Source organism: Microtus oregoni, unplaced genomic scaffold (genome assembly GCF_018167655.1).
Source record: "Microtus oregoni isolate MIOR12 unplaced genomic scaffold, Mior012 000026F_ref0000081, whole genome shotgun sequence".
Classification (NCBI taxonomy): Eukaryota; Metazoa; Chordata; class Mammalia; order Rodentia; family Cricetidae; genus Microtus; species Microtus oregoni.
In genome coordinates, this window is record NW_024543085.1 from 25738990 (window position 1) to 25865193 (window position 126204).

Here is a 126204-nt window from a genome sequence, read left to right on the forward strand (position 1 = left end):
TTGGCCACAACATCTCTGTGATCTTGGCTGTCTCTTCCCACTCTGGCCCTCGAGTTTCTCAGCATGGAATGCCGGGAAACTAGGCCATAGTCTTTGCAACTCTTGCTCTAGTTCCCTGGCTCTCCAGGGACGGAGCCTGTGCTGCATGGAGGTTCCCTGCCCTCCTTCTCCGCCCCTGGACAGCCCTGTTTACTTCTGACGGTCAGGAGCAGTTTAAGAGGCATCCGACCTGGTGCCAATGAATTCGCAACCAGGGATGGCTGACTAATAAGGCAAAGCTGCTTCCCCACTCCGTTCCTCAGTTTCCCCCGACTCCATCAAGGGGCAGTAACGACCTCTTTGAGTTCAGGGCAGCCATGAATCAGAGTTAATGAGCATTCGTCACGAGTTTTGGAATTCTCACAAGCAAAGGGTCATCTGCCGGCCCCGAGCCGCACAGGGGTGGCGGTGACGCACCGCTCCGGCCCGTGCCCATGTCCTCCAGGTTTTGTTACTGGTTTAACTTCGTGAGGGTTGGCCTTGGGGTGACTCAGCCCAAGTGTTGATGACACCTTGGGAGGGTTGGCTTCGGTGCTGCCGTGTGCCAATGACTTATTTCCTCTTGGGTTTTCTTCTTCAGGCTTCCCAGTCAAACTGGTTTTTATCCTTCTCTTGATGTCTCTAATGCCGGATGCCAGGGGTTAGTGCTAAGGATCCTCCACTTCTCTGGCTCTTCATTAAATGAGGTCTCTCTCTCCTTCTCCCTGACAGCTTCCAGCAGGATGCACTGAACTCGGAAAGACAAAGTCAGAATGACGCTGAGAGGCTGGTGAGGTTGTACCTGTCTTCAAGACCAGTGTTGGGGGGACATATGGAGGGGGGTCTCTGTGAGTCTGAGGCTAACCCCCTTTGGGGCAGAATGGCCCTTTCACAGGTATTTACGATTCATAACAGTAGCAAAATTACAGTTATGGCCGGGCGGTGGTGGCGCACGCCTTTAATCCCAGCACTCGGGAGGCAGAGGCAGGCGGATCTCTGTGAGTTCGAGGCCAGCCTGGTCTACAAGAGCTAGTTCCAGGACAGGAACCAAAAGCTACGGAGAAACCCTGTCTCGAAAATCAAAAAAAAAAAAAAAAAAAAAAAAAAAAGAAAGAAATGAGGGTGAGCCGGGCGGTGGTGGCCCAGGCCTTTAATCCCAGCACTCGAGGGGCAGAGACAGGTCAGCCTTGTCTACCGAGTTCCAGGACAGACTCCAAAGATAGAGAAACTTTGTCTTGAAAAAACAAAAACAAACAAACAAAAAACAAAACAAAAAAACAGAAATGAGGACGAGCCGTTTGGAAAAGGGAGTGGGACCCAGGACTTGCCAGCCAGGGACTGGTAGAAGGCTGGTGTGTGAGTGTGCGCATGCGCGCGCGTGCTTTGTTTGAAAGTCACGCTGAGAGAGTCCAATATGAAGCTTTGGTGGCACCTAGTGGCTCTACTGGGTACTGTCAGCATTACTCCTTTACACTAAGGCCACAGACCTGATCTTGACTCTACCCAGGGTTACTTACCTAAGTTCTTAAACTAAGCAGATGCCATGGCCCCCGCAAAGGGGAGATTTCCTACCTATTTAATGTCTCATAAGCCACATTTTCTTGATGTCCCGGTGACCTGGACCCACAGAGGACATATCTCACTCTACTTTCCCGGCTGTTTTCTTCCCACATTAGAACATTAGAAAAGGCTCAGCTTCAACATGGAGGGCATGGTGCAGAGGATCACAGCACAGACACAAGCAGACATCTCAACAGGAGGAACAGATAAGGTGGCAGATGCTTTCCAGGCCTAGACCTGAAGGGTGAAGGCGACAGAACTCATGCGGTGATTTTTTAAATTTTATTTATTTTATTTTTAAATTTTTTTGGAGGGGGGTGGTTTGAGACAGAGTTTCTCTGTGTATCCTTGGCTGTCCTAAGACCCTCTCTGTCGACCAGGCTGGACTCGAACTCACAGAGATCCACCCGCCTCTGCCTCCCAAGTGCTGGGATTAAAGGCGTGCGCCACTGCTGCCTGGCTTCAAGTAGTGATCTTGTGTATTTAAAAGTTGAGGGGTTGTGCCAGCCTGTTACACAGAGACACCCTATCTGGAAAAAAAAGTTGAGGACCAGGTGTGGTGGCGCACACCTTTAATTCCAGCACTTGAGAGGCAGAGGCAGGTGGATTTCTATGAGCTAGAGTTCAACCTGGTCTATGTAGTGAGTTCCCGGCCTGCCAGGCCACACAGTGAGACTGTGTCTCAAAACAACAGCAACAGTACAAAAATTGGAGTCCATAGAAACGACTATTGGATTTTTTTCTTGTTTCTTTTCTTTTTTGTTTTGTTTCATGTTTTTTAAAAAATATTTTTGTTAGCCGGGCGGTGGTGGCGCACGCCTTTAATCCCAGCACTCGGGAGGCAGAGGCAGGCGGATCTCTGTGAGTTCGAGACCAGCCCGGTCTACAGAGCTAGTTCCAGGACAGGCTCTAAAGCCACAGAGAAACCTGATGGAGGAAGGTCATTGGCTAATAAAGACACTGCCCTGGCCCATTTTATTGGTTAGGACATAGGTAGGTGGAGTAAACAGATCAGAACACTGGGAGGAAGAGGAAGTGAGGTCAGAGACTCGACCGCTTTCCTCTCGGGAGGAGATGCCTGAGAGAGACGCCATGCCCCGCTCCCGGGATGAAGCTCCGACCCAGGATGGACATAGGCTAGAATCTTCCTGGTAAGCGCACCTTGGGGTGCCATACACAGATGATTAGAAATGGGCTAAATTAATATGTGAGAATTAGCCTAGAAGAGAATGGGCCAAGCAGTGCTTAAATGAATACAGTTTGTGTGTTGTTATTTTGGGCATAAGCTAGCCGAGCAGGCGGCCGGGGTGCTGGGGACGCAGCTCCGCCGCCCTTTTTACTACATATGGCGCCCAACGTGGGGCCCGAACCCACGACCCTGAGATTAAGAGTCCCATGCTCTACCGACTGAGCTAGCCGGGCAGGCGGCCGGGGTGCTGGGGACGCAGCTCCGCCGCCCTTTTTACTACATATGGCGCCCCAACGTGATGGACTAAACCCACTTAAAAACCCTGAGAAGACTTAAAAATAAGGGAGCGAGAGTTTAACACAGATTTTTGCTGTTTGTTGGTGGCGTGCTGTAGAGAGATTTCTTGATTCGGCAACAGTAGCAGAAAAAATGCTGTGTCATTTTAAAGCGTGACTTCCTGGGGCTGTGCCTCCATTGCGATCTCTGTCTGGCTCCTGCGGGAGACAGAGCTTTTGAATAGAGCATTTGGTGTAAAGGGCTATGATTTGTTTGATGGCAACTAGACTCGCTGTGTTCTCGGGTCTGCTCTGCTTGTTAGAGGCAAGCAAGCGCTTCATCTAAGAGAGACTTCCTGACTCAGCTTTAGCTGCAAAGCCTGCAGCTCATTAAGAGGTCCTGCCACGAAACACTTAAATGGTGTTGACGAAAAGCTGAACGCATGCTTTTCGGTTTTCAGCCGTACCAGGAAAAAAGCTGCGCCATTTAAAAATGCCGGCTTTCTGGGCCATCCTGCCAGGACAAACTCTGACTGTTTGAGGCAGGAGGGCCGGCTACCAAGAGAGGACGTGAGTGTTGTCTGTTGTAGCTCACTTGCTGACAGGGACCTTGAAATGCCATAAACATGGCTACAGCCTGTATATCCGCCATGAGGCTGGAAAGCTAAGGAATGGACTGGATCTAGCTGGCAAAGCCACGCCTTTAGTCCTACTGAGATCGCTTGGTAAATTAAAGATTCATGTGGTCAGAAAAAGAGAGATATACAGTAAAGAGAGATTCAAGGACAGAGAAAATTTCTGAATGGTTTAAAGTGTGTTAAAAATATATGCAGACTAAAAGTTGAAGTTCTTAAAGTAAAAACAAAAAAGGAAGAGAGTTGTTGTGTGTGGTAGCACACGCCTTTAATCCCAGTGCCTAGAAGGCAGAGACAAACAGATCTCTGTGAGTTCAAGGTGTAGTAGTTTACACCTTTAGTCCCGAATGCCTGGGAGGCAGAGACAGGCGGATCTCTGAGAGTTCAAAGACAGCCTGGTCTACAGAGTTACTTCAGGTCAAAGATACAGAGAACCTGTCTCAAAAAGCAAAGAGTTGAAAGTAAAAATAAACAAAATAGAGGTTAAAATAAAGCATACAAAGATGGAAAATACACAGAGACTTTTGATACTGTATGCTATTATGCTCTCTTTGAATTGTTTAAATGCTGAGGAAGGAGAAACAGATGCTAAAAGATATTTATTTATAAATACTGCTGAACTAATCCAACATAGATATTATGAATTTGGATCTAAGGATATGATACTTTGGAAAGGAGTTTCTTATTTTGTTTTCACAGAGGATGAGACGCTGTTCATTTCTTCTATTCCGATTTGGTATGATGGACCACGCCCTCCTGAAGGGTTGCAGTGAACATCTTCAGAAAATTGCTTCGCTCAACTGCCAACTGAGATGAAACTAGCACACAGGTTATACCATGAAAGACCTAATTAACGACGCCCCCATTCAGCAGGAAGCAGTTTGGAGAGAAAAAACTACGCCCATGTTCCCAAATATGGTTTATCAATGTTCTTTTACATTTAAATGGGGATATGATATAGATATGAATAATTTGCATTAGTATAGATTTTGCTTTATTGATAGAGATTTAAGGCCAATTTTGTTATATGTATAAGTGTTTCTGATTTTGATTAAGGTATTGTGATTGTGTAGTTCATTTAAATATGTACTGTATAATTAAGAAATATAGGTTGTTAATGGATAATCATCGATAATAGTAAAGCTTGTAGTCATGTTAGTTAGATTTTCTAGATATATAGAGATATATTTTAGATAGGCATTCTTCATGTCTTTCAAAGATTACAGAGTAGGACATTTAATGTTTTAATAACTGAGGACTTTTCATGACAATGAGACACTCTGCTCCTGGCAGCACCAATGTACTTCAAGAGGAAGATGGGCATCGAAGAGGCTTGTTATGGAGTTTGATAGCCATTTGGGCAAGAAACTGCTCTTGCCTGGACTATTGCATAAACTGGACACAGAGAACCCGCAGAGAGAGGACTACTGAACTTGCCTAAGGTGAGATGATCTTTCGGGGTTCCTGATTCATGAAAGAGTCTGTGAGACATTCTGCAGGACACAACAGATAGTGACTGAACTGACTTTGAATTTTCCTGCTTTATGGAAATGTCTTCTGGATACCATGGGCCTGAAGGCCGAAGATGGATGCCCCAACGGTACAAAAGAACTTTGGGTGACTGTCCAGGCAGCGAAGATGTCTTTGTCATTTCTAGAGTTTGAAGTTTCTTAGTTCTTGTTTACTTAGGTAATATTATATCTTTCTGGAGTCTTTGATGGAGTTAAGAATAGTTAGTTATAGTTATAGTTTTCCTTAGTTATGATAAAGATTATTGTAACTTTTACTTGATAACTGTTTTGTGATATGTAATTTTGCTATGTTAAAGTTAAAGCCTTTTTTTTTGTTTAAACCGAAAAAGGGGAAATGATGGAGGAAGGTCATTGGCTAATAAAGACACTGCCCTGGCCCATTTTATTGGTTAGGACATAGGTAGGTGGAGTAAACAGATCAGAACACTGGGAGGAAGAGGAAGTGAGGTCAGAGACTCGACCGCTTTCCTCTCGGGAGGAGATGCCTGAGAGAGACGCCATGCCCCGCTCCCGGGATGAAGCTCCGACCCAGGATGGACATAGGCTAGAATCTTCCTGGTAAGCGCACCTTGGGGTGCCATACACAGATGATTAGAAATGGGCTAAATTAATATGTGAGAATTAGCCTAGAAGAGAATGGGCCAAGCAGTGTTTAAATGAATACAGTTTGTGTGTTGTTATTTTGGGCATAAGCTAGCCGAGCAGGCGGCCGGGGTGCTGGGGACGCAGCTCCGCCGCCCTTTTTACTACAGAAACCCTGTCTCAAAAAACCAAAAAATAAAATAAAAAAAAATATTTTTGTTTTTTTTTTGTTTTTTTTTTCAGGGGTTTCTCTGTGTAGCCCTGGCTGTCCTGGAACTCACTCTGTAGACGAAGGTACCCTCAAACTCAGAGATCCACCTGCTTCTGCCTCCTGAGTGCTGGGATTAAGGATGTGGGCCACCACCACCCAGCTGATTTTCTTTTCTTATTGAAATTAAGAAACTGGCAAAGACAAATAACAAAATTTTCCATCTTAGTCACTTTTACAATAGGGTTATCCACACACATATAAATGTGTAACAGATCTCCAAAACTCTCCAGAGCTCATCTTTCAAAACTACTTCACACACGTGAACCATCTCCTCATGCAGGCTATGACCGACTGGCTTATCCCACTAAACAGCACATTCTCAAGACTCATCCATGCTATAGGCTATAACCAGATTTCCTCCTAAGGCCAAACATCTTTTCACCATATGAGTATACTACATGAAATAATCCTTTAGGTTTTTTTGTGACAGGGTGTCACGTTGGAGCCATGGCCAGCCTGGAACTCACTGTGTGGATCACACTGGCTTCTACACATACAGCTCTGTTGTCTGAGGTTTCTGTTCTGCCCGGTTTCTGAAGTCATTAAGTCCCAAAGAAATCACACAAACCTTACATTAGTTATAAACTGATTGGCCCATTAGCTCAGGCTTCTTATTAATTAATTCTTATAACTCACATTAGCCCATAATTCTTGTCTGTGTTAGCCACGTGGCTTGGTACCTTTTTCAGCAAGGCAGTCACATCTTGCTTCCTCTGAGACTGGGTCATGACTACAGATTTAAACTTCTCTCTTCCTAGAATTCTCCTTGCCCCACCTCTACTTTTTTTTTTTTTTTTTGCTTTTTCGAGACAGGGTTTCTCTGTGGTTTTGGAGCCTGTCCTGGAACTAGCTCTGTAGACCAGGCTGGTCTCGAACTCACAGAGATCCATCTGCCTCTGCCTCCTGAGTGCTGGGATTAAAGGCGTGTGCCACCACCGCCCGGCCCCACCTCTACTTCTTGCCTGGTCACCCACCTATCCTTCCTGCCTAGCTACTGGCCAATCAGCATTTTACTAAAAATAACACAAGTAACAGGGTAAAAGACCATTGTCCCACAGCCCAGCTCCACCTGACTCCACCTCCTGAGTGTTGAGATTAAATTCATGTGCCATTATTATTATTATTGAGACAGGGTTTCCCTGTAGCTTTGGAGTCTGTCCTGGAACTCACTCTGTAGACCAGGCTGGCCTCAAACTCACTGAGATCACTGAGATTCATCTGCCTCTGCCTCCCAAGTGCTGGGATTAAAGGTGTGCGCCACCACCATCTGTCTTATTTCTTTTAATTTTCTGTGTATGAGTGTTTCTCCTCATGTATGTTTATGTTCCATGTGCACGCCTGATGTGAGGTCAGAAGAAAGTGTCAGTTCCTTTAGAACTGGGGTTAAGGACCATATGGGTGCTGGAAACCAAACTTGGGTGGGTCTTGAGATCAAAAAATGCTCTTAACCACTGAACCATTTCTCCAGGCCTTACAATAATCACTTTAATAGTATAGTCTACCAAGTTATACTCTGAAATCAATTACTAAATGTTTAAGGTTTTTTTCAATTTATTTCAAGTAATTATATACATACATATATGTATGTATGTATATTTGTTTTGTTTTTTTGTTAGAGCCCGTGGGCCCAAACATAGATAACTATTTTCCCTAACTGGACTGGTACGGAGGTGCAAGGAATAACTAGACATGGCTTACACGGTCATCACGGAAGGGCATCTGGCATCTCAGGGTTCTTCTCTCCTGAAGATATCTCCGTGTTTATTATCCAAACAGCTTTTATACCAACACATAAACTGAGCGGGGAAAATACACCAGACCTGTCTCCTAGGTAACCAGGTGAATGGTGTTTTGTCAAGTCCACATCTACCTGTCTGCTGTGTATGCTAGTAGTCACATAGGCTTGAATCAGCATCTCTATAAGGCATCCTCCAAATTACAAAGAAAGGAGCAACAACATCCTGACCCTTTGTTAGGCAGAGACAGCCTGTCTGCAGGGCTACGCGACCACCTCAGATGGGGCCTATGGCTTTAGCGCCTGGTTGCCACACTATATAGAAATATGGGCCTACAGTTTTCGAGACAAGGTTTTTCTGTGTAACGGTTCTGACTGTCCTGGAAGGCAGCAATATATTAAACATTGTCATGCATATGTCTTTTCTTCTGCTGAACCTTGATTGGGAAGCAGACAGTTGGTAGGCTTGGGAAACAAACTTGAATGCTGGCCCTCATTTACTGCCTAGTGACCCTGAGCAAAGTACTAACTTAGGTTTAGCATCCTCATTTGTAAGAGAGAGACAGTGACTGTACTCACAGGATTGTGGTAGGGCTTAAATGATGAAAATAAGACTAGTGTTTAGGTAAGTGCCTGAAAAAGTGTGGTGAGGTCAGTTCTCAAGAGTTCTTCCTGCCCATGTCCCTCACACCGCATAAGAGGGGAGACTCCAGCCATGACCTTTGCCCTGTCATCACTCAAAATGGCTCTAGACAAGCCTTACAGTGGTGGGGACCGCAATGCACCCGTCCTTTCTATTGGCTCTTATTGGGCTGGACAGGACTGGCCTGGAAGTGGACACAGTATGAAAAGGAGACTTTTGTCTGATCTTGGCTTCTTCGTGAGCACAGTTGAAGACCTTATGGAGATGAATCTTGAGTTCCTTCTAGGCATTCTATTTTGGGGTCCCTGGCTACTGCTGCCCACCACAGGAGGCAGTACACTGCTCTGACTCTCCAGCTCTCTACGACCTGACCGCCCTCCCCAAGGCTGTGCATGCTCTGTCCTCTGTTGGCTTTAGCCGCGTGCATCGATTTACCCCAGGGAGGCACTGGAAAGAGAAAAGGGTCAAAGATGGAAAGAACGGTCTCCTGAAGGGCTCAAGTGTGGCCTTCTCTCCTGAGGGCGTGGGTCAGCCGATCCAGAGGATGGCTATATAAAGCCAAAGAAAACCCAGAATAGGCAGAGAACTAAAAATAGGCAGGAAAACTTGAGGAGGAGGAAGCGCCTGAGCTCTTGGTGGTGGTCAAGCTGCACAAGCAGCTGCTTTTGTTGCTAAAACGGAACTGGGTGGAAAAGATTCAAGAGTCAGTTAGGAAGGGCTTACAACTGTCTATGGGTGCAATGAGCAAATGTGGAAGGCCCCCCAAAACAATCTCCCACTTGGTGAGTCCTTTAAAGTAGGCTAAAGTCTAAAAAGAGCTAGGAAAACGGTATTTTATGAACGGTTGCAACATGATCTTCCTTTCTAGCACGAGAGGCAGAGCTTGATTTAGGGCTTGGGAGAGGAAAATCACAGAACCATGAGGCCTGCAATTCCCCGCTGCATCGCAATGGAAAGAAGAGAGGGCTGGGAGGACGGAGCAAGGTTTCACTCCCCCACATCCAGCTAGGACAGAGCTACTTAGAGAATATCTTTGAGGGGCTGGTGAGATGGCTCGGTGGTTAAGAGCACTGACTGCTCCTCCAGAGGACCGGGGTTCAATTCCCAGCACCCACCTGGCAGCTCACAGCTGTCTGTAACTCCAATTCAAGAGAACCTGACATCATTATACCAATGTGCATGAAATAAAGTTAAATAAAGTTTAAAAAAAAAAAGAGAGAATATCTTTGAGCTTCCATGAGAAATGCAACCTCTGTCAAACAGAGGATGTCGCAGTGACAAGCCATGACAGGACAACTGCAGGCTGGGGAGACTGAGCAAACAGAAGGGACTGGGTAACCACGGCTCTCGACCATCCTGATCGCTAGGCCCGTGGACTTCCGGAGGAGGGGGACACCTGGGAGGCTGGGAGGAGGGTGTCAAGGGCTGTTTCCAAGGAGAAAACAGACAGAGGTTAGGCAGCAGATCATAAAATTACCCAGTATAGTTAACAGAGTGAGAATCTTATGCTATTTTTCTTTGTATTTTTGGTTTTTTGAGACAAGGTTTCCTTGTGCATCCCTGACTGTCCTGGAACTCACTCTATAGACCAAGCTGGGTTTGAATTTAAGAGATCTGCCTGCCCCTGCCACTCAAGTGCTGGGATTAGAGGTGTGTGCCACCACTGCCCAACGTGTAATGCTACTTCTGTGGTTAATAATTAGTCTGTTTTGTGTTGCTGTAACAAAATACCCAAGACTGGGTACTTAACAGGCGGATTTAGAGCTCATGGTTCTGGGGGCTCAGAGAAGGTGAGCCTGGGCTTCTGCAGATGACATCAAGTGACAGTGAGAGGCAGCAGGAGCGATCTCCAAAAATGTAACTTTCTTGTTTTGCTTTCCCTTTTTTGTTAAAAATTATTTTATCTTGTGTACACGCCTGTGGGTGTGTATATACCTCGGAGAACAACGTGAATAAATCCGTTTTTTTCTCCTGCCACGTGGTGACTGATCTGTAGACCAGACTGACCTCAAACTCAAGCGAGCCGCCTGACTCTGTCACCCAAGTGCTGAGACTAAAGGCGTGCGCCACCACCACCCGGCCCTGCGCCACCACCGCCCGGCCCTGCGCCACCACCGCCCGGCCCTGCGCCACCACCGCCCGGCCCTGCGCCACCACCGCCCGGCCCTGCGCCACCACCGCCCGGCCCTGCGCCACCACCGCCCGGCCCTGCGCCACCACCGCCCGGCCCTGCGCCACCACCGCCCGGCCCTGCGCCACCACCGCCCGGCCCTGCGCCACCACCGCCCGGCCCTGCGCCACCACCGCCCGGCCCAGCGCGGCAGATCTTGAAGTTAAGGTTACAAGAGCAAGAGTCTGTTCTCAAAAAAAGTGGAAGGGTCTGAGTCAGAGGCAAAGTGTGTCTGTGATAAGCATAAGGACTTGAACTTGATTCCCAGTCCACTGCTGGGTGCAGGGTGTGTGTCTGTAATCCTAGTCCTGGGGAGGTGGGCAGAGGATCCCTGGAGCTAGTCTAGCCTTAGTGAGTACCTAGACCCGGGCTCAAAGGAGAAGCCGACTGAGTTCCTGAAGGTAACAGCCAGAGTTGTCCTATGTCCTCTACATATATATGTGCGGGCACACACATACCCAAAAACTATATAAAAAAATTAAATCAGCCAGGTGTGGTGGTACATGTAATCCTAGCACCTGGGATGCTGAAGTGAAAGGATCAGGTTCAAGGTCATCCTCACATCCATAGTGAAACAAGCCTGGGCTATATGAGGCTTAATTTCTTTTCTTTTTTTTTTTTTTTTTTTTTTTTTTGGTTTTTCGAGACAGGGTTTCTCTGTGGCTTTGGAGCCTGTCCTGGCACTAGCTCTTGTAGACCAGGCTGGTCTCGAACTCACAGAGATCCGCCTGCCTCTGCCTCCCGAGTGCTGGGATTAAAGGCGTGCGCCACCACCGCCCGGCATGAGGCTTAATTTCAAGCAAACACATAAAACAACAAAAAAACAGGGACAGAGGACCTGGAGGGATGGCTCAGTCGTTCCTAGCACTCACACTGCAGCTCAGTTGCAGGGTCTCAGGCGCCCTCGTCTGGCCTCCACAGGTACTGCATGCATATGGTACCTAGACATACAGGCAGACAAAACACCCATATACACAACTGGTGAAAACCCAGAAAAAGCAAGCAAACAAACAAAAAATCAGGATCAGTGAGATGGCTGGGGGGAAAGGGGCTGTAACCTGAGGTCGGTTCCTAGAAACCAGAGGACTGACTTCTGTAGGGTTGACCCCCACATGCTTCCCAGGTCTGAGTGTGCAGCTCACCCCCACTGAGTCTTCTACCCCACACTTCAGAACACCATGTTTAGACAGGAATCTTCCCGTAGGGCGGAAGTCACTATGCTAAGTGTAAGGCAAGGTAGGATTGGTTTCAGGACAGTCACTCCAACTCAAGAGGGAGTAGAGGGTTCAAACTTGCAGCCGACCGAGGATCCAGGGGGCTCTCAAAACTAGGAAACGATTGTCATCCCTCAGCACCTGAGTTGTTAGATTGGTTAGATCACAGCCTCAAGGTCACTTTTGATTCCTGGCAGACAGACTCTTGTCTGTGTGTGTGTGTGGTGCACAGGTACGCAAGTTTTCCATTTTACTTTTCTGAAACAAGTGTTCTCACTGAACTTGGAGATCAACAATGCAACTCCAGCTGGCCCCTGGGATCTTTGCCCCATCCCCAATGCCCACCATGCTTTTATGTGGGTGTTGGGAACTCAGGTCCTTGTGCTTTTGTGACAAGTTCTTTTTTTTTTTTTTTTGGTTTTTCGGAACAGGGTTTCTCTGTGGTTTTGGAGCCTGTCCTGGAACTAGCTCTTGTAGACCAGGCAGGCAGAGATCTGCCTGCCATCTCCTCAGTTTCTCACCACCCCCTTTTCACATCCAAATTGATCGATGGGACATTTCTATCAAATCTTGCCCCACTGCCATGGCCGCTGCCTCACCTCTTCTGAACCTGCCTTGTCCCCCACTGCAGAGGGTTTGGAGGCAGTAGTGTTCATTTCCTGGGCTTGAAGGACATCCCTCTGCTCAAAGCCTCCCGCGCCGTCTTCCTTCCCCACAGACTCAAACTCTGCCTCCTAAGTCACGGAAGACTCTAGTCTAGCAGTTTTCAGTCTCCTTGCTGTTTCAACACAAGGCTAGCTCAGAACACCTGCACTTTCTGAAATGTGCCCAACACTGAGGTCATTTGCTCTATGTTCCCTGGGTCCCAAATGTCTTTCTTTGTTGGTTTTGTTTGAGGTACTGGGATTGATCTTTAGGGCGTCAAGTGTACTAGGCGAGCACTCTACCACTGAGCTATACCCCAGCTGCTGGGTGTTCTCTGCTATTCTTTTTCTCCTTCTCCCCATCCTGTACCCCAACCCCTTTCTCCTACCTTCACCTCTGGAGTAGTGTCTATAGGTGTTTGCTTTTTCTTCATTCTCTCGAGTCAAGTGTCTAGGACCAAGTCATGCAGGACTATACTTCCCCACACGGAACTACACTTCCCTTGAAATTATCCAATTCCATTTGTGAGCATTAACTTTTCCCCTTCTTTCTTTCTTCTTCTTCCTTTTTGAGACAGGGCTTCTATGTAGTTTTGGAACCTGTCCTGAAACTACCTACTGTAGACCAGGCTGGCCTTGAACTCACAGAGATCCACCTGCTTCTGCCTCCCAAGTTCTGGGATTAAAGGCACGCACCACCACAGCCTGGCATCTTTGCTTTTTTTTTAAGACAGGATTTCACACTGTAGCCCAGGCTAGCCTTAAACTCCCAATAATCCTTCTGCCTCAGCCTCCAAGCAACTGGAGAACAACAGGTGCAAGCCACCATGTTGGCTTAACTTAGTATTTTACGTTTCCTAGAGTCTCCGAGAGTAGATAAATTGTATGTGAAAAAACGTGTTTGGCCCAAAGAAAAACATATAGGCATCCTCCTGAATATTAACCTTCAGCAAGCGATGAAAGGAGACAGAGACAGAGACCCACATTGGAGCACAGGACTGAATTCTCAAGGTCCAAATCAGGAGCAGAAGGAGAGAGAGCACGAGCAAGGAACTCAGGACCATGAGGGGTGCACCCACACACTGAGACAATGGGGATGTTCTACTGGGAACTCACCAAGACCAGCTGGCCTGGGTCTGGAAAAGCCTGGGATAAAACCGGACTCTCTGAACATAACGGACAATGAGGACTACTGAGAACTCAAGAACAATGGCACTGGGTTTCTGATCCTACTGCACGTACTGGCTTTGTGGGAGCCTAGGCAGTTTGGATGCTCAACTTACTAGACCTGGATGGAGGTGAGGGGTTCCTTGGACTTCCCACAGGACAGGGAACCCTGATTGCTTTTCGGGGTGAGGGGGGGGGACTTAATTAGGGGAGGAGGAGGGAAATGGGAGGCGGTGGCTGGGAAGAGACAGAAATCTTTAATAAATAAATAAATTTAAAAAAAAAAAGAAAAAACGTGTTTGGAACAATGAGAAATCTGGGATGTGGGCATGCTGGGAATCATACCCAGAACTTTGTCCACTCCAGATACATGTTTAACCAAGTCACACCTCCATATCCCTCCTAATTACAAATTTAAATCTAGACTAGTAGGTGATATTCAGGGATTAGCTTTTGTTGGACATAATCTATAATAAAGAAGTCATATTTCCTAGCGATATCAACTAAAGCAAAGCTTGGATGGAATATGATTATTGTAATAATTTTCGGGGCTGGAGAGATGGCTCAGCAGTTAAGAGGACCCGGGTTCAATTCCCAATATCCACATGGCAGCTAACAACTGTCTGTGACTCCAAGATCTCACACCCTCATACATACATGCAGACAAAATGAAAATAATTTTCTCCTTGGGGTGCAACTCAGCAATATCTACACTGGTTCTAAGGTCCCAATGTAAACAAAAGTTAAATTCTATGAACGCGCCCCCCCCCCCCAGGGAGCCAGGGAGGGAGAAAACAATTCTCCAGCGGCAGAAATCTTAGCCAGTGCTTTATTAACACACACTGTCGTCACATTGCCGGGCGAGACTCTCAGAACACTGTGCCCGCAGCCGAGCCACCGAAGTGGAGCTCTCGTCCTCGGTCTTGAGGCTGGTTTCGGAATTCCGCAGTCCTCTGACAGAACTGGGCTTGCTGTCTCTTACCCTGTCCTCATCCCCGCATGGCATGGGTCTCCTCTTCATGCAGATGGCAAGTCTGTACTTGCGATTAACCAGAATGAAGAAAAGCAACACCAGTTAACCAAAAAGAGGAGTCAGGCTTTTTTTTTTAATCACCTTCATTAGTTCTGTCTGGAACATTTTCAGGAAGAGCATAAAGACTCCCACTGCCGGAATATTCGGAACACTTTCCTTGATTTTTCAGAGAGACTCTGTAGATTGAAAAAAAAAAGAAGCTTATTATCAGAATTACATTCCTCATAGAGACAAAAGATAGGCATAGCATTAGGGCTGTCTTGGTAAATTTCTCCTTAGATATGATCAAGGCATATGTAAGATTGAATAAAAACTCGTTTTATGTTATGTGATATACATGATGCAGAAGCCTGTGTTCTACTGTCAGCCCACTGCTAACCCTCTGTGCATCGTCACCTGTCCCCATCCTCGTCTGTGATGATGGCACTCCTGACCCACCCTGCGTGCAGCACACAGCCTGCACTGGCTTTCATCCAGGTCGTTTAATTGGACGGACCTAGCTATTTCCTATGAACAATGATTTGTGTGGCACCCAGCTGGGGTTAACTGTATCATCAAAGTTTGAGAAATAAAACTTAATGACCTCCAAAGAGTTCAAACTCTACCTTGGCTTTCTCAGCTTCACGTTTTAGTCAACAGAACTAAACCAGCAAGGCCCTCTCACTGCGTCTCAATTATACCTAGGAAACGTCCTGAGATTTTCTGAGACGCGGTTACAGGGAGACAAAGCAACTCACTGAAAAGTTCTCAGTCACAACACTTGGTTCTACCTGCCTGCGGGTGACAATAAGAGCAGATATTCTGACTGGCAAGGGTCCCAGTGACAATGCAAAGGGTACTAGCAAGATATCCCTCACTTTATGAAACATGCCATTTCCACTGTCTCCTTACCCACCCTCCTTAAATTTATTTATTTATTGGTTTTTCAAGAAAGGGCCTCACCATATAGCTCTGGCTGTCCTGAAATTCACTATGTAGACCAGGTTGGCCTTGGTCAGTTCCTGCCTCCCAAGTATTGTGTGCCACCATGCCTGGCTCCTCCTTAAATTTTTTTAAAGTTACATTTATTTGTTTCTTTGTATGTGTAAGCACATGCCATGATGTGTGTGGAAATCACAGAATAACTTGCAGAACTTGGTTCTCTCCTTCTGCCATGTGGGTGCTGGGATCAAACTCTGGTCATCAGGTTTGGTGGTTAAGTGCCTTTACCAGTCTTAAAATACAAAATAAGCCTGGCGATGGTGGCGCACGCCTTTAATCCCAGCACTTGGGAGGCAGAGGCAGGCGGATCTCTGTGAGTTCGAGGCCAGCCTGGTCTACAAGAGCTAGTTCCAGGACAGGAACCAAAAGCTACGGAGAAACCCTGTCTCGAAAAAAAAAAAAATACAAAATAAACAAAAAAATTTCTTACCTTTTTCTAAAAATAAAGCAAAAGAAAACAGAAGCTGGAGAGATGACTCAGTAGTTAAGAGCACTTAACTGTACTTCCCGGACCCAAGCTTGGTTCCCAGCACACATACCAGGTGACCAAAAACATGTGTAACCTCAGCTTCAGCAATGTGCACATACATACCCACATGCAGAACACACACACACAAAACCCTATATGTAATAAAAATAAATCTTTAAAACAAAATAAAAAATGGGGTTGGAGAACTGAGACAATGGTTAGGATCACTTGCTGCTCTTGCAAAGGACCTGAATTCAATTCCTAGCATCTACATGGTGGCTCACAGGTATAATTCCCAGGTATTCATATGGTACACATTCATACACATAAAACTTTTTTTTTTTTTTTTGGTTTTTTCGAGACAGGGTTTCTCTGTGGCTTTGGAGCCTGTCCTGGAACTAGCTCTGTAGACCAGGCTGGTCTCGAACTCACAGAGATCCGCCTGCCTCTGCCTCCCGAGTGCTGGGATTAAAGGCGTGCGCCACCATCGCCCGGCTCACATAAAACTTTTTTGAGACAGGATTTCTCTGTGTAGCCCTGGCTGTATGGAAAGACTAGCCTTGAACTCATAGATCTGCTGCCTCTGCCTTCTAGAACTACAGGTGTGTTCATGCTCAGATAAAATAAATCTTAAAACAAACAAACACAAGTATCTTTTTTTTTCAGGAGTGGGAGTACAGTTCCAGAAGGGAGTTCTTCCTGGGACTCAGAGGACGGAGGGTTTACTGACTTCACTGACAAAGCTGAACTAAGCTGAGAACCAGTGTAAGCTCTCCGTTCCTTCCACAGCCCCACTAAGCCCTCTGCCATCCAGTCACAGCAGCAAGGCTAAAAGACAAACTGCCTAAGAGGAATTTAAAAGCCTAAGCCAGGGCCAATTATGCGTTAACTCTACACACTGAACCCACAGGAGGTTTCTTTGTAGTACTTTAGTGTGACGGTGACAGACAGAAAGCTTCTGTTGTTGTTTGAGACAGCTCTCGCAATGTCACCCTAGCTGTGCTGGAACTCACACTATAAGCCACACTGGCTTCCGACTCACAGAGATCCGCCTGCCTCTGCCTTCCAAGTGCTGGGATTAAAGGTTCATGCTACCATGACTGGCACTAGAGAAATATCTTTAAAAAACAAAACAAAACAAAAACCAGCCAAAATATTATTTCTTGAATCTGAGGACAGAAACAGATTTATGCTAAATCTCCAGTTTGAGTGGTGGGTCAAATTGCTGTCTTTCTATACTTTTATATTCCCAAATCCCCGTTTCTGTTGTAGTTTTTTGGAATCAGGTCTCCTATAGATCAGGCTGGCTTCCAACATGTGATCTGTCTAAGCCTACTGAGTGTGGGCATTACTGGTGTGTACTGACATGTCTGACCCCAACATAAAACATTTTTATTACATATTTATTATGTGTATATGCATTATTTAGTGTGTGCACATGCATGTGCATGCATACCACAGTAGACCACGTGGAGGAGAACTTCCTGGAGTTCTCTCTTTTTACTGCACGGGTTCTGAGTACTGAACTTAGGTCTTCAGGCTTAGCAGCAAGTTCCCTTACTGAGCCATCTTGCTAGGCCCCCGACCTAAGTATTTTTAAATTCAAAAAATGACAGACAGATTTTGGAAACCCTTCCTCTACTTACTTATTGAGGGCACTAATGATATACTTTGTTGGAGTTTGGTATATTTATAGCTCCCTCTGGTGGAAATCCTGTGAGACTACCATGAAATTGGGAACCATGACAGGCAAGTATTTCTTTAAGGCATAAAGTCAGAAATGGTTACATTTATGCCATGCTATGAGGCAAACTGGGCCTGGAAAGAACCCAAAACCAGTTCCCTGGACTCTCCCTTTCTCTCTTCGGCTCTGCGTGCTCTCAGGTCTGCAGCAGCAGCAGTCCTGGCTGTGAGAGCTAACGCTGGTCCAGAGCACGCGCCCAAGTGTGGAGAGCAAAGTAAGATGCTGAAATGGGAGAGTAAACCATGGTTTGGCACCCGGATCCAGAGCTCCAAACAGTTAACTGGCCAGACTCCAAACGCAAGCCACGGCGACCGGCAGAGAGCAGCCGTGCCATAGCTCGAGGCTGGGCAGCTGCCATCCGTCTATTTCTGCTGCTGTATCCCTTTCCTAACAGGAGTCATTGCAGCTGCAGGAACAAAGACTTTACCACAAAGTCATGGAATGCCATATGCTAAGTGGATGAGAAACACGGAACCACTTCTGGGCATTGCACCCGAAGACAGAAGGAACCTAAGCTGACTTCGGAGAGCTGAAAGCAGGCAGGTACTAACTACGGGGCCAGCCTCTGCTGCTCATCCCACAAACAACAGCGCTACATACACGCTGGGCAATGGCATCTTACCATGGGGTCCATCTCAGGTGGCTGGTTAGAATGCTTGTGGGCAAGCAGGATGGCCAACACTGCCTTCCAGCCTGGCTCCGCTGGAGTACTGGCATCCACCTCCGCTGTCCCATTCGTTTCCTTGGCAAGTGTGATATTTACCCAAGGGCACCAATCTCTATGCTGGGAAGTGGGATCAAAGAAGCTTCGGGGAGAGGTGTCCTGGGGGAGAAAAGAGAGGCACAGTCTTATTAGGATAGATGATGGGTCTGGTCAAGGAGGAGCTGCAGCCACTTAAGTTCAGAATCACACAACTGCCCACACTTCTGGTTCTTCTTGATTACTATCTCACCTTTGTCATTTTGAGATAAAAGTCAGGCTACATAGGCGAGCTGGTCACCGTACTGCCTCAGCTTCCCACGTATGCTCTTTAAACTGCTGTTTCAATTCCCTCTCATTCTTTAGATCTCTAGCCCTGGCCCCTTTCTGTTGAGATGAGGTCGGTGTCAGTGTGTAGTCCAGGATGGCTTTCAATTTGCCTCCATCTTCAGCCTCTGGAGTTCTGGGATTACAGGTGTGACCACACTAGACTATTGAACCTTCTTTTTTTTTTTTTTATTTCTTTTTCTTTTTTTCAAATTTATTTATTTATTAAAGATTTCTGCCTCCTCCTCCCCACCACCGCCTCCCATTTCCCTCCCCCTACTACTGAACCTTCTTAAGCATAGAAAAGAACGTTTGGAAAATCACTGGAAATAACCCCAAGAACTAAAAGAATTGCATGGTATTAAAAAGTTTCTGTAGAACAAAGCAAAATATCAGAGTGGAGAAAGTCTAAGAACAGGAGAGTCTGTGCCAGCTACAACTCAGACAGGGTATACCTAGAATACATAGACTTCAGACAGGGTATACCTAGAATACATAGACTTCAGACAGGGTATACCTAGAATACATAGACTTCAGACAGGGTATACCTAGAATACATAAAGACTTCAGACAGGGTATACCTAGAATACATAGACTTCAAACAGGGTATACCTAGAATACATAGACTTCAGACAGGGTATACCTAGAACACATAAAGACTTCAGACAGGGTATACCTAGAATACATAGACTTCAAACAGGGTATACCTAGAATACATAGACTTCAGACAGGGTATACCTAGAACACATAAAGACTTCAGACAGGGTATACCTAGAATACATAGACTTCAAACAGGGTATACCTAGAATACATAGACTTCAGACAGGGTATACCTAGAACACATAAAGACTTCAGACAGGGTATACCTAGAACACATAAAGACTTCAGACAGGGTATACCTAGAACACATAAAGACTTCAGAGGGTTTACCTTGAATATATAAAGAACTGCAAAAAGGCCAGGGGCGGGAGTGGTATATGCCTTTAATCCCAGCACTTGGGAGACAGAGGCAGATGGATCTCTGCAAGTTTGAGGCCAGCCTGGTCTAGATAGAGACCCTGCCTCAAAAAATAAAAACAAACTAAACAGCAAAACAAACAAACAAAAAAACAAAACAAAAAAAAGACCTACCTGCCAGGTGTGGTGGGTCAGATTTATAACCCCAGCACTGAGGCAAGAGGACTGACTTAAATCCAAGGCCAGCCTACGTCCAAGGCCAGGTCCCTAGTGAGTTCTAGAGCAGCCTGAGTTACTATGTGAGAGCGGGTAGGGAGGGAGAATCCCAAAGTCTCCTTCATCAGGTCTGCTGCCCTACTGTACAGTTGTCTTGTTAGTCTAAGTGTGTATGACTCTCTATATCCATTCCAAACCTTCGATCAACCAACTGTCCCCCTCCCCCAAAATGTTCATTTTGTGTGTGTGTTGGGGGGGGGGGGGGATGCACGTTAGGCTTGGCAGCAAGCACTCTTACCCTCTGGGCTCTCACCAGCCTGTGTTTTGTCTGAGACAAGGCCCGTGCAGCACAAACTGCTCTTGAACTCAGAAGCAGTGGAGGATGGCCTCTGCACTGTCTCCACCTCTCAAGGGCTGGGATTACATCTTTAAACTCACTAAATGTACTGTTGGTCAGAATCCAGGGAGGGCTCGTGTCTGCTTCTCCCCATGCACATAAAGCCAGCGACTGCTGCATGTGCTCTCACGGCTGTCTACAGAGATGGACTCACCGAGCTGCCAGAAGAGCAGAGGCGAGCCCGCTTGGCTTTCCGGAGAGGGCTGGAGGGAACTTCTAAGCCAGCAGAATCTCCAGTTCCCATGCTTCGGGTCACTGGCCGGCTCCTAGTGGTGGGGCTGGCTGCCTCTGGCTCAGGCCGGTCAACAGGACTGGAAGAATCCCAGCTCCGGGTTCGGGAGACAATGGGACCTGGACTCTTTTCAGACTGTAGAAAAAGAAAGGCAATGGAAGTATATGAATGATGTGATAGCTTTAGCCTGCGTACTCCTAGAAGCACGTGAAACACAGTATTTTAGAATGTGCTATGTAAATTTCAACTGCCTACATAACTAACTTCTTCCGAGACTATTGTATTTCTATACTTAGTTAGATTCTATAACAAATTTAGCTTCTCCATCTGTGAAGTGCGATACACGGGCTTACTTGCGATACACGGGCTTACTGATAGGGTTAAAGTGAAGCCTACCACCAAGTTCCAGCCCGCTGTCAGCGGCACCCTGAAGAGGCTAATACCTGCTCGGAGCTGGGAGAAACAGTAGAGTCTTGGCTTCGGGTCATCATCCGCCTAGGAGACTCAGGCACCAGAGGGAAGTGCTCAGGCCGACCCTCCGCACCTGGAATGGGGGAGCTCGTCAAGCCACAGGAAGCCTCCAGATCCGTCAGGGACGATTCAATCTGCTGGAAGCCCCAGAGACCGACCTTCCTCATACACTGGGAGCATGATATCAGGGAGAGCTGTGTGGGTTCCAAAGAACTAGGAAGGAATGGGAGAGAAAGGGGTGTTTCTAAAGGTGTTACTTCCATGAGACTATGTATTTGATTTCTGTTTTATCTCAGCAAACAGGCTCTACAGTGGGCTAGTGGACTGAGAGCCATGAACTCTTAAGAACCCTGATCTGAGGACCTGACATTCACTAACTCCTACATTACCTTCTCAAAGGGTCTTAGGGTCTTGGTATGTTCTAGTTGGCAAAAATATTGTGAAGTATGTTTTATAAACTCCTATCCTCTTAAAACACTTTCCTTAATCTACCAAAAAAAAAAAAAAGCATAGTTATTTACTTATTTTATTTTTTTTAAATAGGGTCTTATTCTGTAGCCCAGGCTGGCCTCAAACTCATGATAAATCCTCCCAAGCGCTGTGATCACAGGCACACACCCACGACTCCCAAACTCAGCAAGAAAGCTTCCTTAAAGTAAATGGTGGTAGTGATGGGGCAAGGTCACTTGATGCTCTTCCAAAGAACACAAGTTTGGAATCCAGGGGCTGGAGAGATGGCTCAGTGGTTAAGAGCATTGCCTGCTCTTCCAAAGGTCCTGAGCTCAATTCCCAGCAACCACATGGTGGCTCACAACCATCTGTAAAGAGGTCTGGCGCCCTCTTCTGGCCTTCAGGCATACAGACAGAATATTGTATACACAATAAATAAATAAATAAATATATATATATATATATAAAAAAAAAAGTTTGGAATCCAGCAGCCTTCCTTGCAAGAACATTGAATTAGAAATCCACAGAAACCATGTTTAAATAAAGAAAGCAAGTCACATGACCAAGTGGGCGGCTCAAAACCACCTGGAACACTGAGGCCCTCTTCTGGTCTTTGAGGGCACGTGCACACATATGGCATGTACTTCACACAAACACAGATACATGTTCATAAATAAAAATACATTTTTTTTTGTTCTTTTTGGTTTTTTTAAGACAGGGTTTCTCTGTTCTCTGTGTAGCCTTGGCTGTCCTAGAACTAGTTCTATAGAACAGGCTGCCTTTGTGCTGCTTGCCACCAAGCCTGGTAACACGAGTTCAGTCCCAAGAACCCCTGTGGCAGAAAGAGAACTGACTCATCCAGTTCTCCTCTGACCTCCCACTCGAGCCACGGCACATGCACGGAGATGGCCACTCCACGCACACACAAAATAACTGTAGAAAGCAAATGTCGGAGTAAAGCAGACTGGCTCTGGCACTCTTCTTTTTGAAGGAGTCAACCCCAAACTAAGCTGGAGTGGAAATGCCAGAGTGGGGTAGGGGCTCCAGATGGCGTCTCCTCTGGTAATTTTTGTCAACTAAACTTGATTGTCTTCCCTTCTAAAAATAGGACACTATGTTCCTTTTACAAAGAGCTGTACTGTTTATGGGAGCATAAGTTCCCAGCTATGAGGGGGCTGCACAAAGAAAGACTCAGGTGTGAACCCCAAGAATGCCTTAGCATTTATTCTGTTTTAGTTACTGATTCTTACCCACTTCTCTATTCCTCCTCCACTTTAATTTCTCTCTCTCCTTTTTTTTTTTTTTTTTTTTTTTTTTTTTTTTTTTTTAGTTTTTCGAGACAGGGTTTCTGTAGCTTTGGTGCCTGTCCTGGCACTAGTTCTTGTAGACCTGGCTGGCCTCAAACTCACAGAGATCCGCCTGCCTCTGCCTCCCGAGTGCTAGGATTAAAGGCGTGCGCCACCACAGCTGCCCAGCTCTCTCCCTCTCCTTTTAAAGATTTGCTTATTCATGGTATTTTTATGTATATGAGTGTTCTGTCTTCACACACACCAGAAGAGGGCACCAGATCTCACTACAGATGGTTGTGAGCCACCATGTGGCTGCTCGGAATTAAACTCAGAACCTCTGGAAGAGAACTCAAGTGCTCTTACATGCTGAGCCATCTCTCCAGCCCCCCGATTTCTCTTTTTGTTCTCTCATAGGAAACATGTGGTTTCTAAATCGTAACAGTGACTGCTGTCATAGCTTGTGTTCCCAGGTAATACTCACTAACCTACACGCCCAGCCACACAGAGAAAGAACACAGGCAGTGACATGGACTTGCATGTCTGAGCCCAATTTGCTTGGAGTTTTCTTGTCGTCAGTTTGGTAATCAAGCTCATCCTCCAGCAGGTGCAGCAGCACACTAATCTTGTCTTCTGTCAAGCACTGCAAAAGAACCAGGGTTAAAAAGCAACTCCAGAGGAAAAAAAACCACTCACAACAACACACATGGTCCGGGGAACACCATGACTTGGAGACAGATCTTCACAGGAGACACACTCTAGGGCAGGACTGCGCTGTCACAGAGTTTAGCTTCCTAAATTGCAGCTTTTCTTCTAAGTACTAAACGGTTCTTAACTTACCAACTGTAGATTTTATCTAAAACTTGTGACTTCAAATCCAAATAATAAAAACATTTATGTCTTGATCTACCACTGAATTTACTTTTGACAGAACAAATTTGACAGCCTTGATTTTTGGCCTGTGGATAGTAAAGCACTATGATGGGGTGGGGTGGGGTGGGGCTGCCTTAGTGAAAGTCAGGCTGACTTTGTTTGAGACGGGATTTCTCTAACAGCCCTAGCTGTCCTGGAACTAGCTCTTGTAGATCAGGCTGGCCTTTAACTCACAGAGATCCGCCTGCCTCTGCCTCCAGAGTGCTGGCATTAAAGGTATTCTTCACCACAACCCAGCTCAGGCTGATGTTTCTAAAAGCAAACAGAGGTTAACTGCTTAGTGCTAGAAGCCCTAACAGAGGGTCAACTTGAGAAATGACCAGTTTTTAGCGCCTACAATATAGCGTGTCTTTTTTTTTTTTTTGGTTTTTCGAGACAGGGTTTCTCTGTGGTTTTGGAGCCTGTCCTGGAACTAGCTCTTGTAGACCAGGCTGGCCTCGAACTCACAGAGATCCGCCTGCCTCTGCCTCCCAAGTGCTGGGATTAAAGGCATGCGCCACCACCGCCCGGCTGATATAGCGTGTCTTCACAGCAGACAAGAGCAGGATAAATGCAGCACAGAGAGACTGCAGCTACAGTTCTAGTCACAGAAGAGAATCTTGTCCTACAGCATCAGAAAACAGTATGCAGTAAGTAGTTTAAGTCAATCAAGACAAAGTTGAATTTGCAGGGCTGGATCTGGGGCACAGGCCTTTAAACCCAGCACTCCGGAGGTAGAGCGAGGTAGAGCGGAGGTTGCTGGATCTCTGTGAGCCCTAGGGGAGCCATTTCAAGATCCCTATTTAACTGTCTACTCACACCCTCGGTTACTGCATTTCCAGCAGAAACTGGATCCTCTTCACAATATTCCATCCTCTTGTCAGTCAAATAAAGCAACTGGTAACCACTGGAGCCAAGAAAAACTCACCATAGTTTTCAAGTCCTCTGGCCTCAGGGAAGGAAGCTGGAGCTCTAAATGGCAAAGGCTTTGGAACCGGTCCAGGAATTCACTGACAAGAACAGCAGGCTCACCCAATGGCAACATCCCAAATCTATCTGTGGGAAAAATAAACTGGGAGATTAGATGGGAGTGAAAATAAAGACCTCGAAGAGAACAGTTAGAGAAATGTAAAATGGATAGTTGATGATATTAAACTATTGTTTTACACGTAAGCCCACAGAGACCTGCACAGTTTCAAACCAGACAAAATCCCAGCATTAAAAGTGGACACAAAGTCCCACCCTAACCAAAAAGCTATCTGCAATTGATACCTGCCTGGAGAGAAAAGGGTGGGTGGGGTGAGAGAAAAACATTCAAAGTCCCATAAGTAGGACTGAACTTTTTAAAATTTATTTTTATGTATATGCGTGCTCTATCTGTGTGTACAACTTTATGCCAAAAGAAAGCATCAGATCCCACTATAGATGGTTGTGAGCCACCATGAGATTGAGGGGAATTGAACTCAGGACCTCTGTAAAAACAGCCAGTGCTCTTAACTACTGAGCCATCTTTCCAGCCCTCAGGATTGAACTTCTAAATAATGCAGAGAGTGTTGAGGCTGTGAGGAACACTAAAGAATCAAGATTGTCTAGAAGTAGAGTTCAGCGTGCAGCTCAGTGGCAGGGCACTGGCCTCAGAGCCTCCTATGGGCAAGGATCTGGGTTCCATTCCCAGCACTACCAGAAAAAAGAAAGATGGGCTAAAAATTGATAATTGATGAAGTTGGTGGCAGGAGAAAAGCATTTAATTATGAAGTATTCTCTGTATTCCTGTGTATGCATGAAATTGTTACCTTTAGAAAGTCAGGGAAGAACCAAAACAATTACTGACGTAGGAGGTAGGATTCACCAGACAGAAATTAAAGAAACAATATTTTATAACAATTATCAAATTGCATATATTTCACCATGAGTTGAAGTAGAAGGTAAATTCTTATTGCTGAAGTGCTATTCCATGCACTTCAGAATCAGGACCCAGAGACCCAGGCTGGAGCTAACCTGAAGGCCTTCCTGAGGTCTAGCTTTCATGGTTCCAGAAAGTGCCATGCGAACCTCCAGAGGAGGAAAGCAACTAACAGTCCTACTCAGCTATGGTGCCCACGAACCACAGTGGCCAGGATGGCACTATAACCCTAAGGGTGCAGCAGTAACACACTTACCTGTCGAGAACCAACAGCTCTCCAACTGTACTTAAGGCCTGCTCAACAAAAAGGAAGTCACGCCAGGCACATAAACACAAAACTAACATTCCAGGGCTAAAGAGAAGGCTTAGCAGTTTGGCTGGTCTTCCAGAGGACCTAGGTCCAATTCCTAGCACCCACATGGCAGCTCACAACTGTCTGCAACCCAAAATCTGACACTCTCACACAGACATACATGCAGCCAAAACATCAATGCACATAAAATAAATCTTTTTTAAAAAGTAACATTATAGAGACTGAGCAGGTTGTATTTCTATTTTTAGGAATACACACATACACACACAAACACACACACACACACACACACACACACACACACACACACCAACAACTGGAGAAAAGAAGCCATAAATTTGAGAGGTGGCAAGACAAGTACGTGGGAGGGGCTGGCAGGAGAAGTGGGAAAGTGGGAAAGGAGCAAATGTCACAACGCTGTGGACTGCGTTGTAAGGGGCTTGCTGTGACAGCATGAGGGCTGAACTTGGATGTCTAGTATCCATGTAAAAGGCCAGGCATGGGGGCTGGAGAGATGGCTTGAGAGTCAAGAGCGCTTGTCCTTGCAGGAGCCTTGGGTTTGGTAACCAGCACCCACATGGAGGCTCATAACTCCCTCTAACTCCAGTTCCAGAGGAGCCAATGTCCTCTTTTGGCCTCTTCAGGCACCAGGCAAACACATGATACACAGACATGCATACAGGCAAAAAACCCACACACATAAAATTTCAAAACTTAATTAATTAAAAAAAATTAAGAAAGAAAAGAACAGTACAAGCCTGGCAGGGTGGTGCACACTTGCTCTTTTTGTGCTTAGGCTGAGGCAGGAGGACTGGCTCAAGTTTAAAGACAGTTTGAGCTACATAAGACTTTCTTAAAAACAAAAAGAATGAGAATACAGCAGGGCAGAGGGAGGCATACCTACAATCCCCAAACTTGCACTGTGGCAAGTTCAAGACAGCCTGGTCCACACAGTAAGCTCTAGGCCAACCATCTAGAACTACATGTCAAGACTGTCTTTCAAAAACCCAAAATGAGCAGGAAGCATTTTAGTTACTTCCCAGAGCCCTGTTCCCTTACAGGGAAATCAATAAGTTATTCTTCAAAACAAAAACAAAACACAGAAAAACATATGTAGGATAGTTTTGAGATAGGTTTTCATACTGTAGAGTTCAGAGTAGCCCCAAACATACAACAATCCTCTTGTGCTCCCAAGTGCTGGGAAAATATACTTAGAAAATGAGAGATTACATAGGAGAGATGAAGAAAGAAACGGTCCTAAGCTGGTTAATTAAAAAGCAGGGTGCAGGGCTGAATAGATGGCTCAGCGGTTAAGAGCACTGCCTGCTTTTCCAAAGGTCCTGAGTTCAATTCCCAGCAACCACATGGTGGCTTACAACCATCTGTAATGAAGTCTGGTGCCCTCTTCTGGCCTTCAGGCATACACACAGAAAGAATATTGTATACATAATAAATAAATAAATATTAAAAAAAAAAAAGCAGGGTGCAGCGTGCACTGGGGAGGCAGGGAAAGTGGATCTCTGTGAGCTGGAGGCCAGCCTGGTCTACAGAGACAGGACAGGCTCCAAACGACACAGACACACGGTTGTGTCTCAAAAAACTAAAAAACAAAAACAAAACAAAAAAAGAGCTAGTTCCAGGACAGGCTCCAAAGCTACAGAGAAACCCTGCCTTTTTTTAAAAAAATATTTATTTATTTATTTATTTATTTATTTATTTATTTATTATGTATACAATATTCTGTGTGTATGCCTGAAGGCCAGAAGAGGTCGCCAAACCTCTTTACAGAGGTTGTGAGCCACCATGTGGTTGCTGGGAATTGAACTCAGGACCTTTGGAAGAGCAGGCAATGCTCTTAACCACTGAGCCATCTCTCCAGCCCCGAAACCCTGCCTTGAAAAAACAAAACAAAAAAGTATTTTTTCAGTTTGATGTGTTTTATTTTTATGTATATGAGTGTTTGGCCCACAAGTCTGTTATGTTCTCCACGTTCATGACTGGCGCCAGAAGAGAATGAAAGACCTCCTGGAACTGGAGTTACAGACACCAAGTGCTCTTAACCACCGAGCCATCTCTCCAGCACTGGCCTGGCACACACCTTTGATTACAGGTCTTGGGAGGCAGAGGGAGAGGCAGATCAAGATAGATCACTGAGTTCAAGGCCAGCTTGGCCGTCATAATTAAGTTTCAGCCTGCGTAGGGGGACACAGTGAGACCCTGTCTGAAACAAAAAAAACATCCAAAAAGAGGGGCTGGAAAGATGGCTTACTGGTTAAGAGCAATGGCTGCTCTTCCAGAGGCCCCAGGTTTGAATCTTAGCATTCATAAGGCATTGAACAGTTGTCTGTAACTCTAGTCCCAGAAGATCCAACACCCTCCTCTGGCCTCTGAGTAGAGAATGTATAGACAAACACATAAACAAAACAGCCATATGTGCAAATAAGTAATTTTTTTTAAAAAAAGCATATAAGATAATAAAATGGACTTTCAGACTTCTGACACAAAAACTGGATGGGAAGGTTGGGGCAAACTTTTAGGAACTGGACTCTTCCAGCTTTGCACCACCGAGTGCCAGGTGCCTATACTATTAAGCAGAAATGTTAATGAGGTGACTGAAAATGAGTCAAGATCAAAGAGCTCTAGATAGGAATTAGGAGTTCTTCAACGAGGTCAAGTTGTGAGTGGAGCTGGAGTTCCAGGGCAGTCAGGACTACACAGAGAAACCCTGTCTCAAAAAACAAAACAGAACAAAAAGTTCTAAGAGCTAGCTAAAAACAAGCTATCAGCCAAACATTTATAAGCATTTATAGCTTGTAATAAGCCTCTGTGCGGTTACTTGGGAGCAACTACCGGGACACAGAAAACTCCACCTACAATACCTTCCAATGGAAGCCACGGCAGAACATGGGGCTGCTTAATGCAGTGGAAAAGCAGAGTCTGGAATCAGGTAAATCACAGTTAATAGTTAATCATAGTCTAATTCATGTTATGACCTCTGGAACTCACTATGTAGACCAGGCTGGCCTCCAACTTACAGAAATCTACCTGCCTCTGCCTCCTGATCTAATTCTTAAATCTCTTGCCTAAAACAATTGAGTTCTTATTTTTTTTTAAAATTATTTATTTATTTATTATGTAAACAATATTCTGTTTGCATGTATGCCTGCAGGCCAGAAGAGGGCACCAGACCTCATTACGGATGGTTGTGAGCCACCATGTGGTTGCTGGGAATTGAACTCAGGACCTTTGGAAGAGCAGGCAATAATACTCTTAACCACTGAGCCATCTCTCCAGCCCAATTGAGTTCTTATTACCTACCTTGAAGGACCCCTTGTGAAGATTCAAAAGGCTACACACACACACACACACACACACACACACACACACACCACACACACACATGGCTGGTAGGACAAGCTGGGAAGGTTAAGTGATAAATAAATGCAAGGTCTTGAAAAGCATAAACAGAAGAAAAAAAGCAACTTCCAAGAGCAGGTTTGCACAAGAAACTGGGCTCTATTAGAGAGTGACGACCTGGGAAAAATGGTAACAGGGCTTCTTTATATGTGTACCTGGACAGGGGCTGTCTGGCCAAAAGCAGAACTTCTCATGGGCACTGCACAAGGATTTCCTGAGTTCAGCACATCGTTCCTTGTCTGAAAGCCACAAGAGGTAGCAATTATTATACACTATACAGATCAAAATCTGAAGAGCCAAGAGTCTTTTAGAGAAAAACCTAACAACACATACATTTAAAAAACTTACGATACCTTTAAAATTATTTTTAAAAAAGGCAAGTATATCCTCTTAAAACTTATCACGAAAAGAGTTCCTTTGTTGGTACAAAAGATGTATGTTGTGTAACTTGGAAGGGAAGGCTTTCGAAGTATGGGTGCTCTGAAAGGCCAGACTGGGATTAAAAGGTAAACAAACTGCTGTCTGTCTAGACACTCCACAGCAGAACAACTGAGGCTAACAGGGCGAAGGCCATGGCGGCTTCACCTTGTCATTTGTGATGTGGCACACTCTTCACTCAGACAGATGCCGGTCCAGCACCTCGTCCACGCTAAGCTAGCACCCTCCCACTGGCTATGTCACCGGCGTGGGTCTGGACGCTGCACTTACATCGGCTGAAGTCAAAGGCTGGCTGCAGGCTGGCACAGAGGAAGGCCTGGCAGCTGGAGCACTTGAGCATATCGCATTCCACTGTGACCCAGCCGTATCTGGCGCAGATGAGTGGGGAGAGCTCAGGGGGCTTCCCTGCCCACTTCAACGAGTACTCGCGTTAAGAAAAAACCACGTATATGAAAACCAAGCACAATTAAACTTAAAACACATTTTTAATAAATTTACTTTTAATGCATACAGTCATTAAAAGTAGACAGTAAAAGCTTGGAGATGGTGGCACATGCCTTTAAGCCTAGCACTTGGGAGGCAGAGGCAGGCGGATCTCTGTGAGTTCGAGGCCAGCCTGGTCTACAGAGGGAGTTCCAAGATAGGCTCCAAAGCTACACTGAGAAACCCTGCCTTGAAAAACAAACAAAACAGTAGACAGTAAAGAAAATGGTCTATACAATTCCCAGCACTGGGGAGGCAGAAGCAGGTAGATCTGAGCTCAAGACTAGCCTGGTATACGAAGGAGTTCCAGGACAACCAGGGCTACAGAGAAACCCTGTCTGAAATGAGAGAGAAAACAATAGAGTGTATGTGTGTGTTTTAAAGCTGAGCACGGTGGTGCACACCCTTAATCCGTCCCCTGGAAGGCAGAAGCAGGAAGATCTCTGAGTTTGAGGTCAGCCTGGTCTATAAAAGAAGTTCCAGGGGGGCTGGAGAGATGACTCAGTGGTTAAGAGCATTGCCTGCTCTTCCAAAGGTCCTGAGTTCAATTCCCAGCAATCACATGGTGGCTCACAACCATCTGTAAAGAGGTCTGGTGCCCTCTTCTGGCCTTCAGGCATACACACAGAATATTGTATACATAATAAATAAATATTAAAAAAAAACCACCCTGTTTTTTTTTTAAAAAAAAAAAAAAAAAAGAAGTTCCAGGATAATCGGGGCTACATAATACAGAGAGACCCTATTTCAAACAAACAAAAGATTTATTTTGTTTTTTTAATTATGTGTTTGTGTGGGTTACTATATGGGTTTGTATATACACGAGTGCTAGTACCTTGGAGGTCAGATGAATTGGGGTGAATCCCTGGAGTTGGAGTTACAGGCAGCTGAGCTGCCCGAGCGGCAAGTACTCAACCACTGAGAGCCAATTCTTCATCTCTCTGTATCTGTTCAGCCTCTGAGAATCCATCTTTAAAATACACAACACAAAACTGTCTTTCTTACTGCCTGGGGGCAGAATACAGACACTGCCTGCTTCATTTAATCTGAAGCCCTGGGGCCTGCGAGTGCTGCCGAAAGCCCCAGCAACGATGGACCTAAGCAGAAGGGACCATAAAGGTCAGGAAGGCCGGAACAGTTCTGCCATCATTTGCCTGTGTTATCCTAATGTCCCACCACCACCTGGCAGCAGACGCATCTTTAATTATGTACCTGGGAAAGTGTCCTGAAGCATTTATTGATCCTGAATAGTAAAAATCTCATTGCTTGTATTTTACCTTAAGAGAGAATCTCTAAGTATGAGGCCAGCCTGATCTACAAAACAAGTTCCAGGACAGTCAGAGCTACATGGAGAACCTTGTCTCGAAAAACCACAAAAAGAAAGGGGGGCATTTATTTTAGGGGTTGAAGAGAGAACTCAGCAGTTAAGAGTGTGCTCCTCTTACAGAGGACTAGAGTCTGATGATTCCCAGCAACCACAAGGCAGCTCACAACAGACAGTAACTTCAGCTCCAGGGGATCTGATACCCTTTTCTTTTTCTTTTTTTTTTTTTTGGTTTTTCGAGACAGGGTTTCTCTGTGGTTTTTGGAGCCTGTCCTGGAACTAGCTCTTGTAGACCAGGCTGGTCTCAAACTCACAGAGATCCGCCTGCCTCTGCCTCCCGAGTGCTGGGATTAAAGGCGTGCGCCACCACCGCCCGGCTTCTGATACCCTTTTCTGGCCCCTGTGAACACCCACACTCATGTGGACATACCCAAACACACAGAGATATGCAAAATTTAAAACAACAACAACAACATCCCCCCTCCTTCACACACACACACACACACACACACACACACACACACACACACTTGCATACATGAGCAGATATATAAATTTAAAAACAAGCAAACAAAGAAAAACAAAACTAAAACAACTCTGTGTCTAGATTCACAGTCCACAGAGTTTGTGGAATAGTTGTTGGGATAATAAGCATTGGAGCAGTTTGTCATGCAACAGTGACTCATATACAAAAGGGAGCTAGAAACTGTCAAGACAGCAGTGCACCTTCAATGAGATCACAGTCCTGGCTCTTCTACTTGCTAGCAGGATGTCTTGTTAGTCAGGTACCTACTCTCACAACTACTCTCACGGCTTTTTTTTTTTTTTTTTTTTTGGTTTTTCGAGACAGCATTTCTCAGTGTAAGGGCCTCTGCCTCCCGAGTACTGGGATTAAATCCGTGTTCTTCTGGCTTTTGTTGTTGCTGTTTGTTCTTTTGCTCTCTTCTGTAAAATGAGTATAATAGGACTGGGAATACAGCTCAGTGGGAAAGTGTCTGCCTGGTATACATGAGGACCTAGGTTTGATTCCCAGCACTGCCTTCAACCAGAAAAACAAACAAAAACCGGGATGGCAGTAAAGGTACTTATTTTCACAGGAGTGAGTTAAAGATCAAAGGTGAGAACACATGTGAAAACCTACTACACAGAAGCACCAGTAGCTATTCCTTCTCTCAGGACTTGTTTTGGTTTATTCTTCTGTAAAGACAAAAGGTTAGCTGGGCACGGTGGCTCCCGTTTACCATCCCAGCATTTGGGACCAAGGCAGAAGAACTATGAGCTGATCTTGAGATGCAGGTTACAGACCCTGTCTCAAAAAAAAACAAACCAAAAGATCTGCTCTGTCCCTCAACTGATCCTTAGGGATAACATACTAAGGTCTAATTTCCATTGAAAAGTTCTTACCAACACTGATTCTTTGGTTTAAAAGATCAGAATAATGGGCTGGATGGATGACTCAGCAGGTAAGAGCACTGGCAGCTATTCCAGAGGACTCCAGTTCAATTCCTAGCACCCATATCGAGGGTGACAACCATCTGCAATTCCATTCCAGGATTCTGTGGACACTGCACACATGTGGTTCACATACAGGCAACACACTCACACACATAAAATAAAAGCTGAAGATCAGAGTACACGGTATAGGACTCTAGAGTGACAATTCTGCAGCAGGCTACCCCTTACATGAACTGAAAAAGGATATAGAAAAGGTCTCCACTCTGTGAAAAAAGGCTTCTTTGCTTGTAGATTCCAATGGGGACTGCTCTGCTTGAGGCGATCCATTGACTGGTTGCAATGTGGCAGATGCGTCCTTTCTGAAACAAGGAGCAGGAGAGTTAGTGCTCTTTTCTCTGTATTACTCTGCTGAAATCTTCCAAGCCTAGCTACTCTACACGTAGCCAACCCAAATGAGATTTTAAGTCTCTGAAACTCATTTCAACAGTCGCTGTTCCAGTCAAGCTATTCCTCTGCTTCATAAATCCTTTACCTTCCTAATAGTTATGAAATGGACTCTAAATTCTCCCATCTGGCAGTCACAACTCTTTATAGTTTAGCCACACTCCTAGGTCATTCACAGTTCTCCAATAATATTCTGAATAATTTTAGTAAATACAAAATAAGGCCTTCAAGGATTCAGGTATTAAATAATAAAACTTAAACCATCTCAGAGAAAAATTTCTTTTTCTTTTTGGAGACAGAGTCTCACTCTATAACCCAGACTGGCCTGGAATTCATAGCAACCCTCCTGCTTCAGCCTCTCAAGTGTTGGTATTACTACTGTGTATACACACGCATGTGTGTGTGTAAGAGATATATACGTGAGTAAATGTTGCTGAGCACATATATGGAAGTCAAGTACTTTATCTACTGAGACATCTTGTCTATCTCTGTTTTTGTTTGTTTGGTTTTTTGGGGGGATGGGGCTTGGTTTTTCAAGACAGGGTTTCTCTGTGTATCAGCCCTAGCTGTTCTGGAACTCGCTCTGTAGACCAGACTGGCCTCAAACTCAGAGATCACTGGCCTCTGTCTCCCGAAGGCTGGGATTAAAGGTTTAATCCACCATTGCCTGGCTTGTTTTTTTTTTTTTTTTTTTTAAAAAGAAAAAGAAACAGGGTCTGCCGGGTGGTGGTGGCACAGAGGTGGTGGAGGCAGAGGCAGGCGGATCTCTGTGAGTTCAAGACCAGCCTGGTCTACAAGAGCTAGTTCCAGGACAGGCTCCAAAACCACAGAGAAACCCTGTCTCGAAAAACCAAAAAAAAAAAAAGAAAGAAACGGGGTCTCATTTTGTAATATATGCTGGTCCTGGAACTCACTACCTAACAAGCTGACCCAGAATTTACATCAATACTCTTGCTGCAGACTTTCAGTCGCTGGTATTACAAGTGTAAGCCACTATGCGCAGCTAAAAACCTCTTTAGAAATAAGAAAAGACCAATAACTATGACTTGAAAGAAATAAAATAATTCCAGCCAGTGGTGGTGGCACACGCCTTTAATACCCAGCACTCAGAAGGCAGAGACATGCAGATCTCTGTGAGTTCGAGGCCAACCTGGTCTACAAAGTGAGTTCCAGGACAGGCTCCAAAGCTACAGAAAAACCGTTTCAAAAAAACAAAACAAAAAAGCCAAACTCATTATAGTCTAAGCAGTATCTTTGAATTTGTCTCCAATAGAAAAAATTTAAATTTACTCACTTTAACTCTCTCTTTTCCCTCTCCCTCCTCCCCATACCTCTTTCTCTGACGGGGCCTCAGGTTGGCCTGAAACTTCAGAACCTCTGCCTCCACCTCCCCCAAGCGCTTAGAGTTGTATGCCACCACTACCGGTTTAATGCAGTACTGGGGTCAAATCCTGGGCTTAGTGCAAACTAGGCTAGCTATATTCCCGTCCCAACATTAACTGTTTAATTAAGGAAGGACGGGGGTGGGGGGGTAGGGGGAGAGGAAAAGTCACCACACAACTTCCCTTTACTATCTTGATAACTACTGTAACCGTGTAATTGGTTTCATTTATGATCCTGCGTACATCTGCTTTACGCATTTAAGAGTGTTCTTCGGAAAAGGGTTTCTTAAACTTCCCTAGACTATGAGAATCCACCGCATGAATCCTAGTTGGTATTCATCTTATTCAGCTAACACTCTTCTCCCTCAAAAATGGCTTGTAACAAAATTTCGCTAGTGATGCGGCATCAGGTACATCCAGAAGCTGCTAAAGCCAAGCAATCAGGGACGCTTTCAGATCCCATAAAGAATTCAACCCCAGCCACCAAGTCACAGATAGAAGTTACCGCACGCCGCGCCCCCGCCCCTGCTCCAGGCCCCTGTTCCAAAGCCACTCGAAAATTAAGCGCCCAAACCACAGCTTGGGGAACTCACGCTTCTGTGCTTCCATCTTCCGGGGCGATTCCCTCATCTATCAGCTGCCGAACTTTCTGGGGTGTCCCTTCAGGGGAACGAACAACTGCACCCCAAGTCTTTTCAATACCCGCGGCAAACAGCTGCCCCTCACTGGGAGCCGCCATCTTGGTCCGTTCCTGACTTGTGTCCCCACGCGTCTGGAGGCTCAGGAACTTCCGTTCTGGGTTAAGACCCGCCCCTCTAGCCAAGCGGTGGTGGCGCACGCCTTTAAGCCTAGCACTTGGGAGGCAGAGGCAAGCGGATCTCTGTGAGTGCAAGGCCAGCCTGATCTACAGAGTGAGTTTCAGAACTGGCTCCATAGCTACAGAGAAACCCCGTCTCGAAAAACCAAAAAAAAAAAAAAAAAAAAAACCAACCCAAAAAACAAACAAACAAACAAAAAAGACTCGCACCTCTGGCCGTAGGTTCCACTTTTCCTGGTTTGTAAAAATGATTTAAAGAGTGATTATAATGTTTAAGACTGAACTATTTCTCTGATGAACTAGCATATTTAGGTTAATAAAAAAAAAAACAAAAATAAACTCTGCACAGGGTACTCGCTCTATAGACCAGGCTGACGTCGAATTTATAGAGGTTCACCAGTCTCTGCCTCCGAATACTGGGATTAAAGGCGTGTGCCACCACCGCCCGGCTGAGATTTTTCTTTTTTAATATTGGGTCTCACGCAGTCCTGCAATTCAAGAAATCTACTTGCCTCTGCCTCACAAGTGCTGGAATTAAAGGCATATACCACCACAATAAAGGATTTTAAAAGCAACGTCTCTCCAGATTCAGCGGGAATGAAGGACTCCGTTGCAGCCAGCAAATAAAGATCATACTGACTCTCCTAAATTGCATTGCTTTCCAGGTAAGGAAACGGCAATCCTTAGTCGAGAACAAATAACTTGAAACCCTTCTTAGGGACTATTATGCGTGGAAGAAGCCTGTGGCTTTAACACCATCCTCTTTTGCTTAGGAAACATCCGTCTGTCTGTCTATCTATCTATCTATCTATCTATGCATCTATCTATTTATTTTGTTTTTTCAAGACAGGGTTTCTCTGTAGCTTTGGAGCCTATCCTGGCACTCACCCTGTAGACCAGGCTGGCGTCTAATTTACAGAGATCCACCTCCCAAGTACTGGGATTAAAGGTGTGTGCCCAGTTTAGCAAACATTTATTTTTTTTTAAATATTTATTTATTTATTATGTATACAATATTCTGTCTGTGTGTATGCCTGCAGGCCAGAAGAGGGCACCAGACCCCATTACAGATGGTTGTGAGCCACCATGTGGTTGCTGGGAATTGAACTCAGGACCTTTGGAAGAACAGGCAATGTTCTTAACCTCTGAGCCACCTCTCCAGCCCTAGCAAACATTTATTAACTATTGCCTTGATATAGTAGGAACTGTCGATAAAATAGTGAACAAGAAGCCGGGCAGTGGTGGTGCACGCCTTTAATCCCAGCACTCAGGAGGCAGAGGCAGGTGGCTCTCTGTGAGTTCTAGGCCAGCCTGGTCTACAAGAGCTAGTTCCAGGACAAGCTTCAGAGAAACCCTGCCTCGAAAAAATAAAAAATAAAAATAAAAAACAAACAAAACCCCCTCAAATTAAAAAAACAACAACAACAAAACTCTAGGCCAGGTTTACCTACAAAGTTCAGGGCAGCCTAGGCTACATTTTAAAAGGGAGTGGGTCTGGAGAGACGACTCAGCAGTTAAGAGCATTTGTTGTTTTTGCAGAGGACCTGGATTCAGTCGCCAGCATCTCCATGGTGGTTCATAAAGATGTATTTATTTATTTACGGGAAGGTGGGAGCTGGACAGGTGACTTGGTGGTAAGAGCACTGTCAGTTTGTCTGCTCTTGCAGAGGACCTGGGTTTCCTTCCTGGCACCCATAGTGTGCTGCCCACAGCCTCCTATAATTCCATTTCCAGGGAATCTGATGCCCTCTTCTGGCTTCCCAGGCACCTGCATGAACATGGTGTACATACACACGCTCAGGCACACTTATATACACACAATATAGACAAATCTTTTTTTTAAAGAATATATTTTTTTAATAGAGCAGTAGACCCCAGTCTTTGTACTGAGGTACATAAGGTTGTTGGGAAGAAAACTGTACAAAATTTTCCAGAACCTTCTGCTGGAAGACTGATGTGTAGGAAGAGTGAAGAACGAGACGAGACAATGGAGCCGGGCAGTGATGGCGCACGCCTTTAATCGCAGCACTTGGGAGGCAGAGGCAGGCGGATCTCTGTGAGTTCGAGGCCAGCCTGGTCTACAAGACAAGTTCCAGGACAGACTCCATCCAAAGCTACAGAGAAACCCTGTCTCGAAAAACCAAAAAAAAAAAAAAAAAAAAGAAAAGAAAAAGAAAAGAAAAAGAAAGAAAGAAAGAAAAGAATGAGACAATGGGATGGGCTCTCCTTTTTCAACTTACTTCCTGTGGGCACCTGACTTCAGCACAGTTCTCAAACACCAGATCCTGAAACCTATGGTTCTAGCACTTGGGAGGCAGAAGCAGGCAGATCTCTGCAAGTTTGAGGCCAGCTGGTCTGCATAGTTCCAGGCCAGCCAGAGCCCCATAATGAGGCCTTGTTTCCAAAAAAGGAGAGGACAAAGGAATTCTTACTCTAGAATTTGGTTATAAACCCTGCTGGCCAAGAGCCAGAAATTTCAGCAAAACTGAAGATAGCTTCCAGAGATAATGCTGATTTTTCTGTAAACATCCCATCTTGTTTTCCTCAAACAAGAATATTTGCATTATTTGTTTTGTTTTGTTTTTGAGACAAGATTTCCCTGTGTAACAGAATGATTTAATAAATAAACTACTTATATGGAGCTGGAATGCCTGCAGCCTTGAGTTTGAGCTTCCGTTGTATCAAATGTGTGAACGCTCCTCTCCCATCCCAACCTAAATAGTGCAGCTCAAAAACTCACCTAAAAGTGTCATTTATTGGGGCGGTACTGACACACACTTTTAATCACAGCACTCAGAGACAGGAGAATCTCTGTGAGCTTGAGGCCAACCTGGTGTACAGAGCTAGTTCCAGGACAACCAGGGCCACACAAAGAATCTCTGTCTCGAAAACAAAAAACAAAACCAAAAGAAAGAAAAAGAAAAAAAGAGGAAAAAAATCCCATTCCCAAAAGGAGATCCTTTGAGAAAAAATTTTAAAAAAACCTGTATTTTTTTTTACTTAATTTCAAATCTTTAATACTTAAGCTTTGCTTAATCTTTATTTTTAACTCCTTCCTTCCTTTCCAGACAGAGTCTCACTATGTAGCCACGACTGTCCTGGAACTCACTTTATAGAACAGGTTGTGTAATGGTCTGCTCTGTCCCTTTAAGAGACAAGCCACGCCAGGCGCTGGTGGCACATGCCTTTAATCCCAGCACTCGCGAGGCAGAGGCAGGCAAATCTTTGTGAGTTCGAGGCCAGCCTGGTCTACAAGAGCTAGTTCCAGGACAGGCTCCAAAGGCACAGAAAAACCCTGTCTTGAAAAACCAAAAAAGAAAAAAAAAACCCAAAGAGAGAGACAAGCCACACCCACTCCCTTCCCTGTCTGCTGAAGCAAGCTGATCTTCAGCTTCCAGCCTGAGCCCCTCCTTTTCAGTCTCTCTAGAGAGGCAGTTTCTGTCTCTCCCTTCTCTCCACTTCTCCCCTTCCCCATCTCTGTTTCTCTCTGCCTCTCTCTCTGCTCTTCTCCCTTTCTCCCCTTTCACCTCCATAACCCACTAAATAAATATCCAACCTCACTCTGCATGGCGTGCCTATCCATGCCTCTGTCTCTCACCCCTAGCATGGTTCCCTGCCCATGACCAGCGCCTTCAGAGACCTGCAGTGTGGTCTTGTGGTTTTCCCATCTGTCTGTCTCTCCTTGTGGGACTGGCTGCCCTATCGAGGTCTCTTACCCACCACACAGCTCCCTGCCTGGGACTCATGGCCCACTGCAGCCACTCGGGTAACTGCGCCATCCATGTCTGGGCCTGGCCGCTCTCCTGGAATTGGCTGCTCTCGAACCTGCGCCCACTGTGTGTGGTCTCGGGACCCACTGCCTGCTGTCTGCTGTCACTTCAGGGATCTGCTGCATGGTCTCGGTACTCACTGCCCGCTGCAGTCACTAGGGGACCTATAGCATTTTACCTAAACCATAACAGGTTGGCCTTGAACTCATGGAGATCTACCTGCCTTTAGTCTCTCAACTGCTGGGATTAAATATGGGCACTACCACTGCCAAACTGAATCTTTTCTTTTGCTACATACTGTTATGCCCAGATCCACAAAGTAGCCCAAAAAACCAACAAGGAGACTGAGTCCTGTATGTAAAAGCAAAGAGCCTTTATTTTGAGTTTGCAAACTCAGTCTCTACATGTGCTCAAAGTATTGGAATAATCAGAGAGCCCCGAGCTCAGTTACACTTGGGTTTTTATAGTAGTAAAGTTGGGGTGAGGGATTTCTAAAGTTCAGGACCCCTGATTGGCTGACATTTGTCTAGGGGTGTCCTGGTGAGTGTATGCTGGCAGGTGATTCTATCTACAGTGGTTGGAATGTTAGGCATTTCCTTTGATTGGTCTGTTCTTGGGTGGTGCTCAGGTAATCTCAGTTTGTGGTTCTTCCTGCAACCAGGTCTCCATTAAACTTATTGATGGCTGAGTCCTATACTGACAGGCGGTAATGGTTGGAAGTAAAGAACTTCCTTTGGGGCTGGAGAGATGGCTCAGAGATTAAGAGCACTGGATGTTCTTCCTGTGGTCCTAAATTCAATTTCCAGCAACCACATGGTGGCATCACAACCATGAAATTTAGTGCCCTTTTCTGGCATCCAAGCATACATACAGACAGAACACTGTGTAAATAGATAATAAAGATTATAAAAGGAAAGAACTTTCTTTGGGTGGTCTGTTTCTTTTTAGCTTATTATGCCTGGTTCCTACACATACCTATTCCTATTATTTTTTCTTTTATGTGTGTGATGTATGTGTGTACATGTTGTTGTATATATATGCATGCACTCATGTACATATAACAATGTATGTAGGTCAGAGTTTGATGTCAGCTTCTTTCTCAGTTACTCTCCACCTTATTTGTTTGAGGCAAGGTCTCTTGCTCCACTGATTTGTCCTCAACACAACACACACTCACACACACACACACACACACACACACACACACACACACACACGCCAGAACAATGGATGGGCCTAGGGAGATGTCTCAATGGGTAAGAACAGTAAAGCTTGACAACTTAAGTTCAATCTCTTGAACCCACATGGCTCATATCTAGAAGTTTTGTGTGTGTGTGTGCACATGTATAAGCATGTGTGTGAAGGCCAGAGGCTAACCTTGAATATTTACTTTCATTTTTGTTTCTTTGTTTTGTTTTATTTACCGATGCTTTTTTTTTTTTTTTCGAGACAGGGTTTCTCTGTAGCTTTGGAGCCTGTCCTGGAACTAGCTCTGTAGACCAGGCTGGCCTTGAACTCACAGAGAACCACCTGCCTCTGCCTCCCAAACCTATGCATTTTGAGACATGGTTTTTCTGTATATCCTTGACTGTCCTGCAACTCACTCTGAAGACCGGGCTGGCCTGGAATTCACAAAGAACCTCCTGAGTGCTGGAATTAAAGGCATGCACCACCACAACCCGACTGTGACTCATGGTTAAGATCAATGCTTGCTACTGTTGCAGAAGACCTGGGTTTGGTTCCCAGCACCCACATGGAGGTTTATAGCACCTGAAACTCCAGTTCTAAGGAAATCTGAGGCCTTCTTACCTCCACGGGCACTGCATGCACATGGTGCCTCTGCCTCCTGAGTGCTGAGATTGAAGGCATTTGCCTCCAGGGCCCAGCAAAAATTTTTTCAAAGTCAAAATTAAAAATAGATTAACAAGTAAACAAATTCTAGATCTATATATCTTGGACACAACTCAAATTATTGGGCTTTTGGAAATCTGGTTTTGCTGAACATATCCTTTTGTGCTCTAACAGTGATCAAATGCCTGTCTGTGCATGAACAGAGGTTTAAAGGCTCTGAGGGAGGGGGATGTAGTTCAGGTGGATTGTGCTTGTCTAACATACACCATATAAACTGGGCATAATGTCCTTGGGAAGTAGAGGATAAGTTCAAGATTTTCTGTTCTTTGCTACATTCTTTGCTCAAGGTTAGCCTGAACTACATAAGTCTCTCTCTCTCTTTCTCTCTCTCTCTCTCTCTCTCTCTCTCTCTCTCTCTCTCCTTTCTCTCTTTGTTTTTTCAAGACAGGGTTTCTTTGTGTAACAGCTCTTGCTGCCCTGGAATTAGCTCTTATAGACCAGGCTGGCCTTGAACTCACAGAGATCTGCCTACCTCTGCCTCCTGGGTGCTGGGATTGAAGGTGTGTGCCACCACTGCCGGATTGCCTCTCTCCCTCTTTAATAAACAAAGGGTTCTGTAGTTCATCCTATCCTTCACAGGAGAGCTATCTGTTTGACTGTCTCCAGGGAAGATTTTTCTAGCATTTTCTATTCCCTGGGCAGGGTTTTCCACAAATCTTACTTTTAATCAAATGGCTTTTTTTTTTCCCCTGAGTGATTTTCAGTTCACAGCAAATTAAAGAGAAAGCACAGAGAGTTCACAGCCACCCTGTCCCTGCTGTGCAATCTCCCCATCCATCAACACACTGCGCGGGCGTGTGGCTCATTTGTTAGAATCGATGAACCAGTGTTGACACATCATTATCAGCCAAAGTTCAGAGTCTGCACGAGTGTAATCTAGAAGTGTTCCTTCAGGAACTATTTTTAAAAGCCTTTCTAGGCAAGGGGAAGAAAAAAAATCAAATCTACTTTTTAAAAACTAGAGTGAGAATCCAATGAACTCTGAGGATGCGTCATCGAGCTACAGTGGCATCGATCCTTAGCCATCCTAATCTGAATTATCGTCTTTCTCCGGTGCCCTCCATCCCACCCTGCCACATCCTTGCTCCACTGGCATCTTCTGTTATTCTAAGTCACATACTAAAATATTAATATCACAGGGCTTTAATTTTATTTATTTATGCTTATGTGTGTAGGTGTTGTGCCTGCATGTTTGTCTGTGCGCCTGGGGAGACCAGAAGAGGCCTTCAGATCTGGAACTGGGGTTACAAAGGGTTATGAATTAGCATGTGTGCCCTGAGAATTAAACCTGAGTCTTCTGAAAAGTAGCCAGTACTCTTAAGCCACTGAGTCATTTTAGCTCTATCATAGGAGCTTAGCTATAAACATAAATATTTCCGCCTAGTTTTTTTTTTATTAATTTTTTTTTTTGTTTCTGCTTTTCAAGACAGGGTTTCTCTGTGTAACAGTCCTGGCTGTCCTGGAACTCACTTCGTAAATGAGGCTGGCCTGGAACTTATAGAGATCTGCCTGCCTCTGCCTCTTGAGTGCTTGGGTTAAAGGTGTGCACCACCACCACTTACCCCAAGATTTGTTTTCTTAATGTATGTGTGTCAGTGTTTGCATATATGATTGTGAACCATGTTCTTGTCTGCTGGCCACAGAGGTCAGAAGAGGGTGTTGTATTTCCTGGAACTGGAGTTACAGAAGGTTGTGAGCCACCATGTAGGTGCTGCGAATAGTTTCTCTGGAAGAACAGCCAGTGCTCTTAACTGGTAAGCCGTCTCTCCAGCATCTCCCTCCTTTAGAGACAGTATCTCACTATGTAGCCCTGGCTGGTCTGGAACTGTGTAGACCAGGCTAGCCTCCAATTGATAGAGATCCACCCCTTGAGTGGCTGGAATTAAAGGCGTGTCCTGCCATGTCGAGCAACTTTTTAAAGGTTTATTTATCTTTATTTATGTGTATATATGTGTGTCTGTAGAAAGGTACGTGTGCCACAGATGTGCAGGAGGAACTGAACGACAGGCCGTTGTGAACTACCTGATGTAGGTGCAATAACTACTCTTAACTGCTGAACCAAACATTTTTTAAAAATAAACACTTAGTCCAGTTAGTGTACCCTGCAAGTGTGTGGGTGTGGGGCCTTACACTGGAGCACGGGCGACTAACAGTAGCCACACCCTTGAAGAAAAATGATAGTCTTCCAGCCGCGGTCAGTTGTCTCTAGTTCCTCAGCTGGACAGAGAGTTTATGACCGACCACTCCCCTCCGCCACGTACCCATGCTGGAATGCTGATCAGCTTGCTCGTGTGCAGGCAACCATGGCCACTGTTAGTTCCAAGAGCAGCAAGCAGCATTTCACAGCACCTCTTCCCATCTTTCAGCTCCCACATCCCCTCTGCCTTCACCCACTGAGCCGTTACTGCCCTCACTGGCTCTTACTGTTTGTTGTTTGTTCTTCTTCCCTTAAACCTATGACATAATCGTGTTGTGTTCTGAAGGTGCATTCTGTCATGTAGTGCTAGTGGATGCTGGCATTCGAGGGGACGACCTCTTATTTATTAAAGGTGGCAAAATGGTGGTATTCTACCATACCTTGTTTATATAGAATACTCCTGTAAAGAGAAAATTTTTCAGCTGGGTGGTGGTGGTGCATACCTTTAATTGGATCTCTGTGAATCAAGGACAGCCTGATCTACACAGTGAGTTCCAGGACACCAAGGCTGAGAAACCCTGTCTCAAAAAACAAAAAACAAAAAAAAAAAAAAAAGAAAGAAAGAAAGAAAAGAAAATTTCTTTACAGTAGCATTGGTTTATTCAGTTGGTACAAATATTTTTTTTTTTTTTATAAAAAAAGACCCATGTGTATGGGTCTTTTGTGTGCATGTTTGTGTACATTGTGTCATGGAGGCCGGAAGAGGAAATTCGATTCAATGGGACTGGAATTACAGATGTTTGTAAGCTGCCATGTAGGTACTGGGAATTAAATCCAACTCCTCTGGAAGAGCAACCAGCACCCTTTTACTGCTGAGTTGACTCTCCAGTGTGGTGGTACAGTTCTTTACAGAAATTAACACCGGAGCACCGGAGCTAGCGAGATGGCTCAGAGGTTAAGAGCACTGGCTGCTTTTCTTTTTTTTTTATTATGTATACAACATTCCTGCAATGTATGTTTGTATGCCAGAAGAGGGCACCAGATCTCATTATAGATGGTTGTGAGCCACCATGTGGTTGCCGGGAATTGAACTCAGGACCTCTGGAAGAGCAATCAGTGCTCTTAACCTCTGAGCCATCTCTCCAGCCCCCAACTGGCTGCTTTTCTAGAGGTTCTGAGTTCAGTTCTTGGCAGCCACATGAGGGTTTACAACCATCTGTAGTGAGATCTGGTGCCCTCTTCTGGCAGGCAGGGATACGTGCAGACAGAACACTGTAAACATAATAAATAAATAATTTTTTTTTAAAGGAAAGGAAAGATGCCAGGTGGTGGTAGCGCACGTCTTTAATTCCAGTGCTCGGAAGGCAGAAACAGTCAGATCTCTGTGAGTTCAAGACCAGCCTGGTCTACAGAGTGAGTCAGGACAGCCAGGACTGTTACACCCTGTCTCGAAATCCCCCCTCAAAAAAAAAAAAAAAAAAAAAAAAGGGAGGCCGACAACTTAACACTCCTTAATTTTTTTTTCTTTTTTAAATTTATTTATTTATTATGTACACGGTGTTCAGCCTCCATGTATGCCCTCAGGCCAGAAGAGGGCACCAGATCTCATCACAGATGGTTGTCAGCCACCATGTGGTTGCTGGGAATCGAACTCAGGACCTCCAGAATAGCAGTCAGTGCTCTTAACCTCTGAGCCATCTCGCCAGCCCAACACTCCTTAATTTTGTTTTCATAGTTTAGAACCACAGACTTTGTTTTGGGGGGATGGTTGAGGGAGCCTTATGTATCACAGCCTGGCTTTAAACCCACTACATAGCCAAGGAACTTGAATTTATGAGCCTCTTGCTTTGATCAGTGACGTGCTGGGCTGGAATCACAGGCAAGCACCATCACACTGGAGTTCTGTTTGGTCTTGTCCTTTTTTTTTCTTTTTTCTTTTCTTATTTACTGAAATTCTATGTGTCCGGGTGATTCACCTCACGTCTGTCGGTCTGTGCATCACTTGCATGTCCTGCACCTGGAGGAGGTCTGAAGAGAGTGTTTGGTTCTGGATTTGGAATTACAAAAGGATGTGAACTACTATTTGGGTACTAGGAATCGAACCCATGTCCTTTGGAAGACCAGCCAGTGCTATGCACTTATTCTTCTAGCCCTGGTCCTGGGTTTTTTTTTTTTTTTTTTTTTTTTTTTGAGACTAGAGTTTATTGAGCTAAGGTTGGCCTTGAATTTGCTATGTCTCTGAGGCTGGACTTGAACACCTGATCTTCCTGCTACTGTTTCCTTAGTGCTGAGATTACAAGGGTGCCACCATGCTGTTTTAGACCATGGTAAGGACCGCATCCAGGGCTTGGTGTATGCTAGACAAGCACTTTAAGCAACTGAGCTGTCTACATACCCTAGCACTGCAGGCTTCTCTTTTCTTAAGATGTCAAACGTTTATATAAACTGCTTTTTAATGCATAATGTATAAAATACTTCTTTTCCAACAGAAACTGGGTGTGGGGATACAATGGATAGCACAGAGCTCGTGGTGCCGTGAGATTTGCTCATTGGGATCAAAGGATGCTTCTCATTCCTTCACTTTCTCCTCCCCTACTCCCAATCCTTAAAAACAAAATCCAACGTGTGAGGTTCTTCTGTGTGAAACATCAAGGAGGGGCAGCAGTCCATCAGAGCAGATCTCAGAACCTTGAAAAGTTTTATTTCCTTTTTTCTTATTTGGAAACAGCAGTGTGTATCTGCATTTTCTCACTTCGCACTGCAACCCCCCGCCCCCCCCTCAAGTTCAAGCCACATTTTCTGTTTACTTTTGGAACAATGGGAATTTCTGAGATTACACATTTGATTTTTTAAATCATATCGTCCGTTCCATTTGCTGTCATTTATTTAATTTTACATGTCTTTCGTTGTGTATATTGTAAAAGGATAGAGTTTGCTTGTGTGGCCCCTCCCTCCCAGCAAAAACATTCATAAGGCCACCGGTCACCTATGAGAATATCTTTTTCTTGGCACAGCACACACAAGCCGTGTGTTGTTTAAAGATCTTCACTGATGTATGTGGAGGCGCCTGAAAGGTTTTCTTACTCGAGTTTTCATTTGTGTTTCTATGATTACTCTTAAGATTGAATGGCCATCGGTATTTGCTAACAAGGTTTAAAGCTATTTGCTCGGGCCGTGGCTTAAACCGGGGAAGGGTCCTGCCAATGCCACTAAGAGACAAAACCAATGATGAAACCCAGAAATATCTCGTTTTTTAGACTTCATCTCTGACTCCGCCTCCCACCCGCAGCTCGGTGAGCCCTTTGTGTGTGCCAACGATCCGCAGATGGGATCTCTGTCTGCAGGACTGCAGACAGATGTACTGACACCAAAGACACGCATTGTGTACATATAATACTTCTGAATACAGTGCTTATGGGACAGAGTTCTGGAGTAGAGACCATGCCCCGGGTAGCTGCCCTGTCGGGGAGTCTGTACAGGCGTAGCCTTCCCGCTCGGTTTTCGACTGGCTGGTCTGAGGACCCCGGAGAAGCGGGCAAGCTCCGGGAGGTCGATGCGCTCTATTATCGGCTGCTTTTGCCTCCCCTCCCCCGCCCTCTTTTAGCTATAGCTATGGTTACCACGTCTCTCCCCGCCTCCCTTCACCTGCCAAGAAAGAGAGTGCTCATTGGTTCTCCGTCACTAAGCTAGCCAGCCATTGGTTGCTGGCGAGTCCGGCGCTCCCCCGGCCCCTGTCTCCCCGGTCTCTTGAGGAGCCCGGGAAGGAGGCTCGGCTCGCGTTGCCGGGACCGGGCTGCGGCAATCGTTAACGGGCCATGTCTGCTGCCCAGGGCTGGGACCGAAACCGCCGGCGGGGAGGAGGCGCGGCCGGCGGGGCCGGCGGGGCTAGCGGGGCCGGCGCGGCAGGCGGGGGTCGGGGCACCGGCCAGCTCAACCGATTCGTGCAGCTCTCCGGACGGCCGCACCTGCCAGGTGAGTTGGGGCGGCTGCCGGCGTGAAGGTGGCGGCCGCCGGGCTCTGCTCCTCGAACACACAGCCGAGGACGGGGAGGCAGAGCGCCGGGAAGGTGGCGTTGAGGTCAGGAGGTGGACCGGAGCACGCCCGAAGAAAAGTCTGCTGTGTGGACAGCTCGGTGATGAGAGTTGTGTTTTCCATTCGAAGGAGAGGCCACTGTCTCTTTGACATTCCCAAATGTTTTGCTTGCCCGGTTCCTAATCTTTTCCCCTTCCACAGTTTGATGTTGTGAAAGAAAGACATTGGTGTTTAGCTGTGGAAAATTATTTGGAAAAGAGTGCCAAATTAAGGAGAGGACAAGAGGAATGCTGGAGTGATTTTGTTTAAAATAAAATAAAAAAAAACTCCTAACTGTGTAAGAGTCGGGTATTTTGAGAAGGAATGAGCGTGTGAAAGTGTGTGTGTGTGTGTATGTGTATGTGTGCGCGCGCGTGCCCGCGTGTGTGTGTGTGTGTGTGTACGCGCGTGTGTGTATGTATGTGAATGTAAATGTTGACTGGGGAGTGTATGGGAAAGAACCAAAAAGACTGAGGGAAATGGTTGAATCATTAATATTTGGGGATGTTCAGAGACAGAATGGATAATGGTGTCTAGATTTCCGAAGGGGGAAATGAAGATCAAGAATATAAAGAAGGAAATGGTGCTGTGACCCCGGTGTCAGAACTGGAAATTGGAAAAATATACCTATTGCTATAATTTCATGTTTTGGTCTTTGCGTTCCCATGCCTTAAAAAGAAAAAGAAAAAGCCCAAAGTCAAAGTGATATGTGTGCAATCAATTTTAAACGAATACATTTATAAATGAATTTTCAGTTTGTTAAAAGGAAGGTAGAGAATTGAGTCCTGCACAGAATGCCAATCATTCTATTGGGCAATCGTGTTTTCTTACCATGAAGAGAACTGTCAGGAGTGATGTATTAGACCTTCGCCATGTTTTTTTGTGTTATGTGTGACTGGTGTGATGTTGATTGTATCAGTGACATATTTGTTTAGATCAGTTCTGAGAACCTGATGGTTTTTGAATTGTGTTTACTACTGTGTTCTTTTAGGTAGTGAAAAATCAGTTGATTAATTTGAAGATAACAAAGGAAATTTTGCTTGCTCAATGAGATAATTACTAACATTTGTGATGTGGTTTTAACGTGTGCCAAAAATGTTCATGAATCTGTTTGTATGTGCCGCTAAAATAAAATTGAGACATTCGTCAATAGCCAAATATGCAATGAATTGGATTTGAAATGACAGTATCAGACTGGGTATCCTGGAATTACTAAATATGTGCTTTTTAAAATGAAAAAAAAAAAAAAGAAAAAAACCTGAGACATCTTTTTTGTTATTTGCAGTTAACAGCAGAACCATAGATTTTCGTGTGTTGCTAGCCTAGAAGATAAATCCCTTGGCAAGCACTATTCCCAGTTTGCCCTCTGCCACTGAAATCTTTAAGTCTTTGGTCATGGATTAATTATTATACCATGAACTTCATGTGGGCATTCTCAGGGTTCTGTAACCTGTTGGTGTAGTTCGTTACTGCTACCACATGAGGGCGGTGGAAGCCATGGTTTCAAATAAGGGCCTGAAGTATGGCGCTATTTCTGCATTCCCTTAGCACACGAGGACAAGAGCAGCCATTTGTCCAGAGGTGAAGATAAAATGTGCTTGTGCTTAAACTGTGAAAATTGGAGAAGTGGAGTCATCAGTCTTCGTTCTCCTTCCTTTCTTCCAGGCCGGCACTCAGTTCCTCCTTCCTCCACAGGCATTCTCCATCTTTTCCTCGTTGTCAATACTGGAAAATTTCTGATCTCTCGATGATATATTTTGAAATTCTTTCATACTAATCTTTTGTTCTCCCAGGTATTACATATTAAATCTTTTAACTCTATTTTGAAATAATCCAAAAGGTTTTAAGTGGTAGGGAGGAATAGGAATGTCTAGGTCTGTTTTATGGCTGACCCTGCAGGGCTAGCTACTTTTCCCCATTTGATGTATTCATTTCCCATCTCTTTTGACCTCTACTAGCTTCCACACACTGGAAGAGCCTTTTCTTACTTTTAGCGTCTCTGCCTTGTTCCCAGTCCCTCTGAAACAAAGCCGCATCACTTGGTGCTCTTTGTAGAACGCTTCCACCGTCTTTCAGGGATAGCATCATTTGAAAACAATTTAAAGACAAGGTCTCACTATATATTCCAGCTATTCTGGAACTTCCTGTGTAGACCAGGGTGGCTTTGGACTCACAGAGATCCTCCAACCTCTACCTCCTATGTGCTGGCATTAAACGCATCCACTACTATGCCTGGCTTGGTGCTAGCATTTTTACCCATCTTACGGGAACTTGAAATCAGGGTGATCTCCTTAAGCTCCCCACCAACTTCAGTTGTAATCAGCTACCTAGTCTTGTTTCTTTTGCTTCTGTGGTAACTAATTCTTGATGTCAGGTTTACTGCAGCAGCTTCCTGAGTAGTCTTCCTCCTTCTGCTAGTACCTTCCATTCTTATGGTGCTGGTCTTTCATCACCTCTGCTTATAGCCTTTTTCTAGTTCTTTGTCCAGGCTGGCCTTGAACTGTCCGTCCTCCTGCTTCAGCTTCTAGAGTAGCGGGATGCAGGCAAGTGCCACTGTACCCAGTCTTTTATTTCATTGTAGGGTAAACATCCTGAACGTGTCCTAACCCTCCATTTTGTTCTCTGCCCTCTGATCTTTTTCTCTCAGGACCGGAAGCCACTGTGTGTGTTCTTCTCTCCCACAGTAGCCTCTTGTGCCTCAGTCTCTCAGTTAGTTTCTGTTTCATTGAATCTCAGTTGTATTTTTTTCCCATAGAGGCCTTCTCTTACCTTCTTTCTGGACCCTCCTTAGGTATACAGTACATAGCATACCGTATTCCTGTTTGTATACACACATGCACACACACACACACACACACATATACATATCCCACAATGTAATGTCTTAACTTTTTTTTTTTTTTTTTTGGTTTTTCGAGACAGGGTTTCTCTGTGGTTTTTGAGCCTGTCCTGGAACTAGCTCTTGTAGATCAGGCTGGTCTCGAACTCACAGAGATCCGCCTGCCTCTGCCTCTCGAGTGCTGGGATTAAAGGCGTGAACATTTTTTAAATGAAACTCAATTTCTTTATTTTTAAGATTTATTTATTTATTATGTATGCAATGTTCCTCCTGCCTGTACACTTCCATGCCAGAAGAGGGCACCAGATCTCATTACAAATGTGGTTGCTGGGAATTGAACTTAGGACCCCTGGAAGAACAGCCAGTGTTCTTAATCTCTGAGCCATCTCTCCAGCCCCCAGTCTTAACATTTTTTAACTAAGAGCTGTAGAGAGAGCTTTGAGGTTAAGAGTATTGGTTGCTCTTTCAGAGATTCAGGGCTCAATTCCCAGCATCCACATAGCGACTTAAAACCAACCATCTTTAACTACAGTTCTAGGGAATCTGACAGACACCAGGCATACAAGTGTTACACAGACATACATGCAGGTAAAACACCTGTGCACATAAAATTAAAATATTTTTTAAATGATAAAATAAATGAATGCACTGAGATTGTGTGTAAGATATTAATGTGCAGTGGTTTGATATTGTGGTTTGACTCTTCAGAGCCCGTGGCTCCAAACAAACAGGTAATGGTGAGTTCTTAGAGTATCAGACCTAGTGTCGGCATAGTGTTTTGTAATTTTGAATATTGTCTTTCTGCTATCTTTTTTATTCTTGGAATATTTAAGAGCGGAGTTGCTTATTGCGTGTGTGCATTCACACACGTATGAGCATGCCACAATATGCATTTGGAAGTCAGAGGACAATTTTAGGACTAGAACTCAGGTTGTTAGACTTGGCAGCAAGCTCATTTACCTTCTGTGCCGTCTTGCTAACCCCTTTCTACTATTTTCTAAGATATAGCAGTGATGATGTGTTTACCCCACAGGCTAAGATATTCATAGGTTTTAATCTTTGATTTTTCAAGACAGGGTTTATCTGTAGCTTTGGAGCCTGTCCTGGAACTAGCTCTGTAGACCAGGCTGGTCTCGAACTCACAGAGATCCTGTCTGCCTTCCAAGTGCTGGGATTAGTATTTATATACCTAGGGAAAAATAGGAAACGATGCTGCTATTTTGTAGATGAAGCATTTAGAGATACAGCGAGGGGACTGTGAAACAGAACAGAAGTCAGTGTTATGTTTTAGCATGAATTTAATGAAGTGTCTTTGTTAGTAGAGAAAGCAGTCAAACAGCATTGCTAACGTGGGGACTGAGAGAGAAAGAAACACTTAACAGTTGCTAGTGCTGGGTCAAAAATAGTCCAGAAATCTTAATTTAAAGGTCTTAAATAAGAAATGTGGCTGGGTAGTGGTGCACACTTTTAATCCTATGATTTGGGAGGCAGAGGCAGGCTGATCTCTGTGATTCGAGGTCAGCTCTCTGAGATAGCAAAGCAAGTTCCAGGACAGGCAAACCTACACAGAGAAACCCTGTCTCAAACAGACAAACAAACAAACAAACAAACAGAAATATGTAAAATTCAAATAGTAGAAATGGCATATGATAGCCACACACGGTAGCTGTGATCCCAGCCTCAGGAAGAAGAGGCAGGAAGTCCTGGTCTCCTCTGCTACAGAGCTGCATTCGAGTTGGAGGCCATCTTAAGCAACATAAAACCTGTCTCAAAAGCAAGAAAGCCAAACAAAACAACATATAGCAGAAGGCAAGTTTTCTATCTTTACCCTGCCTTTTGGCTTCTCTCCCTAGTAACAAACAATGATGCGTTTTCTCGGGGTTTGCCTGGTCTGGGTGTGTTGTATGCTTAGATATGCTAGATAGTGCAGTCTCCTACCACAGCGACACAGTGAGATTCCCTGTTGTATGAGGATATTTATCTTGCAGGTTAATTCCTAGGAGCATTGTTTAAACCTTGATAAACTGTCAAATCGCCCTAACAGAGGAAGCGTCGGTTGGTGACCTGCTGAGAGTGTTGGAGTGCTGGTGACTTCTTGATGCCTTCGTAATGAAGTGCTTTATTAGGATGCACCCCTCATTTTTCTAATGCTAGGGATGGGACCCACGGTTTGTGGGCAGTTTCCCTAGGCCAGAGATTGGGGTTTTTATTTGTTTTTGAGACTGGGTCTCTCTCACTCAGCACTGGCTGACCTGGAACTCCCTATGTAGACCAGTATAACCTCAAACTCAGAGACCTTCCTGCTTCTGCTTCCTGAGTGCTGGGATTAAAACCTTGTGCTACCATGCCCTGCAAGCCTCCTGTTTTTTGAAAAAGGGTTTTACTATGTAGCCCAGGTTGGCCTGGAGTGTGTAGAAACCATTCTGCTTCTGCCTTTCAAATGCTAGGATTACAGGCATGTACCATTATGCCTGGCTCAACCTTTATTATTCTTATTTTTCAAATAATATTTTATTATTCTTATTTTATGAATGTTTTGCTTGCATTTATGTCTTGTGTACCGTGTGTGTTCCGGGTGCCCTCAGAGGTCAGAAGACGGCATCAGATACCCTGGAATTGGTATTACAGATGTTTGGGGGCTACCATGTGGGTGCTGAAAATTGAACCTGGGTCCTCAGGAAGAACAATGGATAATGCCCTTAACTACTGAGCCATCTGTCTTTAGCCCTAAATCACTTATTGCCAGTTTAATAGGAATATTTTCTTTATTCATTTATTATGTATGTGTTCTGTCTGCATGTGCATCTGCAGGCCAGAAGAGGGCACCCGATCTCTTTACAGATGGTTGTGAGCCACCATGTGGTTGCTGGGAATTGAACTCAGGACCTTTGGAAGAGGAGGCAATGCTCTTAACCTCTGAGCCATCTCTCCAGCCCCATGGGCACTACTTTTGTAGAGGACTGGTGTTCAGTTCCCAACATCACACAGTGGTGCACAGCTGCCCGCAACTCCAGCTCCAGGGGATCTGGCAGGTGTGTGTATGGACTTATGCACACGAGCTCCTGCACGTATGTGCCTATATACACAAAACACACACACATCAAGCAAATCCTTAAAAAAATATGCGGATGAAGAGACAGGGTCCTGGGTTCAATTCCCACCACCCACACGTCAGCTTGCAACTGTCGGTAACTATAGTCCCATGGGCTCTGATGCCCTTTTCTGGTATGAAGACATATATACAGACAACACACACACACACACATAAAGTAAATACATTTTAAAAATTAAATATTTAAAATAAATAAAAAAGAAATGGCTGCTATCTTTTGATTCTTTTTTTTTTGTTGTTGTTGTTGTTGTCTTGGAACTCACTCTGTAGACCAGACTGTCCTTGAATTCAGGTTTGCCTGCCTCTGCCTCCCAAGTGCTAGGATTAGAGGGACGTTACATTCATTTCTCGTGTTCACATTTTCTGCCGTACTCCACCACTCTTCACGTTTGCCCAGCTTTATATGTGTATGATCACGAGTATGCCATGGCACACAGCCAAGGGGAGAAGATGGCTTTCAGACTCGGTGCTTTCCTTCCACCATGTGTATTCCAGGGATGGAACTTAGGTCATCAGGCTTCAAGTGCCTTGAGTTACCAAGCCTTATTGCTAGTACCTTTTATGTCTTTTTAAAAAAAGTTAAATATACATACAGGAGAAAACATGTCTTATTTGAGCCCACTGCTTAACCTCTTTTTCCTTTTTAAAAAAAAATATTTATTTTTGTATTTATTTTCTTAACTTATGAGTGTTCTGAGCTGGACGGTGGTGGCGCACGCCTTTAGTTCCAGCATTTGGGAGGCAGAGGCATGGGGTCTCTGTGAGTTCCAGGCCAGCCTGATCTACAAGGAACTAGTTCCAGGACAGGCTCCAAAGCTAAATAGAAACCCTGTCTCGAAAGGCCAAAACAAACACAAACAAACACGAGTGTTCTATCTGCATGTACGCTTGCAAGCCAGGAGAGGGCATCACATCCCATTATAGATGGTTGTGAGCTCCCAGCACTCAGGAGGCAGAGGCAGGCGGATCTCTGTGAGTTCAATCTACAAGAGCTAGTTCCAGGACAGGCTCCAAAACCACAGAGAAACCCTGTCTCGAAAAACCAAAAAAAATAAAATAAAATTAAATTAAATTTAAAAAAAAATAGATGGTTGTGAGCCACCTTGTGGTTGCTGGGATTGAACTCAGGACCTCTGGAGGAGCAGTCATCTCCCCAGTCCATATTCCTTATTTTTAAAAGATGTACTTAACTGTATTCATGTGGAACATATGCATACATGAAGATAAAACACACATGTACATAGTTTTTGCTTATCTGAGTGTAGTCTATTTTACCTATGTGATCTCAGTTCTGTTGATTTTCTTGGTAATGACGCAATTTTACTTATTTATTTATTTATTTATGGTTTTTCGAGACAGGGTTTCTCTGTGGCTTTGGAGCCTGTCCTGGAACTAGCTCTGTAGACCAGGCTGGTCTCGAACTCACAGAGATCCGCCTGCCTCTGCCTCCCAAGTGCTGGGATTAAAGGCGTGCGCCACCATCGCCCGGCTCGCAATTTTATTTTTTAGGGCTAAATAATACTCCAGTGTGTGTATGTGAGTGTGAGAGTTCTAGATTGAATTCAGGTCCTCATGCTAGCCTTGCAAACATTTGCCAGCTGAACTATCTCCTCAGCCCCTCCAGTCCTTGTTTTGGTTTGGTTTCTGTTTGTTTTTACTTTGTTGTTGTTGTTAATGTTGTTGTTGAGACAAGGTCTGTCTTGATGTGTAGCTCTGGCTGCCCTGGAACTTGCTATGTAGACCAGGCTGGTTTTGAACTCACAGAGATGCATCTGCTTCTGCCCCCTGCATGTTTTAAAGGTATGCACCTTTAAGGGTATTATTGTGTAGACCTGGTTATCTTGAAACTCTCTGCATAGATCAAATTGACCTAAAGGCATGTACTGCCACCCCCTTCCCAAGACCGAGTTTCTCTGGCCTGGAACTCACAGAGAACTGCCTGTCTCTGCCTCCCTGAGTGCTAGGATTAAAGATGTGCACCACCACACCCCTGGCTTGGTCTTTTATGATTTATGAAGCAAGTGTTCTTACCCACCGAGTCATCTCTCTGACTCTGTTGTGTGGGCACGCAAATGCCGACGTGCACATGTAGAGGTCAAAGGACAACTCTTTTGGAAGTTAGTTCTCTTTCCACTACTGGGTTCCAGGGATCAGACTCAGGTTGTCATGTTAGGCAGCAAATAAGCAACTTTACCAGCTGAGCCTTCTCACCCCCTATGTTTTATTTTTGTTTTTTCCCATATTGATTTACCAAGCCATCTGTTGATAGGTACTTAGGTTGTTTGTAGCTTTTGACTGTTAAGCATAATGCTGCTATGTATATCTGTGTGCAGATGTCTGGATATGCCTTTCCCTTAGGTAAATGCCTGGAGTACAATTGTTGAATCATATAGTAACTCTGTGAAATATGTTTAGCCATTTGAGGAATTGCCAGACAGTTTTCAAAAGCAACTGGAATTTTACATTCCCACCAACGCTGTGTACGTCTTCCCAAACACTTGTCATCTCACTGTTTTAATATGTTGAAGGAGAAGCTCATGTTCCTGTTTTTTAGACTAGGGCTTCATGTTGTTCTGGCTCGTCTGAGACTCCTGGGCTTCAGCAGCCTCACTAAGTAGCTGGGTTGTAGGCGTTGCTCCTGCATACCTTCATGTGGTTTTTGATCTGTTTTCCTTGATGCCTAACAATGCCTAGCCCCTTTTTATGTGCTTGGTGACCATTGTGTCTGTTTCCCTGTAGGGAGCTGTATATCACATGCTTCATCTTGTTTTTAATCGAGTTGTCTTTTTATTGTTGTTTATAAGAGTTCCTTATATTCGAGGCCAGCCTGGTCTACAAGAGCTAGTTCCAGGACAGGAACCAAAAGCTACGGAGAAACCCTGTCTCGAAAAATCAAAAAAAAAAAAAAAAAAGAGTTCCTTATATATTCTAGGTATAATTCATTTGTTATTTGTGATTTGTGTGATTTAACATTATATGTGCATTTCCTCCCATTTTATGTTTTCTTAGTTGTATTGCTTGAAGCACAGTGTTTTGTTTTTTTTTTAATTTTGATAATGTCTAATTAGTTGCCCCTTTTCTTTTGTTGTTATTTGTTTTTGGTGTGCTCTGCAAGGATCCTTATGCTTTCCTCTGGTGTTCTGTGGTTTTGCCTTTGTCTCAGTGCTTGGTGTCAGGTCTTCCGAGCTCCTGTCCGGCCATCCCAGTGCCATTTGTTTCCAGCACTTTTCTTTCACTTTTGAATGGTCTTGTCACCCTTGTCAAAAATCAGTTGATCTCTCCATTCTGTTCCATTTGATCTGCCTGTCTGTTCATATGCCAGCACCATACCACTTCATTTCCTGGTGCTTTGAAATAAAGAATTATGAGTCTTCCTATTTTAGTCTTCTTTGAAAGGTTCATTTTGGCTATTCTGGGTCCCTTCCAGTTCCACAGACATTTGGGAATCAGTTTGTCTTTTAGCACAAAGCAATCAGCTAAGATGGCTTAGTAGTTAAGAAGACTCGCTATGTAATCATGAAGAGCAGAGTTTAGATCCCAACACCCACATACTGAACCACGCCCCTACACACATCCTTATCTCTGTTCTGAGGAAGAAAAGGAGAAGCTCTGTGCTTTGCCAATTTTTTAGCCCATTGAGGAAATGGGAGCCTCAGGTTGATCTCTGACCTGCACATGTTCATCATGACACACACAAATGTACAGAGAGAGAGAGAGAGAGAGAGAGAGAGAGAGAGAGAGAGAGAGGTAAAATGCATGTAATTAAAAAAAGCTATATTCTCTGTCATCTTCTGTAGAGACCCAGATACTTCATGGCTCATAATAGAGTCTCATGTAACCGAGGCTAAAATCTCCCTATGTAGCAGGATGGTTTTGATTTTTCGCCTCAGTTTCACAAGTGATGACATTGCAAGCACATTCCACCATACCTGGCTTGTATGAAATGTGGATTGATTGTCAGTATTCATAGTTATTTTTGCAGGAGGATGAAACTCAAGGTTATTTTATTTATTTTTTTTTGATTTTTGAGACAGGGTTTCTCCGTAGCTTTTTGGTTCCTGTCCTGGAACTAGCTCTTATAGACCAGGCTGGCCTCGAACTCACAGAGATCCGCCTGCCTCTGCCTCCCGAGTGCTGGGATTAAAGGCGTGCGCCACCACCGCCTGGCAACTCAAGGTTATTTTGCATTGGATAAATTATTATTATTATTTTGTTTTTCGAGACAGGGTTTATCTGTGTAGCTTTGGAGCCTGTCCTGAAACTTGCTCTGTAGACCAGGCTGGCCTCAAACTCACAGAGATCCACCTTCCTCTGCCTCCCAAGTGCTGGGATTAAGGCATGTGCCACCACTGCCTTGCTCAGTCTTTTTTTCTAATCTACCTTATGTATTGAAGTAGGATTAATCTTGCTAAACTACAGCTGTGTTTTTATTGCTTCCTAGATCATAGTTCTTCATTGACTTCCTGCCACATGTAGAATCCAGCCTGGACTTTTGCTGTCTAAGATGTGATCATTGAATGAAAACCTAGGTAGTGAAATGAAAAGTATGATTAGTAGTAAGGAAATGAGATGATCAAATAATTTGGAGTTGAGTGAGTGATGCCTTTTCTTTGAGTTGCTTCCCTTTTAATCCACGTTAGCTTCTTGCCATATGGTTTCATTATCAACTGTCAACTCCGTTAGTTTGGATCAGATGTATAATTGATTAAATACTAACTCTACATATCTTGGTGTCACATGAAACAATTTCCTTTAAAAATAGGCACACAAACCTCATGCAGGGCTATGGAGTTTCTAGTGTGCACTCTGAATTTGGTAATTTCAAAAGAAACAAAATATATTTAGTTTTAAATACATATACTTTTTTGTTTGTTTGTTTTTTGAGACAGTTTCTCTGTGGCTTTGGAGCCTGTCCTGGAACTAGCTCTTGTAGACCAGGCTGGCCTCGAACTCACAGAGATCCGCCTGCCTGAGTGCTGGGATTAAAGATGTGCACCACCACTGCCCAGCAGTAAATACATATACATATTTAAACTACTCAGGAAAATAACTTCTTAAAGCTATATTTAGAAATTTAGGGATTTGAGACAGCCATGGTGGCACATGCCTTTAATTCCAGCACTTAGGAGGCACTGGCAAGTAGATCTGTGTGAGTTCAAGGTCAGCCTGATTTATGTAGAGAGGTCCATGTCAGCCAGAGAGACACATAGTGAGACCCTGTCAGGGGGAAAAAATAGGGGCCTAAATTATGATTTTTAAGTGAAACTTATCTGCTCTTATAGGAAAAACACTTGGCTGCATGTGAAATGTTATGAAATGTCTTTTAATATTCTACTTTCTGGGAAAAGAATAGGCTTACTTTCCTGAGATGGCCTCCAATTTGGTAGTCTAGGCAGATCTCTAACTCATGATCCTCCTGCCTCAGAGTCCTATGTAACTTGGATTAGGGTTGTGCATACTGTGCTATTCTTAAAAATCGGTATTTCTGGGTGTAGTTCTTCATACAGAAGTTATGCTAGGTATTATGCCTACTTTGACCATATTCATGGTTTATATATATATATATATATTTTTTTTTTTTTTTTGACAGAATCTCATATAGTTCACTGTGTAGCTGAGAATGACCTTGAACTTCTGATTCTCCTCGGTTGTGTCAGTAACTTTTCTGTTGCTGTTCCTGGAGCCCATGGAAGTCAGAAGAGACAGTCAGATACCTGAGAGTTTGAGTTATGGATGGTTGTGAGCCATATGGGCTCTGGGAATTGAACCTGGGTCCTCTGCAAAAGCGTCAATTGTTCTTAACTACTGAGCCATCTCTTCAGCCCCACCCATCTTTTTTTTAAAACAGATTTTACTGGAGATGAAAAGAATGGAGGTGACACTGAATTAAGAAGTCAGGAGCTGGAGGTAGAACTGTAAAGTAGAGCGTTTGCTTAGTGTATACAAGATCCTAGAACCAGAGTAACAGAGTCAACCAAACAAAACCACCACCTCCAACAAAAAAGAAGCAAGCAAAATGGAGTTTGTAGCTATATATTTATTTTTATATTTCATTTTATAGACACATTGTAGACACATTAAGACTATAAATGAAGGCAGAGGTTTTGTTTTTAAATCTTCAAACACAGAAATCATAACAAAGGTTTTAGGATGAAATTTTTTTCTCTCCTTTGAAACATCATTGAATCATAAATGTTGAAGTTGAAAAGACCTTAGAAATCTTTGTTGTTGTTATTTTGAGAGTGTTTCTCTGTGAGGTCCTGGCTGTCCTAGAACTCACTCTATAGACCAGGCTGACCTCAAACTCACAGAGATTCACCTTCTTCTGCCTCCCAAGTCTGAGATTAAAGGCATACTCTACCACTGCCTAGCTAAGAATTACTTATTTTTATTTTGTGTATATGAATGTTTATCTGCCTGCATGTCTGTGCACCATGTGCATGCAGTGCCCACAAAGGCCAAAATTGGGCAATAGACCCCCACTCCGGAGCTGGAGTTACAGGTGGTTGTGAGCCATCATGTGGGTGCTGAGAATTGAACCCAGGTCCTCTGCAAGAACAGCCAGTGCTCTCACCACCGAACCGTCCTTCCAGTCCGAGTTTATTTCCAGCCTTACTGCGGGAAGGCTGACAATCTGCTTTATTGTTTTGTTTTTTCTAGTCTAGTGTCTTGGTAACTGCTGCAGTGGGTGGTTATAAGGATCTTGAAATATTTGCGATTCTTCTAAGAATTGTATGATTTGGGAGCTTGAGAGACTATCCAGTATGCATATTATATGAAGTATTTAAAGCTAATTCTTCCTATCAAAATATTAAACTGGGCCCAAAGGGTGGAGTTTTTTTTTTTTTTTTAATTTGTGTGTTTTATGTGTGTTTTGCTTACGTGTCTACTTGGTGCCCAATGAAGCCAGAAGAGGGCCTCAGATCCCCTTGAACTGGAGTTAAAATAGGACCCAGGTCTTCTGGAAGAGCAGCAAGTGGTCTTAATCACTGAGCCATGTCTCTAGCTCTGGGTAGAGTTTTTATGTTGACGTCTTGGCAGACATTCATAAACATTAAGAATATGATGGTATTATTTTAAACCAGAGTGTTCCCAGGAATTTTATGTTCATTAGATTCAGATGTAATATTTCAATCTAGCAGATTTATGAATTATAATACTTTTTGATTAATATATGTAAATATGTAAATTTTAGCTAATCTTTCAAAGCTATTCTAGCAAGAATCAGTCATTTACGTAGATGAGTGATTTCAGTGTCCCATCTGTTTGTGCCCTTTCTCTCCCCCAAAGACAAAAACCCCTCATCTAATGAGCATACTTTTTTCAGAAAAGGGATACTTGAATAACAAAACCAAAATGACAAAGAACAGCTCAAGATTAGAAGCTGTTCTTCAGTATGCTGTGGTTACTTCATATTTTTTTTTTTGTTTGTTTTTTTGAGACAGGGTTTCTCTGTGTTGCTTTGGAGCCTGTCCTGGAACTAGCTCTTTTAGACCAGTCTGGCCTCAAACTCAGAGATCCGCCTGCCTCTGCCTCCTAAGTGCTGGGTTTAAAGCGGGTGCCACTACTGCCTGGCTTAACATTACCATATTCTGTTAGTCACAATGACCTACTCTGGTTTTGTTTTTTTTTTTAAAGTATTTATTTATTTATTATGTATGCAATATTCTGACTGCAGGCCAGAAGAGGGCACCAGACCTCATTGCAGATGGTTGTGAGCCACCATGTGGTTGCTGGGAATTGAACTCAGGACCTTTGGAAGAGCAGGCAATGTTCTTAACCTCTGAGCCATTTCTCCAGCCCTCTGGTTTTGTTTTTTAATGAGATTTGGCAATGTGGCAGTATAATGAAGATATCATCTGAGTCTTGGAACAGTAGTGTCCTTCCTAGTCTTCATTCAACACATATTAATTAAATGCCTTTGTTAGACATACTTGCTTAAGTGCTAAATTGAATTATGATCCAGAGCATGATTGTATAGTAGTTAAGAAAGATTTAGATTCAGATGCATTGGTTTAGCTGGGTTTGGTGATGAATAATGCCTGTAATCCCAGAATTTATAATCTTGTGAGGCTGAGGCAGAAAGAGTTTAAGGCCAGCCTGGGCTGTATAAAAGCAGATTCCAGGTAAACTATAGCTTTATGCAGAGACCTGTCTCGACAAACAAAGAAACAAACAAAAATATGATTTTAAATTCTAGACTTTTTATCTGGAGTTTAAGTGCTCTGTACAAATTGCTTAGTCTCGCTATTCTTAATGTCCTCATCTGTAAATTGGGAATCGTGGTAGTATCAATCTCATAGAGTTGTGGAGAGGCTTAATGAGTTCTTTTAGTAGTGCTAGTAATGTGTGCAGTTGTTTCCATGTATGTATGTATGTATGTATGTATGTATGTACAATGCTGTGGCCAGGCAAACTACAACATAGTACAACATAACATTATAAGTTATATTTTAGTTTGCTGTTTATTTACACTTTCTTTCAAAAAGTTTTTGAAATGGGACTGAAGCTCCTCCCTAAGTACTTCATGAAAGAAGAGCTAAGACATGGGTCAGATCTCCTCTCTCTCTCTCTCTCTCTCTCTCTCTCTCTCTCATACACACACACACACACGCGCACACACACACACACACACACACACACACACAATGTGCATGCTGTCTCATTGTGTAGCCTTAACTGGGTTGGAGCTTACTATGTAGACCAGGCTGGTCGTGAACTCACAGAGATCCGCCTCTGCCTCCCAAGTGCTGGGATTAAAGGTATGTGTCACTACCGCCTGGCCCATCAAAGACTCTTTAATGGCTATTGTATTTTACAAATATATTGGAGACCCACGCAGTGCTGCCTGCATTGGTCGAAGCCCTGGGTCACAAGTCTGCACACTTTTGTGGCTGAGCTGTGAGGGTGGAACCTTTCACCGTCCCTTTGTCCACTATGACCTCTGCATTATCTTCAGTGAAGCAGCAGCCATCATTTCTGTATGACTCTTGTCAAATTACAGAGTGTCCCTTGAGTCCCTTCACAGAGGCGATGTACAGACTTTTTGATTCCTCTGTTGTCTTTACAGTTGATCACAGCTCTTTGGGGAAATCCAGGGAAACATGGAATTTCACACTCTTCTTCAACATCTTGGACACCCAGAAAGCATCAGGATTCTTTAGCCCGGTTCTATTTACATTTTAGATGTATCATTTAAAAAGTATGCCCTACATTATAATTTTTTAGTTTGTTTTTTTATAATTTTTACTTAGAGATAATGCTTGTTCACATGAAATTTTAAGAAATAAAATGCAGCTGGGCATTGGTGGCACACACCTTTAATGCCAGTACTCAAGAGGCAGGCAGACCTCTGTGAGTTTGAGGCCAGCCTGGTCAACAGAGTGAGTTCCAAGACAGCCAAGGCTGTTAGAGAAGCCCTGTCTCAAACAAACGAAAGAAAGAAAGAAAGAAAGAAAGAAGGAAGGAAGGAAGAAAACATGCAGCAGTGGGGTGGTGACTGCCAGCACTTGGGAAATAGACAGCTGGGTTTCTGTGGGTTCATAGCCAGTCTGACCCAGGGCTGCACAGTGAGGCCTTGTCTCAAAACCAAACCAAATAAACAAATAATACGTAAAGATCCACATATCCTCCACCCATTTTCCTAGAACGAGGATATTGTGTTACTATTGTCTTCCCCAGTCCATTGTCCTCAGATTTCATCAGTTTCATCGTGTGTGTTGAGTTCTGGATAGTGTTGTTATATGTGTAGATTTATGTGATTATTACAGCCTAGATAAGAGCAGTTTACTACAGTGCTCCCCAATGGTTGGTATCCTCTAGATATAGATACTTCCCTTGACAAAATACTGGTGATTATTAATTTGTCTTTTGTTTCTCTACTTTTGCCATGGCTAGAATGATACATTGGTATCAAATTTTAGACATTTATCACTCCTTTTGCCACCCCCATTCAGGGCAGGTCTTCCTACCTGCTTAGTTATCTCTGGGAGTGTGTTCACAGAAACCCTCAGAGGTGTGCCTTACTGGCTAGTGCTCTCTCTCTCCATTGCTTTTTTAGATTTATTATTTTGTATATATGAGTATTTTGCACTCAGGAGGCAGAGGCAGGGGATATCTGTGAGTTCGAGACCAGCCTGGTCTACAAGAGCTAGTTCCAGGACAGGCTCCAAAGCTACAGAGAAACTCTGTCTTGAAAAACCAAAAAACAAACAAAAAAAGATTAAGCATCACAAATCCAAGCACCACCCCCCATGTCAGCTTGTCATCAGATACATTTTAAACTTGTCATTTCAACCGCTAGCCCCCTACCCCCAGGCTCATGTCTATTTCATAATGCAAAATGCATTTAGCACATCTCCTAGAGTCCCCATAGTCCTACTGTTTTCAGCATTGCTAACAAACCCAAGTTCAAAGTCTTATGTGAGGGGCTGAAGAGATGACTCAGTAGTTACGAGCACATCCAGAGGACCCAGCACCTATATCAAGTGACAACTCACATCTACCTATAATGCCTGCCCCAAGGGTTGCAATGTCTCTGGCCTCTGCAGGCACACCTATACTGACATGCACATATCCACATACAGGTGCACACACCTACACGTAATTTGAAATAATAAAATCTTAAAAAAACAAAAACAAGAGGAAAGTGGTGAGTGAATGTCTTGTTGAGGCATTTGGAGAAACAGAAGTTGTGGAACTAACTACATGCCAGGAATTTTGCTGTCACCCAAACATCAATCTTTGGCTGTCCTTCTAGAAATTAAAAAAAATATATACAGTGTCCTGTGATGACTCCAAGGTCTGCCAGTACTTTGAGGAGTAGTCAGCCAGTCCCACTTATGTAATTGCTGCCGTGGCCTCTTCACTGTCCTGGGCTGCTGACCCCAGAGAAACACTTGCTTAGGCACCCTGGTGTGGGGCAGAGAATTCTAGAGCTCTTTTCTCTAAGTATGCTATCGAGCCAGTCACAGGTGGGTCCCGAGTGTGGCCCCAGCCAATGCTGAGATGTCCTTAAGGCATTTTCCCTGTTGCCCTTTTGCAAGATGAACAGCCTTTTAGAGGGGCTAGTATCTTCAGCAGCCACAGCTTCATTGGTTTCAACTTACACATGCTTCTTTTTTCTGGTGAAAACTGCAAATTTTTCTATTTGTCAATTTTTTTTTTTCTATTTTGCTCAACTTTTATCCCCAGTGCTCACTGCAAACCCAGTTAAAAGCAGTCAGCAATGCCCATGCTATCATAGCCTGAAGGCTGGGCTGTCCTGAAAATTCTTCTACTAGATTTAGTCTACTACCCTGAAGCCATGGACAAAATATAGATAAATTCTTTGCCATAGCGAGACACAAATGGCCCCTAGTCCAATTTCAAGAGTCTTCATTTCTACTGGTTTGAAACTCCTGGAGCACAGTCTCTACGCTACCCACTCTTGACCCCTCATCTTCTGCCCCCCACCGGAACACCCATTTAGCCAGCTTACAGCAAACCAGATACAAAGGCTTTGGAACCAAACGGTCAGGTTCAATCATGGCAACAGCCCTACTTTTTCTGGAAGCAGCTTTCTTGGTGTGTGTTAATTTTTCATTGCTGTGATGAGCACCCAAGAGAAACAACTTAAAGGAGAAAGGTTATCTTGATTGAGATAACTTAGGACTTGAGAGGTTTCTGTTTGCAGTTCTTGGTTCCAGGGTTTCTGGGGCCATACTAAGGTGGATATTATTGTGGAAGCATTTGGGGTTGGCTGTTTACTCATGGTAGGCAGGAGGCAATAAGGGAGAATGCCAGTGTCTTTAGTCACTGTTCTGTTACTGTGAAAAGACCATGATCAAGACCTAGGCAGTTCTTGTAAAAGAAAGCATTTAACTGAGGGCTCTCTTACAGTTTCAGAGGTTAGTCCATTATTATCATGCTGGGGAGCATGGCAGCATGCAGGAAGGAATGGCCCTGGAGCTGAGAGCTTTACATCCTGCTCCACAGGCAGCAGGGGGTGAGAGAAAGATGCTGGAGCTGGATGGGCCTGGTGTGGGCTTTTGAAATCTCAAAGCCAGTGACACATCTCCCCCCACACCTCCTAATCCTCCCTAACAGTTCTTCAACTGGGAACCATGTATGCTATGGGGGCCATTGTTCATACCACCACAGCCTGTTCACCACAGCTCTGTAGACCAGGCTGGCCTCGAACTCACAGAGATCAATCAGCCTGCCTCTGCCCAAAGTGCTGGGATTAAAGGCGTGTGCACGACTACACCTGGGAGTGTTTACATGACCTAGTTTCTATGTATGCTCGCCAGTATTCAGTGCTACTACTTTTTAAATTGTCTCTGTTCTGATAGATGTATGATATACAGTTTCTATTTTGTTTTGTTTTTTTGAGACAGAGTTTGCACTTATTCCTGGCTATCCTGGAACTTACTCTGTAGACCAGGCTGGCCTTAAACTCAGAGATTCCCCTGCTTCAGCCTTCCAAGTACTGGAGTTTAAACGCATGGGCCACCACTGCCTAGAGATACATAGTTTATAAAAAAAATTTTTTTTAAAGATTTATTTATTTTTATGTGTATAGTTAGTTTATCTGCTGTCTTTGTTAGATTTTCTGTTGATGTGATGAAACACTATGACCAAAAGCAACTTGGGGAGGAAAGGGTTACTTCCCATTTCCCTAGCACAGTCCATCACCAAATGCAGTCATGGCAGGAGCTCAGAAGGAGAAGGAGCTGGTACAGAGCTGCTCAGTCTGCTTTCTTGCTTTTTTGTTTGTTTTGAGATAGGGTTTCTCTGTGTAGCCTCAGCAGTCCTGAAATTCACTCTGTAGACCAGGCTAGCCTCAAACTCACTGAGATCTGCTTGCCTCTGCCTCCTGAGTGCTGGGATTAGAGGCATCTCTCTCTCGGCATCTCTCTCTCTCTCTCTCTCTCTCTCTCTCTCTCTCTCTCTCTCACACACACACACACACACACACACACACACACACACACAATGGACCATTGCCACATCAATAACTACAAAAATGCCTTACAGGCTTGTCTATAGCTGGATCTTATAAAAGCGTTTTCTCAGTTGAAGTTCTATCATGTGGGTGCTGGTAACTGAAGGTAACATGAAGGGTGCTTAAACACTGAGCAATCCTCCCCACCCCTACCCCCCATCAGTTTGGAGAGAAACCAAAATCAAGGACTTGGTAAAAGGTATACCTAGTCGTGTGTGTGTATGTGTGTGTGTGTTTTCTTTCTTTGTTTCTTTTGTTATTTGAGATGAGGGGTGACTATGTAACCTTGGCTGGCCTAGTACTCACTAAGTGGACCAGGCTAGCCTCAAACTCAGAGATCTGCCTGTTGAGGGCTGGAATTTAAGGCATGCTTCACCATGCCTGACTTTTTATGTGTGTATTTTTGAGACAGTCTTACTCTAGCTCAAGCTGATTGTAGTTCTAAATGTTAGTAAGGCTTGGGTTGTGTATTATTTTCTGGCCACCCCGTGCTCATTGACACTTGAGGCTTTGTTGCTTACTTTTTTCTTATGCCCATTATTATTTTCTGTTTATATGTATAATTTTGAGTAATTCTATTACCAGACTTTTAAGGGAGCAATTTTTTTTTTTTCGAGACAGGGTTTCTCTGTGGTTTTGGAGCCTGTCCTGGAACTAGCTCTTGTAGACCAGGCTGGTCTCTAACTCACAGAGATCCGCCTGCCTCTGCCTCCCAAGTGCTGGGATTAAAGGCGTGCGCCACCACCGCCCGGCTAAGGGAGCAATTTTTTGTGTGCATCCTTACACTTCTAAAAATGCCCCCTTCATACATGAATAAGAGACAAGTATAGAATTCTAGGTTTAAAGGTAGAACTGGGGTGCCTGCCTATGATCCCAGCCCTCAGGAAGCAGAGAAAGGAGAATCCTAAACAACTTAAAGTCTACCTGGTCACAGAGTGATAATCCCATCTCAAAATATAAAACTACACCCCCCCCCAATAATTCTTGACAAAAGTATATACGTTTGTCCTGGGAACATGTGTTTAAAAGATAATTCTTGTTACCCTTAAGGCTTAATCAATTAATTTGTGACTTCTCAAAAATTAATGGATCATAGATGTTTGGGTTTATCTTTAAATTCTCACATTTATTTACTTATTATTTTTAGTTTGTTGAGACAGTGTCTGACTATGTAGTCCTGGCTGCTCTGCAACTTTCATGTAGACCAGGCTAGCCTCAAAGCCCTGGTCAGCCTTCTGGTTCTGCCCTTGAGTGCTGGGATAACAGGCATGTCCCACCATACCTACCTACTCTGAGTTCTCACTGGAAATCCTTTATTTATAAGTGTTCTTCCTTATGCCAGTACCTGTTGCTTTGAATGCTGTACTGTTGTAGTAAGTTTGGGAATAGAATGTGTCAGTCTTCCAGTTTCTTTTCCAGATTGTTGTGGTGTTCTGAGCTCCTTCCATTTCCATATGAAGCCTAGGATTCATTGGTTCATTTCTTTAAGCAGCAACAACAACAAAAACCCAGTACTTCAAATTTCGGTAGAGATAACTTACTTCTCTTTGGTATCTTAACTTTAATCCTCTGACTTTTCTCATGTTTGGGCCTTGGTTTTGTGCTGGTTCATCCTGCTTTGAGAGTCTTTGCCAGCCTTCCTGTGACTGTCAGTGCAGTGACTGTGGTGGGGATGGGAGAGGCTGAATGATGAGGCCGAGTATAGCTGCTGTCTACCGTTCTCTAGTGCAGCTGCCTCCTCATCTGCTAGGATGCCGGGACCACACAGCTGCTGTCTCCATCCAACTGCTCAGTTGTTCCTACCTGGGGAGCACATTCTTACTCATTGCCTCCATTTCTGTCTGGGAGACATAGCTGGGAGGCGTTGATCAGTAATTTAACTTCTGTGCATCACCAGCCAGCTATGTGGTCAGTTTATAGACCGTCTGCTCTTTCTGCTGTCTCCCCTGTGGCCTTAGTTCACTTGTTTAAACCAATAAAGCCACCATTCAGCCACTCCTTTTCTTGGGTCTCTGGGACTGGTCTTGGTCTGTTCCCTAATTTTTTTCTTTCTTCTTTTCATCTCTCATTGATTCCTCATAGTTTCAATCTCTTAGGGCATTTTTAAAATTTTCTTTCTATTGTAGTGTTTTTGTTTTGTTTTGTTTTGTTTTTCAAGACAGGATTTCTCCATGTGGTCCTGGCTATCCTGGAACTCACTCTATGGACCAGGCTGGCCTTGAACTCACTCCTGCCTCTGTCTCCCAAGTGCTAGGGTTAAAGGCATGCGCCACCACATCCAACTTCTATTGTAAATTTATAAAAAGATGACATTATTTATGATTTGGGTAGACAGTGAGTTAGCTGTGTCTTTCTAAGCCTTTATTTTTAGTCAGTGTCTATGGTGAAGTAAATATTATAAAACACATTTAAGCTAGCAGATAAAAATATTGATTTAATCATTGAGGACATTATCTTTGTTTGTGAAGATTCCTTTTAAAATAAACACTAATGGAGATCAGGAGTTTAATTTTCACCATAAACAGCTTAATGTTTGTGTAAACTTTAATGAATAGAGGTGTAGGTCAGGAATTTATATGAAATTTAAAAAGTGCATATTTTCTTAAAATAACAAAAGTGCATGTGCGCGTTACTGTTATGTTGTTACTGTTATGCTACTGTGCACCCTCCACCCTGTCTGCTCTTTGGGTAACTAAGAGCACATGAGTCCTGAAGTTAGCACCCACTTCGACTGAATGACTTCCATGGAGTTAGCATTAGCTTCTCCTGGAACAGAAACAATATGTTGGTTGCTGTGAGAGAAACATGCCAAAGATGTTTAACAGAGGTTCTAATAAAACACAATGGGGTGGGGCCTAGGGTCAAGCCAGGGTCTTGTGCATGCTGGTCAGGTGTGCTCTGTGCTGGGCCACACTCCCAGCCCTCCAAATGTCTTTGGTTACAGCTCTGAGTCACTCATTTTTAGTGTCATTTCAGTATTATTCTAAAGTAGTTTTATATTTCACGTGGCAGCAGGTGTGGTGGAGAACACCTTTAACACAAGTAAGAAAGAGGCAGCGGATCTCTGTGAGTGAGTTTCAGACCAGCCAAGGCTGTAGAGTGAGACCTATTTAAAAAAATCTAAAAAAAATTTTCATATGACTATATTATTTCATATAAATAATATGCCATATAATTTTTGGCTAATGTAGAAGGAGTAATTACCCCAACCTCTGTCATAACAGCTACACTGTTAACAGTTTGGTGTGTTTCTTTCCAATATTTTTTAAGTTATATTTTCAAAAATTAAAGTAATATATTTTTTTCCAGTCTAAAAGTAATGTGTACTCAGTGAGAAAGCTTGGAAAATAAATAGTACAAAGGGGAAAAACCAAAATCACTCATAAATTCCATCCAAAGATAATCATGATTAAATCTGTTGTATATATTTTTTATATTTTTCATGAACATATTCTTTATTTACTAAAATTATATACTATACTACACTTTGTAACTGGATTGTTTACAATATAATGTGAATGTTAATGTTAATAGTCTTATATAAGCTTTTAAGTGGTCTGTACCATATGAGCATATTTAAGTATGTTTAGCTAACATACTTAACCATATCGCTATTGTTGGACATTGAAAGTGTTTCTAATTTTTTTACTGTTATTAATATTGCCATAGTTAATATCTTTGTCCATACATCTTTCCGTGCATCTATGATTGTTTCTTTAGGAATAGTCCTACAAGTGGAATAGCTGGGTCAAAGGGTATGTACACTTTAACGCTTTTGATACATGAAATGTCAAATTTAAGCTAACCACTGTTATATTCTGTCTTGTATTGCTATTCAATTGTTTTGTGTGTCTGTCTTGTCTTTCTAATTGGAACGTACATGAGAGTAAGGGAAGTTGCTTAATATGTTGTTACCCTTTGGCAATATGGCTTCCTGTGTTGGACACATGATCATCAATGTATATCATTGTTGATTCAAAGCGGTGGTTCTCCAGGGTTTTGATGTCATGGTCTGTATATTTAAAAATATGTGTGTGTGTGTGTGTATATATATATATACATATATACATATATGTATATATATATACACACACATTTATATATTAGAGTAAATGTAGGCCTGCAAATTTTCTATTTTTTAGGCAGAGACATTTTAGAAATAAGACCAAATAAAAATTTCTATCATCATCCTCTTAGGAAATAAAGATTATTTAGCAATAAAAAAGGATAGAGCTCTGAAGAGAACATATTAGCTTTTTGTTCATATGTTTATCATTTTATATTGGGCTGGAATTTTCACCTTAACCTAGAAGTGAACTAGAGACCAACGTTTGGTTAACACAGACCTAAAAGATTTTAGAGTATTAAAAGTAAACCCCCTTTGCAAGAATATAATTTCCCTATGTCTCTTTCTCCACAGTATTGTGAAGGTCATGCATTAAAGAGAATTTGTGTTTCTCCATGTCAGTGTTTGAATTATCAAGCTAGACCTGCTGATGAGCACCTGAATATATTTCCAATCACTTAAAACAACACCCATTTTTCTTTCTAGGGGATTGGAGCCAGGGTAGGTGTGATGTAGTGGAAAGACGGGATGTTTAGGCCGGCTCCTCACCCTCCATCAGTCACTTTTCCTTCCGCTTCCTTCCTAACACCGTGACGGTGATCAGATCTGTGAGGGATTTTCTAGCCCTTGTTCCACTTACTTCACTGTGATGTGACTGTTGTTTCTACAAATTCTTTGCTTACCTGACATGAATTCTTCCAGGTAGAATGAGTCATATCCTTCTTTTGCAGCTCTAGGTGCTAACACAGGGATTCAGGCATAGCAGGTGCCTGATGACGCGAGTGCTGAGCCAGTTCTGGATGTTGAGGGAACTGTGTGACATAATGTATGTGGAAGCGCACATAAACTTTGTGTGTTATACAAACAATGGTAAATTTGTTTTTGACAGAAGCTATTTTAATGGGGAGTCTCAAAACTTTGTGAAGAGAGAAAATTGCCCCGTGAACAGTTTTATAAGCGCATTATGTTTTTCTTCTATTTTTGCAAGAAAACAAGTTTTAATTGGGGCTAGTGTGGAGCTAATTTCCTTCCTAGGAAGGCACATGTACTCCTCCTGCCTGTGTTGCATGGAGGTCCCAGATAGCAAATGTTTGTTTGACTTGGTTATCATCTAATTTTAATTTTAATGAGAACAGCGGCTTTCTTAATAAAAGCCAGTATCCATTGCTTCCTAACTAGTAAAGAAAGGTACCAAGTCTTGAGCAGAGGAGCCTGTGTTGTGCCTGATGCTTTTGGGTAGAGCTCCTTTTGGCTTCATTGGCTTTAAAAGACTTCTTTCTAATCGTTTCTAAAACTCCTGGTAAATTTTTGCCACAAGATGGCATTGGTCGTTATTTGAGTGTTCATGCTGTTGAAGCAGCTCTAAGGAGGTGTGCATGATTGTATTGTGTGGGGAATAAGGAGGTGTGCATGATTGTATTGTGTGGGGAATAAGAGTGGACGACTTTCATCGCTGCTTATGTACTGTTGCATTTTAACTCCAGAGTTAAATGATACTTAAGTCACTTTCCTTCTGTATTCAAGTATTGTTTTGTTTCCTGTTTTTCTGTCTTTATAATACAGTAACTATGTATTATTTGCCATGTGTTGTATGTGTCTGACTTACTGCTGATAATTGTGGTGACAGGTAAGAAGAAAATACGATGGGACCCAGTTAGGAGACGCTTCATTCAGTCCTGTCCCATCATAAGGATCCCTAACAGGTTCTTGAGAGGTGGGTGATAACTAGCAAGAGGTCTGTGCTTCCTGTGGGTTAAAGGGAATTTTGAATGGATTTTCTAAATTCAAAACTGTTTTCTTTAAGTTGTCTAGCAGTCAACATTGAAATAAAGGAGTATAGGCTTCAGTTTTAAACTTATATTTTATACTGACCACTGTTGGATTTGTAATGACAAGTTTGGGGAAAGTCAGACTCTCTTAATGTGCCCTCGTTGTTAGAGCAGATTACTTTACGAATACCACTGGTCCATACAGTCTTCAAGTGTAGGATGTGATTCTAAGGAAGAAATAAAAGATGATGTGATAGTCTAAATGAAAAAAAAACCTTTGTATTAAATATTGTAAATAAAAAGCTGTGGAAAGCATTTGTAACAGGTCTTTAATATGAATATAAAGAGATCCTAGAAACAAGTAATCTGTATTTACTAGAAAAATAAGTAAATGTGCATATAAATAGTCAATACATAAAGAAATGCTAGTTGAGGAGCCCCAAATGGCTCAGGGGGTAAAAGAGCTTGCTGCCAAGCCCCACACAGTAGAAAGGAAGAAATTACTCCCATTAGTTGTGCTCTGACTTCCACACACGTGCTGAGGCACAGTGTATATGCACACACACAACACATACAATTTATAAATAAATAATACATAAAATATTAAAAAATATTTGCCAGTAAATATAAACCTCATTTAGTTCACTACTGTGAAATAAACATAATAATTAAAATAATATTTTTACTTATTAGATGGGAAGATTAAAATAAAACTACCCATGTTGGCAAGGGTGTGGGAAAAGAAAGTTTAAATGTTGACCTTTTATGCAGACCTTTTGTATGTAACTGACAAAATGTATCAACTTTAAAGCTGTGGTGCTTTGACTGGGCAGCTCTTCTGTTAGAAAGATCTCATTGTTTCTACTTCCCACTTTCCCATCAGCTCTAGACGGTACTGAGAAATTGCTCAGAAGAGGATTGAAAACTCTAGTTTACTGTTTTTTTTTTTAGCTATAGCAAATTATCAGACAAGCATGCTTGATGTTGTAATTTAAACCTTATTAAATTACTTGCAATTCATTTAATCTCATTTTAATTGAAGATATTCAGTTAAAAACCTAAGCTGGGTGTAGTTGCAGTACACCTTTAAGGCAGACAGATTAGTGAGTTCCAAGCCAGCTTGGTCTACATAGCAAATTCCAGACCAGCCAGGATTACACAGGGAGACCCTTTCTCAAATAATAAACGGCAACAAAAAATTACGTAAGGGAAAATTCTACAGCCGCTATAGACGTTTCTCTATCTAGTGTGTACCATATTTTTAGCAGCCAAACCCTAGAGCATGAAAAAAACTAAAACCAGTACTAAATAGATCAAGATAAGAAGTTCAGTGATAGTCAACCACCGTTCACCATCCCAAAAGAAAAATAATTAGGATATAGAGTTTAATGAAAAACAGTTGTGTGAGGCTGGGGAGATGGCTCAGAGGTCAGAGCACTTGTGCTCCCGCAGAAGATCCGGTCAGTTGCCAGCACCCTCGTGGTGGCCCCCGAGCATACGCACCAATGCAGAGGATCTCATGCTCCCCTTTGACTCTGCCAGCGTCAGGTCCTCGTGTGCTGCACATGCTTGCAGGCAGACACTCAAGCACACTTAAAACATCTTTAAAAATTGTCTAAAATTTTATAAAAATATAAGATGACCAGAAAAGCCCTTGGTTATTTCTGCATGGTAGGTTTTTTGTTTTTTACATAGCCTCCATTAAAAAAAAAATCCTGGGGAAAAACACTGCACAGGTAAGTTTTATACCACTGGATGTTTGTGAGTCCTAAGTTCAAAATGCCTGAGAAAGTTGGTGATAGTTAATTCTGAAAAGAGGGGCAGGCTTAGCATTGGGGTATAAAGAGCACCACAAGCCTCCCTGAAGCAGTGGCCTTGTCTGTCTTCTCCCCTTTGACCAGTTTGAGTGTGTGATGCCATTGGCCACCTGCGTTTTCTCTTCCTTTGGGTCATAATACTAGATGATCCTAGATGTTTTCTTCTTACTCTTTGTCCATTTTGTCCCCTAGTTTCTGATTTCCACCCATGAAAGGTGGGAATTCATTGCTCTGTCCTTTTCCATGATCTCTGAGTGTTCCATCAGCTTTCTTAGGTTTAACTCTCTGTTCATCATTCATCCTTTCATTTGGTATTTCTGGATTGTTTCCTGTGTAGCAGTTACTGTACTTCCTAGACTGATAATGCAGATCTTAGAGAACCAGGTAGACAGACAATTGCAGAGTAATTGGGATGAAATTATTTGTGAGAAGTGTCCTAATAAGGTGGTATGGCATGGGGCACACCAAAGAGGTTTCTTACCAGCAAATGGAGAAGAGGATGACAGAATAGTGTCATTTGATTTTTTTTTTTTTAAGAAAAGTTGCTTAAATCTGAGTGGGATTTTGCAAGGGAAGGGTAGAACCGCAGGCAGCAGGTAGCTTGAATATGGTGTTTATGCAGACTCAGGCATGGTACTCTCAAAGATTTTTTGCATACTGGCAGTAAGGAGCTGGAAAGGGCCAAATAGGAGCACTGTTGAAGGATAATTTTCAGGATCAGACTTGGTTTTGTAGTAAACTGAAAGCATCCACTTACCGTCTTCAGTTCTCCAATACCATTGAAGATGAAAAAAATTGATAGATGATGTTATGTCATAATTGTATTGAAAATAAAAGAAAAAGGAAGTTTGGAGTCAGATATCTGTTTCTGAATCCAGGCTCTGCCATTTGCCAACTGTGTGACCCTGGGCAAATCATTGCTTATTTATTTCTTTATTTGCCTCAGTTTCCTTAATTTGTAAATCTAGAATGGTGATAATAGTACCTTTTTACAGAGAGAAATATTGAGAGAGAATGTTTGCAAAGTTTTTAATTATGTCTAGGAATGTTTAGTTAATGTTAGCTGCTAGTTTTTTAGGAATTTTGAGGAATTTCAGGGTAATTAAAAACAAGCAGATGGTGGGGGGTGGAGTCTAATGGTAGAGCACTTGCCTGCATGAATTCAGTTCTCAAAACTGCAAAACTAATTAAAAACGAGGCATGGAGGCAGAGGCAGGCGGATATCTGTGAGTTCAGGCCAGCTAGGACTGTTACATAGAGGAACCCTATCTCGGGGAAAAAGAAAACTAGGTATGGTATCACACACTGGTATCTTAGAATGTGGAAGGTAAAGGCAGGAGGATCTGGAGTTCAGGTCAACATCAGCTATGTAGTAAGTTCCAGAATAGCCTGGGCTACATGAGGCTGCCTTAAAAAATGGAATTATATCGAATGAGAAACCAACACTGAATATAATGTAGTCCAAAACCAAGCGTTCTTGATATATGGTAGATATCAGAGACTAATTTTATTTATTTTAATTTGGGGGGGCAAGGTCTCACTATGTAATTTCACTTGTAATTTACTGTCTAGACCAGCCTGGCCTTGAACTCACAGAGATCTGCCTGCCTCTGCCTCTTGAGTACTAGGATTAAAGATGTGCACCCCCATCACTGGCTCATGGCCATTTCAACATTTCGTGTTTTTTTCAAGACACAATTTATCTATCTACCTACCTACCTACCTACCTACCTTCTATCTAATCCCTTGCTGCCTGGAACTCACTTTACAGACCAGGCTAGCTCTGAATTCATAGATCATCTGTCTCTGCCTTCTGGGTGCTGTAATTAAAGGCATGAGCCACTATGCCTGGTTTGTCTTTTTTTTTTTTTTAACTAGTGTTTATTTTTTATATTTAAGACAGGGTTCTTACTAAGTGGCCCTGGCTTGACTGAGACTTGATGGCATCAACTCACAAAGATTGCTAGATTAAAAATGTGTACAATTATACCTGGTCTTGAGGAAACCCTGTGGAACATTAGGAAACTCTCATCATGAGCGGTACCCTCACAGAGTGATAGCGAATTGTTTGCTCAGCAAGACTCAAGACTGACCCTGAGTTTCTAACCTGCATCATGACTGCCAAAGATGACTGCATTTAGTGTTCTCAGGGGAAATTATTTTGTAGATAGATTCTGTTTGGGGGGAGGTCAAAATAAATAAGAGATGCGAAAATTTATGCCATATACTCATGTTGGGAAAATTAGTTTTAGAGATAGATAATTCTGGTAATGTGAAAAATCCCAAACGAGGAAGATTTGAATATATGTAGTAGTGTTGTGGAAACGCCAGTGAAACTTGTCCATGAAGCTAAGTATAATTGCAAAGATTTCTAATAATATAGAGGATTTGTGTAAATATGTGAGTATACATATGTATTACATTCTATAACATTAAGCAAGTTGGAAGTAGCATTAAAGATCTCACAATTTTTTTTTGTTTTGTTTTAAAATGTACATGTCAGGCTGGGTGGTGGCAGCACATGGTAATCCCAGCATTTGGAAGGCAAAGGCAGGCAGATCTATGTGAGTTCAAGGACAGCGTGGTCTACAGAGTGAGTTCCAGGACAGCCAAAGCTACACAGAGAAACCTGTCTCCAAAAACCAAAAGAAAAAAAAAAAGGAAGAAAGAAAAGAAAAAAAACAAAACAAAACAAACTATAAGTCTTATTGAGGGGACTAAGAAGATGGCTTAATGAATAAAGTGCTTGCTGTACATGCCTGAGGACCAGTTTGGATCTGTCACAATCCATGTAAGTGCCAGGGGCATAGCAGCCTGCCTATAATTCTAGTCCTGGGAAGGCTGAGACATGGGGGCCCAGCAGCAAGCTGACTAGTTAGTCTAAGCTATATCAAAGTTAAATTGAGAGACCTTTCCTCAGTCAACAAGATGACTCCCAGATCAGCCCTGGGCCTCCATGCACACGTGCCTGTGCTCATACACACATGTACACATGCACAAATGCATACTCACCACACATATATACCCAAGCAAAAACAAATCTTACTAAAATATGAAGTTTTAATAATATTGAAATATATAGGTGAAAACTGAGCATCTTTACTACAAACTTATACAATGAATTTGTATAAGTTAATTTTTAAAAAAGACATCTCAGCTGGGTGATGGTGGCACATGTCTTTAATTCTAGCACCTGGGAGGCAGAGGCAGGCAGATCTCTCAGTCGGAGGCCATTCTGGTCTACAGAGTGAGTTCCAGGACAGCCAGGGGTACACAGAGAAATCCTGTCTCAAAAAAGCCAACCAAACAAAAGACTTCTCATTAGAAGAATGTGTAAAAGTGTGAAATAGGCATTTACTGAAAAGAAAATTCCAAATGGCCAGTTAACATAAAGAACACTCAACTTGGTTGGGCATGGAGGCACATGCCTTTAATTTTAGCACTTGGGAGGCAGATGCAGAGATCTCTGTGAGTTCGAGACATGCTTCTTCTACAGAGCTAGTTCCAAGACATCCAGGACAGCTACACAGAGAAACCCTATCTTCAAAAAGAAAGAAAGAAAGAAAAACACTCAACTTGATAAGCAATGAGAGAAATGTGAGTACAGCATGAGATGGGTTTGTAGACTGACAGGAATTATTCAAACGACAGCAGTGACTGCCGAGTATTGGTAGGCGGGTGGGGCTGAGAGCACCTCATATGCTGCTGGTGGCTGTGGAAACGGTTCTAACCATTGACATTGTTTAGCCTTATCTAATAAAGATTTCCTGTAAGACTCAGAAATTTCATTTCTGGATTTATAACCAACAGCAATATGACTCCCTGTACACCTGAAAACATGTATGGAAATGTTTATATCAATATTATGAGCCATAGGTTGAAATCATCTAAGTGTCCATTCATAGAACTAAACAGAATAAGTAAGTTGTGCTGTATACGCACACAGAAATGCTGTTTAACAATGGAAATGAGCAGACTGTGCACCATCTTCACAATATAACATGAGGGACGCCTCAGAACAATGGTACATAAGAACCCAAAAGAATATGTACTACATCGTTTTGTTAGACACTTCAAATAGTATTTGGGGATGCATACCTAGGCAAGATAACATATAATAAGGCTATAAAGAGACTGCTAGTTTTATGATTGAGAGAAAAATTATTGGGGTTGGACAGATGGCTTAGAGATTAAAAGCATTTGTTGCTCTTGCTGAGGACCCAGGTTTGATTCCCAGCACCAGCGTGGCAGTTCCTCCTGGCCTCCACGAGCACAGGTGTGCTCATGATGCCTATACATGCATATACATCACACAATCTAAAAAAAAAATTACTTCTAGAAGTGATGAAGTGAGTTGAAGGCTGTTGTGGTTAAGAGGGGAAGAAAGCTTCTGGGAGTTGGCAGTACTTACACTTACAGATTCAGAGAAAAAGTATGACTTTCCCCTGCTTTAAAAATACAAAATTGCTCACACTGTGGCCTTATATCTGTACTTTCTGTATGTAACATTTCAGTACAAATTTTATTTTTAAAATATACCCTTTTCTGATAGGGAACAACTTCTTTTCATTTAATTTTTTGAGACAGGGTTTCTCTGTAACAACTCTGTCTTGGAACTATGCTGTAAACCAGGCTGGCCTTGAATTCACAAAGATCTGCCTATGTCGCCTCCCAAGTCCTGAGTTTCATCCCCAAGACTGCAAAAATCGGGCATGGTGACCCATACCTGTAGTGCCAGCAGTCTGGAAGCAGAGGTAGGAAGATCAGGAGCTCAAATCATCCTTGGTTTGTAGAGAACTTGAGGTAATCCTGGGCTACCTAAGACCTTTGTCTCAAAGAAAGAACAAAATATACACTTTCAGGGCTGGAGAGATGGCTCAGCGGTTAAGAGCATTGCCCGCTCTTCCAAAGGTCCTGAGTTCAATTCCCAGCAACCACATGGTGGCTCACAACCATCTGTAATGAGGTCTGGTGCCCTCTTCTGGCCTTCAGGCATACACACAGAAAGAACATTGTATACATAATAAATAATTTTTTTGTAAAAAAAAAAATACACTTTCATACACATATTTAGGAGTATAAATTGGTCCAGTTTAGCTATTGGAGGAACAACATGGCTCTACAATAGTTTTCTGTATAAACATTTGAAACGTGTTCCTATGACCCAAAAGTTCTATTTCTAGAAATATTCATAAATTTTCATGTGAACACGTAGAAGAAACTTTATTCCAGTATTTTTTGTTATAATCAGAGCATTGGGAATGACCTAATCATCAGTTGTATAATCTCAGATAGCTACTTGGTTTCTGCTACAAATTCAAACACTTCCCTAGTCACCATGGCTCCTGTTGACTCTGAGTTAGAGTAAAAGGTTGATCCAGGAAATCCAGGTCCATGGTCTCACAGGCATGTGTCTCTTCTGGTTGTTAGATCACCTTGGCATGTAGGTTCATTTTCCATTTTTTTACTTCTACATTTGCCTTTATATGTATTAAAAGTTCTTACATTTTGTGAGTGTGTACATGCATGCATGTGTGTGTGAGATGAGAGTTCAGCTTTCAGGAGTGAGTTCTCTCCTCCATGTCTATCCGAGGAGTCTTCAGGCTTGGGGGCGAGCACCTTTACTGCTGAGCTCACCGTGAAATCCTGCTCCCATGATTTCTAGTGAGAGTTCTGGAACCCAGGTAACCCAAACCTGGGGGTGATTAGCTGAAAACTTGATTGAGGATTCAGAGACTTTAGACTAAAACCCAATCTCGTTTTGTCCAAGTCGAGGAGCCTGTGCTGTATGCTATCTGATAAAAATTAATGCTTGGTTCCTGTGGCATTGCCCTGACAAATTCCTGTGATTTATTAAAAACAAAACGGGTTTCTGGTATGTCAGTTAAATCTGTGGGAAGGAGTGAGTTACTCAGTACAGCTGCAAAGGCTCTTTGATAGAATGTCTAGCATTTATCAAGCACTGATCAGATGCTCTTGACGCGGTCATTTCATTTGAATAGATCATGAGATCCATAGAAGTTAGCTGTTAGATTAACCCAGCACTGTCTGATAGAAATATGAGCTATGAACTTAAGTTTTATAGCAGCCACATGAAAAACAAGGCATGATGTTAAACATTACCATCTATGTTAATAGAACTAGTAATTTTACATTCTTTTTAGGGATCCCAGTTTGGCCCAGTCACATTTCAGGGGTGGCCAGGAACTACTGTGCTGTGCAGGGCAGAGCTGGACTGTAAGCCCCCAGAGACAGTGTCTCTGGCCCAGCACCTGTCACGAGAACAGTTCACAGCTGTTGTCCAGTAATATTTGGACTTAGAGTGGATGAATGGATACATTTTATGTCAAATCATCTTTTCATTTTGCCTCAGTGTTTACTCCAAATGAGTTATGTGCACAATGATATTTTTGGTAAACTTGGAACACATTCTGTGCTTCGTGTCCCCTGAGAGAGAGTCCTAGAATGTTACTGTATTCTTTTCACATTTGCCTAAAACGTAAAAACCTAAAAGTTATCTAATGGCTTCTGGAAATGAAAAAATAATAGCATTCTAGAGATTCTTAGTTCCCGTCTATTGAGTGTAGCAACTGTTGAAGTTTATCTTGCTAATTCCTAGCTGTATTTATAACTTGCAAAGATCATTCCACAGCCCAACACCTGTCACCTAGATCACACCCTCCCCCTCTTCCCCTTTCTTCCTTCACTGTTGGGAATTGAAGCCAGGGCCATGCACATGCTAAGCGCCTGCTCTTCTGTTGAGCTCTATGCCATGTATCTTGGAAAAACCATGTCAGAGCCCACAGAGCTGCACATGGTTTTGATTGTCCTTGCCACTGTTTACTCTGGCCTAAAGTTAAACTCAGGGAGGCTTTAGGACGGGGTTGTTTTCCCAGCAGTGTCAGGTGTTGTGGGTGATGCAGGGTAAGCGTGCGCTGTTTGCCTCTGAGGCACTTTTACTCTGTTTGCATTAGAAAAACAAACATGAGGTGAGCCGAGAAGAGTTAACTAGTTCGTTCTCGACTTTGGTCAGTGTTTTCTGTGAGCCTTACTTAGGCTTGGTTATAGAAAAGTGAGTGCACATACATTTCTCTTCCCTCAGATAGCTCACCGCCACCTGGAAAGATACACGCATAAACCAGTGAACATTTAAAAACAGCAAATCTGTGGGGTACAGTGATACTATCCCCAGCTCGATGTGAGGATTCAGTGAAGGTCAGTGGCTTGCACAAGGTACTGGTTGAAAGAACCTACATTCAGCCTACAGGTCATGGGAGCCCTTGCTCACTCTTGCACACTCTCTCTCCTGTGTTTCCAGTGTGCCAGAAGGAAACTCAGTTCTTCACTCACGTTAGATAACAGCTCATTTGTAAATTTGCTAGCTGATTCTAGGTGCCTGGTATTACACTCATATTTATGAAGTTACACTGCTTCCATCTGATAACTGTTCAGTCTGCCCTAACATTTGAGCAGGAGGCTGCTGAACCCGAAGAGCCCTCAAAAAGGCTGCATGGAGTAGACTTGGAAGCGTTTCTTCCGCTGGACACTTAAAGGGTAGGTGGGCTAGGCCAAGGTCAAAGGAAGGACTCTAGGCCTGCTGACCACGAGGCTAACTCAGCTTAGAGAGTAAGTGGAGAGCTCTGAGATGCTTGACCCAGGCCCTTAAGAAACCGGTTGACAGTGCCTTGCACACAGACTGACATGGGCCAGAGTAACTAAGAGATTCAGTGTTGCTTTGTTTTTTGGTTGCTCTAGTTCTGTACATATTGTTTCAAGTCTTGTTCTAAAGTATACCCTAGAAGGTGGGGTTTTTGCTTAAAAAAACATGAAAGGCCTTATTAGGTTGGTAATAGATACTTATTAGTAAAGCATATTTATTGGGGTCTAGCAGTGTCCTAATGAACTAGTATCAGTAGCACATGAAAATAGAGATGTTTTTAGGGTTATAGCAAATATAGTTTCGTCTTAGTCCATATCATATTTTATCTTGTTTGGTTCTATAACTATTCAAGGATTTCTGTAGACTGGTATAAGAAGTCATGAGGATAATAGAAATATAAAGTAGTGGGCTTTTTTTTCCATCCTTTAAAATGATATCAAAATAATTTTAAGGGCTGGAGAGATGGCTCAGAGGTTAAGAGCACTGCCTGCTCTTCCAAGGGTCCTGAGTTCAATTCCCAGCAACCACATGGTGGCTCACAACCATCTGTAATAGGGTCTGGTGCCCTCTTCTGGCCTGCAGGCATACACACAGACAGAATATTGTATACATAATAAATAAATAAATATTTAAAAAAAAAAATAATTTTAAATGAACCAGTATATGTGTATATAATTTAATCATTTATTTATTATATGCTGGGGATTAAGTTAAGGGCCTTGACTATGCTAGGCAAGTACTCTACCCACTTGAGCTGCATCACCAATCTTATCTTTTCTTCCTTCCTTCCTTCCTTCCTTTCTCCTTCCTTCCTTTCCTCTCTCCCTCCCTCCGTCCCTCCCTCCCTCTCTCTCTATCTATCTATCTTCTTTTTTTTTTTTTTAATTTTGAGCAGACCAGGTTATCTCTAAATTGCCTGAGCTGCTCCTTAACTTATGTGCTGAGCCCAGGCAGACATTGAAATTATGGTTTTCCTGATTCAGCCCCCTGAGTAGCTTAGATCACAATTAAAACAGGCTTATGCCACAAGGCCTGGCTAGTTAATGCAACTGAAAATATAGAAAGATTCTGTGGCTGTAGCTCAGTGGTGGAATGATTGCCAGTCATGAACAAGGCAGCTTTCATTTCTGGTATCATAAAGAACAGAAATTTTTAAATCTAGAACTTGCCTCTTTCCTGTTTGCCAAACTTTACTTTTTTTGTGGTCCTGGGGTCCTATCCAGGATCTTTACCAAGCCTTGGAGTCTCAGAGGTCAGGGCTTAGTTCCATTTTGAAATTTTTTTTTTTTTTTTTTTTTTTTTTGGTTTTTCAAGACAGGGTTTCTCTGTGGCTTTGGAGCCTGTCCTGGAACTAGCTCTTGTAGTCCAGGCTGGTCTCGAACTCACAGAGATCCGCCTGCCTCTGCCTCCCGAGTGCTGGGATTAAAGGCGTGTGCCACCACCACCCGGCTTCCATTTTGAAATTTTTGACCATTTTGAATTAAATGTTTTTTCATAAATAGCTTTTCCTAGTAATAACTTTAAACAGAATATAAGATTTTTGGGATAAATGCAAGGTTTTCTTTGAAAAGTTTTGGAATGGTATTCAGAGAATTAATTTTGCTCTGATCACATAAGGACCAGTTTTCTTTTTAAATGTATGCTTACATGTTTGTGTTTATTTAGGCATGACTCATTCATGTTTGTGGTTGCTTTCTCCAGTAGTCACAGTTTAATCCAGATTGCCTGTGTTCTCCCCTAAATAGTAAGAAAATCTGTCCTCTGCCCTCTTAGCCTCTGAAGTAGTAGGCCTCTCCTCTTCCTTTTCTTGAATTCCACATTGTCAGCCATTTCCTTGAGTTTACCATGCTGTGTCACCTCTCTTGGGGAAAAATCTCTCTTAGTCTTTGAAATTTAGAAATCATGAAATAAAAGCGAAGACTAGCTCCTTAAATCCTAAGTAGTCTGTATGAGTGTATAAAATAACCTAAGTAAATGACATTTTGTGTTAAGAATCCCTCCTGACTCCCTTTTAATTCAAATGGTTGTTACTAATTTTGTTTATGCTCTTCATCTATGGGCCATTTTTGGAACACCATGCTCTTCTTCCATAGGCCACAGACCTCCCCCAGCACGCAGTGGACATCGTTGTGTGGCAGATAATACCAATCTCTATGTGTTTGGAGGGTATAACCCAGACTATGATGAGTCGGGAGGGCCGGATAATGAAGACTATCCTCTCTTCAGGGAGCTTTGGAGGTATCATTTTGCAACAGGCGTGTGGCACCAGATGGGCACAGATGGCTATATGCCCCGGGAGCTGGCATCTATGTCACGTAAGTGCCAGCAGTTGTGATATTTTAACTCTGTGAACCACTTGTTCCCTGTTAGTAATTTACACTATTGAAGCATGAGTAAGTATTGTCACGAATAGGCATTTCACTGTGATGATAATATAGTGTGGTGGCTTTGAACCCCTGAGTTCCTGGGTTTGAATCTAACTGTAAGTACTGGATTGCCAGATGAGTTTTAACTTTATTTGCCTATAAAGTAAGATTAGCAATGTCTCAGAGGGTTCAGTATAAAGTATTATATATGTTAGGAAAAATGTAGTCAAAATGAAACAATGGAGTTGTAACTATGATAGTTAATAGCTGTTAAGTGAAGGACTTCGCTTCCTTACATCATCACTATGTTAAGTTTCTACAGTGATTTCCACTGTACTAATGAAGAACCCAAGGTTTCATAAAGGCCCCGAGAATAATGGCTAAGAGTGCATGCTCTGAAGCCAGAGTGACCAGGATTGAATCCCAGCTCTTTTTAGGAAACCATCAGCAAGTTATTTAAACTGTTCTTACCAGGCATGGTAGTTCATGCCCATAATCCTAACACTTGAGAGGCTGAGACAGAAGGATTACAGTGAGTTCAAGGCTAGCCTGGGTTAAGTAGCAAGACCTTATTTCCTGAAGACAAATAAACAGAGGAATTAAAACACAAATATTTGCTATTTCTGTTTGTGTTTATCATCTCTAAAAGTGGAGGTTGGGCTCATTGCTTAGTGGTAGAGTGTACCAAGTTATGGATTCAAACAGCACAGAGAGGGAGACAGAGGAAAGAGAGAAGAAAATAACATTTACAGTTCCGACCTAATAGGGTTGTTGTGAAAATTAAGTTAAGGAGGTTAACTAGTTTTCCTGAAGTCACACTAAAATTAAGTCGAATTCTTAACAGCACTACAGTGCAGACTGTTAACCGCTAGGTGCAGACTGTTACCCACTGTGGTGTAGACTGTTGACCGCTATGGTGCAGACTGTTACCCACTGCTGTGTAGACTGTTGACTGCTATGGTGCAGACTGTTACCCACTGCTGTGTAGACTGTTGACTGCTATGGTGTGTGAAGTTGGGGAACTACTGAAGGAAGGAAGAAAGAAAAAAGGGAAGATTGTGTAAATTATGGCAAACAAAATAGATAAAGATAGAATACAAAACTTGTCTGCAGGATATTGGTGTTTCTTTTTATCTGGTGGAGGATTAAACTGACAGAAACCATAGTTTAAAATATAAAGATTATTCCTCTGACAGAAAATGACCCTTTGATTTCTTCATCTGAATCTTACAGGTTCTTTTCCAGGGCAAAGATGATAGATTGTTTTCCTCTGGCTGGCTATGTATTTGTCTTGAACAGCAGTGGTATTCTGTAGTTCATAGGCTTGACATTGCTATACACTGTTGTAGTTCATAGGCTTGACATTGCTATACACTGTTGTATTTCATGAAATGCTCTAGTACACTTTGGCTATGTATCATACATCTACCAGTGAGCATGTGAGATAATCTTTCAGTACAGTATGAACTAGCCATGTTCTGAAGAATCCTTAAGATCATTAAAGTAGACATGTTTGAGCTTTTCAGATGGTCTGGGTTCGTGGGCAGACACTGTAGGAAGCAGTTGCATAAGTGGAATGTGTGTATCTTCCTCCCCAGTTGTGCTGCACGGAAACAACCTGTTAGTGTTTGGAGGTACAGGCATCCCATTTGGTGAGAGCAACGGCAATGACGTCCATGTCTGTAACGTGAAGTACAAGAGATGGGCTTTACTCAGCTGTCGGGGGAAGAGACCCAGTCGTATATATGGACAGGTACTAGTCTGTGGCTAATTAACGGTGAATGTGCCTATTTTCATATTGTTCTAGTCTAGCAGCAGTGTCAGAATACAGTGCTACTTTGTTTAATGGAGATTGAAAGTCAATTCATAAATCTTACCATTCCCCTCTCTCGATTTCACCATTCTTTGCTGAGAGAGAGGTGAGAGAAGGATGAGAGAGAGAGAATTTTTTATGCGTTTGCTAGGGGACAGCCTCAGGTATTGTTCCTTAGGAACTGTGTTCACCTTTTATCTCTCCTTTCTTTTTTGAGACAGTCTCTGGGATCTGGAACTTGCTGATGAGGCTGGACTGCCTGGCCAGTGAGCTCCAGGGATTGGCCTGACCTTGCCTCCCCAGCGCTGCTTTTATGAGTTTTGTTTGTTGTTTTACATGGTGTGGGAATTTTACCCACCAAGCCATCTTCCCCGTGCCCTTATTTGCTTCTAATTCAATCTTAAGGTTAGGAGATAAATCTATGTAGAAACGCCTTTAACTACACCAACCCCTAGTGCAAGACTGAGCTTTAGCATGGTCTGAGTCTGCTCTGATTCTACCAAGAACTTTATTTCCTAAGAAGCGTGTGTAGCTCATCAAGAGACTCAACACAGAGCTGAACTAAAACATCTAGAGACTTCATAGTCAGTTTAACCTTTGCTGTTGGTTTGTATTGTTTGCTTGGTTTCATTTTTTGAGACCGATTTCTCTGTGTAGCTGTAGCTGGCCTGGAACTCATCTGTAGACCAAGCTGGCCTCAACTCAGAGATCCACCTCCCTCTGCCTTCCGAGTGCTGGGACAAAAGGTGTGTGCCACCACCGCCTGGCTTAATCTTTGATATGTAAAGTTATATCCAGAAAGATAGTGGGTTATCCACCCAAACAGACTTTTGAGACCATTGGCTGAACTTGGAATAACTACCATTTGATATCAGGCCCAACTGTCTTGCACACAGGCGTGATTAAACACTTCTGAGCTCAAACTCTGAAGGAACTCTTTCCAGCCCACTCTATCAAACTGCGGGCCACTCAAGCTCCAAGAAGTAACTGTGGCAGTGACTGGAGAGGAGTTTGATGGAAATGCCAGCTCTAGGTGCCAGACTTCTGTGGCAGTTTCCAATTGTTGTTGCTTCTTGGGAGTGTTTTTCTTCAGACTGCTTAGGAAGATAGATGGCTTTTAGTGGAAATGCTCCTGTCCGCGGTCCCTACATTCTTGACTCTGAGATAATCACCTAACAGATACCTTTCTAGGTAGAACCAGCAAAGCTTTACTTTGTAAAGGCAAAAGTAAAATAGCCCCTAGGTTCTAGGAAAAGGTGTAGTCATCCATTCATAGACAAGGTTTCACATGCAGTATGGCCTTTCCTTGGCCTCATGCATAGTTGGGGTTACAGGCAAATAAATGTCAGATTACCTGCTGTAGGGGATGGTTTTTTTAATCTTTAAATTTTTTATTAATTATTATTATTATTAGTGTGTGTATGTGTAAGAGTGTGCATATACAGACGTGCCACAGCTCCAGGGAACAGGTCAGAGAACTGGGTTCTGGGTATGAATCAGAGTCAGGCTTGCATGGCTAGCACTTTTACCCACTGGGTCATCTTGCCAGCTCTTTAACTTTTAATTTTTGAGATTTTTAGTGGAGTCTTTTGGTTTTGAATTTTTTTGTTTTGTTTTTAAGGTCTCATTTTGTAGCTCAGCCTCAGACTTTTTTCTGATCTTGCCTCAGGCTCCTGAGTACTAGGATTATAAGCAAGTACCTTCATACCTGGGACAAAGTCTGATACTTTATTTTATTTTTAGATTTAGTTTGTGTGCATGCATGTTTTGCCTGCATGTGTGTGTGCTATGTCTATGCTTAGTGCCCATGAAGGTCAGAAGAGGGTGTTGGATCTCTTGGAACTGGAATTACGGGATGGTTTGAACGACCATGTAGGTACTAGGAACAGAATTCAAGTGCTCTTAACTGCTGAGCCATTGCTCCAGCTCTGATATTTTAGTTTTATTTATATGGTGTGGTGCACAGGTGCCTGGAGAGCTGATGTTACAGGTGGTTGGGAGCTGCCCAACAAGGGTGCAGGGAACTGACTCCAGTTCTTGGGAGAACAGAAAGGGTTAAAAAGAAGAGAAACTGGGCAATAGTGGTATATGCCTTTAATCCCAGTACTCGGGAGGCAGGCGGATCTCTGTGGTTCGTGGCCACTCCAGGACAACAGCACTATACAGAAAAAAACAAAAACAGAAACAAAGCAGTACAAACAAAAAAACAAAACCAGAACAAAAAATGAGAGAGAGAGAATTTGATAAACATGATGTGGGGGCATTGCTAAGTTTGTGTTCTGTTGTAGTGTTAAGGAGTCATTCTTATTCGCCCTCTTTCTACAGGCCATGGCCCTCATCAATGGTTCCCTTTATGTCTTTGGGGGAACAACTGGCTACATCTACAGCACAGACCTGCACAAGTTAGATCTCAATACCATGGTGTGGACACAACTCAAACCAAACAACCTGTCCTGTGATCTGCCAGAGGAAAGGTGAGGTGCTGGGGCTGAGCACTCTGGTCTTTCCCGCTCAGATTTGAGCTCTTTCAGCACCTTGACGACATGAAGAAAAGACTCCCTTGATAAGGTAGCTAACTGGCACATGGGTCCAGATCAGTGGTAAAGAAGGGGCTATTGTGAGAATACAGTGTTTTCCTCTAGTTGTGGAATTGTTAAAATCTTCTTCTCATGTACTTCTTAATCTTTCAGTAGTAAGAAGCTAATAACGTGTTGAAAGGAACCAATGGTAGCAGTTACCAATAAAAGTCAGTGAGGGGCCGGGCGGTGGTGGCGCACGCCTTTAATCCCAGCACTTGGGAGGCAGAGGCAGGCGGATCTCTGTGAGTTCGAGGCCAGCCTGGTCTACAAGAGCTAGTTCCAGAACAGGCTCCAAAGCTACAGAGAAACCCTGTCTCGAAAAACTAAAGAAAAAAAAAAAGTCAGTGAGGGTCAGTGACTGTTGGTGAGAAGGAAGGACAGATGGGACGATAAGATGACGGATGGAGGCTGGGTGGCATGGTCGTTCATTCCATTGTCTCTGAAACATCCCAGCAGCATCATATTGCTCTCCTGTTGTTTTCTACCAAAGGCCCCAGATCTTTCATGGTTCTTTCCATAGGAATAGTTACCTCTTAGAATTAAACTTAATGGCCGGGCGGTAGTGGCGCCTGCCTTTAATCCCAGCACTTGGGAGGGAGAGGCCAGCATGATCTATAGAGTGAGTTCCAGGACAGGCTCCAAAGCTACAGAGAAACCCTGTCTTGAAAAAAAAAAAAAAAAAAAAAAACGAATGCAACATATCTTTGCATCATTAAACAAATATAACACATCTTTAACTAATATTCTACAACAGGATTCATTTCTCTCTTCTGGTGTGCAGAGTACATGCAGACAAAACACCCATATGTATGAAATACAAAAATAAATAAACCTTTTTTTTTTTTTTAAGAATTCTAATTCTGGGGGCTGGAGAGATGGCTCAGTGGTTAAGAGCATTGCCTGCTCTTCCAAAGGTCCTGAGTTCAATTCCCGGCAACCACATGGTGGTTCACAACCATCTGGAATGAGGTCTGGTGCCCTCTTCTGTCCTGCAGACATACTTACAGACAGAATATTGTATACATAATAAATAAATAAATAAATATTAAAAAAAAGAATTCTAATTCTAAGAGAGCCTGTATTATTCAGAGTTCTTTAGAGGAACAGAAATAATAGAATAATAAAGGATTATTAGAGTGGCTTACAAGCTATGGTCCAGCTAGTCCAACAATAGCTTTCTGCCAATGCCAAGTCCACGAATCCAGTAGTTGTTCAGGCCACGAGGCTGGATGTCTTAGCTGGTCTTCAGTATACACCAGAATCCTGAAGAAGTAGACTCTCATGCCAGTGAAAGAATGGGCTTTCCAGTAAGAGCAAGCAGGCAAAGAGAGAGCAAGCTTCCTTCTTCCATGTCATTTATATAGGCTGCCAGCAGAAGGTGAGGCTTAGGTTAAGGGTAGATCTATCTTCCCACCTCAAAAGATCTGGATTAAAGTTGTGTCTTCCCACTTCAAATGCTTTATTTAAGAAAAAAAAAATCCCTGCTGGAGAGATGGCTCAGCCTCTTCCAGAGGTCCTGAATTCAATTCCCAGCACCCATATGGTGGCTCACAACCATCTGTAATGAGATCTGGCGCCCTCTTCTGGTTCTGGTGTGAACATGCCAGCAGAACATCGTATGCTTAAAAAATAAAAACCTCTTAAAAAAAAAAAAGAAAATCCCCTGCTGGGCAGTGGTGGCACACACCTTTTAATCCCAGCGCCTAAGCAGAGGCAGGTGGATCTCTGGGAGTTTGAGACCAGCCTGGTTGATAAAGTCAGTTCCAGGACTGCCAGGGCTACATAGAGAAGCCTTATCTCGGAAAATAAAACGAAAGGGAAAAAACAGTTTACTGAGCCACTTGGTTTTAGTTAAGTCCAGATGTAGTCAAGCTGACTAACAAGAATGGCCATCACAGCATTTTTCTTGGAGGGGAAGAAGTTTCAGTTGTAGCTCAATTGCCTAGATGGAAGTTCTAGAGGGTGTACACACAATTTCCTGCAAAATAATAAGTATCTTAACTTAAGAACTCATAGTGTGGGGTTCTAATTAAATACAGGTAGGTCATTTATTGGGTGATAGTTTCTCCATTTACAGAGTTATCACAGAAAGATTATAGATAATCTAGAAAATACAAATTGGGGGTGGGGTGAAGCTTGGTCCTGTCCCAGCTGAATGTGCCAGGCTTTGTTAACTCCCCATGGGAGGTCTTACCCTTTTTGAGGAGTAGATGGGGCTGGGTTGGGGGATTGTGGGCAGAGGAGGATGAAGAAGGGAGGGAGTGGGAACCATGGTTGGTACATAAAATGAATTAAAAAATTAAGTAAAAAAAAAAAAACAAACTAGCAAAAAAGAATACAAATCAGCAAAATGAAGAAAGAAAGATAAAAGTAAATTTGGAGGTAGCTGTGGTTGCCCTCTGAGATGGGGACACCCTTGCGTTTGTGTGTGTGTGTACTGAAAGTTCTAAACCTGTCTGCAGCCTGTTTAACATGGAGCTCATTTCCTTTCCAGTTAGTGGTGTGAATAGGACTTTGGGATGGGTTGACTGTCTTTATTTCTTATTGATTGTATACTAATGCATTTTATTCATTTACCTAGTTCACTACTAGTTAATACTAGCTCATTGCTAATAATTTATCATCATAAATAATGGTAATATTTAGTTAAGAGAAACCTCACAGCTAAACCTTACGGAGGTCATTTTCACCCAGTTATTTTTTTCGGTATTTTCAGGTACAGACATGAAATTGCTCATGATGGGCAGAGGATTTACATCTTGGGAGGAGGGACTTCCTGGACAGCCTATTCCTTAAACAAGGTACTTTTTTTTTTCTTCTTAAAGAAGTAAAAAATAGTGGGAGACAATGGACTGAAGCTTGTATCTTACTAATCAGGATGATTCTGTTAGTTATTTGGATTTTCAAGCAGCTTCATCAACAGTTGTTCTGTGATAGAAGGTTGGACTCAGTGCTCCTGATACGCATTGCAGCTGATAGTCACCTTCATCACTGCTGAAAGTCTTTGTGAGCATGTGGGGGAGGACGAGCACTAGAGAATGTGTAGCTCGCCAGGCTTCTCAGAATGTCACACCCCCCTTGTCAGTGCACACTTAGGGCTGACACCACTGACTCCAGAGAGCCCAGCTCCTCCTCAGGGCTTTTAGTTATCCATCCCCATGGCATTTCGAAAATGTCATAGTTAGAAATCCCAGAGGTGACCTAAGTCAGGTGACAGAGCTCCTGGCCTGCCTTGGATTTTTAAGGGTTTGTTGATTTTGTCTTTATTCTCTTACCGGTGTTGCTTTTCTCTCTGGCCACAAGAATGCTTCATGCTCACTGTAGAGATACAGAAGGAGGTAGACAGCACCCAGCACTGAGAGGCAGGCATGCTTCTCTCCTCATTCCAGCTTCTTCTTTTCACTCTTTCTAAAACTGCTCAAAAAATGTTTATTTTAAAAATCTGATGTCATGGTAATTAAGATTACAGCTATTTACTTGTACATATATATTTTTTTCTTCCAAGATCCACGCATACAACCTTGAAACAAATGCATGGGAGGAGATCGCAACAAAACCTCATGAAAAAATAGGTAATTAAAAGTATTGATTCATGTTTTTAGCTAATGTATTTTATACTTGTTTTGGGGGGAGGTGAAGATAATTTTCTTAAGTGGTATAGCACATAAAATAGTTATACAAATGGTGTTAGAAGTTATTGTTCCTCAGCTCTCAGGAGTTTTTAACATGGAGAACTGAGCTGTGTGGTACAAGTGAAATAAGGAATGGGGTCAGGGCTGGAGAGAGGCTCAGAGGTTAAGAGCGCACACTGCTCTTCCAGAGGACCTCAGTTCTGTTTCCAACATCAGGGAGAGATGCTCAGTGGTTAAGAGCGCACACTGCTCTTCCAGAGCTCCTGAGTTCTGTTTCCAACATCAGGGAGAGATGCTCAGTGGTTAAGAGCGCACACTGCTCTTCCAGAGGACCTCAGTTCTGTTTCCAACATCAGGGAGAGAGGCTCAGTGGTTAAGAGCGCACACTGCTCTTCCACAGGACCTCAGTTCTGTTTCCAACATCAGGGAGAGAGGCTCAGTGGTTAAGAGCGCACACTGCTCTTCCAGAGGGCCTCAGTTCTGTTTCCAACATCAGGGAGAGAGGCTCAGTGGTTAAGAGCGCACACTGCTCTTCCAGAGGGCCTCAGTTCTGTTTCCAACATCAGGGAGAGAGGCTCAGTGGTTAAGAGCGCACACTGCTCTTCCAGAGGGCCTCAGTTCTGTTTCCAACATCAGGGAGAGAGGCTCAGTGGTTAAGAGCGCACACTGCTCTTCCAGAGGGCCTCAGTTCTGTTTCCAACATCAGGGAGAGAGGCTCAGTGGTTAAGAGCGCACACTGCTCTTCCAGAGGGCCTCAGTTCTGTTTCCAACATCAGGGAGAGAGGCTCAGTGGTTAAGAGCGCACACTGCTCTTCCAGAGGGCCTCAGTTCTGTTTCCAACATCAGGGAGAGAGGCTCAGTGGTTAAGAGCGCACACTGCTCTTCCAGAGGGCCTCAGTTCTGTTTCCAACATCAGGGAGAGAGGCTCAGTGGTTAAGAGCGCACACTGCTCTTCCAGAGGACCTCAGTTCTGTTTCCAACATCAGGGAGAGAGGCTCAGTGGTTAAGAGCGCACACTGCTCTTCCAGAGGGCCTCAGTTCTGTTTCCAACATCAGGGAGAGAGGCTCAGTGGTTAAGAGCGCACACTGCTCTTCCAGAGGGCCTCAGTTCTGTTTCCAACATCAGGGAGAGAGGCTCAGTGGTTAAGAGCGCACACTGCTCTTCCAGAGGACCTCAGTTCTGTTTCCAACATCAGGGAGAGAGGCTCAGTGGTTAAGAGCGCACACTGCTCTTCCAGAGGGCCTCAGTTCTGTTTCCAACATCAGGGAGAGATGCTCAGTGGTTAAGAGCGCACACTGCTCTTCCAGAGGGCCTCAGTTCTGTTTCCAACATCAGGGAGAGAGGCTCAGTGGTTAAGAGCGCACACTGCTCTTCCAGAGGACCTCAGTTCTGTTTCCAACATCAGGGAGAGATGCTCAGTGGTTAAGAGCGCACACTGCTCTTCCAGAGGGCCTCAGTTCTGTTTCCAACATCAGGGAGAGAGGCTCAGTGGTTAAGAGCGCACACTGCTCTTCCAGAGGGCCTCAGTTCTGTTTCCAACATCAGGGAGAGAGGCTCAGTGGTTAAGAGCGCACACTGCTCTTCCAGAGGGCCTCAGTTCTGTTTCCAACATCAGGGAGAGATGGCTCAGTGGTTAAGAGCGCACACTGCTCTTCCAGAGGGCCTCAGTTCTGTTTCCAACATCAGGGAGAGATGCTCAGTGGTTAAGAGCGCACACTGCTCTTCCAGAGGGCCTCAGTTCTGTTTCCAACATCAGGGAGAGATGCTCAGTGGTTAAGAGCGCACACTGCTCTTCCAGAGGACCTCAGTTCTGTTTCCAACATCAGGAATTCACAACCTCCTTTAACTCCAGCTCGCATTGTGAGTTTCTCTGTGGATCTTTGAGGCACACATATGTGATATATACACATACTCATACAAGAATGATAAAACGAATAATAGATCATCGGAACCGTCATTGTCACGTCCCTTCTCCTTTCTGACTTTCTCTGACTTCTCATCAGGAAGGGTTGGAGGGCTAGCTGTTGTTCTCTTGAATAATGGAATTCCTATATTTATGTGTTCGACAGGTTTTCCTGCAGCCCGAAGATGTCACAGTTGTGTTCAAATAAAAAATGGTATGGAGTCTAAATAAAATTTTGATTCATTTCTGTAATCTTACCTGCTGAGAATGACTGATTTCCTGGTTAGCTCCTCTAAAGGGGTGCATAATTTTGGACCACACTGATTTCTTTTTTTTTTTTTTTTTTGGTTTTTCGAGATAGGGTTTCTCTGTGGCTTTGGAGCCTGTCCTGGAACTAGCTCTGTAGACCAAGCTGGTCTCGAACTCACAGAGATCCGCCTGCTTCTGCCTCTTGAATGCTGGGATTAAAGGCGTGCGCTACCATCACCCGGCTGATTTCTTGTAATTTAAATAGGGAACTCTGGAGAGTTGTGTCTCTTGGCAGTTTTCAAAATGTAAACTAGTTCTGTGTCTGGGCTCTCTCTGTTAAAAGAACTCTGAAGTAGATGGTAAATAAGCTTTTGTTGTACCACTGGCTCTTTCAGTGTGATTTATGGTTCTAGCACTGTGAGTGCTTGCAGAGTAAGACCTCACTGCACATTGGGCTAAAATTGTTATAACTGCTCCAGACTATTATAGCATAAAGTTTATTCTGTTCTCTATCTGATGTGAACTCAGAGTTCATTCCTTGGTCCTCCTATAGCAAAGTCCTTGTATGATTTCAGAAAGTAGCAGCTACTTTAAGCATGGTAACAACTCTTCTTTGGCAAATATTCCTGGCTTTTAATGTACAGGACATTTTATAGTTTTTATAGTTGATGTACCTCCTTGAGCACTTTTACTCTCCCCCACCTCTGGGAAGGGGTATATGCAGAGACCGATAGCCTGTATCCTTTTGCATCCCAGTTCAGATTTAAGTAGTACTTACCTGCCATTTTATGTATATGCAGGGACTTGTTAAAAATTAGGCTTCTGCTTTTTGGGTAAGATTTATAGGTAGTGACACTGTTCTGCTTTGCCTCTGAGAATGAAGCTGTGCTTTAACGTTTCTCTTGACTCCTAGCCAAAAAAGTTTCTGACATATTTTATAGTTTAATTAAGTATTGGCCTAAACTTGGCCCAGACTTGAATTAGCCATTTATTCATTTGCTTCCTGGGAGCCATGCATCATGCAGTTGGAACTTCTGGGCCTTTAAAAGGTGACATGGCCCTCGCTACAAGTAGATCAATAGTTAAAACTGACCCACCCAGAGCTATGCAGATCAAAGGAGCGTTTTTGTGTGGCCCCAGATTGCATATTACAGTGAGCATTCCTCCTAGGTGAGATTTCCTTGGGGAGGATATTTGTTGCTAGGAATTTTAAAAAAGCATACGTTTTCCAAGATGTTATTAAAAAGAAGAGTTTGAAAACCTGGGTTATAGCTGTGTTTTATTTTTGATTAGTGTTTCTTGCCTAGTGGGAGTTTTAGCTTCTCTAGGAAATGGGGATGCAGTAGCTAGCCTGCCCCTCCCAGGGCATCCTCCTGGGGCTGTATAGCCACTCTCCTTCAGAGTGTGAACTTTCTCCAGAACTCAGGTTATTTCCAGCCTCTGTTCATTCACTTTCTGTGCCTGGAACCTAGAAATATTTAAATTTGAGAACCTTGACGTGAGCCTCCTTAGAGGCTGGCATCCTTAGTCCCAGTTCTGTTGAGGAATGGCCCACCTGTCTGCTAAGCATATGTTCTCCCGGAAGACATGCTGTAGCTGTAGTTCATTTCCTTTGTGTGCTATTGCCTTTCTCCTTTCTCGACAGATGTTTTCATTTGTGGGGGCTATAACGGGGAAGTGATCCTGGGAGACATCTGGAAGCTGAATCTGCAGACGTTTCAGTGGGTGAAGCTCCCTGCTACCATGCCAGAGCCTGTTTACTTCCACTGTGCGGCTGTCACACCCGTGAGTTTTGTTTTCAGTTATTCGTACGTGGTAGATGGGAAGGAGTACTAGCAAGTAGAAAAGACGCTGATACTTACAAACTTTAGGCTAAGAAAAGGAGAGAAAAATACTCTCACAAGCAAGTTTAAAAGAGCACTGAAATGTAAAGGAAATTTAGTATGTGGTATTTGAGGTCCTGACTGTCAATTCTTAGGTGTTTCCTAAGAAGGCAGAATAATGTGATTATTTAGTACCATATTATTGAAGATACTGTAAGAACCTTTATTTTCATCTTTGTATTACCAGAATTTGATAGTCTGGATACTCAAATAATCTAAATTTAATTGTTAATAAAAAGTTGTTTATAGTTTAAATTAACACACACACAAAGCCAGGGGGTGATGGCGCATGCCTTTAATCCCAGCACTCAGTAGGCAGAGGTAGGCGAATCTATGTGAGTTTGAGGCTAGCCTGATCTACAAAACGAGTTTCAGGACAGTTAGGGCTGCACAGAGAAACCCTGTCTCAAAAAAGAAAAGAAAAGAAAACCAAAACACAATATAAACGAATTAAAAAACAAAGCAAAACCATAGAACTGGATGTGGTAATTCCACCATGCAGGAAGCAGATCATTTGAGCTTAAAGAGTTTGATTCCAACTGTTTTCTTTAACAACCCACTCACTACAGAAGTACTTCTGCTTGGGGTCAGATCAGTGAAAGATTCTGTGTCTGTGATGCTGACTGTTGAACCCAGGGCCTGATTGCACATCTAGCCCGAGGGATTGTGTTGTTTCATCTTACCTTAATTCAGTGTATGCTGCTCCCTCACTTTGCTGAAATCTCCACCTTGGTAGCTCTCTCTCTTCTAACTGCCGTTTGTTCATAGGCTGGTTGCATGTACATTCACGGAGGAGTCGTGAACATCCATGAAAACAAACGGACTGGGTCACTGTTTAAGATCTGGCTGGTGGTACCCAGCCTGCTGGAACTGGCGTGGGAGAAGCTGCTCGCGGCCTTCCCCAACCTAGCAAACCTCTCCCGAACACAGCTTCTGCACCTTGGACTAACACAGGAACTCATCGAACGCTTGAAATGAGGATTTCCGGCCTGTTCATTGATACTGGAAATGTTAATTTAAAGAGACTCCTTTATTTATGGGCAGTGTAGAGTGTGCTACAGAGAGGTTTGGTTACCCTGATCAAGGCCTTATTCAGAAAATACATCAGATGCCTTTCTGTGAATGGGTTTAAGTTAATGGACATCTCACTCTCCTGTGCTTTCTTCTTTGCTCCCCTCCCTCCTGCCCCAGTATGCACCCCATACATGCATCCCTCTTTCTTGATGGAGCCGAGGGAATATCTGAAGTACCTTAATGAGGTTAGGAATCAAGAGAGAGAAATTGTTTTTTGTTGCTGTTTTTTTCAATTTTATTTTATTTTATTTTAAAGAAATTCTAAACATATTGACCATGTCAGCTAATACCACAAATTAAAGCATTATCATCAACAAACACCAAGTTTAAAAAGCCAGCAACCAACAGTGGTCTGGGAGATAGAACGAGAAGACTGACCTGGAACATCTTGCAGGTTGTTCTTAAATTTGGATGTTGAATTAGTGTTTCTGAGATGTGTCTGAGTGGCTGGACTCAGGCAGCAGTGGTTGATGACTTGGCACAAAGATATCTAACCTTGACGAAAGGAGACAGTTCAGCGGTATTTGATTAGTGAGCCCCTCAACCTTGTGATACCCCAGTGGTTAGCTGCGGCCTGCTGAGATTTAGTGCCGTCTGCCACTGTCATGTTCTGTTGTTGTCTTTCAAATTAATGTATGGCGTCAAGTTCTTTCCAGGCAGTTTTGAACTTCCCCTTCGCTTATTAATGGCTTTAAATATGTCTTTAGCCCCTTCATGGGGAATTGTAGATTCTAAGTGTGTGGTGTAGATGTCAAAGGACAGTAGAGTAGAGCATAGCACCCGCACCCTTGAGACTTTTAGCTTAGCTTCTGCTTGGTGCGATGGGCTTTGACTATCACAGCAGCTCTTTCCTTTTCAGAGCTCGTTTCTTTGTAGTCTCTGGACCTTATTCCTGCATTTTCTCAGGCAGTTGGTTCTGGATTCCCTCCTGAGCTTGGTGCCTCTTTTGCTGTCTGCTTCAGTATACAGGATGCCGTAATTGCCTAGTAACTGGATAAAAGGTCTTAAGGAAGAGGCACAGCTTACCCTTCCTCGAGAAGCAAGTGCCATTGAAAACCATCAGGAGGAAGGAGTGAGACAGGGTCATTTGCTTTGTGTGTGTCTAAGAGGTTTTAGTTCTGGTCTGTTTTGTTTTCTTAAATCTAAGAAGAAAGGAGACTTAAGTTTTACTCATTTCATCCTCAGACTGCTAGAAGAGTTGAGGGAGTCACTTGTGAGTAAGCCCGTGGGTACCACAGGTGTAGGCAATGCTGGAGGCCTGCAGGAGGGCGAACCAGACCCTCCTGCAGGCCCCTTAAGGAGGAGATACCTGCAGGAGATTTTGAACACATTTTTCCTTTAAGTGCCTCTTTTTCACCTAGCTTTAACATTATTCTTTTTCTTTTCACCCAGAAGAGATCTCTGTAGTTTGTGTGGATTTAAAGTCACCTTTGAGTTAGAATTAAAAAGTTCTGCCCAGTGTGCAGTTCTAGGTAGGTCTTTTGACTTCTCCTTGCAGCAGGCCTTACGCTCCATCCGTGTGGGTTGTTATTGGAGCCTTTGCCCACCATCTGTAGAAGCACTTCTCTGTGAGTAAGGAAATGGAGCTGCTCTTCTAGGGTTCCCATCCCCCAATCTCGCCATTCCCTGTTGGTGTGGCTTTGGCTTCTTAACCACCAGAGGAGCCCTCTCCAGAGGAAGTCAGCCTGAGCCACTTTGTGAGTTCGAAACTGTGTGACTCCAGGCCAGGTCTCTGGACCATGGCAGAACTACATCCCAAGCTAGGGTGATAGAAGGGTTTTTGTCATTGGTTTATATAGGGACCAAAGACTGAGTGTTCAGCCTCTGTGCTTTGACTCCCATGGTCCTTGGAATACAAGAAGGCCTCTGGTTCTGTTAGACCAGAAAGTTATAAAGAGGGTCCCATTCAAGCCACACTTGCTGGCTCTGTTAGACCAGAAAGTTATAAAGAGGGTCCCATTCAAGCCACACTTGCTGGCTCTGTTAGACCAGAAAGTTATAAAGAGGGTCCCATTCAAGCCACACTTGCTGGCATCCTTTTTAAGCCGTTTGTAGGCAGTCTTCTTAGAGGTAGATGTTAGAGGCCTGACATGAACGACTGTCTGTATCTTCTAGGTACACGTCTGGTCTAGAGTGTCTGGGAATAGAACACTAGGGAAAGTGCGGCACAGCCGGGAGTGCTGTAAGCTGCTCATGCGCACATGTTCTAGATGCCAAACTGTAGGTAAGGACTGGGTGTCCTCTGACGGTCACCAGCATTTTAGTTTCTCTATAACCAGCACTTACTTGGATTCCCAACGGCATCACCTGGGTGGGAAAGGTAACGATGCCTGCTGCTCCTCTGCCTCTTTTGAGGTATGCCCCGCCATCTTCCTGCAGACCCGGAAACAGAAGTGCAATATGTAGAAACACAGTCTGCACGGATTGTGTAGATGCGATGACTCTAAAGTAGCTACACTACTTTCTGTACCTGTCCTGGGCACGTCAGTTTATTCCTTTAGAGTAAAATTATACCAAGGATTTTCAGTGTGATCATAAGCCAACTTCTTGGTAAAGCTGGATTTTTTTCCAAGTCCATGCTTTCTTACTCTAGTTCATAAACAAATTCCTGTTCCTTGGTTTATAAGAGTTGAGGTTTTTCCATTCTTGTTTGTACTCCCTCCTATTTGCACGTCTTGCCCAGGAATAAGGAAGTTCACTTGAGAGGGTTGCCCAAGTGAAGAATTAAAACCTAACACTAGTACAGTTCTCCTACATAAACACTAATTTATCTGAGAATGTAATACCTTATTAAATGATGCTTCCATCACTATAAGGTATTTTCCACTTCACAGAAAAACTGCAAACCAGTATGTAATAGATTAAACTTTCCCTGCTTTTCAGGGCAGACAAACCCTTTCCACTGGTAAGAGTCCTCTTTCAGGGCCTAATGACTTGATATAAAAGCTTGCTAAATAGCATTCATGTCTAGCACAGAGCTAGATTTAAAAACTATATAATGGAAATATTAACATTTCTAGATTAAAAAGTATGACGGTGACCTTTGGTTACTCACAGTAGCAGGAAGAAAGCACAGACAGTGAAACCCATGGATAATCAGTGTTTCAACTTTCCTGTTAACAATTTTTTTTTTCGAGACAGGGTTTCTCTGTACCTTTGGAACCTGTCCTGGAACTCGCTCTGTAGACCAGGCTGATCTTGAACTCTGCCTCCTGGGTGCTGGGATTAAAGGCGTGTGCCACCACTGCCCAGCTAAACAGTTGATTTACTTACATATCTTTCCCCTTCCTGTTCCTCTCCCACAGACATCTCCTTTTCAAGGGACTAGGAGTTAGGAAAGGAAAAGAAGTTCAGAGAGGGGCTAGCAGCCAGCCACCACACCAGTGGTCCCATTAGCTTTAGAGGTGTTGTCGCAGTGGTCACCCGAGGTGAGATGGTGCCCTTGAGCAAGGTCTGCTGCTGAGTTCTCTACTGCCTCCTCACCAGAGAACTCTTCAATCCTGTGGGAAGAAAAGGCTGCGTCTCACAGGAACAGGAAACCCCATCATTTGAACACATCTCTTTAACTTGACAAAGTTTGCTTTTCCGTTTCTTCCTTTGGAGTCACCTTCTCCAGTCTGATAGCCTGGTGTGCAGGAAGGGCGCACTGTCCTCTTGGACTGTGTTGGGTTTTGTCTCTTCTAGAACCAGCCTGGTTTTCTGTGGTCTTAGGGATACTTACAGTGGCCCTCCCACCGACACTCTGATGTAGCACAGAAATCCATTTTCCCTTCTGTTCTTTCTTGTGTTCTGGTATTGGCTTCAGGGGGAATGAGGGTTTATTGTCATAGCCCTGCATTTCAAGAAGTGGTTGCCATAGGTGTAAATTCCATTGGTTCCCAGGTTGCCAGAACTCTGGAAGCACTGGCAAGGCCCAAAGCAGGCTCGGTGGGGTTTTGGAACCTCCATGTGTAGTCACCCTTCAAACTTGGTGAGATTTAGAAGAAAAATCTCCCCCTGTGTCATAAACAGAAGTCTGAGCTGTTCTTCAAAGGTAGTGCTGTCTTCTTGGTGTGCTTCCCACGTTGTTAATTTGCTTAAACTTTTGAGAAGTTTTTTAAAGGCCCCACTTAGTCTGCACAGGCTGAGTCAGTTTTCAGAGAAAAGGCCAATTTCACTACGTCGTAGTCACTGTCGTGCTAGTTACACGCCAGGCATAGACAGAGGCAGCGGAAAGCACGCTGACCGTGCAGAGGGCTCAGGGAGAGTGCAGGCATCTCCCTGGAGAGACTGGAGGGACAGGCTGGAGAGAGGACGGCCTTCCGTTGCAGCTGCTCTGAGGCTGGGCCAGGCTTGGCTCTTCATGCAGGCTGCGAGGCCATACCCAGTGCTTGCCTTATTTTAAAGCTACTTGCCACAGTCCTGTTAATAGTGTGGATGTCCTTTTGCAGTCTGGTGTGCATGCCATGTGATCAGGACAGCTTTTCCACCTCCCCTGGTTTCCTACAAGCAAGTAAATCTCCCCTGAAATGTCCAGTACTTATGTACCTTGTCAGTGTTTGCTGTCGGTTTTCTAAAACAATCTGATCAATAAATCTCTAAACATATGTGGTCCAAGTCGCCATGGATTGTCTGTAGTAATTTGTGCACGTATGAACTCCCCTGTTGACATACACAGCGGTCCCCACCAGAGTCAGCTTTGCTCTGTCACATCTGTGTGCCTCCACTGCCACCCCACCTGTGATGGGTTCTGTCTGCTCCCTTTCCAGATCTCCTGCACCCACGGGAACCCTCTCAGTAGAGCTCGCTCTGTGCAAGGGAGCACCTGTGGGGCAAGCCCCTCCCCGTGCCCTTTCCTAGACCCCACAGCTGAGCATATACTGCCAAGCAGGTTTGTGGTGTCGAGGCTTCCCTGAAGGGTTGGAGGAGATACAGGGAAGTCTGGGGTATGTGAGCTCTATGAACAGTCATAGGACTTCACAATCCAAAGAAAAGGCTGGAGTTGGAGTCCTGGCCTGGGGTTCTGTGGACATGGAACTACAATTCTTACCCTGCTTCACCTTCTGACCTTTCTCCAGAGTAGACAAGGACATTCCATCCACATTGGGTCACTTTAAGGCCTGTCTTCTAGGATTGGACACACTCAATTCTATTTACATTGACTTTTTTTGGTTTTTCGAGACAGGGTTTCTCTGTAGCTTTGGGGGGCCTGTCCTGGAACTAGCTCTTGTAGACCAATCTGGCCTTGAACTCACAGATATCCACCTGTCTCTGCCTCCCGAGTGCTGGGATTAAAGTCGTGTGCCACCACTACCCGGCTCCATTGACTTTTTCTAAGGACAGATTTTTTTGGCTGTTACAATGTAAATCTCCAAAGAGGAGAAGGGGTTTGTGCTCCTTCCTCCACCATACAGACAGTCCTTAAAATGTCCTGTGCCGGTCGATCTTTCCTCCTTCAGCTTGTTTTCCTCCTAAAACGCACCCCTCCTCAGACCTACCAAGAATCTGAAGTAAGTCCCTTTAACTTCCATACATTTGACCTGCCAGGACTTTGAAATAGACTCTTAGAGAAAGAAAAAGAGGCATGGTGGCACACACCTTTAATCCTAGCACTCTGTAGACAAGAGGCAGGCCGATCGATCTCTATGAGTTTGAGGACAACCTGGTCTACATAGTGAATTCCAGAATAGCTAGGATGACATAGAGACCCTGTCTCAAAACAAATAAACAAAAAGCAAAACAAGAGACCAGTCCCCCAGAGCTGAAGTTCCAGGTGGTTGTGAATTGGACTCCTCAGGACTGCCGAGCCACCTTGAGCCGCCCTTCAGTTTCCGAAGGAGTCTCTTGCTTGCATTTGACTGGGCTCCTAAGCAAGGCCCAGGGGAGGGGTTGCCGTATCTCAGTGGGTTTGTATGATGTCGCTTTTCTGGTCACATTTATAAAATCCTAGTTTGTTAGAAACTCTAGCGGAGCGCTTAGTGTCTCCGCATCACCTGTGGTTAGTCTGCGGCGCTGCGTGCATGCTGCCTTCAGACACCAGTCCGTGTCTCTGCTCTCACCCACAAGGCCTTCTGCGGGGGTTTAATATAAAGAGCCACACACGCCCCAACCACAGATTAGCAGTGTTAGAAAGAGAGGAGGGGTTGGGATAGGTAGGGCTCGCTCTGCTCCTGCCTCCTGCGTGTAACACTTTTTCTTGGGTCAGTCAGAGGAAGTGGATTTCCAAGGTCCCTTATGGGTCAGGCACCTGTGAGTAGGATGCTGGCCAAAGGCTGTACAACTCTATAACTGGCCTTGGGTGGCCGCTACCCCTCGGTCCGACGCTCCAGTTGTTGGTCCGCTGAGCTTGGAGTTTGTAGGTGAGTGCCCTCTTTGTGCCGTGACCACTGTGTGATCCAGGTTTGGACAGAGTAGGCTGTAAGAGGAGCAGGACGTACAGAGCCAGCCGCAAAGCTAACCTGTAATCCCTGGTTTATAGCCATGCAGAGCTGACGGCTGACTCAGCCGGGAAGAGCGTGGCAGCACGGGGTTTGAACTACAACGTACACACGGGTAGGAGAGACGCACCTCCCAGGGTTAGCCTCTGCGCGCAGTCATTCAAAAAATAATCCACAGTCATTGAATGAGGTCTAAATCCCCAAACTTCAGTTCTGATTCAGCTGTCCTGCCGAGACCTGCAGAGCCAAGGCCAGAATGAATGAGCATGCTTGTCTTTGCCCGCTCACCCTGGTGTTGGGATGACAGTCTGATCACACAGGCTTACCAGTTCCCTCTCAAAAACCACTGAAGTAATAGTCAAATGCTTTAGTGTCATTCCCCCTAAAGTGGGGTTAATAGTGTCCCCTGCTGCCCTTGTGAGGCTGGAGTGACTGTAAAGAGCTCCGAGATGACACTGTTGCATAGATGCTGGTCACTGCTGCTCTCTGGAGCACGGAGGTCTCAAACTGAGACCGTCATTTAGGTGACAGTTTAATTAGCGATGAAAGGGATAGTATCTAAAACAAATAACAATAACTAAGCATCACGGCCTAAACTGCTTAGCACTGTAGCGCTAGACTAGAGTGGGGACTGGGGATACAGCAGGGACGTGGGGACCTGTGAGCCCGGGGATGAATCCTCAGCATCCCCTTTGCCTTAAAGCAAACAAGCACCTTGTTCTCCTGGATACTGCGAATGGATCTTTTCTGGCTAAGTCTGTAATTTGAGGGACTCAGAGGGTGTGGCTGTTAGGTTCCTCACTAGCTCAGATACAGCCTGGTGTTTGGGAACCTTTTAATTTAAGAGCCAGTCCTGGAGGGGAAGAAATAAAGAGAAGGAGGTATATTTAAAACAACAAAACCACAGACAGCCCACTCTGTTGTGTTAAGTGTGTGGTTTTATTATCTGGCCCAAAGCTTACTCCCTGCTATCTTGTCCCTTCATAGTCTCAAGCAAGAACATTATTTTCTCCTTAGCCAGGCAAAAGGAGGTGGAGGCCTTACAATGCCGAGAAGATCCTGCAGGTTCCCATCCTGCTCCCCTAAGGTCGTGACACCGTAGCCTCAGGTACAGAAGTGGGGCTTCTCAGCTCAGGAAGCCGCCAGGCAGGAAGGCCTGCTCAGTATGGCTCCTTGGCTAGCGAAGGGACAGAGACAGCTGCACACTTGGGCCACTTACTATTCTGGTAACCCACACCAAGCCAGGATCTCTACAGCAGCTGTACGTGTGACATAAAGCAGGCATCGGGGCGTGTCTCCTCAGAAGGGACAGGCAGATCGGTTATCTTTCTTAAACCTTCTAACTCAAGCTGCCAGGAGTCTGGAACTGAGAAGGCTCTGGCCTTTACTGCAAATTTCCAAAAGTTCTTTGACCCCTTTGTAAGAAAGCAAATTTATTTACTGTCCGGTGGCTGAGGAAGGCCCTTACTGACTTCAAGAACTCCATCGTCCAACAAGCAAACTCAGATTCAGGATCAAAGGTGTCAGCCGCTGCTCTTTGCCCACCCTGCGCTGCCTGGAACCCTTAGGAGTGATGAGCATGGGGCCAGCACACCACGGGTCCAAGACTGCATCGGCAACTTTCCCTCCTTGGTGGCAAAGCCGTATCTGCTGTCACGCCAGCATTTCTCCGTACACTTTCTGCATAGCTGATTGCCGTGGAGCGTGTGCACATGCTTTTCATCCTAGCATTTGAGAGACCCAGGCAGGTGGACCTCTGAGTTTGAGGCTAGCCTAGTCTACATAGTGAGTTCCAGGACAGCTGGGGCTTCTCGAAACCAAACCAAACCAGAAACCAAACAAAAACATTGGAATATAAGCTTGAAGGGCTTAGCCTTATTTCACAGGAGGATAGAAGAACTTAAAGCACGGAAGGGACCCTTCCCCAGATGGGCGTGGCTCCTCGGAGCCGCACTGCGGCACGGTGAAGCCTGGGGCTGGGCCAAGAAGCCGTGCTAGAGGAGGACCCTAGGTCCCCCAGGGGTCACCGCCAGTTATTTGTGCCGGCAAAGCTCCCAGTGTGCACACTGCTGCCGAGTCAGGTCAGGGTTTTCGGAAGGTAAGATGGCCTCGTGTTTCACCGAGAAGCCGCCCAGGGTGTTTTCTCTGCCGCCCTCTGGCGGGCAGCGAGGCGGGCAGCTCAGAGCCAGGCCGTGTGGCCACCGAGGCTTGCAGCGACCCGTGTCCACGTTGACTGCATCTAGTGGGCAGGCAGCCCAGCTGGGTTGCCACAGGAGACGCGGCCTTGCATTCTGGCAGATTGCACTCAGAGGCAGGGGTCCTACCCAGGAAACGAGTTAGAGAGTAAGAGTTAGAGTAACCAGGTACTGAGGACAGCATAAGTTGGCAGTGTAATGATGCCCTCAGAGGAGCACCGGGAGCTAGTTTTCCAGGGACAGCAACCACCTTCTGGTGCCTCCTGGACGGGGAGGAAGCCTGCGACATAAGCCGGCAGAACTGCGGTAGAAACTGCCGGTGGAAAGTGAGGGAGAGCCCCTCCGGCTGCGCTCGGGAAGGTCTGATACATAATCGGGTGTCTCGTTCTAAGGCAGTTGGGAAATTTTAAGTTCGAGGTCACACCAGGGACCCTTCTTGGCCACTTCAGCCAGGGCACTCAGAGTACACAGAGCAAGGCCTGGACTTCAGCTCCCATGTCTTTATACTGGGGTGGACACTTGCGTAATGACAACCTGAGGAACATGGCAACCACCCTGGGCACCACCCTCAGAGGATGCCCTGAATGCCAAGCCCTTGGCCTGGGAGACAGGAAGATCTGCGTGGAACTCAAACAGGGGTAGCATGGGTCTAGGACCTTTCCCACTAGGCTTTGCACGGGAGGAGCCCCCCTCCCTCCGGAGCCCCCCTCCCTCCACAGCCCCCACGAGGTATTGCAGTGCAGTACTGCAGAGGGGCCCAGGGCTGCGGGGGAGAGCCACTCCGAACCGGAATGATCTGGTTTAAGGCGAGCTGATTCTCCCTCCCGCTCCCACTCCCCGCTTAGCCCTCCCTTCTCCTTCTGCGACAGGCTGCTTTCTGCCGCAGTCCCCTGACCAAGGTAAACAGGAGGGAGGAAATAAAAAGCTCTGTTTCCATGGTAACCTAGAGGGGCGGTCGATATGGCTCTCTCGGAAGTGCTTGTATGACTTTAGGGAGAAAAGAGGCCCCACTGGAAAAGCAACAGGGAGGAAGGCCCCTAGCTGTGCTCATAATGGCGTCGTTCTGGAAAGTGATGTGGGCCCGGAGCAGGGGAGGTGAGGAGCATGACCCTCAGTGAAGTGGCAGATAGGGTAGGGACCTGAGACACAGTTGCACCCCAGGGACTGGATTCACATCAGAAATGCCTCTATCAACTCAGAAAGTATGGAAGAGGGGCCAGAGCTGCCAGGGCCTGCCTAGACCCTCACACCTTGCTGGCCAGTTCCAGAAACCTTCGTGGCACCTCAGCTAAGAGGCAGCCACAATGTGAGACCCAAAGACAGGTTCTGTCTGAAAGAGACCCCGGCCCAGTTCATTCTCCACTGAGATGAAGGCTCCAGCGTCCTTCTCCAGACTGGTCCAGCTCCTCAGCGTGGCATCAGATGAGAACAACAGAGAACTCCAGCATGGGGTGCCGCATGTGGGTCACCCCCTCCTGCAGGACAAGGACTGTCCTGTCACTCTCCAGATGACTGAAGTCCTCGTTGTTCAATAATTACCACACCTTGAGGCTTCTCTGAGGAGCAAGCTGAGAGGGTCTGAAACCTCTCCTACTGGCTTCCTCAGCCGCTCCTTCTAGGGCTGGGGAGGTGAAGCAGCTTGTCTGAAGCTGTCCTCTGAGTAGCTGGGCTAGGGGAAGAGCAGAAACAGAAGCTGTGGGTTGTGGCTGAAGTCTCTGGGGTTTCCGACCCCAGAGAGGCAGCAGTAGAGATACCTGTGGGATCTGTGTGACGTGTCTCCGTTTCCCCAGGTCTTTTCACTTTCCGTGAGCCAGCGGGAGCATGTGATCTTCCTGGGTGATTGCTCTCAGACCAGAACAAGGCCACAAACGGCCATGTTTTCCTTTAATGGCACTCAAAAAGACCATGCCTCAGCTCTGTCCCTGGTTTGCGGGTTTCGCCGCTGTGGTCCCTTTAGTCTGGCCACAGTGCCCTTGCCTTGCTCTTTGGATGATCAGGCATGCACAAGGGCTCACTCTATCTGCAATGTTCTCCCTCCTGTATCCTGTGGTTCTGTCCTCCATCTCTAGTTCTCTGTTCAAATGTCATCTCAATGAGGCAGAGCCAAAGCTAGGGGGCTGCAAGGGAGACCCCAGGCCTTCACCCTGACCCCTCGACAAATACACAGCCTTCCCTCCACTGGCCCTGCCTTCTCTCCATCTCCCTTCATGTTCCTATTGCTTACTGCCTAACCGCTAGCTCCATTGTCACGAGACAGGAATGGACTCTGCCTTGTTCTCGTGCTTTCTGTATTCCAAAGAGCCTGAAACATGGTAGACCTTCAGTAAACCCTTTGAGATGGCTGGAGGGTTGGGGGCCCAGGTGCAGAAGGTGGCATCCTCTGCCTGGTCTGCAGGCTGCAATCAGAAGGCCTTCTACAAGCTACAGAGCAATGTAACACACACCCAGTAAGATCCGCCGGCAGATTCAATGTGTCATTGCTAAATAGAAAAGAAGCTTTAACAGGAAGAGGAAATGCTGCGCTGTTAGAGGCTTGGTCACCACAGCCAGGCGGTGGGAATCCTGGACAACAAGGTCTAAAGCAGGACTGGAGTGAGTGGAGTCATCCTGGGGTCCTGCCCACTGGGTAGGAGGGGGGAAACAACGGCCCAAGTGTACTCCCTGCCTTTAGGGGTGGGTCCTGAGGGCTTGCAGGGTCAGTAGCAATGGCTCTATCCTCTCAGCCTTGAGCTCAGGTAATGTGCCAAGTAAGACCCAGCCCTGTGCACTGGGAGGAGATAATGGGGTTGGGGGAGGGGCGCAAGAAGAAGGCTCTGTAAGAACTGCACTTCTCTCAGATAGGGAGCCTTGGCAGTTGCAACTGACCTTCCCCCCCCCCCCCCCCCAAGACAGGGTTTCTCTGTGTAGCCCAGCTGTCCTGGAACTAGCTCTTGTAGACCAGGCTGGCCTCGAACTCACAGAGATCCGCCTGCCTCTGCCTCCCGAGTGCTGGGATTAAAGGTGTGTGCCACCACCGCCCGGCCGCCCCTCTGCTTCTCGAGGCTACTAACAGGCTTGGCTGCTGCAGGTGGCCGCAGTGGCAAGTTTCAACAGTTTCTTGTCAACGCTCCCCACACTCGCAGTGTGAGTCACCTTCAATTTCCTGCCTGCCTCTTCCCTGATTGACCTGATAAATCCAGGACAGCATTTATGGCTTTTGGCAAAACACAGCCCTTAAGATTTACAGAGCCAAAAGCTATACAATGTAATCTTCAGAGCAATTTACACAGTGAGTTTCAAAAGATGAAAAGTTGGCATTTCAGAGGTAATTTCATAAAAAGGATTATCAGATTAATCACTGTGTCGATTTAATAGTGGTGTCTAAAATAATTAATTAGCTAGCTTGAAGTCAGCAATGCAAAAAGGACCCCGGAAGGAATACAAATGGCCGTGTCAGATATAAGTATGTTTGCGGCAATAGATCTGCAGAAAAATTCTTGCTAATATTCCCTCAGAAGAGTGTCTGATGAGATAAGAAAATGAAGCATGGCTTGGTGGCATGTGCCTGTCATCCTAGCATTGGGGAGGTGGGAGCAGAAGGACAAGGGGTTGGGGTTTCAAGGTAGCTTGGACTTCACAGTGAATGCAAGGCCAACCTGGGCTACACAGAGAGACCCTGTTTCCAATAACAATAAACAAACCAAAAGCAGGTAGAATTTCAAGTCTCGAGGACAGCCTTGGGATGTGTCTGCTGGATGTTTGTCCTCATCCGCAGAGCCACGGTTGATCTGCTGTGTGTTGAATTGCCTTGTGACACCTGGAAAATGTGGCCAACCAAGCCACATCGGAGTGTCGACAGGTCGCCGTGATGGAAGATCCAGGTGTGAATTGCAGCCCGCTCGCGAAATTACCTGTGAGTGTTCCAAGTGGAATGGAGTGCCCGCGCCTGAGCAGCTCTGACTCATCCGCATAGGTCATGGAAATGCTATGCATGTTCTTAGTATTATCATCAGCCGAAGAGCGCCATCATCATCTTCCCTGCCACCCGCCCCCCGACACACAAAAGTTTGAGTCCTAACCTACAACACCACTGAATGTGAGCAGGCCTGAGCCCAGGTGCCTCTTTCAGTATCTCTTCATGCCTCAGATAGGCCTCCCCAGACAGAGTAGCCTGCACTGCTCCCAGAGAAACCGTAGGCCAGCTTCTACAGAAAGGGCACTGAGAGCGCACCCAGCCAACAGCAGGGGACCCTTCCCCAGCCGGAGGAACCTGAGGGGGCAGCCAGGCCAGGGCAGTCAGTCAAGGAGCTCAAAGTGACAGAGAAAGAAGCCTTCGGTGGGGAGGTTGAGTTCAGGCGCCTTCCTCTCCAGCCTCCTGGGGAAGGGGACAGAGCATTACCTCACAGTATTTCTGACAGCAGAGCCCAGCCACCCTGCTGAGTCCTCCCTGCTGCCATTTCTTTACTACTCTTTCCTGAGGACATATACCAAGTAGGGCAGGGGCTAGTCCATCCCGCCATGTAGGGGGTTGCCTGCCCCCCAGCAGAGTTGCTCTCCCAGGTCTAGGCACTTGGGCTCTCTTTCCATGACCCCTAGAAAAAGGTGAAGGTCTATTCGTACCACCAAAGCTCTCTTGGGGGAGGGGGGTGCTGGAGAGATGGCTTAGCAGTTAAGAGCACTGACTGTTCTTCCAGAGGACCCAGAGGACCCAGAGGACCCAGGTTCAATTCCCAGGATCCATACGAGAGCCAACAACTGTCTGATACCTTCACACCAATCCACATAAAATAAGGTTAAATAAGTTATTCTTTTTAAAAAAGCTTTCTTGCCGGGCGGTGGTGGCACACGCCTTTAATCCCAGCACTCAGGAGGCAGAGGCAGGCGGATCTCTGTGAGTTCAAGACCAGCCTGGTCTACAGAGCTAGTTCCAGGACAGGCTCCAAAAGCCACAGAGAAACCCTGTCTCGAAAAACCAAAAAAAAAAAAAAAAAAAAAAAAGCTTTCTTGGTGCCCCACTGGGTGGTACCTGCTGGGCAGGTTGCCTCCTCTCCATCTTCCTTCCAGAGGAAGACCTGGGTTCAATTCCCAATACCCACATGGAGCTCACAACTGTCTGTAACTCCATTCTAGCCGATCCAGCTCCCTCACACGGACATACCTGCAGGCATGACACCAATGCACATAAAATGAAAATAAATAAATATTTTAAAAAAGAGGAAAACAAGACAAACTTCTCGTCTAGCAATGTGCTTCCTGCTTTTGGACCTAGAAAAGGAGAAGAGGGGAGCTGGACTAGGATGGGACTGGAAGCAGGAAGCTAGTTGTTATTGTTCCTCCTCTTTGTCCTCCTCCTCGTTTTTGAGACAGAATCTTGCCTATTGCCCAAGGGAGCGGAGCTGCGACCAGCTGATCTTCCCCCTCAGCCTCTCATTGTGGCATCATGCACTACACCCTGCCTGGTTCCCACTGCGGCAGCATGCACTGCACCCTGCCTGGCTCCCACTGCGGCATCATGCACTGCACCCTGCCTGGCTCCCACTGCGGCATCATGCACTGCACCCTGCCTGGCTCCCACTGCGGCATCATGCACTGCACCCTGCCTGGCTCCCACTGCGGCATCATCATGCACTGCACCCTGCCTGGCTCCCATTGCGGCATCATGCACTGCACCCTGCCTGGCTCCCACTGCGGCATCATCATGCACTGCACCCTGCCTGGCTCACATTGTGGCATCATGCACTGCACCCTGCCTGGCTCCAGTGACAGTTTAGATATCATTTGCTTTAGAACTTAATTTTTATGCCCATGGGAAGTAATTTGGGGGGCGGGTGTTGAGACAGGGTTTCTATGGGTAGCCCTTGCTGTCCTGGAATTAGTTCTGTAGATTATACTGGCTTTGAACTCACCAAAGTCCGCCTACCTCTGCCTCCCGAGTGCTGGGATTAAAGGCGTGCGCCACCACCTGGGAGGTAGTTTTTTGTGACCTTTAATCCCAAAGTGGGGTTGTGGTTCAGTCTTTCCTTGGCAGGCCTGGGTGGTGCCACCCATTTCCTGCCCACTCTTTTTTCTTCTTTTTATTTATTTTTATTTATTTATTATGTATACAACATTCTGCCTCCATGTATGCCCGCATTCCAGAGAGGGTGCCAGATCTCATTGCAGATGGTTGTGAGCCACCATGTGGTTGCTGGGAATTGAACTCAGGACCTTTGGAAGAGCAGCTAGTGCTCTTAACCACTGAGCCATCTGTCCAGCCCTCTTGCCCACTCTTGCAAGGCTGTGTAGGGGACAGCTGGTGACCTCCTCTTAGCGTGAAGTTACCGATGGAAGTGTGTCCATCTCAAGAGGCCAGCTGGAGCCAAACAGCATGTCCTCTTCCTTTCTGTGGAACTGGTATTGAATGTATGGCCTTTTGCATGCTAGGCGGATACTGTAACACCGAGCCCCAGCCCCAGTCCCAGGACGGCTCTCCTGGATTGCATTCATTCTTTAGTTCATCGTGCTGGGGATAGACCCCAGGGCCGGGCACATGCTGAACAAATACTCCAACACCAAGCCAGATTTCAATCTAGTGAGGTCAGGACCGGAAGAGGACTCGGATGGGTGAGGCTGTCTGCTTGGTGCCCCGAGCCTTGTGGCTGAGATGGCTTGTCCAGCCCCCAGGTACTTGATTCTCCCACGGAGCACAGAGCATGTTCTCAGACCCTGCACAAAAGATTGGTGATAGTCTCTTTAAGACTGTAGCTTGAGGGTAAGGTTGAAAGGCTATGAAGACCTTGGTCCTGGGCAATTCATCTTGGGGGATCCCTTCTGGATGTAGGGGCTGTCAGTCTACTTCTTATTAAAACCTGAAAGCCCCCCACAAGTCACCTAGGGCCTGTTTAGCTTTGAAGACTTGTGCTTTCCAAACTCCTGCTGCATGGGGACTATAGCTGACCTGCAGCACTGGGTGGGGCTTTTCTTACAGAACGCTGCCTTCGCTTCTTTTGGGCTGGAAGAAGGGGGAGTTGGGAGAGCTGCTCTGGGGCCTATGTAAGATGCTCACTAGTATGCCATGAAGATGTCAGGAGGAGTGTTCTGCCCATGGCAGCCACCAGCAGCTACACTCTCTTCTGCCTTGGTCTGCCAGGAAGTACCTGGTGCAACTTCACGATTATTGAGCAAAGGCAGTCGCTGCCAGGCCTGTCACCCCTTTTGGGGGTGTGGCCACGGGAAGAGACCCCACCCTAACTGTATCATCAGATACAAGCCCTAGGAGTTTCTCTAGGCCCTGTGTAATGTCACCATTTTCCTTCAGCAAGTGGTTTAGCATAGGCTGCACATACAGAACCCCACATTAGGTACTGGGAATATGGCTCAGAGGTACAGTGCATACTTAGCCTGCATCAGATCCTGGTTTTGACCAACTGGCACCAGAACAAACAAGTAAAGAACCACAGGGAACACTAGAGAGTAAAAAGGAAACAGCAACGTGTTTGCTCTTGCGGATATTCTTAAGGTGGTTGGAAAAGGATCTGCCCACAAGACAGCCAAGAATAGAGAGACATGGTGAGAGTTGGGGAAGTGGCTCAGTGGTTAAGAGCACTGGCTGCTCTTCCGGAGGTCCTGAGTTAAATTCCCAGCCACCACATGGTGGCTAGCAACCATCTGTAATGAGATCTGGCGCCCTCTTCTGGCCTGCAGGCATACATGCAGACAGAACACTATATAATAATAAATAATAAATCTCTTTTTAAAAAAGAAAAAAAAAACATGGTGAAGGATTTATGTACAAACCCACAGACTTTGAAGGATGCAGAACAGTGGGAACTATTCTGAAGAAAAAAGATTCTAGTGTTAGCGTGTGAGTATGTTATGTTCGCTGGTGCGGAGGTGGGCCCCACCCCTGCAAGTGTATTCCAGCAAACAGAAACCTCTCCCAGGCAGGTGCTGGGGGATCTGTGTGAACTCAGCTGGCTCTGGCCAAGTAGCGTAGGCCTGAGCGTGCATCTTGTGATACAGTGCTGCCGGGAAGACCCTCACCCCAGAGGTGCTCCACCGACCAGCCAGGGTGGGCGCGAGCCTGCGCGTTGCGTCCGTAAGGTCTCTAGCTGACTCTGCTGTAAGTGGAGCCGCCATGTGCCCTTGGGGATTGTAACCAGAGCTCTCAACCCATCGAAGGCGCCAGCTGCAGCGGCAGCGCCCTCCACCCCAGACCACCCCAGATACCGCGCTAAACACCCCCACGGCACATGTACCACAACCCATAAACTTGCCCACCTCCACAAACCACAGGTGACACACCACGCCGCTTACACACTACACATATGCCACATACCCCACCCCAGCCCACAAACCACAGCTATTTCATACTACCCCCACAAACCACACACACCTCATTCCATCCTCGTAAACCACACATGCACCATATACCACCCCTTACAAAGGCCCCATATTACTTCCCCAGCCACACACAGTCCACTCAACACCCCCCCCCCAAAACATGGAAACAGATTACATGTACCATATGCGGCCCCATACCACACATGCAAATTCACTACACCCACATACCCAAACAGGGCCCATTTAATCTCCGCTTGGGCAGGAATCTGACAGGGACTTAGAATCTGCGACTTGGGGCAGCCATGTTCCGGCCATTAGAGGCAAGCTGCGTCATCGCCTCACTTGGGCATGGCTGTGCTGAAGAGCAGAGCCCCCTGGCTGAGCGGTCACCAACAGTCTCGGTACCGGCCCTCCTACCTCACCGCTGAGATTTATTGATCTCATTTTCAGATGGGGAAAACGGCTACAGGGAAGCAAAGTGATGAGCCCGAGATGAAGCAGGCAGGGCTCTGGGCAGCTTAAGTGTTCAATAAATCCGCTGCCTGAATCACAGGCCAGGAGGACATGTAGGCGGCCATATTCCTCCAACGCTGGTCAGGCAGCAGGGCTGGGGGCCTGGGCAGGACAGAGGGGCCCCACCCCCATTTCCTGAGTCTCCGACTCCTCCACTCCTCTGCCCAGCTGCTCTGGTAGGAGGGGAGGGAACTTGATGGTCGCCGCAGGGCACAGTGAATTCTTGGGCCCCTTGGAGCTGCTTGCGTAGCTGCAAAGGTTCCATCTATATTGGGAGAGCGGAGTAGCTGCCTGCATCCAAAGGGCAGTCAGGGGCTAGGGAGGTGGCTCAGTCAGTGAGGGGCTTACAAGGACCTGAGTTTGATACCCAGGGCCCATATAAAAACAAGCAAACAAGAAGAACGGAGTGAGGTGGCATGTTCTTAAAATCCCAGCCCTGTGGAGAGAGGCAGGCAGATGCCCGAGGTGCATGGGCCCATCAACCGAGGCGACCCATAGAGTTCCAGGCCCGTGGGGGACCCTGCCTCCCTGCCACAGTTCTAAGCCTCTGTACTGCCACTCTGTCTCACTCCACTTCTTCCTGGGCTCTCCGGAGCTCAGCGGGATGCCTACCTAGGATCCTCGTGAGGGAAGAAAACAGAAATGCCAGCTCTGGAAAACCTGGTCAAGTGGTCACAGCGAGTCTCCTGTGTCATCTCACGCTGACGCCTAAGACAGACTGTAATTCCCCACGTTTTGACAAACCAGTGGCCATCAGAGTCAAGGGCAGCCATATTGGTGTGGTCACAGCTGCCTCGGGGTCACCCTAGCAGGAGCTTCCCCGGAACAGCTTTCCCGTTTCAGGGTGCGGGGCTGCCTGGTGTCTGTCTTGCTGCCGTCTCTATGCAGTAGTTGGCCCCGGGCTTTGTTCTCCCAGGGGTGCGGGCAGCGAAGGCAGCTCCGTGAGGCAGCCAGGCCCCGCCAACTGCTTTTCTCACAACTCCAAGGTCTCTGGAAAGTAGAAGTGTCAATGTGGCGGTGAAAAGTGGGAGGCGGCCAGGAAGGAGGGTGGGGGTGCCCTAGGGAGAGGGAGAGTTCCCTAAGTTGGGGCCTGACCAGAAGCCTTGGGGAGCAAGCTGTGCCCAGAGGCAGAGAGAGTAGGCAGTTCTGGACCCAAGCCAGGAGCAGGTGGCCGTTAGAAGCCGGGCTCCTAGCCCATCCTCCAGAGGCCCCGCAGGAGCTCTGGCCCCTTTCCCTCTGCCAGCTGTGTAGCCTGGCATGGAGTCGTACCCAGGAGGGCCTACTGCGCATGCAGCTGCCCAAGGGACTGGATGCATGACTCATTCTCCCGCTTGCTAATCAGTCCCCTGTCCTCTGCCTGGCTTCTCTCACAGCCTGCCGGCCCCTGCAGGAAAGCATGCCCAGCTGACACCCTTACCTTACCGCGTGCCCTCAGTTCTCCTGGCACATTCATCTGCCCTTCTGGCGGTATCTACTCTGTGCAACCTCCCTGCCCAGGCTGTCTCCCGCTGTTCTTGTCTTTCCAGGGTATAGTGTGCCCTGTCCCATCCAGTCCCTTCAGGGTGAATCTTGTACCCAGCAAGCAGGCTGTGCTAAGCCAGGAAGCCTTCAAGTAGCCTTTCCAACCACCTCAGCACACAGGACAGGATGCCCAGCCTGGAAACATCTTTGGGTGTAGTGGTCAGCACCTGCCTTCTCAGTCCTTCCCACGACTCCTCTCAAGGGAAACAAGGACGGGTAGCCCCTTGTTCTCTGACAAGAAGCTAGAACAATCTAACCCAAGCTGGCAATGGAGACCCTGGGAATATCAGATGACGTCCGTGATGGGGTACCATGAAGCCAGCCAGGTGGGAGGGAAGGGAAAGAGGAAGCCCCCTTGGCTGGTTCCTGGCAGATAGGCTTTGGATGGCAGCACCCAGCAAGGGCGCTCCACACCTTCTGGCCTTCTGCAGAATGAGACAGTTGATTAGCTTGACCTCCTTCTACTTCTAAGTTTTCAGAGCCATGACAAGAAGGGGGAATTCTCACCGAAAAGCTGGAGCACTGAGAAAAGCCAACACTACTTGTGTGTTTTCCTTCATAAATATGAACAGAGCCTGTCTTAGGACACAGAATTTGGCTTCACAGGCCTGCAGCTTGGGCGGGCTCATGGGACCCTGCCCTTGGGAGGAGCTTGGATTGGTTTAATGCTCCTCTGTGGCTGTCTTGATGGTCCACTTAAAATTTTGCTCAAGACCTGTGGATTACACAACTGCTGTGGCTCAGAATACTTAAGACTATTGGTCAGCAGGAAGCACTATGGACGCACGTGCAGTTGACCTCTGGATGGCAGAATCATCGGACGTTTCCTCACTTCCTGTCCAGAGGAAAGAAGAGAGTGAGCTTCTTAGCAAAGTGCTTGGTGAGAATGGCATCTTTCAGCTGGGCTGACCAATCCTACATCCACAGCAGTTCATCGGCCCTGGAAATCAGGCACCGTCAAAGCTCTATGCGCACATTCAGACACATCCCTTAGTGACAGGCTGCTATGCCATATTATATCCATGGCACAACCATGCAAAACTGAAACACTTCCCAGACTCCCTTGCAGCTAGATGTGTCCATGTGATGAAGTGCTGGTCAACAGGATGTATGTGGAAGTAACTGCTACCATCCATACTTTAAGAAACAGCTAATGTGTTCCTCTCTTGTTTTTTTTTTTTTTTTTTTTTTTTTGAGACAGGGTTTTCCTGTGTAGCCCTGTAGAACTAGCTCTCTGGAGACCAGGCTGGCCTCGAACACAAACTCAAGAGATCCACCTGGCACTGCCTCCTGAGTGCTGGGATTAAGATGTGTTCCACCACCACCTGGTGTGCTCATTTTCTTTGGGGTTGTAGTTTATTCTCGTCTATCTGTATATAAATTGTGTGCAGTGCCCAGGGAAGCCAGAAGAGAGCACTGAGTTTCCTGGAATTGGAGCTACAGAACGTTGTGACCCATCATGTGGGTGCTGGGAACCAAATCTAGACCCTCTGTAGTCACTAAGGGCTCTCTCTCCAGCCCCTTGGGTTGTAGTTTTGATTTCTACTATAGCAGGAAAGTTTTAAACCCTTGGACTACAAAGTCAGAAAATATATATATATATATTTTGTAATATATATATAATATATATATAATATATATATATATATTGTTCACCTTACTGAATGTCCCACAGTAGAAATTTATAGAAGGGATTAGCAGTAGATAGCTGCTGTTTAACTCCTGATTCCTCCAACAGAAAGGGAAGGTCGGTGCACCATTTCTGTGTGGGAGAAACACAAGGAAGCAGGTGAGTCCCCTCGTGTATGGACAATAAATGGCAGAGCGGGTGAGGATACTGCAAGATAGGGCTCTATTGCAGGGTGGCAAGGGACGGTATTGTGTTAGGCACCCCTTGTTGCTGTGACCCAAGACTCTACAGGAGAGGAGAGGTTTACTCTTACAGTTTGATGATATGATCTGTCCTGGGCGGAAGGATTGGCGGTGGGAAGGTGAGGCCGCTGTTTGCTCCCATTTCAACAGCAACGAGACAGGAACACGGTAGAGTTGTAAACTTCCCAGCCTATGCTGGTCCCATCCCCTTCCATAACAGTGTCGTCATCTGTAGTTATCCACACGGGATGCTGCCCTTTCTATCCAAACCCTAGCAGTTATGGAGAGGCGACGTGTGCACAGATCTTACTACAGACAGGAAAGAGTACAGCTGGCTGCCACTCCAGCTCCAGGAAACCTGAACGCCCCTTTCTGGCCTTGTGGGTACCTGCAATCTCATGTGTACTTACCCACTCACAGAAACGTGAATATGTGCATTATTTAACTTTTTGTCTCTTTTTTTTTCCATCAAATATCTCTTCATCAAATAGCAGTTTATTTGATTAGTTGGTGGAAACATTTTACAACAAACTACTAATTAAAAATAAATTCTATTTTTGCTTCTAACTTTTTGTCTCTTTATATTCCATAAAACATTACAGAAAAGCTTATTTCAACAAAGACTATCATTTCAGCAACTCTGTCACTAGTGAATTTGTGAATAAATTTGAAGAGCAAATACTGTCTTTAAATTTGTATTTTCACAAAAACAGAACTATTAAAAACGAAGGACAAATTTAAAAAAATACAAAGAAAATTTTAAAATGATGGATAAATTAATTAAAAACTTAAAGCATTCTGTTCAACTTTAACTTTATGATAAATTACAAGAAGATTCTTTTTTTAAATATTTTTTTAAGATTTATTTATATATTGTATACATAATATATTTATATTTATTTATTTATATATTGTATACATAATACAACATTCCTTCCATGTATGCTTGCATGCCAGAAGAGGGCATCAGATTTCATTATAGATGGCTGTGAGCCACCATGTGGTTGCTGGGAATTGAACTCAGGACCTCTGGAAGAGCAGTTAGTGCTCTTAACCTCTGAGCCATCTCTCCAGCCCTACAAGAAGATTCTTATGAAACAAATATACCATTCAGTACACGTCTTTAAAAGATAGACTTATAAGTATGTAAACAACTATATAATAAAGAATTTCCAAATATATCCTATAAGAATTCTTTTTCTTGTTTTTTTCAAGACAGGGTTTTTCTGTAGCTTTGGAGCCTGTCCTGGAACTCACTTAGTAGACCAGGCTGCCCTCGAACTCACAGAGGGCCGCCTGGCTCTGCCTCCTGAGTGCTGGGATTAAGGGTGTGCACCACCACCGCCTGCCTCTGTAAGAAATTCCAAGGTTGGGCCTTGGTAGCACGCGTCTTTAATTCCAGCACGCGGGAGGCAGTGCAGGTGGATCTCTGAGTTCTAGTTCAGCCTGATCTACAGAGTGAGTTCCAGGACAGTAAGTGCTACACAGAAAAACTCTGTCTCGAAAAACAAAACCAACCAACCAAACAAACAAAAAACCCATTTAAAAAAATAAAATAAAATAAGTTCTTTTAAAAAGTAATATATGCCAGGCAGTGGTGGTACAAGTCTTTAATCCCAGCACTCAGGAGGCAGAGGCGGGAGAATCTCTGTGAGTTTGAGGCCAGCCTGGTCTACAGAGTGAGTTCCAGGATTGGCTCCATAGCTACTGAGAAACCAAGAAAAGTAATATACATTTGACAAGCACTTAAAATAAAGAACACCAACAGTCCTCTATATTCTTTTTGTTTGTTTTTTTTTTTTGTTTTGTTTTTGTTTTTTGTTTTTTCGAGACAGGGTTTCTCTGTGGCTTTGGAGCCTGTCCTGGAACTAGCTCTCTAGACCAGGCTGGTCTCGAACTCACAGAGATCCGCCTACCTCTGCCTCCCGAGTGCTGGGATTAAAGGCGTGCACCACCATCGCCCGGCTCTCTATATTCTTACTTGAACAAGTGAGTTTAAACTTGCATATTCTCTATTAACTAAATGTATCTTACTTAGGGTTTCTATCGCTGTGAAGAGACACCACGACCATGGAAACTCTTACAAAGAAAAACATTTAATTGGGTGACTTGCTTACAGTTCCTAGGTTCTGTCTATTATCATCACGGTGGGACATGGTGGCATGCAGGCGGACATGGTGCTGGAGAAAGAGCTGAGAGTCCTACATCTTGCAGGCAACAGGAAATAGTTTGAGGGTCACACTGAGCAAAGTTTGAGCAAGAGACATCAAAGCCTGCCCCTCAGGGACACACTCCCTCCAACAAGACCACACCTCCTAATAGTACCATTCCCTAGGAGCTCATGGGGGCCAATTCCATTCAAACTACCACAATATGCATGGTTTTAGAGAATTAGCTACTTCTGTCCGGCCCCTCCTCCTCATCCTACAGTCTTCTCAAAGCTGCAGGAGTACTAAAAAGAGGTCATTCTATACTCACGAGAACGACCACAGCATCTCTAGGGGCAATCTGAGCGGACTCACTGCAACTTACTGACTCGGCACTGTACACGAGGATGGGTTTTTGTTAATGGTTACACTATTTGAGGTTAAGAAAGTATCTTTGGGGCTGGAGAGATGGCTTGGAGTTTAAGAGCACTGGCTGCTCTTCCAGAGGGCCTGAGTCCAATTCCCAGCAACCCCATGGTGACTCACAACCATATATGGAGAGATCTGGTGCCCTCTTCTGTCAAGGAGGTGTCCATGGAGGAAGAATACTATAAAGAAATTTATCTTTTTTAAAAAAAATCTTCAGTCTTTTTTTCATCCTTAGCACCTAGTATAAATTACCTTAATATTGAGTGGATGAATAGTGAATAAATGCTATTTTATTCACTGGGACTGGAGGCACTGGACTATAATCCCAGCTACTTGGGAGGGTGAGGCAGGAGGATTATGAGTTCAGGGTCAGGTTGTAGCAATTTAGCAAGACTCTCCGATTTTAAAAGGGTGTGGCAGGGCACTGGCACTGTGGTTGGTGAATGGTTCTTGTCGAGCATATGCAAGCCTGAGCTGGATTCCCAGTGATACAAAAATAAAAGTTAATAACACAATAAACCCACACAATGAACACTTTTAGTTCCAACTACTTTTGTGTTGATTTTATTCTTAGAATAAATTTCCCTGCTATCAATGAATCATGTTTGGCATTGCATATTACAGCAGATTGTATTTTCCAAAGACGGCCACGCAGATGTCCATGTGCCTATGTTTCTCGTGAGTAAAATCTACCATCTAGGTTATCTACTTGTAATGCGGGGCATTCCTCTCCTGGGGTCGTAGGGGGGTAGAGGGCCATGTCCTTCCCCTTGAAGCTCTTTGTTCCTGCCTTGGCAGAAACAGCAGAAGAAATGCTGGAACTTCCAGGGCTTTGAAGTTCCTGTCTCTCTTGCCTTCTCCTTTTCTCAAGGATTTCAGCTACCACACCATGAGGAAGACCAGGTGGCACACAGAGGCTGGGTGTGGGTACTCTGCTAATGTCCTTCCTGTGACAGTCCCGGTAACGGGCACCAACTGCTGGACCCCGAGTGCACAGCCTATGCTTGTCTTCTGAGCCCAGATACTGTGGTGCAGACAGAACCTGCCCCCACTTAGTCTGCACCCCCGACGCTGGGAGAAGTGGAAACAGTCAGGGTTTGACTGGAACACACGCAGGTCCACTTTTGTCTTAGCTACAGTCACCAGCCGTAGAGGAGTATGACAGATTCCCCGTGAGCCCATCCTTCTCCCCAGATCAGACTTGACATCTGTACTCCTTGAGGGGGAACCGATCATTTGCTGCTCCCAGGTCTTAGCAGAGTCTCTAGTTGGCACTAGGTGTGGGTGTGTTTGTGTATTTGATCAAAGAACCAGTGTCTGTAAGATTATGGCCAGGTCACACTAGACTTGGTTTCTCCAATCAAAGAAAGCATCTCAGAAAGCCAGTATCTGGTGTCTATGTGCACACACATACAGCACAGATAAAAGTCATTTAAGAAGTGTCAGTGAGGGGGGTGTGCAGATGTCTGTTTCATGGCCCTCCTAGGACTGATACTCTAGTTTCATTCAGGGCACATGATCACGGTATCCTGGACCGGATGAGAGCATCCTCATCCTCACTGCATCTTCCCCCCACCTAGCACTGACTGAGATGGCACGCGAGATGCTGAGCCCATGGACCACAGCTCCAGATGGCTTGTTCTTCACAGCCATCTGCGGACCTTTCACTACTGGATCCCTTCTCATATCATCCAGTGAGTGGAGGGGGTGGAGCCCTCCAGCCTATCCTACAGATCTGGATTCAGCTTCTCTCCTTAACCACCCTGGCCACTGGGGTGTCCTCTGTGGCCTTCAGCACAGAGGTGTGTTCCCAGCTCACGAAGTTCAGTCAGCTGTTTATCTAGCCCAGTTATTAACTCAGCAGATGCTTACAGAGCACCTCACATGCATTTGCTCTACCTTCCAAGGACACATAGTCTACGGGAGACTGATTTTCCTCCATTTGTTCAAGGAACGCCTGCCAGGAGGATCATGAAAGACACCTGCGGACCCTACGCTGACAAGTTTTGGAAATGACATTTATCGTGTGTATGTGGGCACACACACCACGGCACACATGTGGGCAGGGGGCGACCTGCAGGAGTCAGGTCTCACCTTCCACCATGTTGGGCCTGGGGTTGAACTCAGTTGGTCAGGCTTGGTGGCAAGCACCTTTACCCACTGAGCCATCCCACCCTCCCCTCTGGGTGTGTTGGGAGGGAAACCTATGTGATGAGCTCAAAGCAGCAACGTCCTCAGACACAGCAAGGGCTTCAAGTGAATGAGCGGTTGGCTCCACGGAAATGTCTGCCAGCGTCCATCAAAGGACCATGCTAGGACACGGCTTTTCCTCCTAGTTTGATCCAAGCCACTCAGCACAGAGAGAACTGAGCACTGCTGTAAGATCCCTCACTCCAGGAATCCCTAAGACAGCATCTGAAAACCATTCAGCAAGAAGCTGCGGAGAAGGCTGACCTGAAGGCAGTCCGTTGTGCTGAGCTGACTGGGAAGGACCGTCAGCTCATGAGGGAAGCCATGCAAACCCTTCTCAAAGCCCCAGCTTTGGGGCCCATGGCGTCAGGTCTCCCCCTAGCGAGCAGGACATGTCCAGTCATGGGGTGGTCGGGTGACACACAAGGGGCCTTTCTTTGTAGCTGGAGACTCAGCCAAAACCATCAGAGCTGTTCTTGAGCCATTTATTTGAGAACGTTGTGCCTGGCTGCTGTCCTCACCGGGCCAGACTGCACCTTCTAACTTCCCCTGTGGGAAACAGCTTATGAAAGCAGTCTGATTCTGGGCTGTTGTTTTTTCCTTCTAGTTTAGGAGCGGAAGGAAAGGGGCCGTTTCCCTGGCATGCCAGAAAGCTCAGCCGCTCAGCCTGGGCAGCCAGGGCTGGGTGTTTAAGGAGTACGGAGGGCTGAAAGGCTGGGAGTGCAGCTGAGGTGGGGTGTGACCCACCAAGGCCACTACTGAAGGTGTACATCCCAGTGAGTCCAAAACAAGAGTTGTTTCCAATACCACGAGAGCTGATTTTGGCACTTTGAAAGACTCTGCAGCCCTTCTTACTAGAAGCACCGTCGGCACCTTCACTTATAGTCTACCTTACAGTCAGAAATTAGTGTGGAGCCAGGCACGGTGATGTGCACCTGTCTGCAATCCCAACACTACAGAGGCCGAGGCAGGAGGATTTCATGAGTTTATAGTAAACACTGACTACACAGTGACACTCTGCTTTTAAAAAAAGGCAGTCGGTGGTGGCGCACGCCTTTAATCCCAGCACTTGAGAGGCAGAGGCAGGCAGATCTCTGAATTTGTGGCCAGCCTGGGATGCTGAATGAGTTCCAGGACAGCCAGGGCTAGGCAGAGAAACCCTGTTTCGAAAAACAAAAAACAAATTATTGTTTTGCTGTAACAGTATTCGTTCGTTCTGGCAAGTGGCTCTCCTAAGGAGATTCTGGAACATTCACTTTGGTTTTAGGGGCAGGGCTCAACTTACTTATGGAGACAGGGTCTGTCTGTGGAGAACGAGCTGGTTTCAGCCTGCCTGCATTGCACTGGAATTAAAGGCATGGGATACCATGTGGGTGGCAGGAAGTATCTGTGGGGTCAATCCTAACTTTGGTAGGCCACCCCCACCTTGCATGGGCCTCTTCTTCCTGACTCCATGTGATCCATCATGAACCCTTATTCATTCAGGGTAGAAAAAAAAATAGAATTACTGATATCTACTGAGACCCAGCGCATGCCTGATAATGTATCTGGTTATTCTACAGACTCGGTGGGAAGCTTACTCAGTCACCCATGGCAGTATCACTGGGACCCTGGTTGTGCCTTCCCACCCTAGATGGGTAGACAAGACAGGCCTCCCAGAAGCCTTCCTTCCAGAGAGCCTGCTAATGTTCAAAGATTCGGACACAGGCCAGCCAGTCTCTGCTAGGTCCTCACTACTTTGTCTTCTCCGGGACAGAGTGCTCCTGTGGCCACACCCGGGCTGCCGAGGAAGCCTGCAGAGCACATGGAATTGGTCCTGGGGCATCACTAACTGACTGACTTTCTCAGCGGTGCTGTGTAGCAGATACGGGTCTGGGAATACTGCTGGACTAGGAAAGCCTGTGTCTGATTGGCCCACCTTTCCCTGAGGGTACCTCTAGCCATAAAAGGTATCCCTGAACAGCAGTGTCCCCAGCTCCAACTTGTCACCCACAGTCCTTGTGTGAAGAAAGCCATCCAGCCATTTCCAAATCTGCTGGTAGGAGAGCTGATTGCCGAAGGACACGGGTCTCATTTTCTGGAGGAAAATGTTGGTTAGCTGGCATGGTTAGGACCGGATCCAAATAGCAGGTTTAATTAGAGTCTCACGGGGGAGGGGAGCGGAAGGGGCTTGTAACAGGAACATTCCCAAAGAGCAGAGACAGCCAAAAGAATGACACAGGAGGAAGCGGGAAACAGCCTACACTGGCTAGAACTGAAGATATGGGGACAGAAGGCCCAGCTGGGGCCAGATTGTGGAGGGCTTTAAATGTCAGACTAAGAAATTTATCAAGGGAATGAAACGATCAAACAGGTGCTTCAGGAGGATAAATTTGAAGCGAATGTACAGGATGAACAGGAAAATCTGGAATCATGGCAACAATTAGAAAGCTATGAGATTAATTAGGCCGCCGCCGCAGCCCCGGGTGAGTTAAATAAGGATGTAAATGAAAGGAGTGTGGCAGAAACGGAAGGGACAGCTGCGAGACACATTGTGAACAAAGGACGGGTAAGGTCTGCTGCCTGATTGGATTGGGGACCCAGGGAACTCCAGGAGTCAGCGTTGTAAGCTTGGGCAACTGGTGGTACAATGGGCAGAGAGAGGGGTGTTCAAAGACCTCACTGGTTTGTAGATGTGACTGGAGTCAGATGCAGAGGCCACAGGGTACCATCCGCAGATGTCTGACGGAGCTCAGGAGAGATGTAGTACATATTAATGAATTTAGGAATCAGGCTGAGCAATGATACGTGAATCTGTAGAATGAACGTGCTCACCGAGGAGACTCTCCAGCGGAGGAAAGGACCAATGGCTGCCTGCCTTCTGGAGAAGTCACACAGGAGGTCTGTTAGTGCAAAGCTGGAGTGAGAAAGGCCACTCTGCCGACCTTTCTTTGCCATTCAAATATCAGCTTGAAGAATATATTAGTTTGAGAAAACCAAGTAACGTAGCACTTTTGTCTCAGTGGAAACTAAATTATGAATGCCTTTAGCGTGCTCTAAAACAAATTTGGTTTAAGTAAAGGCTGGTATTGATAAAGAAAAGATAAATGTCACCATGAACATCATCTAGATTCATGGATCTGAGTTAAGCAATAAAAAGGAACACGTGACCATATCCTAGGGCTAACATTTGATCTGCGGTATTAGTAGATATTGAC

At 44.8% G+C, this 126204-nt stretch overlaps 2 protein-coding genes across 3 annotated transcripts; one reads left to right on the forward strand and one right to left on the reverse strand.

Annotated features, from left to right (window-relative positions):
- Positions 1-14450: 14450 nt before the first annotated feature.
- Positions 14451-35708, reverse strand: Zc3hc1 (zinc finger C3HC-type containing 1). The gene is made up of 10 exons (XM_041675594.1): positions 35563-35708; positions 33391-33502; positions 30152-30302; positions 29599-29682; positions 24739-24866; positions 23387-23541; positions 21135-21375; positions 20614-20826; positions 18485-18685; positions 14451-14844 (listed from the first exon to the last, which is right to left on the reverse strand). Exons 1-10 carry the CDS (start codon positions 35706-35708, stop codon positions 14776-14778), a joined length of 1500 nt encoding a protein of 499 aa, XP_041531528.1. The 3' UTR covers positions 14451-14775.
- Positions 35709-47340: 11632 nt separating this feature from the next.
- On the forward strand, positions 47341-102018 carry Klhdc10 (kelch domain containing 10). 2 transcript variants are annotated; one of them, XM_041675468.1, is made up of 10 exons: positions 47341-47576; positions 72305-72391; positions 84017-84238; positions 85888-86042; positions 88428-88576; positions 91398-91482; positions 92187-92253; positions 94384-94431; positions 96112-96251; positions 97118-102018. In XM_041675468.1, the coding sequence occupies exons 1-10, from the start codon at positions 47420-47422 to the stop codon at positions 97325-97327; spliced, it is 1320 nt and encodes a 439-aa protein (XP_041531402.1). In that variant the 5' UTR covers positions 47341-47419; the 3' UTR covers positions 97328-102018. The 2 variants fall into 2 exon arrangements, with proteins under 2 accessions (XP_041531402.1, XP_041531403.1); XM_041675469.1 differs by lacking the exon at positions 72305-72391.
- Positions 102019-126204: the final 24186 nt, after the last annotated feature.

Bases quoted from the DNA above. Each gene is read 5' to 3' on its own strand.
- Klhdc10 (XM_041675468.1), top strand. From the start codon at position 47,420: ATGTCTGCTGCCCAGGGCTGGGACCGAAACCGCCGGCGGGGAGGAGGC. The intron at 92,254-94,383 runs GTAATTAAAAGT...TGTGTTCGACAG, and splicing joins AAAACCTCATGAAAAAATAG to GTTTTCCTGCAGCCCGAAGA. The intron at 96,252-97,117 runs GTGAGTTTTGTT...GTTTGTTCATAG, and splicing joins ACTGTGCGGCTGTCACACCC to GCTGGTTGCATGTACATTCA.
- Zc3hc1 (XM_041675594.1), bottom strand. From the start codon at position 35,708: ATGGCGGCTCCCAGTGAGGGGCAGCTGTTTGCCGCGGGTATTGAAAAG. The intron at 30,303-33,390 runs ATATCCTTTTTC...TAACGCGAGTAC, and splicing joins ACAGAGTGGAGACCTTTTCT to TCGTTGAAGTGGGCAGGGAA. The intron at 20,827-21,134 runs GTATTAGCCTCT...CTTTTTCTACAG, and splicing joins TTTCTCCCAGCTCCGAGCAG to TCTGAAAAGAGTCCAGGTCC.